The following is a 140,416-nucleotide window of genomic DNA, read 5'->3' on the forward strand; positions in this document are numbered from 1 at the left end:
GGAAAAAGGTTCACTGGGCCATGAATGCTGTAGCATGGAACAGTTTGTGTAGGAATATTTTGTGTGTTTCTGACCAAGATAATAAAGAAAAAACAATAATGCTTTTTAGTTGATAATTTCAGCACATAGATCTCCAACTATACAAGCACTACATTACAAAGTACCCTTTTTTCAAAACTGGTTATCTGAAGTAAATATATAGTCTGGAACTCCAAAGACTGGAACATTTGAAGTAATTTTTGGCTATTTTGAAACTTTATGAACAAAAAATGAAACAATTTGGAGCAGAGCAATGACATTTGGATCCAAATTACCAATCACAGAAAGAAATTGAGGTACGCCCACTGTAGAAATCATAGTTTGAGCCTGTTGATGACAGATATGTAATTTGGTCAAATACAGTTACATTTTTCTCTGCAGAGACAAAGACTTGTCTGGAACCACCTTTGAACAACTCATGAGCTCAGGAAAGCTAGAGTAAATTGCGAGATTCATCATAACACATTCACCAGAGCTTCTGATTCTCAGCAGAATGCAGATGGAGTTTAAAACCTTTTCAGGATGTGCCTTTCTTTCCTTTTGTGTGACTGAATATGCATCATTTCAGCTTCAGAAAATGCACCTGACATGTCCTCATATGCAAATCGTAAACAGTTGTATATTTGAGTTGGAGGCTGCTTTGTTGAAGCTCCTCGAATCACCCTTTCTGTAGATCTCAGCAGCTTCACTGTGCCTTTGCATGGGATCCCAAAGCCAACATTGTTTAGCACAGCTACAAGGTGGTAACACACTGTTTGCACTGCCTTTTTAAGCCTCTAGTTGTTGATTTGAGTTGAAGCTGAAGATATAGAAGAAACAATTATTATCAAGTAACATGCAATTCTGACAGATTCCTATATAAAAAAATTATGAAATTATTAATCATGGAACCATTTATTGCATTACCAAACGTTGGCATTTTAACAGCAGAGACACACTTCTTAGATCCATCTTACATTTGAATTCATGTAACGGTCTCTGTAGCGCTCGTCCTAAGCCGAACGCAGATGGCCAACTTAAATGTGAGTCTCTGTATTCTGGACGCAGTCCTCTGAAGGTCAGATTTAATTGTGTTGCCGAGAGAAGTGTCTAGCGTCTATCTTTTCATGTTTTCTCATCTGACCTGGACACTAATGGGTGTCGTGGGCAGTACTGCTGGTAAACCGGTCAAAAGGCAGATTTGCAGGAAATGATCCAGAGGGGATGTGTCCATCTGATGATTATGAAAGGAGTCTGGACATCAGATGTCACACTGAGAAAAATGTTTTCCAGCTCCATAAGTTGGTTCTGACTGAAAAGATAAATAAACTGTGAGAAGCAACTAAGCACTTTCATTAGAAACATGCAGGCAGACACTTTCTTTGAGGTCAAAACAGGCCTTATATGTTCAACTTTCTTTATTTTACAGAAGAAAAAATTAAGTTTAATTTATGCTTCCTGTAATTTTTAAATTGAATGACTGCATTCCAATACATATTATCAAAAAAAACCACTTTCAACACAGAAAGTAAATAAATTAGGCAGCTGTGTACATAAAATGACCAGCTCACATTCAAAGTCTTTTAAAAATAGAGATTTTGACATGGTTTTAAATTTTTTTTTTATGTTTTATGAGGCAATAATTTTAAGCTTTTATTGCAAATGTATAATGCTCTTAGTGTTTGCTGCCTTTATTATAAGCAAAACAGGTGCAGCACAGTGAGGGCCTAACTATGCTTTCTCTACGACCATGTGACTGTAAATGTTTTCCTTTGTCCAGGGTTCATGCATTGCATCAGTCTAGTAGCAGCTCAAATAAAGTCAAAGTAGATTCACTGCACAGCCACATCCACGCTCAGCCATTATATAGTGATGCTTCACAGCTGCACTGATCCCAAGGTAACAGTCGCAATTACTGCTCCAACCTGCTTCCATCAACTGCTGCATCTGTCAGTGGGAGTTCAGGTCCACTTGCAGCAAGATTTGTGCCTGAGCAGACCCTTCTGAGGGTGTATTCACCCAACATGTAGCAGCAACAGTCGATAATCACAATCACGGTCTATACAGCATGTTATGTTTATTTGCTGTAGTTTCCTGTAGGACATCTGTATTATGTTCAACATAACAGAGGATGCCACCTTAGTATTCATCCATCCTTTTCCCGCCTGCTTTTATTTTTTTGTAGACACATAGAAACAGCTGGACGTTCCTACAAGAACATGAACCAAATTTCACTTCAAAACTGGTTGTGGAATGCTTAATGTTGGCCAACATTAAGTTCTGACTTTTCTTAAACTGTGATCCAATGAAATGAAGCAGAACATGTGCCCCAAGAACTATACAAGTAAAAGGGTACAAGACTTGAAAATATGCAATCTAAACTGTTACTTTTAGAAAGGCTGCAATAATCTGTTTGTTTGCATGTAAGAATGGAGTTTTTTCAACAGTGTGAGCAACTTCTAGGGTTACAGAAGTACTGGCTTAATTGGATAATTCAAAGATATTGCTTTGCATTTCCTCTCTGTCTAATGGTGTTCTCCTACTTGAACTCTAAAAGCTTCATAGTTATCATCATTACCTTAACAAGACCAGAGCAAAGGCTTTACAAAAGTGTTCGTATGGCCTGAACGTCACTTTTTATCTTATTTTGACTCCAAACCTTAAGGTATCATAATCCTGGTTCATCCTCCCCAAGACAGACTATATAGATTGTCTACTTAGAAGACTTTGAAATTGATTTTTCCCAAGAGAAAAGGCCTCTTAATAATGATGCAGAGGAAGAAGTTCATAAATTAAGACCGATTCTGACATTAAATTTGGAGAATAGGATGAGATTGAGGATTAACTAATTCCAAATGTAGATGAGTCCAGAGGCCAGCCTGGAGGCAGTGAGCCCCAGGTGCCAGAACAGACCCAGTAGCAGCTAGAACATTAAGAAATGTCGATGTAAAAATTTAAACTGGGTCAGTGCTACAATGGACGCCAATTACTCCTTTACTTTTCATCCCAGATTTCCAATAGGAAATTATTGTGAATTCCAATTATTTCTCAGCAAACATGGATATTCAGAGAGAATATTTAGATAATGAGATGGAACAAAGCTCTTTATTGCTTGTCCTTGCTGGATATTTTTAGTTTTCATGGCCTTTTCAAGCATCACACAATGAAATGCATTATTATTGCAACACATATCCAATAAAAATTCAGTTAAATTTTGTGTATACTGAACTTGTTGAAGTTCTAGGTAAAATTAAGTGAATAATCAGTTGCTATTTTTTTTTTTCACTTTTATGTTTATAGAGAAAATGTGTACTCCATAATCCAAAATAAAAACAGTGGGGGTACAACTACATCAATGATTAAGCAGTGAGCAACATTCATTTATATCTCAGTGATGTTGCTAAGGTATTAATGGAAATTCTGGATGAGCTGCAGAGATTAACTTCCAGGTAGGAGTATTTCTTGACTTGAAAACGAATAGTGCCAAATCTGACCTTCATGGTAAAGTGATGTAATGAAAGCCACTGTTAACACAAATCAATAAGAAGTCCCCTCTGTAATTTGTAACAAGCCATTTAGGAAGAGGAGATCTGACCATATAAGATCAACACCAAGCTTTCATCGCACATACAAAGTGGTACATGACTAAACACACCACACACACAATGAAAGATGGTGGTAAAGCCATGTTTTAAAGAAGAGACAGGAAAACTGCTCAGAGATTATGAGAAGGAACTGAATGCCGAGAAATCCTGAAAACAAACAAACAAAAAAAACCTGGATGCACAGGTTCATCTCCCAGGAGGACAAGGACTCTAAAATTATAATGTGTGTGAATCCAGGTTAGAATTCGTGGCCTGTAATTTTATGTCTACATACCCTTTCAACCCAATCTGACCTGAGTTCATTTGCAAAGAAAAACTGACGAATGTATCAGTATATAGTTGCTTAGATTCTGAGATTCTAAAAAAGGACTTTAATATTCTACTGAACACTATGGGAAAGTTAAAAATGAAGTTATTTCTCAGTGGTCCAATTCCATCACCTCAATGGGGAGACGAAAAACACTCCAGGCTGGACATGATAAACAAATGGCTGATTAAAAGCTGCTCTGCCAGCTCAGTGACCTTCATCGATAACCTCTGGATCTATTGGCAGCGCTTTCACCTTTTTGGAAGAAGCGGACGCAATCTTAATAAACATGGGATAAAGCTACTCACTGCAAATCTTTTTCATTTTATCAACAAGGACAGCAATATGATCATCGCTTCAGAAGAACAGGCTCAAGGATTTCTGACTAGGAAGGAACCGTCGGCTTATCAGGAACAAACAGTTTCAAAAGCAGCTGATACATCGACTGGAGACAGAGCGACTGGTTCCCTTCCTCCTTCTCCCCTCCCTCTCTGCTCACCCACTCATTCACAGGATTCACAAGATACACATGGAGAAATGTCTTCTGGACCAGAGTTTCTTAAATTTACAGATGGAATGAATCAACAGGTTGTACTTGGGACGTCACTCCTTAGTGCTCACGTAGCAGACCTCACTTCATTTAAGCCACCTGACTCTAACTTCCCAGAGGATCCATCACTCTGCGTTTCTGAGGTCTGAGGCCGGGGTCCAGACTTTATCTTTACACCCTTCTTGCTCCAGAATGTGTCTGGCCCCTCGGCACTGCAGAACAGGACATTACCTGTCCGGATCACTACAAGAAAATTTACAAGAAACAGAAACATAAAATACAGGGGACCTAATTCAAACATCAGACTGATCCCCTGCCTAAAAGAACCCCAGACTGAAGATTTCTTGGCCTCCAAGTCACTTAAACTAGCTCTTTTAAATACCAGATCTCTCTGTGCTAAAGCTCTATTAATTAATGATTTCATCACTGAGCATAATATTGATGTTATGTTTCTGACAGAAACATGGTTGAATGATAATAATGAATCGATCGTACTAATTGAATCTGCGCCTCCTAACTACAATTTCTTCAATGAGAATAGAAAACACAAAAAAGGAGGAGGCGTGGCTTCAATTTTTAAGAATACCATAAATTGTAGTAAAATCTCTTTGGGTCATTTCACCTCTTTTGAGTATCTTGGAATTGAGGTTAAAGGCCGCAAACGAACTTTGACTGTAACTCTATACAAAACTCCAACTTTTGTGGAAAATTTCTTTACTGACTTGAATGAACTTCTATCTCTTATATGTATTGATTATGATTGTTTAATAATTGTCGGTGATTTCAACATTCATGTTGACAACCCCCAAGACAGAGGGGCAAAAAAGCTCGCTAATATTTTAGAGACTTTTGGTCTAACACAACATGTCAAACAAGCAACACACACTCAAGGACACACACTGGACCTGGTTATCAGTAAGGGTGTGAATATTTCCAATGTCTCTGTAACTGATGTCGCCCTGTCGGATCACTTCGCTGTTATTTTTGAAAGTTCTTTATCTTTTAACCCACTTGGACAAACAGCAACCATCACAAAACGTTCTCTCACTGAAAACACAGCAGAAACTTTTAATCAAATCTACTCTTCTTCCTCACCCTTAAGCTGTAATGATGTAGATAAGTTGGTAAATGATTTTCAGTCTAAAGTCTCAGATATTATTGATTCCATTGCCCCAATTAAAATGAAGGTTGTGTCTGATAAAAAGAAATCTCCATGGAGAAATGCACAAACAGTTAGATCTGCAAGACAACTCTGCCGTAGGGCAGAACGAAAATGGCGTAAAACTCAACTCCACGTTCATTGTGACATATATAAGGAAAGACTACGTAACTATCATTTAACACTAAAACATGCAAGAGAGGCTTTCTTTGCAGATGTCATAAACAAAAACATTAACAATGCTCGAGCTTTATTTGCAACAGTTGACAGAATCACAAACCCTCCTGTGACGTTACCGCCTGAATTCCAATGTATTGCCGCCTGCAACCAGTTTTCCAGCTTCTTTTCAGAGAAAATTCAAAAAATCAGAGGATTAATCTGTACATCCACTATAAAGTCAGTACCAATGCTGTGCCCAAACAAAACAAATACAGGAAAAATGACCCAATTTCAACTACTTAATTTTAAAACCTTAGAGGAAATTATAAGTCAACTAAGCTCCAGTTCCTGCTGTCTGGATGTTTTACCCACACATTTCTTTAAGAAAGTCCTGCCTGTTATTGCTGCTGATCTGATCCAAATAGTAAACTCATCGCTCTCATCAGGCGTTTTCCCCCAGGCTTTGAAAACAGCAGTAATCAAACCACTTATAAAAAAGAACAATCTGGACAAATCATTACTGCAGAATTACAGGCCGATCTCCAACCTCCCATTCATCAGCAAAGTTATTGAAAAAGCTGTTTGTAAACAATTAACTAGCTTCCTAACTATAACCAACTTCTTTGACTCCTTCCAGTCTGGTTTTCGTGCTCACCACAGCACAGAGACCGCCCTCGTAAAAGTATTCAATGACATCCATATAAATACGGACTGTGGCAGAACCACAGTGCTGGTTCTGTTGGACCTCAGTGCAGCTTTTGACACTGTTGACCATGACATATTACTGAATCGACTGGAGAGTTGGGTCGGACTCTCCGGTCCAGTGCTTAACTGGTTTAAATCCTACATAAAGAACAGGAATTTCTTTGTTTCAATTGAAAACTTTTCATTAAAGAGGTCAAAGGTCACATGTGGGGTACCCCAAGGTTCAATCCTAGGACCCCTTTTATTCAATATTTATATGCTCCCACTAGCTCAGGTTATAACAGGAAATAATATTAGCTACCATAACTATGCAGATGACACACAGCTCTACATTACGATGTCACCAGGTGACTCAGAGCCCATCCAATCACTGAACAGATGCTTAGAACAGATAAATGTATGGATGTGCCAAAACTTTCTCCAGTTGAACAGAAACAAAACTGAAGTTATTATTTTTGGACCTAAAGAGGAACGATCTAGAGTCAACGCACAGCTTCAGTTATTACAACTGAAAACCAGCGATCAGGCCCGAAACCTGGGAGTAGTGATGGACTCTGACCTGAACCTCCAGAGCCACATAAAGACAGTCACAAAGTCGGCTTTCTATCACCTGAAGAACATTTCCAGAATTAAAGGACTAATGTCTCAGCCAGATCTAGAGAAACTCATCCACGCGTTCATCTTCAGTCGTATTGATTATTGCAACAGCGTCTTCACAGGTCTGTCCAACAAATCAATCAAACAGCTGCAGCTGATCCAGAATGCTGCTGCTCGCGTTCTCACTAAAACCAGGAAGATAGAGCACATAACATCAGTTTTAAAGTCCCTCCACTGGCTCCCTGTAGCTCAAAGAATAGACTTTAAAATACTGTTGTTAGTTTATAAATCACTGAACGGCTTAGCACCACAATACATTAAAGATCTGCTGTTGTTGTATCAACCTTCCAGACCTCTCAGGTCTTCCGGTTCTGGCCTGCTCTGCATCCCCAGAACCAGAACCAAACGAGGAGAAGCAGCTTTCAGCATCTATGCACCAAAAATTTGGAACAAACTTCCAGAAAACTGTAAAACAGCTGAAACACTGACTTCTTTTAAATCTCAACTAAAAACCCACCTGTTTAGAATTGTATTTGAAATGTAATCAATTACAAATTTATGGATGGAACTTGACTTAATGCTTTGTTTTGATTATTGATTCTATATTGCATTGTGATTCTGTGTTTGTAATGATGTAAAGCACTTTGAAATGTCTTGCTGCTGAAATGTGCTATACAAATCAAATTTGATTGATTGATTGATTGATTAGACGTGGAGGAGACAAATCCCTTGAAAATCACACATTTTCCTTCCACTACATTGTATTGTATAAACTCATAATAAAACATTGAGGTTTGTGGCTGCAACATGAAAAATGTAAATAAAAAACAACAATAAAGACTTCTTGTCTTTTACTATTAGAACTATGAAAGTGTAACCAAGAAGATTGTGTAGGAATTAGAAAAGTGATAATCTTTGCTGATGATGTTGTTCTTTTAGCAATGTAACAAAAGGATGTCTAGCTTATTCATAAGCAGTTTATATCCAAGTGTGATGCATGTGGAACAGGTATCAGCCCAAACATCAAAAGTGTTCCTAGTATGAAATATAAAGTTGCTTGTCTTTATGCATAGAGAAACTGGGGAATTTAGTGTTTGGAGGTTGAAAGGGAACTGGATGATGAGGTCTGCCTTACATTGAGTTATACTTCTATTAAAGATGGAGCAGATCCATGCAGTTTGGATAACGACTGAAAGAATAAGAATGAATCCAAGTGGCCGGAATTGATTTTCTCTGCAGGAGGCTGCAGGGATTTGCACTTGGCTTCTGAATAAGAACTTCAGGAAGCTGTAATGAGCCCAAAGCAGACCTGCTGTTCTTCCACTCCCATGGGAGTCAATTCAGGACTTTCAGGCACCAGATGAGCTTAAAGAAGTGATCAGATTTAGATCCAGATACACAATTTTAATTCCAAGGATGAAATGATTTGCTTCAGTGCTCCGCAAGAGGTAAACAAGTTGAAAAGTAAATGAAACAAAATGCATACATAACCTCAGCAATTATAGAAAAGGACAGGATATATATTTACAGTTTGAGCTGTCACATAGGGGAGAGGTAAGCTATATGTTGTTAGCTATGGGTAAGACTAATTTCTTGAGGAATATAGTGATGCATAACGAAAAAGGATTTCAGCTTTTTAATAAAAGAAAACAGCTTCTACAATCGACCAACACAGTATGGAGGGACTGTGAGATATTGTTTAATATCTGTTAACTGGTAAGCCTCAAAATTGCAATTCAAAGTGATGATTCCATTGTTTGTCAAACCAAACATCCTACATTCAAAAAATGATTGACTCACTGCTGTGTTGTGGTGATATATTGTACACAGGCAAACAAAGTCCTACGTCCAAAAACTTGAAGGTTGCATTTCATGGTTTATTTATGCAGATTATCAAGCAATAAATATAGATCCATCTTTCTATTGTGCCCACCTGCATATCCTACTCTGGTAAAACAGTCATACTGTAAGGATTTGGTTGTTTCTGTGTGTTTATTTAGGTTTGTGTTTTGTGGAGTCTCTGTGTTGTCCCATCTACCCCTTGATTAGTAACACCTGTTCCTTGTTTCTCCTGATCGTCTCCCTGTGTATTTAAATCAGGGGTTGGCAATCCGGTGTCCTGCAACTCTTAGATGTCTCTCTGGTCCAGCACACTTGAATCCAATAGCTGAATCGCCTCCTAAGTGCAGACAGAGTTCTGCTAATGACCTCATTATTTGACTGAGGTGTGTTGAAGTAGAGATGCATCTAAAAGTTGTAGGAGACCGACCTTCAAGGCCTGGAGTTGCCCACCCCTGATTTAAACCCACCTGTGTTCCTGGTTCTTTGTCAGGTCCTTGTCTAATCTGTCTCGTCAAGCTGTCCAGTCTGACGTCTTGTCTGCTGCCAGTTATTTTGTAACCAGTTGCTACCAGAATTTGAGCTTTTAGCCTCCCGCTCAATCTGTGCTGCCTGGACTTTAGATTTGTATTTTCTTCATTTAAACATCATTCTTTTGTTCCAACCTGGGTCCTCAGCATCATCCTCACCATCTCTTCACTGCACATCATGACACATAGGCCCACCCCAGTGCATGCTGGTTCTATACTGGTCCCTATTCTTTGAAAAAAGCCCCACAGTTTTTTTTTTCTCTGATATGCAAAGACATAACAAAAAACAAAACAAACAAACAAAAATGTTAGAAAATTAATAACTTACAAATAAAGCTTTCAAATAACCACAATATATAAAACAATCAAGAACAAGCAACATAGATCATTATGTAACCTATGAACTGCCTCTACTGGAGCCCCAGTTAAGTACATTTCCTACCCATTGCACCCATCGCCTAGGGATTTTATCTTGTTGTTTTGCCAGCAGAACACACTTTTTTCTGACATCAGAATTGGAGCCTAACTGATCCCTTCCTTTTGCGTTGGCCTGCTGAAAGCTGAAAGGACTAAAGAGAGGCAGACAAACACAGATGAAGGTTGGTAACAATAACTAAGGCAACAGACAAAAATAAAAGAGGAAGGAATGTAAAGATGCTCCTTGAGTTTGATCCTCTTGCATAATTAAAGGTATGATTTCTTCAAGACAGACCAGGGAAGTTTATCAAAAGTTTCAAGATGAGTCTTAAAAGCAGACATGGTGTGGACATCACTGTCAACAGGAGAGCTGATACTAAAAGTAATTTTCATCCACTGTACAGTAGACCTGTGTTTGCTCAGGTAAAGGGATTTCAGCCAGAAAAGTGGAGGTTTTTGTATATGTTTATTTATTTACTAATTGGCATTTTATAATCAACTGAAACTGATTATCTTATAATTGGATGAAACTGAGCTCTTTGCAATTTAATTCAATTCCAATTCAGACTGTGGTGGAATAAAATGAAGAGGAATAAAATTGATTAAAACACAGTTAAGTGACATTTAAAATTGCAGTCAAAACAATACAAAACATTTTCACAGACTGGAACTTATTTAATGAATTATTTACTTTTTAGCATCATTTTTGTTGGATTCTCATAAAGGTAAATACCACTCTCACAACAGGTCTGATGTACAGATGAAATTAATGAAAAAATCATACACTTCCTAATGCTGTATATATAATATGTTCTTCTGGTTTCCGTCATTAGAACCAAATTAGTGGAGTGAGGACTAGCTTCCTGAAATCTATGCCAAACTCACTCAGAGTGTTTGAGTTCTTTGGAAATGTTTACATCACAATGTGAAAATTAAACAGTTGGAAGATGTCACAACTGAGAGCCATTTTTATTTCAGTGTTAATTTGGAGAGATGTTTATTGCATCTATGATTCTTCACTGGAAATGCGGCTGAAGCTGTAGGTCCATCAAAGTTTCTGTATTAAGGTTGCAAATCAGTGAGTGCTGCCTCCATACAACACATTAAGTAGGAGATTAAGAGAACTCCACCAGCTGCACTGAAAACCTCCATCCTGCAGGGAATCGATCCACAATTTGTCACTAATAGCCAGGCCCCATTAAGAGTAAACTCATCTCTCTGGTTATTGGAATGGATAAATCAGTGGCAGAGTCCCTGAGCGGCTTCTCACTGTGCAAACAGATTTCCAGCTTTTATTATTTTCTCTTATCATTGTGCTTCACTTCCTTCACTACGTCTTTACTTTGTCACATCTGATACTTTTCCATTTATGAGCCAGCTTCACTCTCGTCACATGTTCCTGCTGGCGTGGGTGCTGTCTGACGTATGGAGAACAGAGGCATTTAAACCACCCCAGGTGAATTTCTGGAACTGCAAATGACAAAATCATAACCTTTCCAGCACTTAATTATGCAGATGTAACACTGCCCAACTAACAGTGTTTGCATGCTGACGATGGATGTGGGTTATGATCCCTCATGTGCTGACGTACTAATATCTAAAGATCACATCTACTGCTGCAAATTAATGTCCCTTTCTGGGGACATGAGCGATAGCAATCCCTCCTAAACTCTGCTATATTAGGCCAACATGTCTGCTCTAATGACATGTTTATGATTGCTAATGGTACTAAGTAACTGAAAGACCATATGGCGAGGAAAGTCATAACTCTTGTGGAGAGGAATGGCAATAAAAACTTTACTTCTCGTGGGAGAAGAGGAAGCTTTGGTGAAACTGGCTTGATGGAAAGTGTTGCAAAACTAACAACGATCCCCATAAAAACTTTATTGCATTTCATTTTCCAAAAATCTTCAGACCCTGTGAACATTTCCAAATGTTGTAACTTTAGAACTACGGCCTTGTACAAATGTATGTTACTGGAAATCTATATGCAAAGAAAGCCATGAAGTATAGTCTGAGAAAAAAATAAAATAAACCTGGTAACAGACAGAGGTCCTGCTTAAAGTTTGTCACAGGTAAAGTAGGGAACACAGCAAACACATGGAAGTGAATACTCTGGTGAGAAGAGACCAAAGTTAAAGAAAATACAAATGCAGAACCTGCATTATTTACAAAAAGGTTTGGAAAACCACACAACATTTGACTTCTACTTTACAGCAATATGTTGCTTTTGCATCCTTGAAAAAGAACCTACCCTAAGCTTGTAATTTTATCATTAAAAAACTGTGAAAAGTTATGATTAGGCAGAAAGAAAACATCTTCACAAATTTCTGAAAAAATGATCAGGGAGGACTTTCAAAACTCACAATGACATAAATCAGAAGTCAAACAGGGCAGAAATTATCACACTCATTTCTTAGAATCTGCTGCCACAGGCCTCATCAGCAGGACGTCGCTCTGACTTCCACTCGGTGAAAGCTGATGATATTTGATGACCTTCCTGCTTGGAAGCTTCGTGACGAAACGTTGCGAGGAACAAGGTGTTCAGATGAAATGGCACAGATAGTAAATAGACAGCCAGGGTTTATTTACTGGTGATCAATGCAGGCTGTTTGGATTTACTCTACAGTAGCCAGTAGAGAAGATTTCTAATCAGCCATGGTTGAATTTATTCTAAAAGATCTTTACCATTTAACGTCAAAGGACAAAAAAAAAAACAACTTATTTTTTTCCTTTGAATATTAACTGAGGAGAAGGAGGTAGCTCTCTCAGCACACTTCAGAGTGCTGATCGTCCTCATTGGCATTGTATCCTTGAAATTTAAAATGTTACAAATTATAAAATGAAACATTTTCATAACAAAGATAAGATAATAAAAAAGTGAAAAGAATACAACCCTTTCATGCATAGTGGTCACTACAGTGGACAGCTATCTAAAAGCCATTTTCTTGTGCTTCCTGTGGATTTTTATGTTATAAATGCACACAGACCACTGAAGTGGACACTAATGCATCATAAAATATACCATCAACTACTGGCCATCAGCTGCAAATGCAAGAAATTATTTTTGTTAAATACAATATGGCCGACAGACAAAAAAGCATGAGAACCGACCCAGTCCCTCCTTCTACTGTAGACGACTCTTGCAAGTAAAAAAAATATTGTGACATCAGATAACCCCTAAGGAACAATACTACTGATGTATTTTTCAAATAACAACTTTGTATTTGGACAAAATTACAATTGATCACATTAAAATAAAAAAATTTAAAAAAAATTATTTTTACAAAAAAGATTTCCTACCTTTTTATGCCTTAAGAAAAAATTCTGACACAAAGGATCATAATTCATGCATGAAAGGGTTAATACCCTCAAGGCAATATTGTGACCATGTTAAAACTGTAATTCAAAATGCTGCTAGGCCGTGGCTGCTATAAAATCTTTCAATGTGTGACTTTACTCCTATTTTAGTGTCCTAATGTCCTGCACAGTCATCAAAGAGTGGGTAGGTGGATTAGATGATAATCTAACCATAGTTGTGTGTATTTCTGTAGATTACATCCAGAGCAAGATACACAAGATTGTAAAATTTCTCAGTGCTGCTTGCGACACAAAAGACTGCAATAAAGATTTTTCACTTTGTACATGAACACGCCCCCACACTGATGCATTTAAAGGGGGAGATATTATGTAAACTCGTCTTTTTTACCCTTATGTAATGTTATAATGCCATTCCCTCATCAAAAGCATACCTGGAGTGTTGTTTTAATTCTTTCATGCATGTTTGAGGACTCCTTAGCTGCAGTCTCCAACCGAGTTTCATCATATGAACCACTTCTCAGTCCAGTACTCCTAAGAACGGTTGTAAACAGCATAATGGTGAAGCATTGTTGTGATGACAATGCTCCACCATTGTCATCACAACAATGCTTCACAACATGTCCCTTTAAAGATGAAGGGTCGGAAGGTCAGAATTTTATTAGAATAAAAATCTGCATCAAATTCCTAAACACTGGATGAGCTACATAATCTTTACCAGTCTTTGTTAGAGATCAGGTTGTTTGTTTCTCAAAGAGAGGGGTAACATTATCTTCTTTCAACAACCCCAGCAGTAGACCAACTTTACTGCTTTGACAAACACAACTCTCCCCCCCTTATGTAAACACACACATGCAGGGTCAGTGAATTATTTTGCATATTGGTGAATATGCTGAGCGTGTTGGATGAAAGGATGGCTGTTTTATAAAGTTGCAGGGCTTCGTTTCACGACTCAAGGCTGCTTCCTTCATTGCAGTCCGTGCCCTCGAGTGTATTAAAGAGCCCGACTCATCAGGGCGGCACAGCTCAGCACTCCTAACTAGTGTTAGAGGTCACTGAGAGACCTGATCACAGCGAGACAAAGGGAGACAGCAGGATCAAAGGCATCCAGATCGAAGACAAATATCCAGGCAGGCAGGGTTTGAAAGAAAGATGAGGCAGAGGGAGCTGGAGCCAACCGGTTTCTGCACTTTAATGGGAGAGAAAAAGCTTTTTTTGTATTCTAATCGTGTCACGTTGTAGCAGATTTGACACTTCAAAGCAAAAACAGCAGCTTTTTGTTGTACCATAATTGTGGCAGATATTTTCATCCCGGCGGAAATCTAAATGATTGAAGAAGTGCTAACCCTTCCTTTATGCCTTTTTTTTTTTTTTACATAGAAACACTTACTAGAGTAAACTCAGATACAAAATCACATCATGACAACTTGTTTTTTAATCAGCAAAACCTTCCCACCTGATTGGAGACTAGACTTCAGACTCAATGTGGAGCCAATTTTGTTCTCAGCGTGAGTTCATGCAGAGACAGGAGGCTGCTATGAAACAAGGGAAACGGCTGAGCAAGAAATCAGCACTAACAACAATTTGAAGGAAAAAACAAATCTTTGAATTGGTTGTGAGCTCAGTCTGACTCCACTGGCCCAAACTTTGTCTCAGAAGTAGCTCTCGCTGAGGGATCATACTGAGTATAACCACCTTTTACTGCAGATACAACTATCAACTTTGCACATCCAGAAACTGCCTGGATGTGCAGGCGATATTCTTCTTTGTAGAATGGTTTACAAAGTAAAACATTACAGATTCTTGTGTAGATCTGGTCTTATGTTAAGGGCTGGTGTCCTACTGGAAGGTCAACTTTCTCTCATTTCACATTTGTTTCACCGTGTCAGCTTTGGTTTTCAGGATTGTCCTGACCAAATCACCTTCTTCTACACTTTGAGTGTGAATGACTTGACAAAAAAACAAAGCTAAAGAACAATGGTTTTCTTTGACAGATTAGAGGAATGAATGGCTAACAGTTGTTCTATCAACAGACTCCTCTACCTTAGTTGTGCATCTCTTTCCTTTCTAGTTGTCATTTTATATGGAAGTCCATGTCTTGGAAGGACTGTGATTGTACCATACCATTTCCTTCTTTGACAATAGACTGAACAGTTCTCCAAAAATGTTAAATAACTTCTCCAGATATAACGGTCTCCTGCTTTTGCTGGAACAGTTCACAGCAGTACAGCAGCCGGGATTAGGGTCAGCGCCCTCAAATCTGAGACCATGTGTTTTAACTAGACAGAGCAGAGTGCCCTCTCTTCTTTGTAAACGCTGCTCCACGTTGTGTCAGTCATGAAATCTTAATGTAACACACGTTGTCAGGTTCACAAAAAGAAGAAGAAAGACAAATGAATTGGATTTTACTCGAGAGGAGAGCAGAGAGGAGTCTGATTTTCAGTCTCCAAACTTGCTCTGTGAATCCTCTCTTGCTTCTCCTCCTTTATTTGCATCATGATGCCCTTTTTTACATTGGCCAGCAGTTGCTAAAATGGGTGGGAAAACAAAACCCAGCTGCTAACACATAGTCATAAATCTTTCTGTACAATGAAATCTCCTGTCTTAGTGCATGTGAGGTCTTCAAGGCAGTTCCCATGTTTCTGGGTCACAAACTTTGATCCTTTAGCCTTTGGGTCTCTTACTAAGGGCAGTTCTTAGTTTTGTCTCCAGAGTGGCTGGTATCTGCTTCCAATCTGGAACACTTATCAGTTTCCTGTAGACATCTCTCACAAAAGCACACATGGAAGAAAACAAAAGAATCTCACAGTTCTTAAAGTCATTGAGTATATAATGGGATAAAAGATATTTACAGTTCTAACACACGTTGAAGTTTGTTATTGCGATGTGAGAAAGTGTAAAGGGTGTGAATACTTTTGCAAGGCAACGTATCTTAGTTTCTAGTTTAAATGCAGTGACAGAATAGATTGTGCGATGGACAGGTGGATCAGGGGTTTTCCTCCAGAAATGAGGGCGTTGCTCTGCTTTGCTGCAGTAAAACAACAGCTGAGCTGAAAGGGAAAGTTCTGGATATACCGGCTCATCAGCATATCAAACCCCAATTATGGTCACGTGATGTGAATCATGACCAAAACAAGACTGAGATAACAACCACTTCAACTTATATTGATTAATTAGCTGTACTGTTAGGGTCAGTATCTGTTACGTGGTGGGGAATCTTGAAGCAGCGCTGATCCACTTCTGCATCAAAAGGACAGAAAAGTTCACATTAAAACCTTAAGCAGCACATAGCAACACATTTTCTGCTTCATAAAAAAAGACAAATACTGTTCCTTTCTGAAAACTACATTTATTTCACTAGATTCAATGTAATATATAACAATAGGAGGAGTTTGACATACATTATGGATAGAAAAGATCACGATAAAAGTCTTAGCAGCTATTCTAAGTGCTGTTTCCTCAACTTTATAGTATATCCCACATTACCTTTATGCCAAAATATAGAACTTCTCAGAGAATCAGAACAAAAAGAAAACAATTCTTACTCTTGGAGCTTATATAAAAATAGTTAACTTTTGGAAAGAAAATTAACAAGATTTACTGTACTATATGTTGTATTACAGCATTTGAAAAACATTTTGGATTATGTGACCTTGGTAAAATTTGGTCTGAAATAATTTTTTGATCATACTGTACACTCCTGAATACCACAAAATTTAATCAGCAGATTAATATTACATTCAAATATTCCATATCAACAAGTCATTTGTTTATTTTTTCTCCTTTAGTGCAAAATTGCACCTGTAATTCCTGTCAGTTTGTCCTTCATTCGTACAACAAAAGTCAGCATTACTATAAATTATTCAAGCTTGAAAACATTTTCCTTGGATTAAGAGGGAAAATGTTCAAGGGAATTCTTTTATGTTTGCAAATATACAAAACAAATTTACAGTTTGTGCAAGTTTCCACATAGAGCCATGTAAAACTGAAGCAATGCAGCAAAAGAAAATGCTAAACCGGGTTTCTGGGGAGTAGTGAAGTGTCCCCTCAGCGATAGAGACACATGCTCGTACTCCGGTACAAGTACATGTAGGCGTCGCAGAAGAGACGCTTGGCTACACCTTTCATGTCCCGCGGCACCTGATTGGCCAGCTCGGCAGGAGACATTTCCAGGTACATGCCAACCTCAGGACAGGCTTGCACCTCAGGGATGTTGAATCCATCTCTCTCTCCTAAGAACAAAGCACAAATCAAATAAGCTTTCTCTCTGTTTGGAGAAATGTTATGTCAGAACTCAACGCCCACCTTCTCTATCGGCCATGCTGTCAAAGAAGATCCAGTCACGTGTGTTTGGTCCGTGTTTGACAAAGGACACATAGTGGCTTGTCTCGATGCAGAGCACAGCGAACAGCTCCAGGCGGTCTCTGGTGAGCGAGTGGGGGATGCCGCGGTCGATGTAGCCTTTGGGGACTTCCAGGGCTGCAGGCTGATGGGAGAGGCGCTGAGGGTGAGAGTGCACCTGCGGAGAAATACAGACTTTTATGGGAAGATATTCAAAATCTGAAACACTCATTATAAGACTGAGTCTAACTGAGGAAAATTTATAAAAAAAATTCCAACTACTGAGTTGCAGCAGATGAGCAAATAACCCTCAAGTTGACTGCTGTGAAATAAGCCAACAAAAGCCCACATACAATACAAACCAACAAAACAATATTAAACAATTTTACTCTAAAAATATTAGAGTGGTGTTAGTGCAGCTCCAATAATTTATAGATTCTCAAAAAGTTATCAGCGATCATCAAATTAAGTTAGAAACCAGGGAAGGCTAGTTTTAATACAAATGTATAGACAGCCATAGCCACTGAATCTGATGGCATTTTCTGATACTCATCGCTATCATGTTGTGTGTTCCAAACAAGAGCAGGTAGTGAGAGTGTAGATCACATTCAGCAGATCAAATTGAATCTTAAAGTTCCTACACATTACTGCCGTTAGCATCTTTTCCACACTGCCACTTGAAAAAGAAACCACTTTATGTTTTACTTAGTTGACTTAGAAGGTATGTTGTATTTTATTATTTCATTCACATAGAATCTTAAAAGATAAGTGTTTTATAAATAAACTTTAACTTGAACACAAATGTTGCAGCAAAACCACCAACCTGAGTGGAACACGTCTTGCAGAAGACTTTAAATCCTGTTTGGCTAAAAACTGGCTCTTTAAAACAGTCGGCGCACTCTTCCACTGCCATGTGTCCACACATAATGCACTGCTGAGGACCTGAAACACACTCAGACAATGAGTTTTGTTTACTGTGTTGCATCATGTCTGATCAGACGTGTTTTAATTTTACCCTCAGAGAGGAGGTCGGTGATGTCCAGCTCCAGGGAGGGAATAATTTTACTGAACATCTTGAATTTCTTCCCAAAGCGAGGCATCTGAAGGATGAGGCAGGACGGCACCTAAAGTTTAAAGACAGAGAAAAAGGCAAAGAGGAGTGCTGAGTAAAACGTTTAACTGAGGCACCTAGTGGTGGAAAAGGAGCAGGTCGGAAAAGGTTCAAACTAAAACATCTGAGTATTTATTGATAGTCACTAAAGAAAAGAGGGAGCCCACCTCTGCCAGTTTGAGTCCTCCACTGTGAAAAGAATGTTCCAGTAGCTGCTGGACTGTGGGCAGAACCAGGCTGTGGTTCTGGTCCAGAAATATCTGATAGCAGTAGCTCTCCTGCACTTTGCCAGCAGCCGATCTAAACAGAGAAAGACAAAGAAAGAAATTGTAAAAGCATGTGTGGTACAGTTAAATCATAGAAAGGAAAAGGTGAAGGAATACAGCTTCAGCAGAGGCTCCAGGACAAGAATGTGGTGCATCACAATGATGAGGAACTCCTCTGGATCTGAAACAGACAAGTTACATCAAGACTTTGAGTTTTAATCTCAGAATCAAATTGGACCTTTTAGGAGCTTGAGGATCAGACTGACCCTTCTCATCAGTGGTGAAGGACTGACAGTAGCCATGTTTCTGCAGCTGCTCTCGAAACCTCATGATGTCTTGCCCCTGAACAAATCCCTTACTGCAAACAGCACACAAATCATTAAGCACTGCCTTCCCACAGCAACACGAACAAAAGATGCAAAAGAAGACACACACACACACCTGCGGAGTGGGTTGACAATATCGTGGAGTAAAATTCTCTGGATTGGAGCATCCTGAGGAGTTGTTGCTTTGAACAACATAGAGTCCAACACAGAGGAGCAGGAGAACAATCTGAAGGCCACAAAGGAAAAAAAAAATGTTTAGCTATTTTTAACTTTTAAATATTTTCAGAGACTATAGGCAGTCTTTTTTTTTATTTTGCTACAAATAAAAATCTTTATCTAATTCTAACAGATTTTTAATAATGTATTTCATAATTAAAAATGTATGATTCTAACCCAAAGAGGGCAGAGTCCATGTAGCAGGAGTTGCAGTGTCCTTGGATCCCCTTCATTCGTCCAATCAAAAGCTTTTCGACCTGCTCTGTGCTGATTGGAGGAACAGTCTCCAGCTTCCTTGTGTCGTGATTTCCATCTTCCTCTGTTCACAAAGATTAACATCATATCCATCAAATATACACAGATTACAAGATACAACACATGTTCAGATTGAGATAACTTCATGCAGGTTTTCCCGCATGGAGTTATGTCAGATAAATGTAAAAGGTAATATAAATATCTTCAATTTTAGTTTATGAAATAACTACTTGACAGGGGTGAACAGAACAGAAAAAAAGGTCTTCGAAGCTTAGCTGCCATTAGAGTCAAACCAATAAAAAAATAAAAAAGTTATTTTGAAACTTCTCAAATTGGTAGGCAAGGAGAAGAAACAGGTTTTCAGTTGTATGTGTTGTGACTCAGTCCGAATAGGACTGTATAGGAAATAGAAAATCAATCTGGGCAAAGTTTTTTATTCTACAACTCATTACAGTTGTGCTTTTTAGAACAAAACTATTTATATAAATCATTAAAAGGTTAAAATTACCATGTTATACATCCCGATAAATGCATCCTGCAACTCTGAACTTACCATTTTTATCCAGTTCTAGCATCATGTTGTTTTGGGCTGATATGTTCTGAAATCGTGAATCAGGACGGCAGGACATCAGCTTCACAAACAAAGCTCTCTTTGGAGGACAGTCGAAATAACGCACTCCATGAACTGTTCCGTCGCTGACGCCACAGGCTTCCTCCTGCAGACAGTTTCAAAGAAATCAAATCACTTCAGGGTTAAATACTAACAGTCATTATTAGAGATGCACAATGTATCGACATCAACATCGGACGATGCTAGTAATTTTTTAACACTTATCTGTCCGATCAGTAAAATTGGGTCAATATTAACAACTGATGTTTATTTCTATTCTGTTGCTGTGTTTATGTTTGTGTTTCTGGAGGAGAGGAGTGGGTTGGCCATGTGGTATTTGTTTGGTAATGTGAGAATGATAGTGACGCTAACTGTCAAAAGGCCAGCAAAATATATATAATTTATAACATACTATCGGCCCAAATTTTTTGTATCTGAGCTATGTTCCATGTTAGATTAAAATTACAGGCATTACAGGTCTTGTTCACAGTATAATCTAAACATCAACACATCAGCAAATAGATTTACCAACTCAAGTCCAACCATCTTATCTTCACGGCCGGGTAGCCTGCCGATCCAGCGGATAATTCCATAGGAGTTCCCTTTACCTAAAGTCACCTCAACAACAGAGTTTAGACTTATGCTCAGATCAGTGTGAGCTTCCACAGATGGAATATCGATGTCCATGCTTCCAGACCCTACAGTGTGTAGAAAATATAATAATCAGATTGAACAAAAGTGGAGAAAACAGATATAGAAATACAAAATCAAGCTCAAACCTGAAAGAAATTCTCCTTTGTTAACCATGTAGAGTGGAAGCTTAATTTCTCCCCCTCTTTTTCCATTCTCATCCTTGTCCTACAAACATAAAAAACACACTATAAATATTTTGTAAATAGCTTCATTGTGTTTTAAAAAAAATTATTGTAAACTCTAAAGCAGCGGGTTTTAGCAAGCAGTTGCAATTTTAGGAATGGAGTGAAAAGTCAATTGCGCCACTAAAGTTTCATTTTGATTTTCTGAATGCATAGTCAGAGGGTGTCCTCATCTGTTGATGACAGTGTAAACAACGTCAGACTTGTGAGGAAAATTGTCCTAAATCCCCAGTGAGTTGGTTTAAGGTCAACATTATGAATCTGTATCTATGTTTATGCTAAGAAACTTGAACTGTACATGATCATTGCTTGTCTAAAGTTAAATCACACATACCTTGTATAAATTTAACTATACTAGTATAGTTAAATCTATATTTGAATAGATTTAGTTATTCAATTTATTTTGGGTTAGTTTATGTATGTGAGGCAGATTCAAAACAAATATTGTCACAAGGAACTTTAAAAAACTATCAAATCTAATTTAGAAGCAGAAAATTACGCCCTCTAGATCCCATAGATTCAAAGTCAATCATATAAACTCCAGTTAGTGTTAAATGAGAAGGTGTGTCCAAACTTTTGGTCTGTACTGTATATTGTTCATATTATTTAATAGTCTTATGATTATTAAATAATATGAACACAAATCACACTTGCCACGAAAGGACAAGTGTGATTTGGAAACACAAAGTATTAAAATAGCTGGGTGCAGGTGGAGCCAGAGTTTTCCATAAAAGTTCAAAGGAATACTTTCAACATTTACACTCATAGTGAAATGAAAGTTTGTCTCCTTTGAACTCTAGGTCTTATTTTGAATGTGTCTCAGGTTTATGAGAATACACGTCTTTCAAATTATATACTTACTGTGGAAATCTGCACAATATGTTGTCCTCCATCTTCCTGAATGTCTAGTACTATCCCAAAGCGATATTTATCATCGATGAAGAAATACACGTTGTCTCCAGGAAATATGTTTTGTGCTTGCTGTTGACTGTGGAGCTGTGCCATGGAAGGCGACACAGGGGTTGGAACTAAAGGCTTCACTCTGGAGGATGGGGCAAAAATGCCGCAGTTTTTCTCACATAGGAAAAATGTCTTAGATCCAAAGCTTCCATCGGTTTTTCCCTTCCCTTTGTCTGGTTTCTTGAGAGGAAAGACAGCAGAAAATACTGATGAGACACACACAGATAAACATACAAGAACACAAATCACACAAAACTCTAGATTTGTTGGAATTTCATATTGCTCAGATCTCAGAAAATTGGAGGTAAAAAAAAATAAAATATATATATATATATATATATCAAGCACAGCTGAAGCAGAAGACATTAACATACCAACACTGGGCATAACTTTCATTCTGAAATTTTAGTACTTAGCAGCTACAACAAGCTACCAGATGAGGAGACATCTACATAAAATAAACTCTACTCTCAGCTTTTAGCCACTAAAGGACAAGTTGATTAAGTAATGGAGAAAATGAATAATGTTTTTCTTTACTGCTTATGTTCATGTATCAGAAACTGAGGCACATAGAACAAGGATTTCCTGTGGCAAACATGAGACAACTGTATTTCAGTAAATTGCATAATTCATGTAAAGAAAATCTGCTTTCCTTTTTTAAACCCCTAATCTGCAAGCACAGTTACAAATAAGTATTTTCAATTTTAAAACGGATATATATCCTATCAGTACCACTGAAATGAAATTGCAATTTCATTCAGATCAAATCTCTTGGTCCGTATTTTTTTCTATGCAAGGTAAATAAAATCTTAAATGAACCCCAAATTGTATTTCACTGATAATGCTTAAAAAATCATTAAGTGCTTAATACAAAAACTAAAAAGGTTTTGCACTCAATAAGAATGAAAAAGTACTGCAAAGCAAGAAGATCATTGTCATCATCCTTGTGTCTGACGATGCAAAAGTTTGTTAGCTTGCAGCTCTGAAACCTCGAGGTGAGTGTTGAAGCAAACCATGCCACGATGGAATTACAAAAATGATTGTAGGGAAGCAAGTGATGCCCCTTGTTATCCTTGGAAGGACATTTTCAAACAATTTTTATTGAGAAAATTATTGTGTTAAGAATCTGAGGACATTTTTAAGAGCTCCAAGTGAATTTCCTACATAAAAAGGTCTGACAGAAAGCAACTAACTTAAGTTATTTCTGCCACAGGGAACTTCATAAGCAATCAAAGCCTTTTGGGGTTCATCATTCCTCAACAACACCAAAATTTTACATATACGATGTCGTTCGTCTGAAGCTGTCTTTCTGTTAATATTCGATTAAAATTATTTAGTACTAAATATTTGTAACCCTAGTGATTGTATATTTTTTATGTGCTCACGTGAAAAGAGAAAAGCCGTTTTATTAATTGGTTTAACTAATAGTCATACCTGTAGTTCAATTCCAAAGAATCTTCCTCTAATGGGATTAACATAATTTGGTTCCAAGATTGGTCCAATATAGCGAATGACGCCCATCAGCATCTCGTCTTCTTCTTTCACCATCACATTAGTTCCCACGGTGAGTCCCAGGGATGCCTGGAAAGCGTTGTCTCTGAACCAGTGAAGCCTCTCATCTTCAGGCTCACAGGCTAACAGAAAATCGGCCTCCTCTAGACTCAGTTTCTCCATGCAGATTACGTCAATATTATAAATGATGTTGTTCAGCGATTTTAAGAACGTGACTGGTAATTTTGTGCGACGGCCAGGCTGGGAAACGTTGTGTGTATTGTACGTGTACTCACGGATGTAACAAATACTTCCAAGTTTGATATGGAGGGGACTTTCGGGTTTTTTGGTTATGATAAAATAAACGTAGTCTGATGGATTCATGTTGTCCTAGTCTGGATATTCAGCAAGGTTCTGAACAGACACACAAAAAAAAAACAATGACAAGTTTTACGTTATTGATTTGTATGGCAACACTGAAGCTAAGTCAATAGCAAGTCGAACCATTAATTACAATAACCGAAACTTTCAGCTATTGTCAAAATAACTTAAAATTAAACACTGGAAAAATACACTAGTGAGTGTTTAGTAAGAAAACCCCCATTTATTTAAGTTTACCTTGACAACTTTGGAGTTTTAATTTCTGTTGCTTCGTCGCTCTTTTAGCTAAGCGTCCCAACTCCTACGTAAAGTTTCACTTCCCCTTTCATCCTTTCCTTTCACTTTCTCTACAGCGCAGCTTTCACGGAGGTCCCACGGACATGACACTTTGTGGAAACGTTTAAAACAGCTCCCTGGACACCGATAACTTGTTCGTCTAGCGTTATTTGCTGTTAAACTGCGTAAAAGCCGTAATATTTAAGAGAGTGACATTGTTGTTTTACAATCTGTTGACGCTCAGCCAGAGTTGAAAGTGAAGCCCTCGGTGCAGTCTTACAGGCAAGACACAACAACAAGGCCCTGACTATTTCTGAGGGGATTTTCCATGGTTGCTTAGGGCCAATTTTGTGTGTGGGATCATTTTTGCTTCCTCCTCTATGTTGACTGGGAACAACCATTTTATTTACATGTTGTTTGTTTCTGCTTTAAGGAGTTTTGTTATCCTTTCCACTACTTCACTTGACTACTTTTGTTTAGGCCTGACCAGTTAACTGCAAGTGTGGACAAATTGTACAGCAATACAAACTAATAAGTGGCTAACAAATAGTGTGCTGGTATCTGTTTTAAAAATGAAAATTGGCCACTGTTTGGTAAATAAATAATACGAGCTATAATTTAAAATCTCATTTAAAGGATTTAATTATTTTACAAAGTTCAAAATATCTCATACACACAGAGAATAATATGAGCCATCTCTGATTGTTTAATTTTGTAATTAAAAATACAAGCAATTGAATGATCATCCTTCAAAAATAACTTTCTTATTTTCAGAAGGTGATTGAGCTTAAAGTCTTTATAATTATGTTGCTGCAAGTAAAGCAGTTTTAATAGAATACAATTGCAAAGCAACTTCTTTTGAACAACTATTGAGCACAAGTTTGTTGCTCTTCATACAATTGAATATCATATATTATCTGTTTAATAATTTAAATGGTCACACGTTTATTATTTTGACATATGTTTGGAACTGTAGAGAGGAAGATAAAGTCTGAAAACAAGAACAGGCATTTTTGCAAAAGTACCTACTTCATGAAAATTACCTAGGTTTTATAAAAAAAATAACATTATTTCTGCGTCAGTTCCTTTTCCCCAAAACGATACTTAAGCCTGCAAGTCAAAAATGAGAGCAAATAAGCTCAGGAGACTTTGGACTCTGATTGGCCAGGCCAAAGTACGTCATTAGTAAGGATCTGACGTTGAGGTGCATAGGACGTAAACATGGAGGAAAGAGAAGCGCTGAAGAGGCAGATTGAACTTCTACAAGGTGCTTTTCTGTTTTTATCAATGTCAACTTTTCTGTGTTACACCAGCGAGGGAGAAAACCTTTTTGCTCTTACGCATTTTCCTAAACCAGCCGTGTGTAGGACTGAAAACTTTTCTTTCGGATAATTTAGAGGCAAACGTTAACCGTTAGCTTTATGTTTGTGTTAAGCTTTAGAACTTTAATGTCACTGAAATCAAGTGCAGGAAAAAAACAACAACATTAAATTAACATAAATTGTTATGGTAGACGTCTTTTTAAATACTTCTAAGTTGATTTGATGTGTTGATCAGACAAGCAAGACATTTTCCTTTGGAGAATGATGAAATTTTAAGCAGACGTTATACCAAAACATCAACACCAACTGGTAAAAATGACATCTTCTTTAAATATTACGGTTTTGACATCAGGACATAATAAGAAATGGCGCCTTCCCAGGTTCTAACATTGCTTAAATCAAAGCAGGTTCCTTTATTATTTTTCTACAACAAAAAACTAAAAGCCAAATTAACACTTCCTGTTCAAATATGGTTAAAAGTCAAATGTACTGGAATAACACTAATCAATGTGACCACCTGTGTACGAGCAGGGGTTTTGATTGCTTATTGCTTTGCGGCTGACCGGTATATATTACCACAATAAAAAGAGAAAATTCGTCATTATTGACTCAAGATAAGATTGTACCTATCTGACAAGCTTGGATCTGCTTTAAAAAAAAAGCCACATCAATCTGGGGAAAGCAGGGAGCACTGCCAGGATCCTGTGATCTGAGACACAGATGGATGCCTCTATAATTACTTTGATTACTTAGATTAGAATTTACAAACAGTCTGTGACCAGGCGGTCAGCAGCATAGGGGCACATTGGGGGACTGTACTTGCATGGTTTCTTTTCATTCTTCACACCTCAGACTTTCAGTACATGTAATAGTAATGTTATCTGCAAAAGTACTGAAATGACTGCAGTTTTCAGGTATGTCACGAAGTTGAATACAGAGATCGGATGGAACATTTAGTGGCATGGTGGACTGGAATAACCCAGCCAACTCCCTGAGAGTCAACTGGTCTTAGTAAGTTAAATGTTAAACGTCATAAGACTATAAAAAAACAAGTAAAACTTGTTTAGAAGGGGTGAAGAAGAAAGCTTTTTCTTTCATTAGATAAGATAACATAATGACTTAGGTTTACAACGTTTCTTCTGAATACACACAATAGTTATTGAGCAATTTCCTTTTGATGGAAGAGACCACCATGTTCATCTTCACCTTGATCAAATCCAGTGTTAGGAGTGTGATGACCTGGGCTAGTTTTGCTGTCACTGAATCATCTACAAACTGGCTATGCAAAAGTAATCTAGAATCAAATAGGATGCCAACTGTCTGAGAGCTCAGGCTCAAACAGCACTGATTCATCAACAGGCCAAAAATAACAAATCCAACATTATTAATTTAAAAATATATATATATTTCATGTTAAAAATATCTAACTTGATAAAGAACAGATCACTTCTATGATGCCGATATGGAAAAACATGGAATAGAAAGAAGGTGTGCTTTGTTTTTACAATGACTGTATGTTGGCAAAATAATGACTCCTTCACAAATGTTCTTGTCACCAAACACATTTGCACTCCAGTTCTATCACTCATGGATGGTTCCATTAACCGTTTCCAAACCCATTTCAAAATTTAGAGAAAATTACATTTCAGACCAAATATACAGATTTTTGAAATAGGAGGACCTGTTTTTGTATCTTGTTTAGGCATGTTTGTTAATTTACCGTCCACGATTTTATCTTTGCCATCAAAAAGGTTATTTGTGTCTTTTATTTTTTCTATTTTAAGCATCTCATGAATATTACAACTAAATCAGAACAATTTTTAAATCCTCAGATCTTATCAATAAGCATAAGAGCGTCCATGGAGATGCACCGGTTCCTGCAGCAGAGCAGAGGCAGCCTGAGGTTTCTACAACAGTCAGAGCTTTCAACACGTCTGCTGTCCATCCTCACATCTCCAGAGGGAGGCCGTATGCTCCTCAGAGTCGTGGAAGTTGGAGGAAAACATACTCTCTGAGGAACAACTGCCCCCAGTCAACAGTACCAGCACCCTCAGCTGTTCCCTCCACTTCCCTTTATCCAGCTACCTCCCAGTATGGAACTAGCAGCATCTCTGCAACAATCAGCAGCACAGGGCATGAACCTAACTCCAAAGCTGCTACTTCTTTGTCAGGGAATCTTATGCAGAAGAAAGCGGGAATTACAGTCAGGAAAACTGGAGTGAGTGGAGCAGCAGCAGAACGATTAAACACGCTTTCTGAATGGCAAGGTTCAAGTTCAGGTAGCACGAATATCCAGCCAGATGCACAAAAGGCTGAAAACAGGCTTGTCATTCTACCAGCAGAGAAAACTGAAGCTTCATTCAAGGCTCTCGCTTCTGTTAATGCCAACAGGTTAAGTTCTCAGAGCAAGATTCAAATACAGAACAAACTTTACCTAAACAAGAAAACCGGCCCAGAAACTTGCAAGACTACTAATTCTCCAACCTTACCTTCTCTTTCCAAAGAATCAAAACACTCACCAGAGGCCCTCCATGGCCAGGTTAATGTGCCATTTCTAAAAAAATCCAAGTTTACCTGGGTGAAGAGTCAGACTGTGAGCTTGGAGCCCAAAGCAGCCAGCTCTGTTTCCATACCGATGAGCAGAGTCACAGCTTCTCAGACATCTGTCCTCAAAGCTGCAGCAACTGCTGGGAGTCTGTTATCAGGTGGATCAAGTAAGAAAACGCCTCCCAGGAAGTTTCCTCGAAAGCTCAGTCCTGTCACTGTAGCCCCCAGGACTTCAAAATACAGATGGGTTTCTTCCTCAGGAGTCCAAACTAAGAATCAGCGCAAGCCTTTGTCTCCCAAAGCCCTGATTAATCCTCAGAGAGATGTTGCCAAGAAACTCAAACCAGCCTCTACACCCTCTGGAAAGCCAAAGAGGGGAATCGCGGCTTCTTCTGCCAGCTTAACACACATGAGCCGTTACCGTTGGAAGGCCGGAGGTCAGACTGCAGCCGGGTCGGTGACTGGAACTACACCAGTGGCTCGTCGTAGATCCGCCTTCCACTGGACAGCAGAGAAAAGTAGCAAAGGGCTGAAAATGGGACATCCTTCTCCTACTGCCCCTCAGAGAGCGTACCTTCGCTCTTCCTCCCCTGCTGGGTTCAAGCTCTGCAGCAGAATGAAAATTATCAGGAAGTCCGGCAGCAGGTACATTTACACACTGATTCACCCAGTTATCATTACTGATCCGATTTTTACCAGTTAATCTCTCTTCATTTTTTTTCCCAGAAGGTGGCAGCAAAGAGTTTTAAAGGTGCATCTCAAAGAAGTAGAAAATAAATGCATATCAGTATTACAATTTAAATAGTGAAACTAATATATTTTATAGATAGTGATGTAAGAATTTATTTGTAAATATTTAGATTGCATGGCTTTGAGCTGCTGAAATATTCAGTTTTCAGAACTGTAATCTTATATAACACCATTAAAAGCTCTAACATGCTGACACTCTTTATGTAGATGCAGATTTCCTTTCCAATAAGGCTTGGCACCTGCACACACTGACAAACGTATCCGTACCTGATGGTGTCCATTTTATCACCGCGCCTGATTGGACAACAAACACTTCTGACCTAAACCTCACAAAGAGTTTAGAGCAGCGTTTCCCAATTCCGGTCCTCAGGCCTCCCTGCCCTGCATGTTTTAGGTGTTTCCCTTCTGCTACACACCTGGATTGAATATATGGGTGATCAACAGGTTTCTGCAGCACTTGATAGTCATGCAATCATTTGAATCAGCTGCTCTGGAATAGAGGCACATCTAAAACATGCAGAGCAGGGGGCCTGAGGACCGGAATTGGGAAACACTGGTTTAGAGTATTAAAAAGAGGAAGATGAGAGACACCAGAGCCAACTATGGAGATGAGCTGAAGGCTGCTATCAGCCTTCCTGTTCTTCCTGAACACCTCAGCAGAAGACATTTCTGTACAAAATGTCATGTAATTGGTTTTATGTAATATTAAAATTTTCCATGAAGCTGATATTTGATTTTTTTTTTCATTATTTGACAAGCATAATTTGAAAAATGAATAGAAATAAGTGAAGGAAATATGTCTGTCATTCTGTATTACTAAGACATGTATTATTTTGCTGCTCTTTATGTTCAGCAGCTCTGTTTTTTCTTTGTTCTCTTCACCTTTAAACTTTGTTCTCCGTTCTGCTTTCTTACTTTGCCCTCAGTGTCGCTGCAACAGAGAAGGCGAGCAGTCTGGCTACAGGAAAGTTTCCCCTGCGTAGAATGTACTCCTTCACCAGGAGTCCTGCAGGAGTTCGGAGGACGCCTCCCAGGGAACTGGTCTGCTTTGGCAGACACAAGTTGAGGCGTCTCTCCCCGACCTGGTCAAAAACAAGTAAGAAACACACATTAGTGTTTAAAGGATGCATTGATTTGTAGTTATTGATCAGTTATCTGCAAAATAATTAATGGACATTGATAAGAGTGTGTTGGGTTTTCATAGTTTAGTTGTTGTATTTTGTCCTGGCTAAAGTAGTTTAAGAACTGCTAACTAATGTCTAGCCATTATTTTACATTTCTAAATATGCATTTTTTTTCTTCCACTTGTTGTTTCCTAAAGGTTTTAAAATGTAGCCTGTTGTAACAAATTATTAGAGCCAGTTCAGATAAAAGAAAAATAAATGACTGCCGTCAGTGAGATATGTTTCTGCCAAAAAATTAAGAATTTTGTAAATTAACAAGAAAAAGTAATAAATTTGCATAAATTTGTGATGATTAAGGCTTTATATTTCTGATAGTAAAACTAGGATTTTTTTTTATATGATAAAATTAGAAATTTGTAAGAGGAAAAACTCAGAAGTTTTCTGAAATTATAAACTCAGACATCTAGGTCAAAAAGTGACAGAAGTCCTCTGGTAAATTTAGGAGATGCACATCTGGATGTTTTCCAAAGTGTAAGTGCCACATCCTGGCTCTTTTCCTGTATCAGAACTATATGTCAAAACAAATTCCTGACTTTGCAACATCAGAGAATTTCCTAAATTTAATATCATGAATGTATGCCTTTAATTATGTAAAATTTTATATTCTTTCTCACAAGTTTACGACTTTCCAACATAAGAGAATATCTAAGTTTTTTTTCTTGAAAATACATGGAATTAGTTTCAAATTTATTTGTTTTGACAGTTATTTATTCCTCTTATGTCTATTGTTTTTTTTATTTACAATGGTCCTAATTTTCTGTCATATAAATAAGAAGAGACTTTTACCTACTTCAGTGTTCTGCATAAGATTGGTGACAATTAGTATAAGATGATGTTTAAGTTTATTTGTTGAACCACTTCTGACAGCACCGGGTGAGCTCAAGATAGAGCTGCAAAAAATCTCAGAAATACTTTGAATCAATCAATAATTCCCACAGACTCTCTGCTTTTACTGGTGGTTCAGTCCTGCCAAGTAGAATTTTGTGGCTCATTTGTCTTCCTCCAGCTGACACAATTATGCTACAGTGTATTGTAAAAGTCTTATTCATTTTTCAGTCAAACACAACTGTCATTTGACTGATTTCTGTTTTAATTTTAGTGTTGTGTACATGCTGAGAGGTGCACCATTAATTTCCTTCCAAATGTTTTGGTTAGGGACTGTGGCTGATGTTGTTTTCTAGCACAGCAGTTTGTCATGTCTGTGTTTCTCATACCTGCTCCATGCTTGGTTCCACATAATGGTTTTGTTCAGTGTTAAACACTTTCTCCTGTCGTTCAAATTAGTTATCCAGGTGTGGATAAAAACATAATGCCATTTTCTGACTTTGTAGTGCAGATAATTGTGATTAAAATGGGACAAACTATTTGGAAGCACAATTAAAACCCATACATGGCAACAATTTAATGGTAATAGATTTAGATTTCACTTGCAATTTCCAAAGTAGCGCTAAGGTAAAGGGCTAAACAATGAGGGGAAGCCCAGATGATGATTTCATGGGTTTAGAGACCTGTGATAGGTTAACTGACATATTTGAGTTAAGTGGAGACATACATTTGGATGCTGGCTGAAGCTAGGAAGACAGTGTTCTTATCCACAGTGAAATGTGTCCTGTACCAACATGGACTGAAAGGCCACTCAGAATGGAGGAAGTCACTACTCCAAAACCCCCCCAAAAAAACAAACAAAAATGAAAAAGCCAAATTTCAGGTTGCACATGCACACAGAGACAAAGACCTTCATTTTGGAGACATGTCCTGTGTTCTGATGAAACTAAAGTGGAACTGTTTGGTCATAATGACATTTAAAGGAAAAACAGGGATGTTTGTAAGCCTGAGGACACGAGGCTAACAAACTGTGATGTATGGGGGTGGCGGCATCATATTTTAGGGCTGATTTGCTGCAGAAAGGATTGACTCCTTGGTGTTTTGGTGTCCTTTGACTGGAGTAACTAAGATGACCATTGAATATGACCAATCATTTCAGTTTTATTTGTTCTAACCTACTGGCCTTTTATCTAATAATTGAGCTGTAAGTGTGTTTTAAATGTTTTTTTTAATTTACTTTTAGTGCAGTTCACATTGGGATTCAGAGGTCAAAGAAGAAAACACTTTAGTGTCCTTAGTATAAAGTCTTTCAACAACTGTATTCTCAGTAGATTTTAGGAATTGTGTAATTCTTCAGATTATTTTACAAAGATAAAGAAGAACATGGAAAATGGGTTGAACCTGTAGTGCTGTGACTAGTGAGAAGAGATGGCTAGAGCTAAAGGGATATATTGCCATTATTTCTGGGAATTAAAATATTTTCTAAAGATTAGTATGTGTTACAGATATAAATGTCCGTCAACCCCCCTCCTGTTTTTTGTTTGTTTCCCTACATGCCAGTTTCTTTTTTTGGTATTTTTTGCTATTTGTTTTTACTGTACTTTTATTTTAGGATAAATACACTATGTTTTGAGAACCATATTTTGAGTCTACTTCAGTAGAGGGCAGCAAATCACATCCACATGCTGCTTGTAAAGGCTTTGCAGGACCTGCTGTCACAGAAGAGGCTTACAGACAGAGTGTAAGAGGAGCAGGGGGTGGTGTGTGGGGGGTGTTAATTGATTGCCCAATTCAGCTGTGATGGCGAACAAGTGCCGATAGCGGGTAATTTGCAGAGGTGGAGGCGAGCGGTGCCGCTGCTATCAAGCCCTGGCACCACTCTCCCTTCAGCAGATAAAAAGGAGCTAATGCATAATTATCCTTTTGCAAATTGGATTGTTTTAACGAACTGTAGAATATAGGCCTAACCTGATGGAAAGCAATCATTGTTTTTACAGCCCCCTCTCCTCTCTCTGTCTCTCCCTCCGCTGGCCCCTCCAACCCTCTGGTCGTTCTGTGCGCACCCTACACGCCTCATGCCCATCTTGGTGTAATCTCCAATTCTCAGTGAAGTCAGAAGACATTAGAAAAGCCATCACTATTAACATTAGGCTTTATTCCTCCTCACGGCTCTCTGTCGATCAGCCTGACTCTCTAACTCTGCCTGGATTCTTTCAGACTCCTCCTGTTTTCCTTCTCTCAAACTTCATTTTTTCTGCCTGATTTTTTTTATGCCTTACAAACAACTTAAATAGCATGCAGCAGGGACATGTGCATCTCTAATTAAAGATGGGTGTTAAGACTCGAAAGAAGGAAAGGTGGAGCAGGGGTGAGTGAAAAGGAAGATGGAGCGAGGGAAGCGGCGCGTAGCCGTCTGCACCTCTGATAAGAGCCGCTAATAAAGAGCAAATTGAATTACTAATGATGGGAAGCAGAGTCCCTATAGATGAGCCCGTTAAAAACAACCTTATGACCACTCACACATGCATGATAATACACTCACAAACAATGTTTCTTAATTTCCTCCTCAATGACTAGTTTGAGCCTTCTTGGCCACGTTAACGGGGGAGGTGGCGTTCTGAGGTGCTTGGTTATCTCTGGTTTAATTTAAAGAGGGCATAAACCCAAGAAAGCAGTGGGGACCGTAATGAATTGAGGTGTGTGTGTGTGTGTGTCTGTGGTACCATGTACCCAGAGGCATCCATGGGGCCCAGATAATCAAATAAAGCAGATAAATGTCAGGAACGGACAGAAGACGGTGAAGAAGAGTGCTGAGCCGTGCGGCTTCAGGCCCCATGTGACAGCTTTCTGGAGCGTTTTAGCTCTCTATCTGAACTCTTTCCATCACACAGCATGTCTCTCTACTCACTGTTGCTGTCTTTGCTGTGCTGATAATAACCCTTAAGCCTACTTCTGAATATAACGTTTCACATTGCCACCTTTATTATGACATAAAAGCTAATCAGGCTTTCAGATTTATATTTCTGGACAGTTATTAGTTGTGCAACCCATAAATCTGGTCTGAGTGGAAGAGTCGCAAGAAGAAATCCATTTTTGAAAGAATGTCAGAAGAAGTCTTCTTTGCAGTTTAACTCAAGCAAAATGGGACACAGCAAATAAGTGGAAAAGGGTGCTCTGGTCAACTGAGACCAACATTGAAGCCCATGCAGAAAACTATGTGTGGACAACCTTCACATTGATCACACTGTCTCCACTGTAAAACATGACAGTGGTAGCATCATGTTGTTGGAGTGCTTTTCTTCAGCAACAGCAGGGAAGCTAGTCAGAGTTTATAAGAGTATGCGTGGAGTATGTTGGGCTGAGCAAACATTTCAGACTTGGGATGTGCAAAGCAGGTAGAGAGGTTCCTTAACAGATTTTTAGCTGTAATTTCTGCAAGTGATGGTTCTACAAAGTATTAACTCAGAGGGGGAATAAAAACAAGCATCCACAGTTTGATTTAAGAGTAGAAAGAAAAGATAACATTTTAATTTGCAGTTAAATTAGTTTTTGACTTGGTTTATGACATAAAATCCCAGTAAGAAATATTAAAGTTAACAAAAATGTAAAGAAATTCAAGGATGTGAATGCCTTTAAAAGATGCTATGCCTGACTTTTGCAGCCGGATGTTGCATTGTTGAAAGACGATCAGCTCATCAGCAGAATTAATCCTCTTGGTGTGCAATTGGATGAGTGCATCTAGAAGACATCCTTTTCAGATATTTGATTGTGGTTGGCTGACTTTGTGACGCTTTCAGCTTTAGCTTATGAACACGCTGCCCGCTCCAACATGACACCATGGAGCCGGTTACCACCATGAAAAAATCTTCACTCCTCACCACCGCCTCTCTTTCCTACACGGATCCTGTTGCCGTGCTTGCAGCAATCCCATTTATTTTTCTCATAAATCATGAGAGCTGCTTTGCTTTGCAAGGAGGCCCATCTCTTTGACATTTTCCACTCTTCTCTGTGATGTATCCATGCATTCTGCTGTATGCTAGATACATGCAGACATGTTGGGATGATATCCGCAACAGTGTGTTGCCTTGTTGTGCTTTAAAACTTCATGATGAACAAGTTTTTCTCAAACTCACCTTGTGATCAATCGGTAGGTTTTTGTTGTTTTTTCTATCATAAGGTGATATTATCAGGGTGTCCCATGTAGAAATTACATATATGTACATACTGTATATGCCGAGATGATGCGTCAGGATGTTTATAGCAGCTACTTTAAGGTTTCTTTTTTATTGTGACATGAAGTTGACGACTTCAAATGTTGTTCCAATCAATCTTGATAAAACTTGATTTGATGTTGAAGCTGTCTGAAAAATAGTTTATACTTATGTGCATTGAAATTCGAAGGGGCAAAAACTTGATTTCCCCTGTTGCGTGCATACTTTTATGCATAATCAGATCAATTTATGCTCTGATGCATAAATGAGAAGAATCTTGCAATTTCTTTATTTTCTGTTCTAATCTTCTACATCTATAAAAAATGTTCTCCTTTATGTCAGAGAATAATGTAACCTGGATTGCCCTCTAAAAACCTTATCATTGCACCACTAGTTTAAACATAATATGAACCTGTGTGTCTCCCATCTTCTCTGATGTCACTTCTGTTGTAAAGTTTCATAAACTTTAGAAATAAAGGAGTAGCTTAAACATGAAGGGATTAAAGGAGTTTGTACAGCAGCAGCTATTACATGTCCCTGCTGACTGATTATTTAAAAAAAATCCTTTCAGGCAGTGTGTTCTAAGTCTGTGACTTGTGCATCTCCTCACTGTTTCCTTTTTTGACTTTGCCTTGGCTCAGCAGCCATTTGTTTATTTTTGCTTGTTTATTTGCATCACTCTCTGGTTCACACTTGATCCAGTTTCTCCCACTTTTCCTTCACACTGCGACCACTTGTCCCGTAGTCTGGTTTCACTGACTCACTGTCCCACATTTACACTGCCGTGCATGTCCGTGCACATTCCCACACACAGACTGAGCCAGCCTATAGAAGACTAATACAGCTCTGTTGAACCAGTTGCACACAACTCCTGTTGCTGTGTGCATGCTTAAAGCATCGTTGTATTGTATCAGAATTCTATAAGTCGATAGATTTCAATCATTTGTGTGAATGATGGTTCCATCAGCTGTTTTTTGACACGCGGTTCTCTAAATGCCATTCCTGATCGTATTATCGGTTGGTTGAAAACACTCGCACACATTCTGCTCATTCCTGCTCACTTTCTCAGGCTCTCTGTGTCAAACAGGTGGAGGTCTGTCTTCTCTTTCTGGCCACGGCCTTCGCCCACTTCCTTTCTCTTTGTGTCCGTCACCATTTGTCTCTCTCGCACATGCTCCCCATGACATGTGCGCCCCCACACACGCGACAAACCACATATTCAGTTTGGTAACATTGCCGTAATGATTTAAGGAGGAACAGCAGTTGTCTCTGCAGACAAAGGATGTGCAAACTTTTTTTTGGTCGCTTTACATTTTGAACTTTCACACATTTCTGTGGATGCGTAACGGAGCATGAACTTCTGCATGCATTAATCCTGGAGGGTCTTGTGTTGCATGAATGATTCTGTTTCTCATGTAAGATGATGTGTTGTGCTGAATGAGCTTAGTATAGCTCTCTGCGCTGGTGCACTGTAACATTTGGCATTTTGATTAACCTCTCCAGACTCAAGGGGCCATGCATGCCAGTGATCCGAACACTGCACCTTCTCAACTGTGTCTGAGGTCTCTCCGCCTCCTCTGAGCGGCTATCAAACTGTCAGCTGGCCATAATTAAAATTTGACTAATTTGAGCTCAACACGCTGTTCTTCCACTGTCCACCAACACTGTTGCACTGGGGTAAAGTTCTTAATTTGAATAATTTTCTCAAAAAATATCTGTTGTGTGGCATTCATAGTTTTATTTACCCACTTAGTCCCTGTTTTTTGACTGAACTCCCCGATCATCTTATGTGTCTTCAAGAGGGGAAAGATCATGTGTGTTGAGGGGGGTGGCCGGCATGTGTTGAAATGTGTAATCAATACTATTGAGTACAGAAACTTGACCCTGAGATGATAGTGACTCATTCCCAGTTAAGGAGGTAAATGTTTTCTTGGTATCCAGAGGAGTGGCCCACGAGTCAAGCTGTCCGAATAAATCAGAAACCTAACAGGACGCAGGCAGAGGTCTCTAATTATTTGAGAACACATGGCAGGCAACATGTGTCGCTTATTGGTAAATGGCTCAGCTGCCAAGAACTTCCCTTAACTGGACTGGTGGATCCACAATTCCTCACAATTTACGTCATTGAACATCTTCTGCCTGCATCCTGCGATTGATTAATTAATTAAGTGCTTAATTTTATAAACTAAAGCATTCAATTAAGAACTTGTGATCCACTTTGCTGTCATATTTTACCTCTGAGCTTTCTTCCCCTTGTGATGTGGCCCATTACTCCAATTTCTGTGTCATATTTTTGTTTATTTTTGTTTTTTTCAACAACCACAGCTAATCTTGTGGTAAAATCTTATTCTATATACATTACATAGAATAATACCTCAAGATCGTTTGTACACTTTGTTAATTTTACAATTCCAATTTTAATAGTAAATGCAGACATACGCAGACACACAGATTTTGGTAAGTTCACCCATCCCCAGCTGTTGCAAAGAAAAACAGAATGATTAGACACAAAATATGAAACTAGTTAATAGTTTTATAAATTCAAAAAATAAAAGGTGGATTATAAAATAATTTACTATTTAGAACTTCCGTGTAGGTGGTACTTATTACATGGAGGGGTGTGTGTTTGTTCTGGTAATGGGGAGGGGAAAGTCAGAGGCCATTAGTTGCTGCTTCATAAATCTCTACCTTTTGTCAGCTGGAGAGCCTGCTGGTATCAGTGCCCGGCCCCTATCCCTGCGACCCTGTGACAGTAACCCTATCTAAGCAAGCTCTCCTCCATATGTCTTCACACACTGACGTGTTTCCATAATAATCATCTGGAGGGGGGGTGGACGTTTATGTGGGAAGACAGTCTGAAGAGCTCCTGGCATTTTATTCTTGTCCCACACATCAAGTGCTTATAAGCACTCACAACGTGATTCAAGATTAGTAAGTTCATATATTTTTGATGAAATCCTCGAAAAAAAGCTGCTCTATTAATGTTTACAATTGAGAGTAAAGTGCTTAAGAAATTAAAGAAAGAAACTAAAAAGTGCCTCTGAGTTAAAGTTATTTGCACATTGTAAAAACACTCAGTTTTATTATAACATTCAAGTTGCAGCTGATCTGTCTGTAATAACAAGTAAAGCTAAATGGAATTAAAATTGTAACAAATTCTTCTAAACAAAAACCAAACTGGAATGCAGCCACCAGAGTAAATGCATTTAATCCTTCACTGAACTGTAAAGTTTCATACATCTAATTCAGTCTCACTTATTTTAATAATCTTGGTGACTGGATCATCCCAACTATGTTGAGCTGTGTGACTGGGGTTCCTGTTTGGTCACAATACAATTCAGGCGTAAAAATTGCTCTTTACACTAATGAGTGAAGTTTTTAACAGGATACACAAACTGTATAAAATTACAGAACTAATGCCAACAATGCGTGCGCTGCATGCATTGGAGCCAACTCTTGTGTAGGTACTGTAGAACCAAACTATGATCATCACTGCCTGGTTATAAACAACAACGCGTCAACCTCCAGGCAAATTAACAGGAGTCTTCTAGTTACCTGATCATGTTAAGTATTGAAATTATTCCAGAAACTGCGCCTTGAAATTGTAGCAGGTCTTAACTGTAGCTTGCAGCTGATGACTTGTTAACAACTTTACAGGAACAAAAAGGCCGAGTGTGTGTAATGTTGCATAACTGGGTTTCATTTCACTTCAGTGGCCCTAAATACAACAGAATTTAAACAGCTTTAAGATTTGTGAAGAGAAGGAGCATCTTTGGCTATTCTACCGTTCAGTATGTAAAAAAAGTTGTAATGACTAGTAACATGTAGAATTGTGCAGATCTTTTCTGTTTCTTTTCATCACATATTTTCTGATACGATGATGTGGTCACAATACAACCACTCTACAATAATGTGTTCTTTTAGCTGATTGTCTAGAGTCTCAGACAGTCAGCTGAGACTCTAGCTAATTCTCAGCTGAGGGTCACAAAAGAACCATAACTTCTTTTCTGACCCTTGATTTAGTTACATATCCTCCAATAACGCTCCATCTCCGCCTGGCTCTCCACTCAAGCCACAGAGCCAGGCTCAGGGTCATGCCCCCAGCTTGCAAAGAAACCTGATGCTTCATCATCTTGAGCTTTTTTTTCCCAGCCTTTCCAACTTTCCATTTCTGTCATGCTAGCCTGGACATCTGAACCCCCTTTACTCTCCTACCACTGCTATTCCGGTCTTGGTCAGTTATTCCCTGAACCCCACCGACTGCTCCCCTCAGTGCTCTGTTCCTATATCTCCAAGTATCTTAGTAACACTGGTTACCACTTGTTTTTTTTTGTATCAGTTTATGTAGTTTTTCTTCTCTTGAGGAAAGTTGGGGTTTTGTGTCTTTTGAAGCCACTTCTGTATTTGAGTAGTCTCCCCAACCTTTATTGGCATTTGAACCTCCTAAATTTGATTCTCTAACTCGCCTCTACATGCATGACCTTTTTGTTTACAAGCAGATTGATTGCCTTCCAAAGCCAACCATAACCTTTCTTCAGATGACCCCCAGCTGGAGCCATTAGAGACAGTAATATTAGATTTAAGCAACAGGTAACTAACCCAGGCAAAACTGACTAGTCTTGACTGATGAATCAATGTCTTCCCAAACTCTCTTGATTTGCTTTTCCATGACCTGGATTTACATGCCAAAAACAAATTATGTTATATTCAGTAATATTACAGACATTAATAAATAAGTAGATTCAACTATATTTTCATTTGAGCCAGGTAGGTTTGGACACTCGATTAAATCAAGCACAAAAAGAGTTTGGAGCATCGCTGGTATTACTTCAAATTCCTCTTGTGTTAGGCCTTGTGTAGACAATGTTTTCAAAAATGTTTTCTGTTGTGTATGAAAAAATATCACATTTTACATGATAGTGGATTTAAAACACTCAGCAAACGGATGAAAGCAAATAGCACTGGAAATGATGTAGTGCACAACTTTGTGAATTTTCTGATCCATTTCTTAACTTGTACACAGGTGCAAATATGATCTGATGCATCCAGTGGCAGTTTCTGATGTGGATGACATGGGTATGTCTCATAATGTACTGCCATGACGTGGTGAACAAATATGTAAAAAAAAGCAAAACATTCTTTATAAAAGTTACATGTGGCAGCTTTAAGAGCATAATCATTTATGTACTTATTGTTGACAACTTCAAATTTACCATTGACATGTCTATCCACCTAAACTAAAAGCCCGGGCAAAACAAACATTAAACAGCACTCCATATTTACAGTCTTTCAGTTAATGGGGTCTTCAGTTAGAATTTAGCACAATAAATCATAATTCTTATAATATAATCTCTTGAAAACAACAAGCGTTAATATACAGTAATTACCCATTCCCAGCACCTGCTGGTCTGTTACATAAAATTCTAACAAAAACCAAAGGTTTCTTATTGTAAGTGTGAAAAAACAGGAAACTATAAAAGGGTGTGAATATTTGCAATGCACTAGAAATTAATTATGTTCTTGTCCTTCCTTTGGTTACTGTAGAGTATTTTAATAGGATGTCTAAATTCCAGTGCAGTAACATTGAAGTGATTGAGTTTTAGATGTGATTGTTTTGCCTTTAATCATTGGGCAATGGAGAAATGTAAATCTGGCTTACTCTTTTTAACCTGTAGTAGTCTGCTCCTCCCTTCAGGGCCCATGTTAGATTTGTTTGTGGTACTTATTTAATAATGGATGATTGTTTGTGTTTGTCAGTCAAAACACTTTAAGACAGCTGCTAATTCCTGTGAGGCTTTATTGATTAACCATGCTGGGTGCAGATTGTTTTATAGCCAGATAGGAGCAGAGGATCCAATCATTCCGCTTCCAAGCACCTTCAGTGCCTGCTCCTCTTGTCGGGAGTTCTTCCCTTTCTCTGGTTGAATAATTAATGTTCAGCCTATTTAATTAGTTAGATTTGCTCTAAACAGAAGCAAAGTAATTGAGTCTACTGCTCTTTTTTTGTAACTGTTGAATGCACAGAGAAGTAGTTCGCTCCCCTGCTGAATGCTGCTCCTAAGATTTATTCTCTGACATGGCTGTCAGTGAGTTGGCATTAGCACTATTGCCTTTTGTGGTAGTACAGTAACCACTATACTGTACCACTTGCAGCGCTGGATGCTGAAGTTTCCTGCTAGCAGGGTTGGCATTGAGAGCCGGTCTGAGAGCTGCAGATGTCATTTCAAACCCTACCGGAGGCCAGAACAATAAAAATTTGTCGATCTGCTTAAACAGCTAAACACAACACTGTTGCATTTATGACATTTAGATTGAATCATTGTTACAGTGACTTCTTTTATCTACTGATATGATGGCCCTGCATTGCACTACACACCAATTTAGAATTGAAATATTACAACTAAAACAATATTTTTTGCCTAATTATAATTTAAACAATGCTTCTATAAAAGTATGTGGAATGTATTACTTCATCCTGTTTTGCGGTCTTTGAGGGGTAGGAGGTATTTTGTGTTTTCCAGGAATGCTGTCATTTTACACTTCAATTTAGTAACTGTTTCCTTCAGTTGTTATAAAAATGCTGAATATGTCAAAAATACATTTAACTTCAGAATTTGATGCCTTGAAGAAACAGATTAGTTTCTGTCTCTATAAGAAGATCTGACTCTGACACCCTACCTTCAGCAGGTCATCACAATGCTCCTGCATTATCCTGTGTACAACCTTTCTTGTTTTTTGGACGGAGAAGTAGTTAGCTCAGCTGACTCGCAGTTCCACCAGGTGTTTGCTAATTTGTAATTGGGGGAGTTGCCGGGAAGTGTCGACGCATGGTGCAGAAGCTCGGTTGGGTAAATATGCGGCAAATTGTATAAGCAAGTATGTAGCGACCCTTGAAATGGCTGCCACAGTCAAATAAAAGATTCCTAAAATATGTATAAAAGAATCAAAGCAACACTCCGGATGTCTTTGATATAAATGATATAAAGCTCAAAGTTTTTTTGCATAATCTCCCTTACACCCCCTTCCTCCTTTAAGAGCTATTACAAGACATAACTAGATCAAATGTTTTTACTCATCTTCCTGCTATTTGATATCAACAGTTGTCTTCATTAGGAACAGTTTGGCAACATATTAGTCAGTTCTGTTTAAAGCCATCGTGTATATTTATCAATCTTGATGTGTGACAATAAAATCTCACACTAAATACCACAGGCACTTGCATGTGCCAAAAAAACTCAATCTGGAACTGAAGTTTGTGCATTCAAGAGCCACAGAGACACAACTGCATCTCTTTTTATTTTATTCCACATGACATAAATGGAGTAAATTTAAACACATTTTACAGATGCAAGTAGGAGAGCAAAACCTGGCAGGTAGCATTTATCAGTTAAAGAAGAAGAGCGCTGAGGATTCTGTTGCAGGAAAGTTAGGAGGTCTGGTCTATACTGTTAGTTCTCACCTTTGAGTAGATCAGAATGTACAGCCAGGTCCAAGATTCATATACACAGTGTACATATCCACATACACCAGCAGAAACTGCCTTTCGGATCTCTGCCAAAGAGGCAGCACAGGGGTCTCTGAGCATTGTTTCTGCTGGATCAGCAACTTTATGGTGATGAACTTTTGTCTTTTGCTTCAAGTAGAACAATAGATTGTCTTGTGAAATTAAAACTGATCTTAATTTAGCATGAGCAATTTTTTTTATCCAATATGGCTGCCTAATGTAATGAAGAAAACCAATGCCTAATTTGTTTTCTTTATTACTTTAAAAAAAACAATTTGTCAACACATAAAATCATGTGTAATAGTTGTAGTATGTCTTTGATGACTCATTAAAAATTTAACGTGTGATTTCATGCTAATTCTATGAGACAAATTTTGCATGTAAAACATAAAATTATGCTAATATAATTCATTTTCTTTGAGAAATGCATGCCACATTCTTAAACAAGGAGATATCTGAGACAATGATTTAGGTGTTCGCTACAGCTTTGGCATTCTCCAAATAGATAACCTATCTATAAAAAATACTACATATATTAAATGTGCATTTCTATGAGAAATACTTGTTCAGCTCACATTAGAGAAATCAACATGAAGTTAAATCCAGTAACTTGCCATCATCAGCGTGTGAATGAACCTTTTGAGATTTCAATTGGAGACATAAGGGCTTTATAAGTCAAATGGATTATTATTGTTATTAAAGAGAGCTTACAGACCTTTATTATCTGCTGCACTAAGCTGATCTACAGGAATCATTACACCAATAAAAAATCTGTCAGCTAAAATGACAGTAAGGATGGTGAAACTTTTTCAGGAAGAAAACTGTGACTAAATATGTTGATGTTCCCAATTTGAATAGGAAATTCCCATGCCAGAGAGACAGGTCTGTTCCCTCAATATTTGGAACAATAATAAGAGTAATCCATATATGATCTACTTTGTATAATTGTTAACTGCCACCATAGTATGCCCCTTTGCAGACTATGTTGTGGCCTGGTATTGTCCCAGGCCACAACATCCCAACAATTTCCAGATCCATAACATGCCTCGATGGACTTTTCTCCATTTTCCTCTGTTGGACATGTTATCTACCTCAGCTACCTGAGGTACTGTGGTCCTAACCATCCATTCTAATGAAACCTTCAACTGCTTTTGTTCTGTTTAACTTACCAATGACAACAAAGTCTCTTGGAGGCTTGAGATGGCTCAAAAATCTAAAATTAAGAACAATAGTAATGATTATAAAAATAAAAATAAAACATATGTGGTTGGTTCTGTATTCACCACTTATATTGCTGGCTAAAAGCATAGGTTTACTTCTTAAGTAATCCTAACCAATTGATAAACTTAATCAATCACATCACTCTATGGGTGAAAGTAAAAGTTGAGTTACGGTTTTAAATGGTAGTTAAACCAAACAGATGCATCCTCATTTTATAACTGAGGCAAAACCTGTTATATTTTTTGTAGTGCGCCTTGTGCAGCCTTGGAGAAGACGGCAGCGACTCTATGAGAGAGTGCAGTATTGATCTGGGGTAGTTCATTTTCTGCTGTTGGTGGTGAGATGCTCTGGGGGAAATGGCTACTTTGTCTCCTGTCATTGTAGCTTCAGTGTTAAAAAGGAGTTTAAAAACAGAAGAATTGGGAGAAGAATGCCACATATCTTTTAATGTTCAGCGTATCATCAGTAAAGACTAATCCATCACAGAAAAAACTCACACTTTATGTGGGATACACGTTTGTGTGTTTTCTCATGTACTTGTGTTAAATGTTGATATTGTGTGGGCGCTCCCCTGAAGCAGGCAGTATTGATCATTGACCATTTATTGTCCTTTGCTCCTTTGTGATTTGCTCTCTTGAAAGTGGTTAATTTGTCTCCTGTCCACGGTTCTCCTATGTCTGTGTGTGCATGGACCTGTGATGTGTGTGTGGGTAGTTTGTGTCATGTCATTGGGGGGGTCTAAGTTGTTAAATACTTCACTCTGTCTCTGCACTGACACAAGCAGATATTATTGATCATCTTGTTCGATTGCGGTAATGCTGGACTCATTATCCAAACGGCCATCATTAATAATGTAAACTCCAATTTAGAGAAAGGAAAATTAAACTTTGTGTTTAAACATGGGAATACAAGAAAATCAAATTGTTTGTTAAGCTGTGAGCCATCGGACAAAATATAGAGTAGACAGATCAGGTGTTTCTGTTTGTTTCACCTTGTTAACAATCCTCCTCGGATATGTAACAACTGAAATGAAACGCTGTCTAGAGACCAATGAAGAACAAAAACACTATGTTACTAAATGTAAATGCAGATACTCATAAATAGCATGTATTACAAGTCAATGAGCATCATGATGGATGAGCAAGATTCAATAAAAATGTCAACCACATAATATCTTGCATTTCTTATATTGTTTCTGAGAAAAGTGGACATTTATCTAATGCAATCCTGCTTTGTAGTGTTCAGTGTTTTTCAGACAAACTGAGTTAATAGATTACTGCTTAAACATCAGGAAGAACAGTCATCAATTGAAGGATAGTAAAGATACAAATGGATTATATAGATGAGGGAAAACTGTTAGTATGGTGGATCTTATCTGTTTCAAAAGCTTTTAGTCATTTTTAAGAAAGTGACCTTCTGATCCTGACCAAAGAAATAAAACAGAGAACATTAATTAGATATTAGTGACAGTTATAGTAGATTCTTATAAGGTCATCCTTTTTATGACCTTATGTGGTGATTCATGTAGCTTTAAAATATCATGAGAAGAAAAACATCTATGAATCTTGCTGTAATTTTCTGTTAGACATCATAAGGTGTTTTTTTTTTTTTCACATATCTGTGTTACATCTAGTTGTGCTATACTGTAGCCTGCTGTGACTTTGAAAGACCTTTCACTGTGTATATGGCTAAGTACATGTGTATATAAATGTGTGTGCGCATTGGGTATTCATGCCAGCGGCTCAGCAGTAGTGTTTCTTCCTAGCAGATGCCCACTCCTCTTGGTTGTGATCAGCACTTTAGCGGACTGCTGCCAGCTCCCTCTGGGCCCAAAGGGACCAATTAGGCCCTGGCAGCTGCACCCAGAGTGCCACTGTGAAAAGAGGGGGCCATGAATGGGTGAGGATGCTACACAAGAGAAGGGCAAAAAGTGCTAAGGACACATATGTAGACATACAAGGTAACAACCCAGAGTTATTGCCATAAAGGCTTACTATTACAGCTTAAGTTGGTGAAGAGAAACAAGTAAATTCCTGGAGAGAGAATTGGTTAGTAAGAAAAAGTCTAAAATTAGCCTGTTTATTCTTGAGCCGTCCTGCTTACTGCTCTTCCACAGAATCAGAGGGGGGAGAGTGAAAGTGCTTTGACCTTAACACCCTTACCAAATTAGCACCCTGGCCGACCAGAGTCTTCCCCACCTTTTGTCCGTATTGATCTTTAACCTGTGAACTCTCACTTTTCACCTCGGTAATGTCAGGAGCCTGACCTCCTCTTATAGATCTGATCAAGGCTAAGGGCCAAAGTGAACCATCAGTTCTTTAGTTATTCAAGCTATTTCTTTTCATTACACACAGACTCCGAGGTCAAATATCAGTCTCATTGACCTTGATCGTCTGGAAATCTACACTCTTTGGACTATTTGACATGAAAACCTTTACATTAACACATGGAGGCCACATAGTCTTAGTTCACACATGGTTTAAACTAGAGGTAGAATCCCCCTAATGGTCCCTCAACATTCATAGTGGGCTTCCTGAGATAGTTCGGATTGGTTCAGAACCCCTCACTATTGAAGGTGTGACTGCATCTCATTTTCAGCACTGCTCATGCTACTGCTTGCTGCTGGTCAGCTGGCCAAAAAGCCTCCCTACAACTTTCACTTGGTTATTGGAAAGACAAATTTGACTGTTTTGATATAGTCATGAAAATGTGGACACTTGTGGTACAAAAATGTTATTAGCATCACTTATAGCTCCAGTTAACACAATACTGTCTTACAATGGTAGTAAAGTGCAAATTGCATGTTTATCCTCTTATTACCTGAAATGTATACATTTAGCTTGCCAATGAGACAAATTAGGCATTAGACGGCAACTCCTATTAGTGTAGTACACATATTATTATGGCTGTATTGACTGAGACCAGGAGCAGATTGTGGCAAATTTGCAACACTCGTCCAGATGGGAATAACAGCCGACGGGCAGATGGTTCAGTTGCATAACAGTTAATATGGGATTATTAGTGTAACTATATGAAGAGCAGAACAGCTAGGAGACATTAAACATTTGGAAGCTAGTGACATAGCTACTATTAATTTTATATTTTTGCATAAGTCTGTTTTAAGAAAATAAATATAACTGTAGATAGACTTTACAGGTAGTATTCAAAATACAATAATCAAAAGATAGACTTTTTTAGTGGTAGTAGAAATAATTGTTACTTTCTTGCTTTTTGTTTGAAGTAAAATCTGTTAGATCAGCTTATTTTGGGGGTTTTAATCTTCTTTCAGTTACAGTCCTGGAGGGAACACTCTGTAAATACTTTTAGCGCAGTAGCATCCTCTGGCGTCTCCTTTCTCTCTTAACACTTTGACACATTCATGATGCCAGAGTGACTCCCGTTGGCCTTGTACATCACGTCCTTGTCTCTCACTCTGTGGCTGAAACAGAAGTTGAGACTCTGTGTCCGACCGGCTGACTGGGGCTCATCACTCACTAACCCAAAAGAATCAGCAGCATGATGGATGTGCACCATTCTGGCGTCTGCTACCAGGAGCTCAGTTCTGCTTTAAATCTACACCAGTGAGCCACCTCTGCTCTCTGTGTGTGGTGACTGACAAACTGCAGGATACGGCATGTGTCTTCAACCCATCACTCAGTATGATGGAGTCAAACCAACATCCTTTCTTTCTCAGTGTTGCTTCATTTCACTGCAACAGTCTCGTCAGCCAACATGTCCAAGCAAAAGTAATTTTCTGTTTGTAGCAACAAAAATTTCAGCAAAGAAATCACACAGTGTCTCAGGCCAGCTAGGAGAGAACTTAATCCTGAGAGTTTTACCTGGAATCTTATTACTTTGATGACCACATAGCAACAATTTTGCAAGGGGAAAACTGACTGCATTTAGATACATGTTTTCTGAATTTGATCCATATGGTTGTGACTTTGTGCTGGAGAGAATGTAAATCATTTAAAAATGGAAAATCTATAGGCAATCCACTGCTTGGACTATTTTCAGATCCTTTCTGGATTTAAGTACCTAATTTTTACTTGCTTGTGAAGAATAGCTAATATTTTTGACAAAACGCTGTTGGCATCCATACCTTATGAAACATTCAGTTGCCAAAAAGTTTCTTTTTATATAGGATGCAAGAGCAATTTAAAGAACAATAAAATAGAATTAATCAAGAATTCCTAAACTGTCTTGAAAAATCTGGAATTTAATTTTACTATTTTCCTAACCAATGTAAGAATTGAGATAAAATGCTGACATTTTTTTGTTCAGGTAAAAAATATTGTAAATATTAACTTCTCTGAATCACACATTTTGAAAGGAAAATAAAAGAAAAATATCAGTCCGTCCGTCTGTCACTCTGTCAGTGGAGCATGTTGGTGGTCACTGCTGCCCCTGTTAGGGTTGTTTATTAGCTTAAAGGTCTTGCCATAGTTCTCTCAGGGCAGAAGTTCATGTCCCTTGTGGAATATTGTCTTGTCCTTTAGAGATTCTCTCACTTAACCCCCAAGTGGCACAACCTCTCAGAGACAAACACTTTATAAGCCACACTTATCCTTCCATTCCCAAATACCTACACGCACACTCAGTCTGCTCACAAATAGATGCACTTGTAACTTATGTAATAATGACGTGCCTAAGTGGACAAAGCATTGGGCTCTTCTTCCTGATGTGTGTAATGGGATCTGCTGATTGACAACCAGCATCATCCTTTTGAGCAGGCATGACTTTTACATGTGCGACACAAACATCATGGGACACGTTCTGGATGTGCTTGACAGCATCATAAAGTGAGGGAATGTTGATCAAGGTTAAAAATCTTGGCAGCTCTCGGGATCAGGTCGAGGTCAAGGTTTAGTTCACAGGGAAAACATGTTTTCATCATGTCTTATTTACATTATTGATGTTCTTGATGGCTGCAGGAACATTCAATTGCTCTGGAAAACATATATAGAAGCTATTATTTAATTATTCATCAAGGATGTTGCCTCATCGCATATTCCGCAACATAAGAAAAAAAACATTTGGACTGTGTTTTCAATGTTTAGAGACAATGGTAGTAAAAGAGTTTACACTTTAATTCCATTTATAACTGATTGAAATTAAAATCAACGTATAATTTTTAAAGATTACATATTTACTACAATGAAGAAACTATAGACTCTTCTCTTCTAATCCCTCAAAAGCTTTTTATCAATGGCTTTTTTGTCAGGGTTAACTTGTCGTCTCAGTTATTGGCACCACTCCTGTTAACACTTTGTACAACCTTATTTTGGCTGTAGGATGGCACTTAGTCTTCTCATGTTACATTCTGCAAGGTTGGAGCATACAGAGAGGGAACTTTGGCAATCTGTCTTTGTACAATTTCTCTAAATCCAGATTGAACAACAATTTTCCAAAGAAAAAGGCCATAAAAGAAAAAGTTAAGCAGATTATATTTATTAATAAACCTTAAATATTGTTTTTTATGATTGTTTGCCAATTGTTGACTTTATAACTTACCCTACTAATATCTAAAATTGAGTATTTAATTAATATAATCTTTTACAAAATAACTTACAAAAATGTGCAAGATTTTTTATTTTATTATGCATTTTGTGTCAAGTTGACATGCCCAACTTGACAAGTTGGGCTGTTTTAAGATTCAGCTGAGATCCAAATGGATATATAGAAATATGCAAAATGGGAATTTTCCATAATCGGTCCCCTTCAAAATGTACAAAACATGTTGTCAGTAACAAATTTTATATTCTTGCATTCATAGTTTCATGCCAAAAATATGTCCATACCCCAACAGATTTACTTAAAACGCATATTAAACACACAAAGACTCTGATCTTCTATCTTCCTAGTTTTTATACATTTTGTTTTGTGCAGCAAACCTGTGCTGTTAATTTGAGTAGAGGGTTCCTCCTGCCCTCCTTTCCCTGGTCAGGCTGAAGTTTTCCAGGTCAGCTGGTGTCGTTTACAGCTTATGACTCCGCTATGATGATGGACGAGGCACAAGCGAATAGCCCTCCCACACACACACACACACACACACACATGAATTTTCTCCCCCAACCATCACCCCTGTTTTTAAACACGCCTCTGTGAAGTGAGGTGACATGACATCACTACCACCCTGCTGGCTGGCATCATCTGTTCACAGTAAACTCCAAAGGTCTACAATTTCTGTGGGTGGCCTCATTGACCCAACAGTTTGTGCCAACTCATTTCTTCATGCACACATGGTTGTAGATCCCTCAAGTATCCTGAAGCAGATTCAGAAGATGGGGCAAAGTGTTTGGTTTTTTTGTTTTTTTTAGTGGTAATTTATATATAAAGTTGTTTTTCTATGTTAGCTAACTTGCAGTCATGTGTTAATGTAGTCATGAAGCAAAGAGGAGCTGAACCATCTTTTAGTTATCACATTTACAGTTACACTGGGTCTCTGAATCAACTCATGTTTTTAGTCTTCAGGAATAAATTAAGCTCATGTAAAGTATGACTTCACATGAGCATTTAGTTTTAGAAATCCCTGACCCCTTAAAGCCTCATATTTTTCTAATTATATTTTACTTTTAGGGAGCTTTTTAATCTGAGGAAATTACATGAATGGGTGATTGACTGAACGTAATGTAAAGCTCTTTGGAGTCCTCAGACTTGATAAAGTGCTACACAATGTTGGGTCATTGTCATTTCAGCAAAAACGTTGCTACAAAGTATTGATGAAAGGCGGCTAAATGCATTCTTTGTGTAAAAACAAGCTTAAGCACCAATTCAGATATCCTGCCCCAATTTAAGAATGAGCAATAGCTCAAACATTGAATGCATCATGAGTAAGCTTGTAGGATGTAGGCTTTTTAAGAACAAGGAATGAAGTTCTATGTCGGTACGGTTTGGCATTAAACTGTCCTGGCACCTCCAGATAGTGTGTCAAAAAGCATCACTGAGTGTCAAACACGCAGAGATCATGTTATCATCCCTGTGCTGGCTCACACTGAGTTATTAAATCGTGGTAACTCCCTTGTTAAATCTGATGTTAGCATGACACGGCTGTCTTCTGTGAGAGCGCTGGAGCTGTGGGAGTCAGAAGATGAGCCCCAGGGGAGGAGAGCATGGAATGGCAGCAGGAACAGACAGTGTCAATAATAAGATTTATTATCCATCAGCTTGTCCCAGGGAGGGCTGTTCACTGGAAGCAGCCGTCAGGTATGGAGGAGCAGACTTCGGGTAGATTCATAAGAGGATGGAGGATTGGATGTTCTGTGTTGTGACCTGTCAACCGCCTCAGTCAGAGGGCTGAAGGATCAAGAGGCAGAACTTTTCTCAAAGCCTAGTCCACACCATTTAGTCGAAGCTCAGTCATCTTAGTGAAGGGGTCTACGTTGTTCATCACATTCAGATCCATTCGTGTGATGCCCCATCTGTCATTTTATGCTGAGAAAACAGCTGAGAAAAAAAAAAATTCACTCACTTAAATGTGAGTGAATTTTTTTTTTTTTTTTTAGAGTTTTGACCAGATTTTAAGCTGGTTTAATGGAAGCGGATCAGGCCTGTAATCGTAGAGGAAACATGACAGAGAGTTGTGCAGATTGTGATTGTTGTATTTTAAATAAACCAGAATGCTGCCTCTACATTTTTGCTGTAGAGGCAGCCATGTTTAGTAAAAAGTATAACTCTTCAGAAATTACAATGACAAGATGAAAACATGGAAACCAGCATAGTCTCAGAGTTTGTTTGTTAATAACAACCTACTTGTAAATCTAAAATAAATAAACTCGACTGTAGAAACTTTAACTTTTCACTGAGACTTTGCCACAAATCCTCCTGCAAAGGGATTAGTTAGAAAATGTTTCAAACCTACCGTTTAAGTGAGCAAGATGGGAGACTGGTTGCAGACAGAGCGATGAGTGCATGGTGAGGCAGCGAGAGTAGATTATCTGTGGATTCACGGCGGTGCGTCAGGGAGAGATGGATGGGTCCGTGCGAGCTGCATGCGTCTTCCTAGAGTCGAGCGCCACTTGCAAGGCAGTCCACTGTCAAAGGTCTATTAAGGAAAGATTGAGACCCCAGGTGTTTGTGAGTGTGTTCACATGCTCATTGGTCATGGTCCTTCACTGAAAGATTGAGACCCCAGTGCTCCCAGAGCCACTCAACCAACACAACCTGCATTGGTTTACAATCAGCGCAGCACCGTCCATCCATCCATGTTCCCATACAAACACATACACACACACACTCAAATATATATCAAAGGACAAACACTACCACCAGGTGCCATTAAGCAGCAGCCGTGGTGGAACAGCTGTGTGTCAGCATCCCGAACATGGTGACCATCATCCTGTTGGCAGCAAGGATTTACAGACGGATTAAGGTCCAGGTTAGGGAAGCGACGACGAGCATGTACAAGGTTGCGGGGTGGGAGTCATGGCAACACCTTTGACAAGCCTTATTTGTCATCTGACTAGGTGTGAAAATCAAAGTGACTGCAATACAGACTTTGGAGAAAAGTAACTTCAAACTGGGCAGCTACTTCTCTAAAAAACCAGCAGCACTGTGCTTGTTCTCTTTGCTGTCCTTTCCTTTGCTGTGTTCTTCTTTGATAACGCAGCACTCAACCTTTGACTCTTATAATCTGTAGAATGAAATTTACTGCAGAATCAGTCTTTAAAAGTTAGAATATTGAGAAAAGAAATGTTTGCAGTAGGAGTGGGTGATATGGACTTAACATTTTATCTGAACATTTTTTGGTAGTGCTGTGATAACGATAAAAGTGAAGGTAAGAACTATTTATTCTTTTGTATGGCTGTAAAATGCTTAGCACAGCCATCTCTACTTTCTCAATGTTTGGCCTTCAATTCAGAACAGGTTTTTATTTCATCTGCTTAAGACTGGGTGTTATGTTATTACTAACTGCTTCACAGTAGTTTCATTATGTTATACTGTATATGCACATGTTAATTTAAAGGCTTCATATGTGCTCATGTGTGAGCCTTCGCTTTTTTTCAGCAGACATCTCAACAGCTCTCCTAACTCTGATTTGTTCTGAGCTAAATGTTTGCCTGAGATGGATTCTCCTGCTGATCCAGAGCTGCAACGCGGCTGACAAATGAAACTAACACCTGGGAGGGGAGGCAGAAGGTGTGAAAGTGGAAATCAGTGTATTGTTTGCTACCACAGCTTTGTAGTTCATGCTTTGTTATTGGACACTAATTAAAATGGTGTTGGTTATTAAAGACTTGTGCGAAAAAGATGATACAAAGTGAGCTTGTCATCAGATACATAAACTCATCTGTTATCCCTCTCTCACTACTCCGACCGCTCTGTGGGCTTTGCTCATTAGGAAGACTGAGTGCTGTCTCTGCCATAGAGGCAGGGGGTTAGGGTTAGAAGAAGTGCACATGATGACATTTTGGGCAGTATGATTATTCTAATAAAATGTGGAACTAGTGATATACTCATACCACTTAAAATCTTATATTAATAATACAAATATTTTCTTCAGTTAAACCAGCCTGGCTCTGTAGGAAGAAGCAATTGTCTCCTGATTAATGGTTGTGGCACACTTCATGGCTACCACTGCCATCATCAAGTGTTTGTGATAACTACCAAGGAGTCTTTACAATCTTCTTTGCAGTATTGTTTTAATTCAGCCATAATAGTTCACTTTACGAATGCCCTTTTTAAGGTCATCCAACATCATCTTGACTGGATGTCACAGTCACGTATGACATAAAAAATTCAAAACATTTTTTTTACCCATTTAGATGTGATCATGCTTATGAGCTCTTCTCTTAATTTGTGTGCTTCAAATACATAACTCAGGGAGTGTCAGTAGGGTGATAACTCTACGTACTTTAAGTTGCTTAAGAGTTTAAGCAACTTAAAGCTAAAATAAATTGGATCCTAACCCTGTTGTTTTATTTGAACAAAGTTCAGCATCTTTCCCGAAGAGTTAATAAAAGTTGTTGGCCACTGCTCAGAGTTTTGTATTAAGCATCAACTACCAGATGCAGCGAACAACTTTGGCAAATGCAACGAATAAAACCTTACCAGTGTTTTATTTCAGACTTGAGTAGACACACTCTGCTCCTGCGAAGCCTTCTGTCTTGGTAAACTGATGTGAACAGGACCTCCGATTATCCACAATGTAAATTCTGTTCTTTGTGTGGGAGTGTCATCCAGGCCAGGCCTTCATAAAACAACATGATGGATATGCAGACAAATAAATAAATAAAAACACAAGCACCCCTCTTTTTTCCCCATTCCAATCGCTCTAGTCTTGTGCGTCTTCTCTGATGGATTTGTAAAAAGATATAACGAATGAGACTTAAAGTGAGAAGGAAGGAGGGAGGCTGGGCAGGAGGGATGAAGGCACAACACAGAGAGACAGAGCACATGATTTATTAGACTCATAAAAATTCTGCCTCTGTTATTCCCTTTCATTTTTATATGTGAAGCTTATTAAAGACCACACCTGCCAGAGTCTTCAAACCGGGGTGTAGGTGTGTGTGTGTGTGTGTGTTTGAAGTGATGTGAATGTGCATTTGTTGATATGCTGACTGGATAGATTTACCATGGCCTCTGTTTTGTGTGTGGTCAGACTCATCCATTCTTAATTACTGCTGTCCACAGACGTTGTCTCCACATCCCATCTAAGCCCTGCCTCCAAGCGGGTGTTTAGGACCCGCTACAAGATGGTGACCCGTCCGGGTACAAGTGCTGCACACACCCCGCACTACAATGCTGCGCTCTCCTGGCGAGCCAGGAAGATCCAGTCAGCCAGGTAATATATGATAACATTTGTTTTTTATCACAGGTATCAGCAAGAAGCATGGAAAGGGAAGGAAATTATTAGAGAATAAAATGTTGACATCAGTAAGCTCCACCCACAATGGCTGGCCCTTCCTCCGTAAGTCATTACAGCACCACTTATCTTTAACAATTAGTGGAGCTTTTGTCTCTTATGCCATCCTTCTTGATGTAAATCCCTCCATTTGTTCAAGTCCAGCTCTTTTCCAACAGCGAGTTATGTATGTTTTTGCTTGGTAGTCTTTCAGATATACCACTACAATTGTCTGTAACAGTTTTCAGAATAGCTAAATGTGATCAAAGTTTAGGCTTAGACTTGTCCCAGGATTTTCCATTTCTTCATTTTCAGCCCATTTTTGGTGGATTTACAGATGTGCATTTAGTCACACAGATCTGTATACCTGAGTATACTTGCATGACCTCAGGCAAGCAAAATTTCATGTTTCAGTGTCTGCTTCAGCCTTATTTTTTACAGACAGTTTCACATTTTACTTTGATAAATAGTAGACTTCCTATTGGATTGCATAATTGCAACTGAGCAGTTCCTGCTGAGGCAACACATCCTCCAACCATGAGACTTCCATCTCCATGTTTCACAGTTGGTACAAAGTTCTTTTCTGTCAGTTCTGTATCTGGTTTGCACCAAACTGGTCCTCTGTTCTGATATCCAAATAATTTAGTGTTAAACTCATCTGTCCAAAGAGGATTTTTCCTAGAAGTTATGGGATCAAAAAACTTGCTAATTTCCAAGGCAACTTTAAGGTTTGAACAACTCAATGATCTTTTCTTTACCAGGTTCCAATTTTCTTTAAATCTAATCTCAACTGACCAGGAACACACAATACAAATTGCACTGTATAATTGCTTTTGAACAACCATAGAATAAAAGCTGAAAGGTTTGTGAGAAGTTGAGCACACCAGACCTTGAAGGTGGTTTTCTTGTCAAGCTGTGTGGAAGAAAGACCATGGTGTCATGTTTATAAAGAGAAACAAGAAAAGGGCAAGTAAAATCTCAAAAGGTTTATAATGTAATTTTTACTTTTTGGTCCAACAGTAAAAATAATTTTGTGATATTTCACATAAATTTATTTTCTTACTATTTTTATTGACTTTTGAAATATTTCCCAGGTTCTTGCAAATTGAGGTTTTAAGGGAAACCTCTCTCCAGCTCTTGTTTTTTGAAAAGGTTATATCCCAAAATAAGAACTTGTGGATCTTTTATTTTTGTTTGTATAAAAAATTTTATAACGATACATTTTCACTAACTTTTATTAGTTTTTTATTCTGTCCAATCATGTTTTTGAAGGGGTGAAGGAGTTGAGGAAGTGGGGGAGGGATCATTATTTTGTATAATCCAGATTTGGTGAGACAGAGAGGCCTGGAGCGTGGCTGGCCGCAGCCTCTCTGGTGACTTATTACTATTCATTTAGCTGCTGCAGTAAATATTGATTCATCAAGGGATTTTCAATTTGAGCCCGTTGACATGCTGTGAAATATCACCATGTGTGTACAATTGAGGAGAGCGATAGGAGGGTCAGGTCCTCTGGGACGGGGTCCTCTTACTCGTTCATGTCTCAAGCTTATCTATCAGTTGAACTCCAAAAACCAGCAGCTCCTTTTATCAGTTTGATGCTATTGAGTGGTGCATGAGCTCATATTCTTTGCTCTTAACTACTGAATGCTGCTCTTTGTCTTTGGCCTATCACACCTACATATCCTGGTCAACATAGGTCTTCACCTCTTATCTCTGTTCATGCTCATCGCTGCACCACATGCTGCTCTAAAAACTACAGCCTTAACCAGCAACTTAACACAAGGTCCAAATAGTTTTGACCTTACTGGAGACTCTGGACTTTTTATGTTGTTAATTAAATATTAAATTAGATTTACATCTGATTTTGTCATTCGTGTAAAGAAACTGATATTCTTTACTACAACTGTCTTTACTACAATCCTAGATGTTTTAAGGATTTAATTAAGGACAACATAGTTTTCAGTGTCTTAATAAGCTGAAATCTGTGAGATTGTATATCACAGAACAATCCCCAAACAAAAATCATAGAGTTGTTTTTCCTCTAAGGTAGGGCTGTATAATTATACCAATTCTACGATATTTATCGATTTTTTCCACCCTCGGAAGGTATCAGTTTTTCACCCGCGAGGGGTATATAGGCTTATACTACACACCAGTTTTTAAATTGTGTTAATAGGCCAAGTAAAACGGAGTTATGCTAAAATAAGTAAACCATATTTTTCAGAATGTCAGTGAAATATCAAATCCAGCTTTTCCGGTTATGTGAACGGGAATGAGCTTCCAAACGTAAAAAACGAAACGCAACATTAGATTTCTTTGTTTTTGGAAATCTCAAATCTTCAAGAAATTACAATGGGCAGTATTTTGTTGCCAAGAAACGACGTAAAGTTGAGCAAGTAACCGTGAAAGAGAAGCAGAACGGAGTAGCGGCAAAAGCAGTGAGATCGCGAAATTAATGTTTGGATATCAGAGCGATTAGTGGCATCCACTTCGTAATTTGTTTTTAGCTTAGTGGTTTCTGTTCTGTATATAAAGAATTACCTGAAGAATGAACCATGCAGTGGTGCTCTGTTTTGAGCTGGAAAACGAAGAGGGGAACCCTGCAGCCGCAGTCTGGGCGCAGTGAGGATTGCCATGATGACGATGGCGGATCGATCATTCTTATTAGCAACTGACAAAGAGTATCAAAGCCTGAGAGTACGATGAGATCCTGGCAGTCTGACAGGTAGCTACTCCGAGATCCAAGCAGGGGAATGACGGCGCTGCGCAGCTGCAAGGAGTCGATCACTATGAGGTGAAGCAGAGCCACTCCCCCAGCAGCTAGTAGTAAACAGCTTACAGTCCCGTGACTGTAACTCCGGGAGCCAAGGTAGAAAAGATTTTTCCCTATAGTCCAAAAGACTTTTTTTACTCCAAAATGCAACCACAGTATGTCCAAAAGAAAAACATAAGTGCAATCATTTGCATATTGAGAGTCTACAGAGGCTGATAATCTCCCCACTCAACTCCCAGATCACTGTTGAAACTTTGAGTTTTATGTCAAATCCACATGAATTAAATGACCGAAACTAATTTTCTCACTGCATCTTTGATTCATTTTGTCCAGCTGTAGACTGTTAGACTCTGTCCAATCAGAGTCAGGTATTGTGTAGTGGTGTTTTTAATCAGTTTTCAGTTAATTAAATCTAAGTCTATGGAACACAAAATGTCACTAAAATCACTCTGTCCTTTTAAAATCTTTCAGAAAAGTAAAAGTGCCTCAAATTGTATCGTTTGCCAAATATTGTGATACATATCGTATTGTGATCAGAATATTGTATATTGTATCGTGAGATTATTGTATTGCTACACCCTTACTCTAAGGTCCTTTTTCTCAAACATACGTTTATGGTATGTTTAAACCTCCAATTCACAATAAAGGTTTTGGTTAGAAAAAACTTAATATTTTATCTAGACTTTCCAATGCAAAGTTTATAGAAAATCATTTGGGGGTTTATTTGTATTGAGTGTGTTTTGGAGCTCTGTCTCCTATTGAACTGAATGAAGAACACCACCTATGCTGACTTGTAGGTCATCTATACATGTCATCGATCATGTATAAATGCAACCTTTTAAATCTCTTTTCTATTGATACAGACAAAAAGATTAGCTAAAGTTGCTTAGTTTGCTTCTTTTTTTGCTTGACACTTCTTCTTTGGGGTGACAGTGGAGATGGTGGTCAGAGTTCATTCTGTAACCAGAGGGTTGCTGGTTCAAACCCCCCGCTCTGTGTGTCTCAGTCGTTATCTTTGGGTCAGACACTTTACCTGCTTTGCCTGTTGGTGTATGGAAACTTTGCATCTTTCAGACTGTTCCAAAGCAGCTGCAGCTACAATGTAGCTTAGCACCGTCAGCGTGTGAATGACTAGAATCCTCTGGACTAGATAAAACCCTGTACCGGTCATTTAGCAATCTTCTTGCCATTCAACTGAATGCTACGCTTCACCCAACATGGACTACACATCCCTCGGTACAAAAGCAAGCAGAAAGAAGACAGTGGTTTTTACATATAGCTTGTCCTGCTTGTGATGGCCCCCTGCTGTGTTGCATTGTGGCCTGTTAACTGTTTTTTAAGAAAGGTCTTGGAGATGGGAGGCGCTAGTGGTCACGTGTCTACCTGGGCCCATTGACATGAATGGAACGAGCAATGAGCGCTTGTACCACAAACTCTGTGGGGACCAGACTGGACCAGTCTGGTCTGGTCCCTCCAAAAATGGAGGCGTCACTTGACCAGACCTGGGAGCAGACGCTGAGACCTGTGAGGGCCAGCAGGTTCATGTCCAAAGATCGGTGCAGCGGTTCCTTTGCCGCCGCTCACTACCCCTAAACATCATTTTAATAATAAATGCCTCTAAAAGGTTGTGCCCTCACAGTTTTTTGTTGCGGTCATCTGAGCCAGGCTGTAACACTGCTAATTAGTCCAAAAACCTCTTCTCTTGTGAGTGTTAAATTGTATGCTATATAAACAACAAGCAGGAAGCAACTGCAACGGCTGAATGGCTGTTTCAATTTAAAAATATCAATCTTCATATTTGGCCAAATTTTTTTAAAGGTTTTTTTTTTTTGGCTCCAGTGGCTTTTATTTAACTGAGTGGAAATGGAAGTGGGTTGTTGGCAGTTGGCAACGATCAACAGGCCAGGATTCAAACCTGTGACTGCCACATAGAGGACTGAGGCCCCTATGTATGCTTTGCCCCTGTGTCATCACTGCGTCTTTGGCCAAAACTTTTAAATCGTACTTTTTCAGATACCATCTATGTTCCAACGTCAGAATGCGACAACATCCCCAGACCTTGGATGTAGTCAAGTCAGGTAAAACGCAGCAACATTGTTGCAGATTTTAAAAGTAAGGTGTTGCCAGCTTACTTGCCAAATGCAGGTTCAGAGTTATCTTTAATGTCTGCATTGATATTATGCCACTGTCCTTAATTAATCGACCAAATGTTTTCAGACGCAGTTATGAATCATTTGGGCTGATAGGGAAGTATCTTAGTCCGCTGCTGATCAACATCTCACGAAATATATAGCAACTCAAAGCCAGATCACATTGACTATGGGAAAAATTAATGAGACTTTTAACTTCTGCAGCAACGGGTTTCTACAATAACACTTTGGAACTCCATTAACTTGCAAATTAACAGCAGACCAAACAAGCTACTTGTAATGTTTTATTGACCCAAACTGATTTATGTGTGAAAGCAGCCTAAAATCAACTAGATGTATAGTTTGACATCCATCTGCAATATAATTGCAATCTCATTGTTGGCACTATAAGAACATTGATAGAAAATAGTTTACAAGTGAAGATAGAGTTTAAGCACAACATTATGCATAAAAGTCTAAAAACCTTTGGCATTATAACTTTAGTTTGCCTATTCTGTCTGCAATGTTCTGTGTAGGGAAAACAGTTGAACAGGCCCTCCTTATCAAAGTGATTTTTTTTTTTACTCACATGAAGGATAGCACAACAGCTATCAAGTATTTTTCCTTTGTTTGTTTCTGTCTTACTTACTTTATTTTTCTTCTTTTTAAATGTAAGTATGAAGGAGCACTCTCTTTAGGAATGATCTTATTAGAATGAAAGCCTTTTTTTATTTTCTATTAAGCTGTTATGTTGGGGAATTGTTATATATTGACGACAGGAAACAAGAACATCTTTCCTTTTTGTGAGCACCTACCAGTAATAAAGAGCCAAAGAAGTCTCATTTTTAAGGGAAGCTAAATTGTATGCTGAGCAAAAAATGCATATAATAAAAATATAATCGTTGTCAGATTCACCACATGGCTTTGTTTCATTTGGCTAATAAAAGAATCAGCTGTTGAACTATTATTATTTAAACTAACATAATTTATTACATGGAATGAATTGGAAATTAATGTTTATTACATTAAAAATGAACACTGACATTTTTTTTTGCTGTTAAAGATTTAACTTTTTGAAATGTATCGGCCTCTCTGAGATGGGTGGCATTATGAGCATAATTTGGATTTCTAAATGCCTTACTGCTGTCTTACAAAAAGTTTGGAAAATAATTGAAAAGTCCAAACTCTTCTGTGAATAAAGCCTCTAAAATTCCTAAGTACTTCCAGAAGTGAGCCTCTCTACCCAGTATGCCATGCTCTTACCCAGTTTTAGAAGATGGTGGAGCCAGGGGGTGATTTATTGCTGGGTGGCAGTCTGAAAGAGGAGAGTGGAGGGGGGTGGGCTTAACTGCAGTATTTCAGGACCCGCCACCAGAAAATAGATATAATCTCAACATTAACTCCATTAATAGTATCAGGAGTTGAATTAAGAAAGCCGTAAAGCATGCACTCTGGAGGATAAATTACAAGCCGGGCTTTTCTTCATCGCTCTCACACCCCCCTGATCCGCGCCTCTTATGCAGTCTTTAACGCTCCATCGTTTTGTTTGCATTATATCTCTGTTTTTTCTCCTTTTTAGTATCTTCTGTCACTCATTTTCCACATTATTTCTCACATTCATGTCAAAGTTTGCAACATGGCAATGATTCCATAAGTATAGTTTCTTCAAGACTGTGTATGCTGTATATCTGTGGACACACAAACATACACACACACACTCCTGGTCCGAACGCTCATCTTCTTTAGTGCTTCAGTATCGATCAGCACAGGATGTAAGAGACTGGGCAATAAAGTGAAGCAGCGCTCCCTCTTCTTCACTTCTCTCCTCCTTTTCCCGCATTCCCAGTCCTGTACATCCTCTTTTATCCCCCACTTCACTCATTTACTCATTACTTATCACATTAGTCATTTGTCTGTCGCTTACAGTCCCATGTTTTTTATCCCCCCGAAGGGTCCTTTTACCACACTCTACTCCTGGTAAGTCTTTCTCTGCTGTGTCTGTGTCTGTTAGGCACCTGGAGAAGAGCAGCAGTCCTTGCCTTCAGAGTTATCCAGGTGACTGTTTTTGCTGTGCTTTCTTTCAAGGGTAACTGTTTCCCAATATGAGCTCACTAATGCTTGGGTTGCAGACAAATAGACAAGGGCAGCATTATTCTGAGCAGTCGCGCGACCCTCCAAATTCTTCCCTGTCACTAAAACAAAAGTCAGATCATTCATCAACTCCGTAGTGCTGAATTGCGCTCTCCTTTATCTGTGCATCGCGCAGTCCGAGCTGACCGCACACTCACACTCACGCACCCCTGCCCACGCAAACACACTCGTCTCAGGGGAGCTTCCTTTTGCCCTTCTTTTTGTCCTCCGTTTCTTCCTTTTTCCCTCTGTATTTTTCACTATTCGTTTTTGATGAGTTTAAGTTCTTTTGTTTTGACCTCCAGACATCATCTTCCAGTTTTTTTTAATCACACCTAAAGATGGCAAGGTGTGCAAAATTACACACCTCACCTACAGGCCTAAAAAACATTCCTGAGACTTAAAAGACACTGTCAAGTAATAACAGATAATGTATGCTGATTTGTTTCTATTTTTCGATGTTTGAAGTATATCCTTACTCAAAAAATAAATGCAAACTTTTACTTGTGGTTTAATCATGCAATAAACTGATATAATAAACTATACAGATATGAAGCCCTGATCAGAATTTTATTTACGATTTCCAATCTCCGTTTTTGCAAGGTCTGACCCAACAACACATTCTGAATGATCACTTTCGGATCAACTCCGAGAGGTTTAAGAGCACCAGTCAAAATACACCACCTGGCCAAAAAAAGTTGATACCCAAATTTTACTAAGCAAATAGAATATTGGATAATTATTTTGTGAGCAATTATCTTACAGCTGGAAACAGGTTATTTAACCACAGCTGATGCAATAATTTGCTTCTTATTTCTTAAACAACCATTTTGAGAGTCATCTTGTGGGTAAGGAAAATATGTTTGTCTGTACCAAGCATCTAAGGAGGTACTAGAAACTACTATAATTGTGTTGAGTACTGTGCAGTGCATTATTATAAACTGGAAGAATAGTGAGGAACCATTGTCATTGAGGAAGTCATGTGGTAGGGAATAAAATCCTGAATGATCATGATCTGTGATCACTCAAGCGTTTGGTGAAATCATATTAAAGATAAACAGTAGAACTAGTTAAACGGGCTGTTCTGTCTAGGATCATCTCCACATACTCAATGCGTAGGGAAATCGGGGGATTGGGAATGAACAGATATGTAGCTATAAGAAAAACAGTAATCAATGAAGCTAACTAGAGAAAAAGGCTACAATTTGCCAAGAAGTATAAAGGTTTGACCCTTGAGTGATGTAAGAAGGTCATGTGATCCAATGAATCTAGGTTTACCCTCTTCCAGAGTGATGGGTGCTTCAGGATAAGAACGAGGCAGATGAAGTGATGAACCCATTATGGCTACTATCTACTCTGAGCCTACAGGGGCAACGCTTTGATCAGGGGTAGCTGTTGATGGTCAGGCATAGGTTCAGCAACATTATCTGCCCAGACTGAGGAGTGAAGTCATGACTACCTGAATGTTCTTAATGACCTGCTTATCCCATTAATGGATTTCCTTTATAATGTTACAGACATATTCCCATGACAATGCTAGGATTCATTGGCCTCATGTTGTGTGAGAGTAGTTCAGCAAGTGTGGGATATCATTTTCACACGACTCGACCACCACGGTCCAGACCTAACACAATCTCTTTGATGGTCTTGAGAAGGCTTTGCACAGCTGCCAGACTCTCCTATCATCAATACATAATCTTGATGAAAAATAAATGTGACATTGGATGGGTGTAAATCTTGTGACATTGCAGAAGCTTATCAAACCAAATGCATCAACCTGTGTTAATCAAAACTGAAGGCAGTCCACCCAGTGCAACCATTTTCTGAAGGATCTTTTTCATTTTTGGGGGGGCCATTCACTGTATTTGTTCAGTTCTTTCTGCCATGATCGATCACCCTTATTTCTATTAGGAGCAGAGATTATATAGTGTTTTATAGAGCAGTCATTGTTAAACATATACGAAACCCACCTAAAACAAAACTCGATGATACTTTTTACTTGTCACATTAAATTTAGAATAGAACGTTTTATTCCAGATCTTTCTCTGCTAATTTTGTAAAATGCAATAAAACAGAAAAATACAACCTAACTTTCTTATCATTCACACTGATTTTCTTTTACCTTGTAAGTTCATCCTTTTGCATGAATTTTCTAGCTTGTAAAAGATAGAACATTTTGTTGGTATGTGCACTGTTGATACTTTTGTCATTTGTTCTCTATTAGTACTGAAACAACTAAAAATATTTTGTTGAAAGTGTTGATTTCATTTTCACTTTAATGAGCTCTTATTGCTGCACTGAATTGTGGGAAGTGTAGTGTTAAAGTCCTTCTATCCCCTGGGGGAAAATTTACTGTACATGTTTTTGAAATTTTGCCGTTGTGCTGGGTGCCTTGACAGACATTTTTCTCTTTAGTTAAGCTATAACTCTGAGTTCCAAGTACTTCTCCTTTTATGCTTTGTCATTTATTTCCTAATCAATTTTATGTGTCTGTTCAAAGAACAAATTCCGTACTTGATTCTATTACATTAGTATAACTGAATTATTATAATCTATTATAATTATACATATTTCTACGTCAGCAGTTTTCAACCACGACTATGAATATCTAAAGCTGACCTGAAAATGTTCTGGATCATGATTGGCTTTCGGAGTGCAACAGCATCATGTATGTATGCAGCAATGCATCATGAATGCACTACAACACTAGGGTCTTTTTCCAACAAGGTCTCTGAAAACTGGATGGAAGGAGATTATAGTTCCATCCATCCAGCTGTTCCTCATTGATTTTTTTAATCCATCTATGCATCCATTTATCTATCCATTGATCCTTCATTCATTTGTCCATCCTCCGTTCCCCATCCATTTTTTGTTCATCCGTCCTAGAGTTTCCCACTTCAACATCTGCTCTTACACAGTCACTGCAGTTTCAATGTACTGTAACAATAAACAGCTGGTGATCAAGGGGAACTGCTTGTGTGATGGAAAAAGGAAGCAGAGGAGAGTTGTCCCAATATGACATTCTTGTTTTCAGAAGGTGCCTCAAAGAACATTCAAAGCGGATTGTGTGTGGAATCATCTATGATCTGTCTGAAACCTGATGGCACATAAATGCACCACAAATTGCAATGAGCTCAGTATTTCTGTCACTCTGACATTCAAAATCAGTGGATAAACATTCTAACACAGAGAGCAATAACCCTCCCAGAGCCCCCCTCAGACTGTAGACCTGTGTCAGGGTTAACTGCTGTCTATGTTAACTACTCATGTCATATGCCCATTAACCTCCATTGTGGTTGTGGGGGCCACCCTGTTCTTGTTTAAGCCTCCCTGGGTGGCAGTCAGAGCTTCAACATTAGCCCCCATTACGGCTCCCCTGGCTGCATTTGCCCCATGTAGGGCAGCCACTGATCTTGTAGCAGTGAAACCAAGTGTCTGTACTGCTGAGTTATGGCTCACGCTCAAGTGCTTCATGGACGTGAACGCAGCTGAGAGTTGATATTTACTTTTTCCCGTTATTTGCAACAGTGCATCAGCTCTGCACTCGTCAAACGTCCATGCAGGTTGTTTTGTGCGGGCCGTGCGTTCGGGGTAACCCTCTCTTTTCTCTGTAATGGGAGGCGTGAACTCTCGCTCTAAACCCATTTCCAGCCCATCTGAAATACGGCAGCAAATTACCACCAGCAGCGCCCTGCACACCAGCCCCAATCCACCCCAAATAGAAGTGACAGGACAGCGCAATTTATCGCCATAACCCCTGCACCACCCCACCACCACCCAGCAGCCTCCATGTCCAACCGCCGCACACATGCAGCAGCCCACTGACTGGTTCCTGGATGCAGAGAGCTGTGATTGTGTGCATTGTACATACTGTAGCAGGGGTGTGTGTGTCTGTGTGTATGGTCTGTCCACTCCAGTGTAGGGGTCAACCTCGCTGCTCTGGCCCCCTGCCCTGCCTATTATCTCATTGATTTCCTCCTCTCCTCTTTTCAATTCTCTCCATTTCCACACTGCCGTCCTTTCCATTAGAGGAGCAATTTAACAGAGTGCTGTGACATGGGAGGGAAAGGAGGGGAAGGGGCGACTACAGGATGGGAAACATAAAGTGAATAGGGGAGGTATTGTGGAAGAACTGGAGGGTGGAAGAGGTGTGGAATTAACAGAGGGATGAGCTGATAATATTCTGATTCAAACAGTCAGATCTGAACACTTTAAACAGTTTAACTCAAACTAAACTGATCACTGTTATCATATAAAAGCCTCACTTCAAATCTGACCTTAACTCCCTTTCTCTCAGGACTTTCCTTCAGAACCGCCTACGATCTTCTCAGGACAGGCACCAACCATCCAGCCGGCGCTGGACGGGGATGGAGATGTGCTGGATCCGAGGGTCGCTGTACCGGGTGTCTGCCAATAAGCTGTCCCGCACAGTGGCATTACAGACGTCGATCGACCGGAGAGGTACAGGTGGTCAGGATTCTTACACATGAATTGTGGCTAAAATAACAGAGGTGTGTTTAAAGAACTGGGTAAAGCTCAAAATTCTTTAATTTATTTTGATGGAAACTCTATTCCAAATCAAAAGATGAGGAAACAAGTTCTCAAATGTGTTACCATTCTACAGAGAGAAAATGAATAACTGCTAAAAAAAAATCAGTATCAGCATTTTATTCCAATATAAATTCAAATATTTCTTGTGCAAACTCTAAATTAATTGAAGATGTAGCCTTTTTTTGTGACTCACTGAACTCACTACTACTTCTGACAAGTGTTTTACATCTGTGCTGCATGGATTCCACCGACTTCCTGAGCTGTGATGAGGTGTTCCAGCTCGTGATATTTCAGTTTTTCTTCTCTGCTTACATCACAAACTGATGTAAGAGACACTGCCATTCTTCAGTCTGTCCTGGTACAGGCCTAGAGTCTGGAAATGGGCTGCTAACATCTCTGGTGACCCCACACGTCCTGGACACAAACTGTGTAGACTTTTACCTTTAGGTTGATCATTCCTGATGATCACTTAACAGTAAAAGTACCCAGATCAATACCATGCTTATTTACACTATTTCAATCTGTATATATACAGTATATACAGTATATATATAAATATATATGTGTGTGTTTGAGAGAAAACACACACAGTAAAAAGTGAAGCTATAGTCACATTTCTTGTGTGCAAAATCTTGGTAAATAAAGCTGATAGTGATTCAGAAGGAGAAAATGTGAATTAGAGTAAAAAAAAGTCCTAATGGTAAAATTTCTTCACCCACTTCTTGTTTTATAAACTCTTTGAAATTGTGCCTTGATTAAAAACTACATCCCATTAAACAGTTATTTGAAATAGATCATTATAAAGCTTTGTGGTTAACAAAGAGGACCTTAAACGATAACAACAAAGTAGAACATCACCTTATGTATTAACGACTACTGGGGTTTTAACTTAAGAGTTTGGCTCTCAGTCAGGAGCAGTCTGAGAAAAGAATAAGTGAATTGGACCACAAATCTTGCCTGCTTTTCAGGCTTCCGTTTGGTTTTTAGCTTTTTTCATTCAGCGATGTAGACACATTTCAGTTGGTATTAAAATTACAGCCTGTTTGGGTTTTACAACCAGCTCTGTTGAGGACTGCTGCCGGTGGTCCATGACTGTAAGTGTGTGTACATCCTGAGGCGATACAGCCGTGTTTATTCATGTTTGTGGCTGGAACTCCGTCCACATACTTCCTAATAGACTTAGGGGAGCAGCTTGGATTTGCCATCTGAAATAATAAAGTTGTCATCTGTCAGAGCGGCCAGGGGGAGGGCCTGGAGAAGTGGATGGTGCAGATTAAAGCCTCGATCGGCCTCTCCCCACTTCCCTTCCCTGCCTCTCTTTCACACATTCCTGTGCAACTAAACCTTCAGGTGAAATTGAAGAGCTGTGTTCTGTTCAACTCGTGACTGGCATCCCAACATGCCTTTTCTCGCTGTTTCTGCATCCTCCAGAAACATGCATCAGGTTTCTGTCCAGCAGGAGCTGTGATTTCACATCTTGAAAAGCTCTCCACCTTCTGCTTTGAGCATCGCCAAAGCACTGATCCTTCGGGAGAGCATTACGAGCCAGAAAGTTCCAAATTTAGCATCACAATCAAGATAAACTGCAGCCTTAACATCCTCACCCTCTCATAACCTCCTCCAACTTTGACGCACCTTTTCATCTGCTGGCTATTTATTATGTCCTCAGACCAAAAAGGGACGTCACGATTTGTCTTGGCTGCAATGTGTCAATCCACCACAGTATAAATATCCCCTCACCTCTCAGGTTCTTATTGCATGTGTCCACACACACACACACACACACACCCACACCCACACACGCAAACAGTGGAGGCTTCATTTTTGTCACATCTGGTGTGAATAGAGAGTAGTTTTTATCTTTCAGATTAAACCTAAAACACGAGAAAGCTGCATGGGGATAACTAATGGATAAGAACTTTTGACTTCTTTTGGGCTTATTCAAATATGCAGCCATGCTTTTATCACCATGTGGATGTACTTGCTTGTAATATTGTGCTAACATTTCACAGCATATTTCAATTTGAAGGAGTTCATGAATGTGCACCATTCATGAATGTGCACCAGAATTTACAACTGCCAAGTTGTACTGGCAAGTTGTAAATTCTGGATCAGGTTTAAACAGACTGTTCATGCTTTAACTGGTCACATGCTGAATTTTCAGGGTTGTTAGTAAATCAGATGTAGCTTTTCTTTCACTCTAACTTGTTGTGAAGCTTCTGGCTGGATTCAAATGCAACATTTTTAGATTTTAAAACTCTGTAAGCTCAGATTTTCTTGAAACACTTGTTACTACAACCATAGTAATGGTCTTTAAAATGCTCCTGGTCATGGGTTGGCTCTTGGTCTTGAACTTCTTTTTTTTTTTTTTGCCTTTTTGAAAAGTTTAATTCTGTTTTTGTTTTTAAATTTGCTGGAACTTTGTGACATAATTTTTGTAATTTAGCTGTCAGCCAATAACTGCATTGGGGGAAACAATAAAAAAGGTTAAATAACCTGGTTGCATAGGTAAGGACACCTTTGTTGAAACTCTTAACTTCAATTAAAGCTCAGTTGTCTTTGCAAGTTTTTGACTTCTAGATGCTTTAGGTAAATAACATAGATTTCACAAAGCTTAAACGTATCAGAAATAACCTCACTGTACAAAGATATCAGAGAAGGTAAAATTTGACTACCTACTTTTGTGATTACCGCTAAAAAGCTAAAGATTTTATTTGGAGTTTAAAAAAAACACTTTTTGGAATGTAAAGTATATTTTTCTTTTTATTATTTCCTAAAATGAAGACAGATGTCTTGACATTATGGAATTCTAGCACCACACACATTGAGATAGACTTAGACTGACTTTATTGTCATTTTGCATGCACAGGGTGTATACAGAACGAAATTTCGTTGCATACGGCTCAGGACAGTGTTTTGAGCTTTCAAAACTGGTTACTTAAAAATATAAGATTTTTTTTATATGTGTATTGAATAGAATTGTTCTCTGTATTTACTCCTGGGGCTGTATATAGTAATATTAGTTAGGAGACAAACAGCTCTAAATCTTGTCACTGTGTTGGCAAATAAAAAAAACATATTGTGCTCATCTGTCTAATCTCTGCAAAGTGTAACAACAGCACAAATCTGCATATTTCTTGTGCTTCTACTAATAGTGCCAGAACTCATTGGTGACATTTTTTGTGTTTTGTGTGAAACCATAAACATAAGATTTTGAATTTTTCATGTCTTTCCCTCCTTCCTCCTCAGGAAAGTCCTCCAGTGCACATACGTCTCCGGCCCTGGCTCGTCATTTAGCCAGGTAACAGTTTATATCCTCTTACTAACCACTGCAAGATCATTTTAATTACTCTTGCAGTGCCAGCTTTGAAACGTTTATCAAAGTTTTAAATGATCTACAGTTAAATATGGGTCATCCTGCTAGTGCTCTTAAAATGACAGCACCTTCATGAAACTAAATCCAGCCAGCATGTTTTCATTTGATCCTCCTCACTCTCTCACAGTATTAAGTGCCTTTCATCGCCATCAGCTCCGGACCATGAGTCCAGAAGTAATCCTTTAAAATTAGTATATGGAGAACACCTTTACCCAGAAACACTCAAATGGTCCAGAGCTGAAACAGAAACTCTGCTGAAAAGTTTCCTGTCTTACCTCAGACCCAATGTTTATTGTGGATTGTTGTGCTTTGTCCATCTCCAGTCGTGCAGTCCAGCGGAGCATTGCCATCATCAGACACGCTCGTCAGAAAAAGCAACAAAAGCAGTACTGCATGTATTACAACCGCTTCGGCAAGTGTAACCGTGGCACAAGCTGTCCCTTCATACATGATCCGGACAAAGTGGCTGTCTGCACAAGGTAACATTCATGTACAAGAACAACTAAACAGACACAAACGAGGGACTCCAATTTCAACTTTACCTTTTAAAACTTGCACTTAAGTCTATTTGTATTATTTTATCAACTGCAAACAAAAAAAATGAGTGACTATCGAGGACAAATAGAAATGGAAGGGAAACTTCCCTGAACAACAAAATACACAACGTAAGGTTTAAATTTTCATAATTGAAGTGAAATTTTCTCAACTGAGTTAAATAATTAAAACAGAATTTGCTTTAATTATTTAAGTCAATGCACCCAATCAAATATCTAAATGTGAATGTGTTTCATCACATCTGACATTTGAAATGTTAAATCACATGTGAAATCATGAAACACACATATAGCAAATGTTTTGCACATGGGGAATATGTTTGCTACAGTCAGACTTGCTGTTGCCTCATGAGTGAGAAATTGCTGAATATGCCAATCTAGGAGCTACTTGTGTAGCACATCTAAAACCTTTGGATAAATTGAAGCCTGTTTAAAACCTTTTCAAAGTTTTACCAGTGACTATGATATTGTCTAGTAACACATTGCACGTGTAAATTATACTGTACGTAACACAAATGAAACCTTTCACATGTGAAATGTTTTACTGTGTACCTCACATGTGTTCATAACACTATGGAGTAATGTGCTTCACATGTGACACATATATTGTGTAGTAAATGTGTAGCACAAGTGGAACAAGTTATGTTTTCTCACATGCTTCAGTTCTGTGTATAACATGATAGATGTTGAAAAGTGTTAAAACTTTTCCACTTTTAACACAAGTGGAAAAGTCTTTAATGCAACTTGTTTTCCTATGTGAAAAATACATTAGCAACTTACAGTACTTCTCTTGTAGAAATTATATCATGTCTGAAGCATAAACTGGGTTAAGGTTTAGTGGAAGAATAGATGATGTAATTTGTAAATGAAGGATGAAACTTAAATGTTTAAACCCAATTTTTAAAATTGGCTTCCTTTATGTTGGTCTAGTTTCTTCCCCATCCTCTGAGGAGTCATTAGCCTGTGTTGAGGTCTAAAGCAGATATTTAAGCTTAGTATGAAATGACCTTTGAGACTATTCCTGATTCAAACTATTACAACTACAGTCTTTTTTCTATACCAAAGACTGACATCGGATTACTGGAGAAAAATAAAGTGTAATAGTTTTTTCATGGTAAAGAAAGTAATGAGTCGTCTTGGCTAAAATATTTTTAAAAATCAGCTCCTTCTCCCTCATTACATCCTAGCTTTTCTTTTTAAAAACTTTTAGTTTTTTTTTCCTTACAGATTTCTCAGAGGGACATGCAAGCAGGCAGATGGCACCTGCCCATTCTCCCATAAGGTTGCCAAAGAGAAGGTAATGTATACACCTGCATTACAGCCTACATGTTGGACAACTTAGTGTTTTATAGCTTTTCACGGCAGAGGCCAGACTTTGAAATGATGTGACGGTATAAGATGACAAGCTGCTAGAAAAAGTAGTCGTGGATCGTATTTGTTGTCTTGGCATGGCTCCTGTTCCCATGGATGGAGTGAAGTTAGGAAGACATGACCTAATGGTGGGCTGGAGCTGCATATGTTGGATGAACCGAGAACATCCTTTGTCCGTCTGAGCAACATGTGTTATCAGAACACCGTGTTGTTACACGGTGAACAATCTTTACATCAGAGCTGTGATCACACACATTTCACACCTTTAACCAGCAGCTGGAGTGCTGAACAAATCATCTGAATATTGGTGTGTGATCAGTTACATCATTTTATGGTCCCGTCAAATGAACCTAATGCCATCAATTAAACTTGAAGTAGTTACTAGACATTATACAAGATATTAGTAAATATTAGTAAATATTACACTATTTTATTTCTAACAAATGTTCTCTCCATATAAGTTTATTTGAGGAAAGTTTATACAAAAGATAAAATGGGAAAAAATGTCAAAGGTATTCCACCTCTGCTCATTCAGAATTAAAACGTGATAGTACCTATACAAATGTACTGAATTAACTGATCATCATCAATGTTAGTAAAGTCTGATTTTTTCAGACTGCTACTCTGAAGCGATTTGGTGTATGGTAAGATAGAAAGACAACAGCAATGGCCTTAGAGATTAATTTGTTGCTGTCATTTAGTCTGTACAGTATTATCAAGTCGTGTCCAAACAGTAATTTTTCAGTATTTTTCAAAAATAATGAAAAATGAAAATATAGATAAAATGTGTAAAACATTTAGGCCAGCCAACAGTTTTCTCATTAGGATCATATATTTAACCCCATGATCAATAAAAAAAAACCCAAAGAGTTCAAACTCAGACTCCACAAGCCTTAGTTGGCATTTTACAAATTAACTTCTGATAAACACTGAAAAAGAATGACCTTTTGTAAAGATTGAAAAAGAAAATGACATCATGAATTAGGTTTTTAAAGCTGCATCTCCATGAAACACAAGACTTTTAAAATAATATTCTTTTAGATAGATGAGACAGGAGTAGACTTGATAAGACAAAATGTTCACCGCCATGTTTAGAGAAACCCAAACAAACCATAAAAGCATAAACACCTTATTTGATCTGCTTAGTGGAGTGTGCTTTGCTGTCAACAAACCTGGACACCCTGCAGTCACTGAGTGGATTATGAACTCATTCCTCTGCATACTGATGTGTTCTGAAGTCAGATGTTAGGCCATATTTCCGACAGCTGAAGCTTCGGCCAAACTGGGTCATCAAAAAGACAATGATCCTAAACTCTGCTCCAAATGTATGAAAAAAGCTGAAAAAGAAAATAATCATCTGTTGCAGGAGTACTGTCAAAGTCCAGACCTCAACCTGACTGAAAAGCTGTGGTTGATTATAAGAGGCCAGTGCAGAAACAAAGGTCTGCAAACATCAATAAACTGCAACAACATTAGAAAGAACAGTCGTCTAATGATCCTCCACAGTGACTGTGGAGACTGGAAAGGTTCTGTACAAGAGCATCACTTGTACTTATTGCTTAAAAATTGGAGTTTTAATAACTGAAATTGATTTATCTTTTCACTCTCTGCTGATTTAGTTGCACCTTATGATCAGTCTGTTTTCCGAAGATTATGATTTGTATTTTTGTATCTGCTGATTTATAGGAGCATGAGTGTCTTTTAATGCCATCTCAGTGTAGAAACTAAGATGGCATGAATATATACAGTATATATACTGTGTATATATATATATATATAATAGCCCAACTGAGAGTGTATCAGACAACTGAATCTGCTGATTTATAGGAGCATGAGTGTTTTTCAATGTCGTCTTTGTGTAGAAACTCAAAAAGAGTGATAGCTTTCTTTGTATTGACAAACAAGCCTACAACAGGTGCTCTGTTGCCTCACCCCTCTCACACACAGTCCCACAATGCACCACACCTGTGCTGGTCATCAACCAGCTATTGGTACATGCTGAGAGCCCAGCTGTCTGTTTGCAATACCCCCTCACCTCCAAAAGCTGGTTCCCTCCCACCAGGGGATACACCCGCTCCTATTTCATGCAGAGCCCCTAAGTTGGACCGAACACGTTTAAATGGGTTGGGGGGGCTCTAGGGTGATGCATCCTCTACCTCTCCAAACTTGATCCAGGCACTAGTGTGGATATACAAGTCCGTATCCCGAATCCTACCCACCACCATTCCAGCTACCACAAATACTTGGAAACCAGAGACACGGCGGCCAACTCCCCTGGCACCCCCATAGCCGGAACGCCACCCCTGGCCCTGGGTTGCGCTCACATCCAGGGCACATAAACACATCATGAGACATGGCCGAGCTGCAGCCTGGATAAATATTTCTGTAGCAGTTAATTAGCCAGAAGAGATCCCATCTCAGCGAGGTGGAGCCTCTCTCACACCCATCTCTCTCTCTACTGAACTCTCTCTGTGGTAAATTTAGAGCAGGCTCCCCCCTGCATGTCAAACAGGACATCTCTCTGCACACAGACACACATGCTGTCAAGATGCACATCCACTTTCCCGCTGCTCCTGTCAGCTGCAATTAAGGTCATTTAGCTGCTCAATGTGACAGATCGGCTGGCGCACAGGATTCCTCTGAAGAGAACTGGACAGTGGCGTGGCTTCAGAACAGCATGTATGTTTACAGAGTCATTTAATCTCATCCTCGACGGCTCTGGTTTCTCAGTCTCCATGTCGATGTTCTTCTTCCATCTTCATTAAAATTATTTAGCAAATCACAGCAACCAAGATGACAAACATTTAGATCAAAATGTTTATTTTCCACCAGCCCCTTAGTTAAAAATGTTTTAAATACATTGGCCTGCAAAAAGTGTCCTGGTGTCCTGTAACAACCACAAATTTTTTGTACTTTACTTAAAATTACTATGAAAGACTATTACAATGTGTTAAATGATATGCATTAAAAATGTTTTCAGTTTTTACACAAAAATATCCAAGCTTTATATTTAACTCTTTTTGAATGTGATATCAATAGAGCACTGGTAAGTCTATCATGCAAAAATGGGAAGATTCTAGCACAACTGCAAATATATCAAGACATGAATGTTCACCTAAACTGACAAGGATATCAATAATTAGAGAAACAGCCAGAAGGCCCATGGCATCTTTGGAAGAGCTGCAGAGATACTTAGCTCATTTGGGAGGACATGTAATACCTGTACTCTCTACACAGGGGTAGAGTAACCAGAAGACACTCAGGTAATAATTAACAGGGTTTTTTGTTTGTTTGTTTTTTTGGTGTTGCATATGTGGAAAGTGTTATTTGTTGATTAAAACTGGTACTGCAAACTACCTTTAAATCAAGGGTGACAGTACCTTGCTTTGCAGATGTTTTTTTTCTTAATAAAATGACAGGAAAGTTGAACTGAGTCAATGGGAAAATGGATGGAGCTTAATAAACTAATAATTGTGGAAGAAAACCGGTTAGAGGCAGCAAAAAAACTTGAGGCTCATCTTCCAGCTGGACGATGTCTTAAACATACAGCCAGAGCTACAGAGCTGTTCTTGTGTTAGAATTGCCTAGTAAAAGTCCACATCTAAATCCTTTTGAGGACTTAAAAACTGAGGTCTTGTCCAGTCTAAATGAGGTGAAACTAGTTTTCAAGAAAAAATAGGCAGCTCCTGTTTTGTAAAGCTAGTAGAGATGCTTTAACATGACAAAATGTTTGAAAAGAAAAAGTTGAAGTTGAGGGTATAAATACTTTTGCAAGACAAGAAGAAATAATCTTAAATTTTGTGGTATTTTTCTCACCCTGTCTCGGTTTGAGTTTGCTGACTTCAGATCTCCGATCTCCTCAGATGCCGGTGTGTTCCTACTTTCTGAAGGGCATCTGTAACAACAGCGACTGTCCCTACAGCCACGTTTATGTGTCTCGTAAAGCTGAAGTGTGTGATGACTTTGTCAAAGGCTACTGTCCAGAAGGAGAGAAGGTAAAAACTGTTTATATTGACAAAAATGTCACAAGTTCTTGATAATGACTATTTGACAAAATTTTGTGATCTTTTTTGCCCAGATTTATTGATAACCACATGACACAAAGAAGTCCTGGTGTGCCAAATAAGACTGATTATAAAAATATCCATAGCTCATAGTTTTTGTAAAGTTCAGTTTTGGCTATAGATATTCTTGCATATGCATTTTATGCATTTTTATATTTTTGTTAGAATTTTTGTTTTCATCAAGTGATACTGGTGCAAACATTGTTGTAGTTGTTGTTTTTTTCCAACTCATGTTAAATTAAGTGGTGAAGTTTGTTGCATATTCAAATTTTCAGATTTTCTTGACATCCGACATCACTTCAGAGTTCTTCCTTTAAGCTGTGCTCTTCACATGAACATGCAGGTTTATTGTGTAACATGTATAAGGTTCCACTGAAGTTAAACTGAGGCTTAGGTAAACAAGTGGTTTGGTAACCAACACGCTCCCAACACACACACACACACACACACACACACGCCGGGGTGTACATGCCGACACACTGGCAGCAACAGCTGCAGGGGTGCTGGTCCATAATGGCATGACTGTAGTGTCTGAGTGACATATTGAGGGCCTGATGGGTAACAGAAAGCCACTTACACATAACTCGAGATACTTGCGCCGTTCCTCACACACGCACTCTCACCCCCACACACACACAGCATCCCCCCTGTCCTCCTCAAACATCCCCTCTGCTCCTCCCCCTCCTGAGCTTTTACCTCACTTTGTCTCCCTCTTCTGTCTTCCCTCACTGCTCATCTTTGAGTGTGAAACAGATGCTTTTTCACACTGTCAGGCCTCATTTAAATGGTGCGTGGGGAAATGAGGGTATAGAAAACAAAAGGGATATTAATATTTATTCTATTAGCTGAAGTGCTTAGCTCTGTGATTTTCCCCTGTGTGTGTTTGTGCCTGAGTGCTTCTGTGTGTGTGTTTACGGAGTGCTTCGCTGTGAGCCACTGGCGGCTGCATGATGGATAGCAGGCAGTAATTATAGATGGGAAAACTGCTGAGGATGGCACTCTGAGCCGGGCAGGCAGACACTGCAGCAGCTCAGGGGTTAAGTCTGCTCTTCGGCTTCATTCTTTCTCCCCCTCCGTCTCTTTCATCCTGCCTCATTCCAGCTTTGTCTCATCCTCTATCGTGACCAGATCTCCCTAAACTCTCTCCTGCAATGATTTTACTTTTACTTTACAGTTTCTGAGTTTTTCTCATGTGGTCCCCTTAATTCAAGTTTTGTTTTGCCAAATTTCTTTCTGTTAAGATGTTTGGAAACAGGAGTTATTGATTACATCAGATCAAATGTCACTCACCACTCTCAGGTTGTTTAATTTATATTTGATTTTAAACCATTGATATAAATCATTTAATAGTCTTTGGCAGAGATCTCTGACATGCTTTTTAGAGTAAAGAGTCACCAGAATAATGTTTTTTGCACTTTTCCTCCAAGCAGAGTGAAATTAGCAAAAAAGCTTTGTATTTTTTTCTAGGTACAGTGCAGCCTGAAAGATTTCAGTGCTTCACTCTTTACAAATTTTGTTTTTTGATTTTGTTTCAGAATAAGTCTAAGCAAAATAGTCCGTGGTGAGAAAGTGAAACTGTGTGTTTTAGGCTTTATGTTTAGCTTAAACATTAAAAATAAATAGTTCATAAGTATTTACACCCATTGCTATAACACTAAAATCAAGCACAGCTCGATCTTGTTTTCACTGATCATCATCCAGATGTTTCTGACACTTGGTTGGAGTCCATTTCTGCTAAATGCAGAACTAATTTATTTGTATAAGTTCTCAGAGTCTATATTGGAGTAGAAGTATAACAATGAAGTCTAAGCAATTATTTGTAGAAATTTGAGACTTGATTGTTTCAAAGCGCAATTATGCTCTGTGTGCCCATAAATCCCTGTAGTCTCCATTATTTGGAAATATAAGAAGTTTGGAAATCCTTCCTCGATCTGGCTTCCCAATTAGGCTGAGTACTCAGGGAAGAAGAGCCTTGGTCAGAGAAATGATCATGAAGCCAAATGTCACTAAGGCAGAGCTTCAAAGTTAAGGAAGTCGGAAACCAGTCCAGAAGGTTGGCCATTTAATGCACTTCATCAATCAGGCCTTTATGATCGAGTGACTACATAAACTGTTTCTGGTAAGCAGCTGACTGCAGGCTTTACCCAAGCAGCAAGTGTGACTAATTAACCAGCTTATCACATTTGTGTTCCTGCTCGAAGAACAGAATGGCAAGAAGGTGTAATGTTCTGCTCAGTAAGCAATAAAAAGTATTTTTATATTTGTCTGGCTTTTATATTTGTATAAATGTTCTGAAGACACATCTTAAAGGGTAGGTATTATGGAAAATCAACTTTTTTGAGCTTATCATGTTTTAAAGTTGTTCCCTCATCAAACACATTCCTGTAATCTTACTTTGATTTTTGAGAAATCCTTGAGTCTCTTGTGACAGCCATTCAGGGGTGCCTTAACGCTTACTCATGCAAATCATTTTCCCTGTTTACCCAAACTCCGCCTTGAAGCTGCAGTCTTCACAAGACGCCCCCTCCCCCATGTTCCTTCCACACGGTTCCACCAGACTAGCGGCAGCAGCAATTAACACCTGATGAAACTGTGTGTCTTTTGAGCTCCTGAGAACGGCTGTAAAGCTCATCAGTGGACAGCATACAGAAGCATTGCTGTGGTGACGTTCTGAACCCTTCTGTGAAGGGGCACAAGGTTTTTAAAGACACAGAGACCTGTTTAAAGGATACGGCTGTGATGTAAAGTCACATTAATTTTATGTCATGTTTGATATATGCATCATTTTCCTAGCAACTGAAGGAAACACAGGTACCTGATTGTGTTATAAAATGGCACTATTTGCCTGTAAAATACACACCCCTCCCCCTCTTTAATAACATAAAAGAATATCATATAAAGGTTAATCTGTTTACATAATTTGATAAAACTAATAATAGTATATAGATTTATTACAATCAATAGGCATATATAGTTTAAGTTGAATCCAACATTTGTTTACCCAGAAAATTTGAATTTTACATGAGCTTAATAAAAAAGAGAATTTTAACACAGAAATGTTTACCTACTAAAAGGTACAGTATGTACATGTACTGTACTGAATATGCACTCGGTACTTGGTCAGGGCTTTTTTTTTGCATGATTTACTACATTACTGCAGCACAGCATAGAGGTGATTAGTCAGTTGCTCTGCTGGTATGTGAGGGAAGGCCAGGTTGTTCTGAAAAAGGCTTTCAGCTCGACTGCTATCTGTCTTATTACTCTTGACAATGCTTCATATTCCACTATTTTCAGATTTCAGATACAGGACAGCAATGGATCAACCCTAATATATCATCATGCTCAGAACTGGTGGAAGTTCTAATGAGCTTGTTATTGTAGCAACGTTATTTTTACTGAGTTTATAGGGAGCATTTAGTAATTGACGGCTAAATCCATTAAGAATACTAAATTAAACCTTGTGCTGCCCAGTGTTTGATATCCTTTGAAAGTGCAGTAAAACCGAAGCTGAGTTTCACTTTTGGCAGCAGTACTGCACAACAGTTTTTCTTTCTGTTCTCTGCTCTGACACGTCGACTACATCAAACATGGATTCATTTCAATGAATTTAGACGATGCTAATTTGACTCTGATCACAGCCTGCGGTGCAGTGACACAATGAACCCGTATTTTTCTGTGTTTCACTCTTGTAGATGTGGTAATGTATCAATCTGGGCTCATTTATTGTTCCAGCCACTCTGGGTGAACAGCCCTCAATGAGTGTTGGCTAAATGCCTGAGTTGTAAATGCATGTGAGGTCCCTTTTTTATTTTACTGTCTTCGCCATCTCTCAACCTCCCTCCTTCTCGTTTTCTGCCTTGCTTCTTTCACTCCCTCTCTCTTTTCTTTAGCGAATGTGCTGACTCCTCCTGGTTTTGGCCCAGCAGAGAGCCCTCTAATAGGCCCCAGAGACATCCCAGCATTCCTTAAATCAAGTGGAAAATTGTTAACTTGGTGTGGAATAAAGATGTTCTGTTCACTTTAGCTTTTTTCCTCCCATTTCCTCTGTCCCTCTTGCTCTGTCTTTTTATGAAAATGAAGATGTATGGAGCTGCGGATAGTGGACTAAGACACTTTCCGTTTGTCATGCTGCTTCAGGTTTAACCCATCACAGTCCCACACACAAAAAGAAATCTTTATTTTTTAGGCATGCGAAACCTATTAAAAACCTGGATAATAATTCCACATTTAAAAATACCAGATTACAACAAAAGCAACAGTGCCTCACTTGTTGGCATCCTTCTTATTAAAGCCGATTCTCCTCTGGAGCAGCCTTGACCAGTTCTGCCCCAGTCAGACTCATCTCCATTAGCAGATCTTTCCATTTTTTGTATTCACTTCAGGCGTAGCGTAGTCATGCCATTGCACACAATGGATTTGATTGACAGGAAACTGGATTTGTTGTTTGGTCAGTGATTTACGTGACTGCAAACTTCAGTAACATTTCAACCACCACAGTGGATCGGCAGACATGACGTCTGGTCTCAGAGAACTACACTTGTGGCCGCGCGTAATTGTGAGTTTAATCAGGAGCAGCGTTAAGAACACATGCGGAAAGACGCGATTTAACAGCTTTGTAAGGGTTATGTATCTCTGGAGAACATATGACTATTTTAGCACTTTCAACTCAACATTGTAAGTAAGACATTGTTCTTAACTTTTTTTTGTTGTTGTTTGGTTTTATTTGCTGGTAATATGAAGGTTTTAGCTAACAAAATAAATATGAAGCCAGGTTCTACTGGAGGCTAATCACAAAGGTGCAGGTTTTTGTTGAAACTTTTTTTTTTTTCTTCCAATAGATTCCCGGGAGAACTAATGTGTTTTATGTGTATCTCCTTTCTCCCATCTCAACTCTCAGTCAGTGGAGACTGGTGGCTATTCAGAGGTTGAGATGGCAGGAAAAAGACACAAATAAAACACAGTAGCTCCCCCAGGAGTCTGTGGGAAGAAAGCAAAAAATTATGTAAAATGGCATTTATTACAACATTGATGACTCCAAAAGAAAAATAAGCTTTCCACAAAAATCTGCACCATCGTGATTGCTGCTAATATTTCATAATAAGAGCCACACAGTAGATCTGATTATATGTTTGTAATTCAAACTTACATAAAAACATCTAAGGATTTTGACATGTATTTTATGTTTTAGAGTAAGTGGGTAGAATTGTAAATGTTTTTTTAGCCTACCAAAAATAAACATGGCTTAGATCCTTGAATCTTCACATAAAAAAACTCTTTGTGGCATGACATATCAGTCCTGCAGCTACAATGTTTTAGCAGCTGATGCTCATTTCAAGATTTGGTTGCACAGATCTGTGATTGGCTGAGAAGTTTGCAACCATATACCTCTTCCATTAGGTCTACTACAATATCACTGGTACGTTTTTAAAATTATTTTTAGAAAAGTCTTTAGCCAAAGCCATAAAATGATTCGCAACATCTGAGCCTTCGGTGGGTTCAGTAGTGACGTCTGAACCCAACAGAGCATGATTATCATCTCTGACACCTGCAGCAGCAATGATTTGTTTAGTGAAATGTTGCGTCAAAACCACAGGCCTATAAGATGATCCGGAGAAACATTTGACAGCGAACTGATCCACAGCCGCCCTGTCTCCCAGAGGGGGGCAGAAACATGGGTGTGAGGGTGGTGAGAGGGGCTCTGATAGCAGTCTGGGGGCCCCCAAACTCTCCAGAGGGAGTGGACCCAGAGTCCACAATGTTCCTGGAAAATCGATCTCTCCTCTACACACATACACACGCCGGCACACACACACACACTGTGCAGCCTGCACTCCGAAGTGAATATAATTAGCTTCTCTGACAGGTGGGAGGGATCAGATCTCGTGGAGAATGAAGCTACCAATTTACACCCGTATTACACACTCGGACACACCAAGTTGCAAACATGTGTGTGAACGCTCACACTCCCATGCACAGCCCTTTTCTGAATGGTATTAAAATAAACCATTTTTTTCTACATATACCTTTTAAAGATAGTGTGACGGTAAACCAGTTAACTACCAATTAAATTGTTTTAGTGTCAATGGATTTGAACATTTGATATCCAAATAATTTTACTAGAAGGACCTGATTAATCTTTGAAGAACACAATCGAAATGTTGATTAATATGAATTATATTAATATCATATAATTGATTAATATGAAGAAAAAGCAGTTCAGATTTAAACCTAAATTGATTTGAAGCTTTTTTTTTGGTTGGACCCACACTGCACTGCAGACACAATGAACTATTCAAGCCATTGATTCATTTAGTAATTTTTAAATTTGTATCATTTGTCACGTTGTCTTTCTGTCTCATGCCTCTACAGTGTGGCCTTACAACAACAGATCCTGCTGAGTCACGAACAAATCTGTGGTTCAGGCCAGGAAGTTTCTCCAAAAACAACAGCCAGCCTAAAGGACAAGCAAACTAAGATGCTGTCTAGAGCATCCAAATTATCAAGGGACTCCCTTTACTACTTGCATTTTATCATAGTTACAAAAACAAAAAACATTTTATTTGTTAATTGACAATGGTTTTTGAGTTTTTTTTCTAGGATAAATTAATTAAACATTTTTAATTGTTTCAGGATTTAAAGGAATTGGCAGGTTTACATTGTAAAAGTGCAAACCTGTTTTTTTTTTTTTCCCACATAGTTACAGTCTGCCGTGAGTTTAATATTTTCTGTGTTTCAGCTTGGTTTGTTCACAAATACATCTCATCAAATACTGACCCATTATCCGTGATTGCTTTTAAGCTCAGCCAATTAAACTTGGCCTCTTCTCCCAGATTCCTCCAGATCTGTATTAAAACGCTGTTAGTGTTGCTAATGTTCTTAACAGGAAGATGCTCCTAAAATCAGATGCTGCTTTAGACCCTATACAACCTTGGGCCAACCCTGCCAAAAGCTAAACACTTTTCAATGCTCTGTCTCTTACTAAATGAAGTTTAGTGTTGATGTGAGAAAATGTGTTCATTTCCCTACATTGAACCTGGTCAGTAGGAAAAATGTTTAAAATAAAAATCTGCCAATGCATACTTTTTTTATTCATGAGGTTCAGATACACTGATCATGTTTTGCAGCAAAGTCATAAATCGTTTGACATGATGCTAAATAAAAGTGACTGTGCTGGAAGGTGACATGTTGCTGAATTGTGATTGATATTGCACCCAAATTATTTTAACCTCATTTTAAATTAGCCAAAATATTTTTTTAATAAACAACTTGCACAAGAAGCTTACATAGGAAAATAAATTTGATGTTACAAGAGTTTTATCTTTTGCGTTTGCAAACCATGTGTTGTTCAAGGCACTCCCTTTGCAACCACTGGAGAATTTCATCATAGCTACAGCAGTCAATGTAAAAAGAAAGTAATCCTCCTTTACCTTATAAATTTTAACTAGCTTTGCTAAGTTCTGAAAAATAAACAATTGAATGTTTCTGAGAGCAAAGAAAATCCCTAACTTTGAGTGTATCTTTGATCATTAGTGTAAGAAGAAACACACTCTGGTGTGTCCAGACTTCTCCAAGACCGGCTCCTGTCCACGAGGCTCTCGCTGCAAATTGCAGCACCGCCAGCGGGTCAAGCGCAGCGCCAGCAGCACTTCCACCATTCCAGCCAAGAAAAGTCGCTCTAAAGAGCCTATGAAGAGGTTAGAAAGGCATCTTATACCTAACCCTTCACAATCATTGTACTCTTTATTGTGGCCTCTGCAAATCTATCTTTCTTTCTTGTAGGCCTCATCTTTCCGTCGTCATGCCGGAGAACACTCAGGCCGCTTCAGGAAGACCTATTGCGGGTCCTCTGGCTCTACCATCCTTCATCTCTCTGTCCAGCTCCCCAGAGGAGGCAGATGCACCGGATTCACCTCAGGCTGACGCAACACAAGTCAAAGGTATTAACCCTCACAACTTCTTAAATGGTGCAGAAAAACTGTCACAGAGAATGGTCATAAAAAACCTTAAATAGCTAAAACAGCTATGGACACCTGGATATTTAATATCTGTTTTAAGCTCACTGTCAGAGTTAAGTCTGGGTATCAGAGAGTGTTTGAGAAACAGCTATGACCGTTTGGGAGAAACATTAAAGCTAAAGCAGAACTGGACACTGCAACATAGCAGTAGTCCAAAACATTACGCATCTGAAGAAATTTGATGTCCTGTGAGAAACTGAGACTACTTCCACCTTTGTGGAGTGGACAAATTTGGAGGTTTTAAGTCGAAATCTCAACATTCACTCATTTCTGTTAAGTGCTTGCGTACAAGAGTCATCGTCCTCAACAGTTTTATAAGAAATGTCACGTGTATCTACACTGCAGCCAGTGACACTGGAGGAACGCTGCAAATCCAAATCATCCTGTTATTTTATGCGATGGAGGAAGTGGTTATGTGATTGAGCTGCAAACAGATAATGATGATCAGAGTCAGATAACAGAGTGTGATGGAGGTAATAATATTTAGCTTTCGGACTTGACTGAGGCTCGGCTCAGCTCTCTGTTGACAGATTTGACAGATAGAGGATTAGGGTAGAGGCCTCTTCGGCCCAATCAGCCCCTTCCCCCCTCTTTCACCATGATCCTACCGTCCACCTGCTGAAGACACACACCCACATGTACACCCCATTTAGTCTGAGAGGAGCTGTTACTTTATTACTTTGATTTAATAAACACATGAATGCTTGTAACATGAGAGGAACCCAGAAGAAACCAACACATACATGAAGATAACGTCCAGCTCTGATTGGTCAGCTGTGCCAGCCTGCTCGGACTCTGTCTTTACTTCTCAACTCTACTGATATCTTATTTACTTTAACAAGGTTTTAAATAGAAACAGAGCCAACATTTACCAAGTCAGATCATTTTAAAAACACATGCATGTTGGGGTTATTCTCATGATACAATGTATAGTTTTAATCCCAGTTCAGTCCAGGGTACACGTTACAACAAATGTCACCATACAGAACTTTACAAGAGACAGAGGTCCAATTCATGACCAGCAAAATGGATCCAAAACTCAATTTGATTAAATACATTCCAATGCAAAGCAAAGTTAAAGTCCAATTCAGATCCAAGAAAATGTTCAGTTTAATTCATTATGATACAGCAAAATTAAACTGATTATATCATAAAAGTTGATAAAAATTATACCAGTTGATTGAAAATTGAATAAATAAAAGAGCATGACGCAAATGTGGACAGATGTTTGCATTTAGAAAAAAACAATCTATTGCTTTTGCATTTTGTATGCATACATATCTGGGACACAACTTTAAATAAAAGACAATTGTATTCATTTTTTGTTTCATCAAAACTCAAGAAAATGTGTTTAAATGTATTTTAAATAAAGTGCAGCTGGTCTTATTTTCCTCTCTTCTCACCAAAAGCAAGTATTAACAAAAAAAATTGATGTGAAAATTTTGATGTTTCAAAAGACTTGTTGGATTTAAAACAATATGTTTGACATGTTTTAGCAGATACTGTAGTCCAAATCCTTTATGTTTCTTGGCTGCTGCTTGGAACCTCAAAGCTTTTATTCCTGCCACAACCTTTTTTCTGCTGTCCACTCTTCTATCTTCTTTTTAGCCACTACTTTGTTCCCTCCTCTGTATGCTTTGAGCCGCTGTCATTATGAAAAACTCAGACCTTTTCATCCTAATGGTACTGGTGGAGGAAGGCTCTTCTCCAACATTTTTGATGCATATTAGTGTCCATCAACCTCTTAATGTGGTCAAGTTATCTTGTTCATTATCAGAAAAACACTTGATGCTTTCACCTCTGTGCTTGACTGTTGGTATATTTCTCTTCTTCTAAACATGGTGAGTTGACTTTTTGACAAAGAGCTTGTTTTTGATCTCATCTGACCAAAGGAGGAGTATAAAGCATATACAAACCAAAGCAAACTTATTGATTATAAAAGTTAATTTATCTTCTGATCGATGTAGATCCATCACCTGGGACATGACATCTGTAAGTGCATAAATAGAGGGAAACTGAACTTCTCTTTTTTTTTTTTAAGGTGCTTCACTTCTCATCCATAAGGACTCTTGTTCTTATGGGTTTAGAGTATCAGGTTTCTGTTAACCCCATTTTTTAAACACAGTAGTTGAGGATCATTGCAGACACAGAGAGTAGCAATTTTCCTGCTTGTCCCTCCATTCCTGCAGTCCAGCTGCTTTAAGCTCTTAAGTATTACTAATGACTGTGTGCTCCCTGAGTAACACACTGCATCACCCAGAGCCTCATTAAAGGTGGAACTTGGCCAACCAAGCTGCTCTTCACTTTGCATAAACGAGCTCAGGCGTGATGTATCGCTGCACGCTCCTCCGTCCATCGCCGCTATTCTGCTCTCTTCTTCATTTACTCATCAGTTGAGACATCATCACTCAATGTTTCAGCAGGATCTAACGTGAACTAGATTAGAGGTGGTTACACAATACAGCATTTCATTTTTACGAAAGCTCCTTCTCTCATTACTGTTTCCTGTTACTACTTTTGCTCCACAGAGAGAAAGCTGCAGATCAAACCCCGTCTGAAAGACCAGAGAGACTGAAGCTGGAAATATCTGACTGATCTGGGATTTTTTGAGCCCCAGTCCCTTTCACTCAGGGCCCAAAAATGTTATCTTCTGTGGGTGTAAACATATTTTTCATTAATAAATGTTTGTAGTCAAAGTTTTTTGCCCCTCTGTGTATGTTTTAAATAAAGGGAAATAAAACATTGAACTTCAGCCTCATGCTCCTTCCTAGATGTTTCTGTGGTAGTGTTAATGGTTGGTGCTCTGTGGGTTTCTGCTGCGAGCGTCACATGATCCGAGCGTGTTTGTGATAACTTTCATCGGTGAGGTGGTGACAGAAGCAGCCGGCACAGAGGAGACACATGAGCGCAGAGTGACTTCACCCTCGGCCGGCTGCAGAGGGTACTCGCTGCAGACTGGAATCTGTCTCTCTTCTGCCTCATGTGTTAAAATTACAGTTATATTCCAGACATACACAGCAGTCGCACATTTCCATCAACGCTGAAGCCCCATTCAGCCTGGATTAACATATCACACTCTACACAGCATCTTAAACGTTACGAAATTAAACAGATGTTCTAAAACTGGTGGTTAACATGTTCCCAAATAGCAAAGAATGCAGAGTTGGCTTGTTCTGCAGTTACAAAAGAAACATAAAGCATGCTAGAATTAACTTTATGAAGATATTAAATTTTGAATTCCTTTGTGCAAAGTGTAATTAAAAATCTGACTTTTCCTCCTGTCTTAGAAAAACTACGTTAGTAAAACATCTACAGGAAAACTTTCACTTACGACAGAATGTGAATAAGTGAAACATTATTACCTCTTAATTTGGCCCTTATTTGGAGCTGATATGGGCAGAACAAACATTATCTAAGGTTATTTGTTATATCTTTTAGCAGTTCAAAAGAAAATCTTTTATGATGTCTTTTGGTATTAATACCGAGAAGAACTAAGTTGCTGATTGCTACAGTAATCCTATGTTTGTTTAGTACTTCAGCTGTTTTGGAAGAAGTTTATCACTAAATGCCCGTATGAATATCATCGCAATCATAGATTTCTTTAAATTTAAAAAATACAATTTGCTGACTTAAAATCAAAGTGTAGACTCTTTATTTCAAGGACTTGAATTGCATGTTATTTATCTAAAATTTGGCAAGAAAAATTTATTTGGAGACTTGTTGCTGTGTTTGAGGTCATTGTCCTGGTGATGATCCAGTTTGAGCAAGCTTCACCTGTCAGAAAAACGACCTCACATTAGACTGTAGATTACTTTCCAAGAGGATTTCATGGGCCTCTCAATGGCAGCAAGGTACCCAGGTCATGTGTCTGTGAAATAAGCCCAAATCATCACCCCTCACCCACCACCATGTTTGACAGTTGGGATGAGGTCTTAACAAACTTGCATCATTCTGCGATGTTCATCTTAGAGAATTTATTCTTCAGTCGTTTTAAGCAAAACATATTTGTTGAGTGTATTTGTGACTATGCTTTCATGAATTTTAATATATAACATGCAAAATGTGGCCTGTAGAGTCTTAGAAGGAACTTTTTCCTGATAAACTCCCCGCGTCTGTTTTGAATGACTCTACAAGTCGTTTGTGGTGCTAATCCTTTGCTACTTAGACAGATATTAAGATTTTTCCCCCCCCTTCCACCTCGTGAATTTGAGTCAGCATACCGTCCTAGATGCCAGGTCCGGGATTTAAAAGGTTATCAATAACCTAAACAATGCACTCCCAAGCATTTTTGTAGCTGAAAACTTATCGCATTTGTGGTAATTTCACAGTTCAGTGTGACAATGACCAGCTTAACAGCACAAATGCTCTTTTTTGGCTTGTCGTTTTAGGAATGATGCAAGGCTGCTGTAAGCACTGAGCCAGGTAAAATCTGGATTGTCATCTTTAAGACAGCTGACTGGGAAAACTTTTGTTCTTGAACCGGTTGTCATACACTTTTAAACCATGTTGAATCCTTTCTGACAGGATGGAGTCTTGTATGCCTGCCTTTGTATGTGTGTGTGTGTCACTTTTAGCTCGTTTCTTTCTCAGATGTATCGACAGCAGCAAGCAGAGATGGAGAGCTCGACATGTTCCTTAGAAAAGGCAGGAGACAGGGAGCCATCACTCTTCTTTCCTCGCCACCCGTTTCTCTCCCTTCCTCCTCCCCCTCACCCACGTGGCTCTGCTCCTGCGCTGAAGATGTAAGTGCCTTAGACAGATGTCTGCTGCCTCGTGTCTAAAACCCTCAACGCGAGCTGCTGAGCTCGGCAAACTCTAATTAAGATCAATATTTCAATTTTTAGTAAAAGCGCACGAGATGGAGAGGAGTCGGCTGGAGAGAAATCATCAGTCCGCCCAGAGTCAGACAGACAAAAAGAAAGGTCAACCGTGATCCTTCATGGTGTGTAAGAGTGTGTCTTGGACAGGCGGTTTGGCAGAAGGTGTGTGATTTATGAGTTCAAATACTTTTGTGGATTCTTTACAATTTCTTCTACTTATCTTTACCCACTTAAGGTTTATTTTCACCTTGTTAGGAATGGATGAATTCAAAGACTGTAGTTTTGATCAAAGGTTTACAACAAAGTCCATGAGTTTTCAAAAAGGTTGAAGGTGAGATTATTCCAGAAGCTTAATGTTAGTGTATCATTATGTGTTTGGGATCAATTCCTTGTTACATCTAGTTATGTCCAAGTTTCAACTGTTCAGCTGAGTGAAAGTCTAAGAGTTTCCCCTGTACTTAGCAGAACTTCTAAGAACTTAGAGAGTGGCTTTGGGGTTTCAGCATCTTGGTTGGTAGATGTCACAAGGCAGCACAGAGACAGAACTGACAACGATGCACATATCCATACCTATGGACAATTTAGAGAAGCCAATTAACCTGACAACAGTTATGTTTTTGGATTGTCCAAGGAAGCTGGAGTACCCAGAGATAACCCATGGCTGCACAGGGAGAATTTGCAAACTTAACACACAAAGGCCTTTGCCTGGATCCCAGCCCAGGACCTGCTATTCTCTCAGAGTACTCCATCTTCTTCCCACACTCCAAAAACATGACTTTTAGGTTTATAGGTCTCTCTAAATTGTCATTTTGTTTGAGTGAGTGTTAATGGATGTTTGTCCTGTGTCTATTTGTTGTCCTGTGATGGATTGGCAAACTGTCCAGGGTATACCCTGCCTCTTCCACATTGACCACTTGAAACTGGCACCAGACCCCCTGTGACGCTGCAAAGACAAGTTGATATAGATAATGGATGGATAGATGTTAGAGTTTGAATTGACCTACTTTTCCTTATCTCTGCTCTATGCATCTTTCAGACTGGAAAATTATTAAAATCTGTGCATATCTAACATATCGCCTCATTTGGTTTCAGCAGGTCTGTCCCTGAACTGAGTGAAGCTCCTCAAATTTTGCTTTGGTGAGTAGCCTGCAAAGTTATTAAATGATGCAAATCAGTGTTTAGACTTGCAGTTTCTCCATCTTTGAGGCCACAAACATTTTCACTGGTCGGAGGGACAAACATTAAGCTATACCTTAACTCTACTCTGTAAAGAGAGATGACCTTTAACTTTAAATTAAAGCTGATTCCTGCGCTGGAGCATTAGTGACAGAACCCCCTCCATCCCGGCCTGTGATAACCCTGAGCCCCTTCCGGGAGCTGCGATGTGGGGCCACCTTGGCTCTAAAGCCCAGCAACGATCCTCCACCTTGCTGATGTCCGTTTCACTTAAGTCGCCAGAAGTGCATTTGCAGCGAAGTCCTAATATGTAAAGGCACAAAAGAAAAGCCTGACTTCAAATATTTCTGTCCCAAGCTGCGGTCGCAGACACTCCCTTCCCCTCACAATGAATGGACCACCGCAGATCTCCTTAACTGCGCCATTTCAATGCAGACTGCTTAGCTGGCCGTTTGATGGCCAGCTCCAAAAAGCCTCTTCTAATGACTTTGCGCACCTAAACTTGAAATACTTTGATATGATTTCCGTCTCTTCATCTCATATCCTCCTTTTCGTCCCTGCCAGCAGATTTGAAGCAGGGAAAGGAGGAGGAGGGGATATATTTCATGACCGCTTCGGACTGGAAATTAAGCTCAGCAGCTGCGCAAGGCTTTCCTCTCCACATCTGACCAAGTTAAACTTACTGCCACCTGTTTTTTTACACTGATCGGCACTTTATTCCTCGGATATATCGCCCGCTGAGTATGTGTCCCTCGGGGCCCCGGGGCGCTGCTGAAAAGGCTAAACGGGTCAGGCGCAGCGACGTCCCTGTTTAAGTCGTGCTCCCACGATGCTTATCAGTGGTATCGACATCCTGCCCCTCCACCCCATCACCTGGAAGCTGCCCGGACCCAGAAATGAAAAACACAGAGAGAGAGACGGATGTGTCCCGGATAGAGCCGGGCAGCGGTGCAGCTTAATTATCCGTCGATCCGCAGAGATGAGGCGGGGGATGCGATCTGTGGTTAATTGGGAATGAAAACCTGCTGGGACTGTCCAATCATACTTAACCCACGCGCAGCCACGGCTCCACGCAGACTTGCGGAAATGCAGATTGATTTTTTTATTCCTCTGGCAGAGGGCCGCAGATCGATCAGTGATTGATAGATTTGCTGGTTTGTGGTATCAGAGGCCCTAAAGGAGATAAGTGGATATAAAAAGCAACGGTTTATACAGCTAGAGAACAAAAGTGGGAATACTCTATAGATCACAGCTTTAAAATTGGGAAGTTTACCTTTGAGATGCACAAATTTAATTATATATTTTTTCTTCTTCATTGAGTTTTGATCGGTAATCGGATGATCAACTAGCCTATACTGCAAAATGTGACAGTTTATCCTCTGAATAATAAAAGAACCAAAACTAACAACACCAGTCTATTTGCACTTTGATGCACTTCCGATCTAATAAAGATCAGGGATAATGTCGCAGTAAATTAAAATATAATCGAAAAGTCAGATTTTTTCCGTGTAAATCATTCTATATAGTTTCACTATGCAGACTGACCTTTCTAAAGTGTTTGTTTCTGTTAACTTTAATGATTATCATTTACAGATAATGAAAACCAAAAATTTAGTTTGTTATAAAATCTGAATATTAAAACCATTAAAACTATTTAATGCAAAAATGTTGTTTTTTTTTCACTATTATGGGAAAGATTGCTGAATCAGCATCATTTGCATTTTCCAGAATGATGACAAGACACAAAATACTATTGCTTGGCAAGCTCACTGGTCATAGACTGCTGTACCTAGGTATATTAATAGAAAGTTGAGTGGAAGGAAAAAGTGTGGATATGTGCAGAGTTAGTGCCTCAAATCTGTGACATTCACTACAACAGTTAGTTCTTGTTACAATATCCTTTGACCAGAAACTTTATAATCATATTTTCAATGGCAATTAGAAATACAACTTACTGATTTAAGGTCTAGAAGAAGAGTGAACAAAAACAAAAAAAGAACACAAAATCCAAGTTGTTTCAAGTTCAATGTGAAGTTCCCACAAAGTCCAAAGCCATTGTTTCATTCTGGTAATGTATCATCAATAAACGCATCCACAATCATGAAGCAAATTAACATATTTCCAATATGCATAATACTGCAACACAGCAATACTAAAGTCCAAGATAGTAATTTCGAAGATTTTAAGTATTTATACAATTTATTTTCACATGTCATCCTAACCTCAAAGTTTAACTTTACTGAGCTCAACTTTACTTTTCGGAGTGTGCATAAATTCATTCATCTACGTTTACTTTTGTAAAGACCGATTTAGCCTCTATTTATCCAATGCTCTGATTTACTGCACCTAAGATGTTTTTTTTGTTGTTGTTGTTGTTTGTTTGTTTTGTTTTTGTTCAGAGTGAAGTTATTTTTCTTCCAGAGGTTTCCCTGGTGTCTGGCCCGCGCTCCACCGTGCAGTAGCGCCTGCTCGGTCACTAGAGGGGGGATCTGCTGCACCTGTTTTCCCTGCATGTATGCATGCATGCGCGCTCCGCTTCTCTCGCCTTCTTCGGTTTCGTTCGGCTATCCTCGGACGGAGCAAGCAGCTTCAGTTAAACCACGCGCCAGCGGTGTCCTCCCATTGGCCTGTCGCCTCTCCGTGTGGGAGGGTCGGCAGTGAGGGGAGGGCGGGACGCACCGTTTATAAGAGGCTGCTTCCCAGCGCCTCGCTGATACTGCGTGGTTCTCACCGGGAAGCTTTGGGGTGCATTAAGAAGGCAATTAGAAACAAAGCAAAGTGGAATTTCTCACCTCTTGTGTACAATTTTACACACAATCAACACGTTAAGGTCAGGAACGCGACCCGGCGAGGGGGACGATGCCATCTTCAAGTAGAAATATGGACTGAGGACAGCAACAAGGAGCAGCTTCTGTCTCCAAGTAAGACCTCCAACTTTCATGCTTCATCTCAGACTTTTATGAACTTTGAGAACAGGCGTGCCTGCAGAACAGAGTTTGGATTCCTGGGACTGTTGACACACTTTTACGCACGCCCGCGCACGGCTCGATGTGACCGAGTGCGAAACTTTTGAAGCTGGGCCAAGCTGCGGTGACTAGAACTGCAGAAGGAAACGACCGATGGTTGGAAACTAATTCTGACCAACAAAAACAGAACAACAGAGGGCAATAAAACAGGGGGCGCTCTGCAGAGGTGAAGCGAGGACAACACAAGCTGGTGTCTCCAAATTCAGCGGGCTCCAGTTTCAGCCGCTCCGGGGGCTCCTGCTATTAAAGCCTTCGTCTGACCTGGGATAAGTTGTCAACAAGAGCTGCGAGTGGAGGCGAACTGGCAGGTGTACAAGTTCATTTACATGCAGACGTATATTCACTCCGCTATATATAGAAGTGGCCTGTGGAACTAGCAGCCTTAAGAAGTTTCTCCTCCCACCCAACGGGCCTGCAGCAGTTCCACGCACCAGGCGTGTGCGTGTACCTATATATACACCATACAGGCTTTAAATTCCCTCTGCAATTTGCCCGCTGTCGGTTTGGCTGTGAGGCCGGGAGTCGTCGCATGGACTGACATGGCCACCGACCTCGCCATGAGCGCAGAGCTGCCTAACAGCCCTCTGGCCATCGAGTACGTCAACGACTTCGACCTGATGAAGTTCGAGGTGAAAAAGGAGCCGCTGGAGGCCGACCGCTTCTGTCACCGCCTGCCGTCCGGCTCACTGTCCTCCACCCCGATCAGCACACCCTGCTCCTCCGTGCCTTCCTCGCCCAGCTTCTGCGCCCCGAGTCCGGGCGCGCAGCCCAACCAGGGCCTCCCCGGCGGCGTCAACGTCGGCAGCAACAGCAACAACAGCAGCGGCAACAACAATCACAGCAACGCGGGCAAGCCTCAGCTGGAGGACCTGTACTGGATCCCCAGTTACCAGCATCACATCAACCCGGAGGCGCTCAACCTGACGCCGGAGGACGCGGTCGAGGCCCTCATCGGGAACGCGCACCATCATCACCACCACCACCAGGCCTACGAGGGCTTCCGCGGGCAGCAATACGTCGGAGAGGACCTATCCGCGGCCTCGGCTGTGCACCACCATCAGGCCCACCACCACCACCATCACCACCACCACGGCCACCACACCCGCTTGGAGGACCGCTTCTCGGACGAGCAGCTGGTGAGCATGACGGTACGGGAGCTGAACCGGCAGCTGCGGGGCTTCAGCAAGGAGGAGGTGATCCGCCTGAAGCAGAAGCGGCGCACCCTGAAGAACCGCGGCTACGCGCAGTCCTGCCGCTTCAAGCGCGTCCAGCAGCGGCACATGCTGGAGACGGAGAAGTGCACCCTGCAGAACCAGGTGGAGCAGCTGAAGCAGGACGTGGCGCGCCTCGTCAAGGAGCGGGATCTGTATAAGGAGAAGTATGAGAAGCTGGCCAGCCGGACCTATAACTCCGGCGGGCCCGCGAACACGAGAGATCCGTCCGGGAAACAGGCCAGCACCGAGTTCTTCATGTGAGAGAGACATTACCGCGCTCACCTCCACACTCTTCTGACTCTAATCGATCTTTTCTGATTTGTGTTTACAGTTATTCCTCAACAACAACAACAACAAAGACTTTAAATCTCATCTTCTTAAATAAAGGTTAGGTGCGCACAAGCGTCACGTCTGTGAGTCTTAAAGATGTTAAACTTCTGTAAGTCCACAACAAACAGTCAGGTCGGCACATGGGATCACTTTCAGGCTGCAGACTCCTCTCCTGTCAGAAGTCTTATGAACCAATGACTGTCTTAATCCAGAGAGAGCGCCGGGTTTGTGTTAGAACCAGGCAGAAGCAGCAGCAGCACAGACTGCAGGAGGAGAATGCGCTGTGGTGCAGAGACTCTCAGTAATGCAAGTGTAATAGTTGCCCCCCTCCTCCCCCCTTCCCTCATCCTTTTGCAACCCTGCATGCAGGACATGTATGGTAACCTCCAGCCAAAACCCCATCCACATATGTATGGAAAGCATGACCCATGGGTTCTCCCCAGCCATCCTTTCACCCCTCAGCCATCAGTAAGGCCTGGGTATGCAGAAAAAGCCCCCCCTCTCCGCCCCCATGAGAGGTGCAAAGAACTGCGGACTGAAATGCAAAAACAATCTGCTTCACTGCGAAACACATGGATGCGTCTTTACCTGCTGTTTTCAATCAGTTTTTTCTATTGTTTTAAAAAAGAAAAGAAAAATGACAAAAAGAGATTACCTGAGCCAGATTTTAGACTGTATTTATTTCCACCTGTACATAATGTGTAGAGAAAAAAAAAAAAAACAAACAAAAAAAAACAACAAAAAAAAAAAAACAAGCAGTGATCTGTGTTATTTTACCTTCTCTCTTTTTAAGGCTTTTGTTGCTTGGATTCTTCGAAATGTCTTAATCCAAAAATGTTTGTATGTTACAGCATGCAAATTGTCTGTGGTATCCTCCTCCTCTTGCTGAACATGTTGAACCTGCACTAATGAGCAAACTGGAGAAATGTTTCTGTTTTTAACCTGGATGTAAATTTGATTTCAAGGATGGAAAAGGACTGCTGCTAAAACTCTATGCACCAATCTGAAGATTAAAAAGACTTAATGATTTATTTTCTCTCTTTTTTATTTTTATGGTAAATAATGAAAAATGTTGCGGGGCCTGCGGGGTTTCCCCTGCAGCCCCGACGTCTTAAAGCGAGCTGAAGGGGAGGATGCTTGATTGTTAGAAAAAACGGGACATTTTTGCTTGGTGGTACACAGCTGATCATTACCCTGTCAACAGAAAACGTTCGTGTGTTATCTGCTGCCTAAGATATATGTGCAATATTGTGCAGAAGCGCTCTGGTGTTTGTGGAAAAACAAAACCGAGGATTCATGTTCCCGCCAAATATCTCGGCCAATTAAAATAAATAAATAAATAAATAAAAAATTTTAAATTGAATTTGATTAATGGTGATTTGATCTGTCTCAAGACTCAGGCTTCTGCACAGTGCTGTGGATGTATATCTGTACATATGATTTCTATACTTATCCGACGGACCTGTCCTGACGTGTCAACAAGTGGAAAAATCTGCAAAGTGGAAAAAAGTTTGTTGAGAAACTCATGTTTTCATAATGTTTAATAAAAAGTTCTGTCCCAAATTTGTGGCGCGGCTGCTGTCTGTCGTTGTTACAGCGAAATATGTTGTCCAAATATCTAAACTAATTGGAAAACAATTAAACAAGTAAAACTTAAATGAGTTGAAGTTTCAGAAATTCACATTTCTGAAACTTACGAAATGTTAAGTTTCTGGACCCCTCTTGCTGATGGAGGGGAGTTTTTTAAAGGCAATGAGCGACATGAAAACTTTATTTGGTTTTGGAACAATTAAACAAAACGAAAATTGAACATTTTTAAATAATATATATTATTTACTGCTCGTTAACAGAAAATAAATGTCATTTGCAGCTGTAAGCGCAACTTAAAACATTCGTTCTGAATAGTTTTATATCACAGCGGATTACATTTTAATTTAAATATATTTTTAGACGATTGTTGAAAAGAAGGATATTAATAAAAAATATGGATAACAAAAATTTCGCGCATAAAAAGCTATTATTATTTATTATTCAAAGATTTATTTATTTTATCCTTTTTTTTTCTCCACATTTTTTTTTGTCTCATTTTAGTATTTTAGAGGCTACGGCTGTACTCGGAGCCGGTGATGGAGCTTCTCTCCGCGGGCCGCGCTGACTCTCTCACCCCGCCGCAGACTGCAGGATGTTGGGGCAGCAGGTGCTCTGACCTCCTGCAACACTGCCCTGATTTTCAGATGCAAGTGTGTGTGTGTGTGTGTGTGTGAGTAGGACCGGACCATATAAAATGCGGCCACTTCTCTGTAGCGGTTCCGGCCGCTTATTTACGGGCCTCCGCGCACCTCAAAAGTCGGTGATCGATGTTGGAAGCCCGGCTGGTTCATTACTCTCTGCCCGCCTGCTTCCTCTGAACCACTGAACACGTGTTCCACGGGGGTAACTTTGTATGACACCTTAGTGGTCCGTGCGTGGCGTGGGATGCATGCATGCACGCACGCACGCGCTCTCGTGCCTGTGCCAGCGCTAAATAAAGCTGTTTGTTGGCGCTGGATGGCGCACAGCGCAGCTTGAGACGAGTGTCAGCCCGAGTTGGTGCTGATGTGACACCGCCGTCAGACCCGGCGGCTTGTGGCTCACTTCAAACACGGATAATAAACCGCCGTGAAGGAGTGTGTGATTGGGAAATGGTGTGTGTGGGTGTATTGGAGTGTGTACGTGAGTGTTCTGAGACCTCTGGGTGGGTGCAGATCAGTGATCCGCTACAGCAGCTATATCTGTGATGTGGCTTTTTTTAGTCAGAAGTTCATCATCATTAATAATTATTGGATAAGGTGCAGTTTGAGGCTAGATTGTTGTTGTTGATATTGATTTATCTGCTGTTTTATGTTTGTAAATATACATTCTTAAGTTATGTGTGAGTGCTGTCAGCCTTTGTCACTGTGCCAAACTGAAATGTGTTTTTATTATGATTAAAATCACATTAAAAAGCCATTTTAGGCTACTTTACATTAAAACAAACTGTTCAAAATGAAACATTTAACCTAACTCCGTCCAATCTGAAGTAATGTATGTGGCATCCACGTTCGGATCAACTCTCAAGTAAATCCTCACTAAAACCAAACTCGGTAAGTTAAAACAGTCTGTAAAAAAGTCTCTGTCTGAGGAAATCTGTGGATTTAGAGATGATCTTCAGTCTGTTCCTGATGTATAAAAATTGCTCTTTTTGTTTACTTGCTGTACAAGCTTCTACACTTTTAATTTGATGAAACATAATTTCCAATTAATATATTTTTAATATATGCCAATCACTATAATAATATCTTATTGCTGATTGCTTCAAATAAAAAATGCTGCCTTTTCTTAGTTTAAAATCAGTCAGTTTCCACTTATCGCCCATGGAGAGATGATAAAGATGAATGTTTTTGGCTGATTTGACTGCATGCATCTTTCTCATCTCTGCACTTTAACTCTCCAAATTAAATAATTTGCTGAGTCTCTTTATGAGCTGAACGTTCAGCTTTGAGTTGAAATCTTAATTTTCTCCTAATATCTCTTCTCCTGCTCCCTCCTTTCTCTCTTTCTCTCCTCTCCAGCCTCTCCATCACTCTACTCCTCCTGCTGCTTTTGCTGACTCAGAGGAAACGTTGAGCTGTGTGACAGCCGTCACCTCGCACACAGACGGGGTACTGTGGGTGTGTGTGTGTGCACCTGGAGCAGGATGTGGTGGTATGCAGTGGACTATTGGGGCTCACTCTGTATGTGTGTGTGTTATATGTGGGTGTGTGTGTGGAAAAGAGAGATATCACTGTGACTACTCTGAGGGCTTTTCTTTCTATAAATCAGGGCAGAGTCCATCTGAGCTCAAACAAAGCGAGTGAGGAGGGATGGAGAGAAACAGAGATGGAAGCGGAGGGGGGGCTGCGGTGCGTCTCTGGCGTCTGCTGCTGCTGAGATTCGACACAGTCAGCGTCTCTTCGGCTCGGCTTACCTACAGTATGCCTACACACACACACACACGCACACACACACACACACACACACACACACACACACACATCATAAACAGAGTGCAGACAAACAGCAGCTGATGGATTCACATCCTTTTAATCAAACTGATAATGACCTCCTTCCCTTCGTCGTTTCACTGCTGCTGCACGACGTTCTCCGAAGCTGTGGGGGATATTTATTGGTTCTGTGAATTTGTTTTCAGCACAAAGTTTGCTTGATGGCTTCACAAGTCCTGAAACAGTTTTTTTTTCTTTTTTTCCTATTTTTCTGTCTGAGGCATAAGCTGTATCATGTTATTGGCTGTGATACTGTATCCACCAAGATTCTGTCAAATGCTCCCAGGATGCTCTCAGAATTTGGGAAAGCCTCTCTTTTTCTTTTATGGTGCTTGGAAAAAACAAACTGTGACAGTAAGATAGTCCAACTCTTTAAAGGTTGGACTAAAGTCCAACCTTTAGTCTAAAGGTTTTTTCTTTCTTTTTCAGATCATTAAAAAGTGTTTTTGCCTGTATTTGCGTATTAATTATTTGGTATTGTGAAATTTTATGCAATTTTCTACCATCTTAACATTGTAATTCTTTTCCGTCACATCTGGATGTTTTTACCCTCATGACCAAATTTTTTTCACACATTTAACTGAGCTCTTATTTAGTGTTTGCTCATACAGCTTTTAGTGTTAAAGCCCTTCACTAATTTGACTTTGCTCATCATCTACTCAGCTGAGGAGATGACTGGAACCACCCTTCCTCATGACTTTAGTTTTAGCTAAACTTTACATTTTTTATATAACAGAGATGATCTGAACCTGCAACTCTCCTGATGCCACCAGGTTTATTTAGAAATCTGTGAAACACGTCAAAGTTTCTAAAAGTGAATGATCTCGTTCCGATAGTTTGTAACTCCGTAACTTTTCAACATAACCCACAGTTGAAGCCACAGAATTTACAGAATTAAACTGAAGTCATTCTTGTATTTTCCTGCTTTGATTATTTCTCTGCATCTCTTAGACCTTGAACACAAACAGCTTCCAGCAATCAATACTCTTATCAAACATTTGGGATCTGTCTCTTTCTGTAACATGAATATGTTTTGAAAAAAAATAATGTCTTTTTCATGATGGCCTTCTAATGCTGAGTGCAGGCAGATTGAGGAATAGAGAGAAAGGTGAATCAAACCTGCTTGTTGTTTCTTCACTGTATCGTTTTAATTTTGTTCACCATCTGATCTATGAAGCTACAGCAGGTCTTGTGTTGTGAACCTTCATGCACAAGTAGAGACGGAGCCTAGCATATCCATGAGGATTACTCTTTGGTGTAGCTTATAATTCAGTTCTGATTTCCAAAGAGAAGGAATATCTAACATTTATCCCTGTTGAAAACAAGCAGTTCACTTCCTGGAAAGATGACTATAATGCCAGTTGAACAAGTGTGGTAGTTACGTAACCTCTTTTGCCTTTCGACTTCACTTTTTTCCTCTTCAAACTTTTCATTTAAAGTAAATATCTTCTGCTTAATTCAGGGTCAGATCGTGGGGGCAGCAGCCTTAGCAGAGACCCAGGCTTCCTTCTTCCCAGCTACATGGGCCAGCTCCTCTGGGGAAATCCCAGCACTGGGTCTCTTCTCGATGGGACGTCCCAGGAACATCTCAGCAGGTAGGCATGCAGGAGACATCCAGACACCTGAGCCACCTCAACCAGCTCCTCTCCATATTTAGGATCAGCCGCTCTACTCTGTGTCTCACCTATGTCTAAACCAGAAACTCATTTTGGGCACTTGTCTCTACCCAGAGCTATTGACCTTAGATGAGGGTAGAAATGTGGATCCAACAAGAAATCAAGAGGTTTGAGTATCAATTTTGAAACAAAAAAAAAACCCAAAAGAGTTTTTATTTATATTTTGTTTTAAAAAGATGGCATGTCAAAATGTTTTCATTCTATTTTCAAAAATCTGTGGAAGAACCTTGTTTGGGATAATTATTGCACTTTTCTTGTAGTTGCTGAGCAGCTTTCTGCATACTTCCACTTTAGTTTTGGCTTCCAGATGTTGAAAGATCTCCTTTCCATCACCCTAACCTTTGCCTTTCTCTATAGATTCTCTATCACATTGCAATCAGCACTCAAGCTGAGTCACTTTTAAATATTAATTATTTCTGGTCAGAAGAAACATATTGGTAAATTTAAAAGATGAGCTTACACCTTTATCTGCCAGGAGTATGAATAATTTTTGGCTCATCTCTAGATATTTTCTAATGATTGTTATGGAGTCTTACTGACATCAAGACCATCCTCTCTGTTTTCTAACGGTATTTAATTGGCTTCTCATCCAATCTTGTCTATTCCAATTCTGATAATAAAAAAAGATTTTCATTACTTTTACTAACTACACAGCACATACAGACAATAAAAAGTTAGCAGCTATTTTAACAAAGTCATGTCTGACATACGTAGCTCAACTACTGCCTACTTTCTTTACTCATTAAGAGTATTTTTATAACCTGCATCTTGAACATTTTAGCTTCAACTATGTCACTGTTTGTTGTGGATTTAGAGTTTAATTTTTATGTATTTATTTATTTTTGTATGTTTTCTCTGGTCATCTTCAGTTTTTTGTCCTCTGACAGCAGTAATTACGATCTGTTTGTGTTGAGATTTTTATTTTATTTAGCAGAAACCTGTGAGTGCCGTCTTGCAGCCACTGGCTCCATTTAGAGCGGCTCCTGTGGGACGTGCTCAGCTTTGAAAAGTTGTCACCCCGCGCAAAACGTAATCGACATTTTTGATAAATCACCTGCGTGCTGTTAACACTCAACGGGGTATTAATAATTATTACTCTTGATCTGGTGATGGAGTTAGTGACCCAGGGGCCTGAAGCTCCACCTTCACTTAAGAGGGGGAGGGCGGTGGAGGTCCACCACAGCGGTCCCTACCCGGCACACTGGGGAAAAGCAATTTGGCACCATTGGCGCTGCGACCCCCTGACTGAGCTGCGTACCCTGCCTCCGCACCGAGCACACACACACACATATTCAGACACACTGACATGCTGCATGCTGAGTGGACAAATTCAAACATGCTATCACAGGAAAAAATATGCCCAAACAGCAAATCTAACCTTGTCCCATGCTTTGAAAATACAGTAATAAACCAACAAACAAACAAATGAGACCGGAGGGATGATGTGCTGAAAACATCGAGGAAGAGGAGGGGTGTAAATCAAAGGAAATGGCATACTTGTTACCCAAACGTGGAAAATTAAGCTTTTAAACAATGCCTCAAAGGAGGAGTTGCCTCCAGATCGCCAAGCTGAAGAGTTTAACCAGAAAAACTAGCATCACTTACTGCAACGATTTATGATTTTGATGCCTCTGTTTTCTGGTCTTGATTTGCTTCCAATAATTCCTTCAAAGATAATTGTGCTTGCCTTATATTATTTTCAGTTGAGCACCAACAGATTTACTTAGTCAAGCTTTTAAGGAGGGGTCCAGTTCCTGCTGATTCCTTCAATCTGCCACTATCACTTCCCTTCATGTTTCACTTCCTCTCTGTGTGTTTGTGTGAGCGCCAGTGATTCAGCAATCAGCCACTCATTGTTTCTCATTCACTTTTATAGGATCAAAAATAGGCCACTCAAGCCTTTTTGTTTGTTTCACCAGTGGTTACGGCTGTGGTTTGTAGTATTATGAGCCATAAATGCAAATTGGCCACAACACTGATATCAACAACCAAAGTTTTACTTCTTGAGTAACCCAGAGGCACCAGAAAGCACTGACCTCTCTTGAATGCTCTCTGAGGGGGTTATGTAGTGGAAGCCCCTTTTCTCCTGGTTGTTTTTGTGTTGTGAAACCTTTACACTGCAATGACAGAGCTGAACATAAAGTCTTTGTTTTGATTGAAAAGGATTTTTTTTGTTTGTTTTTGAGTCAAACATTAGAGCTTTATTTTGTTTAATATACAGAACAAGTGATGGGTTAAGTGGAATTTCTTGGCAGTTCAGCAAGTTCTGCTTCAGCAAAACAGAAAATCTTCATTATGTAACCTTTCAGAACCATAATAAACATAATATTTTAATCTTTCAGATGTTAGTTCATCAATTATATTAAATAAATAATACAAATATATACGTCACTGCTGATTAACTGCAAAGATATATCTAGCAGCCTAATTTTTACTTGAGTTAGGAAAATAAAGTGAATTGCTTTACACAAAAGGATTTAGCTGTAAAAATTTACTAAAAGTTAACTCAAAACACAAGGAAGGTACTGAGTTTGATTCTGATGATGTCTTCTATTGCTCTCATATATCATCCTCTCCACATATATCTCAGGTGGTGGTACATAGCTAGCATAGATTTAGCTTTCCATGACGGTTCCTCCCATTTCTTCTTTTTGCTTTGTGTTTATGCTTTCTAAGATAATTTAATAGTTCCTATAGGGGACTTTCTTCCTAAAGTCCTCCAGGATCATTATTGTGTTATTCTTGATGGTGGTGCTGCTGCTCAGTTGTTCTCATCCTCCCTCTTTCTTTTTGCCATGTAGTTTTGGTGCGGGATTTTGAGTAAAAACTGTGTCCATTGTTTGGATGTTCTTTGTCCTGTAATCAGAAGCATCCATAATGAAATATTTCAAAGTGGAATCAGGACACAATTTTGCTGCTTTTATGTGTTTTGTGAAATGAGGGGCTTAAAGTTCACCTACCTTTGTTATGCCCTTGACTGCCATTCCATGGATATACAGTAGATGCAGGTTTTATCTGCCGTAATGAGGGAGTTTCACTGGTTTATTGGCTGGAAAATGCTAAGCTGAAAAGAAAAAGTCTCTTTAAAGTAAATGTTTGGGAGACATTCAGGCTCCTGTTACTGGAATCTTTATGTAACATTTATCCAGCTTACCTGATGTTCACATAAAATAATTTAGGTAGCCAACATGAAAATTTAATGTTAATGCAGTACTACTCTCCCAAAATAAAGCTATGATTCTGTAATTGAGATCTTAGTTTAATGTGGTGGAGTAAATCTTTTGTGGATTTTAAAGGCCAGCTCAGGAGATATCCCTGTAACGATTAGGCATCAATCCTAATTTTTATTGTATTTTCTTTTTTTCACTTTATCAATTTTGGAGTCTCTATATCCGTTATGTAGCACTATTATTTGTCGTTCTAATTTATAGCATTCAAAAAGCCTGTAGGAAGTACATACCGACATACTAATGTTTTTTTTCAATGTTTTTCACTCAGTTGAATAATTCATATTCTTATGAAGCTGCTGTTGGTCAGCCTGTGCAGTAATGCAGTGGAGAAGACTGTCCGCAGTGGCAGTGGAGGGTCAATCGGCAATCAATTATTCCACTCGGCCTGGCCTGCAGCCACACCACAGACTGGCTTTCTGCATTAAGAGCACATACACACAGTGCAAGACACTCTACTCACATCCACTCAGTCTTGACTGGACACACAGGCCACAGAACCCACAGGTTTAATGTAATGAGGAAGCCATCTTGGAAGGAAGCTCAGAAAGGCACTTTTCAGTCCAGATTCTAAGTATTAACTATAAATGCCAGAGGAAAGTGCTTATGGTGGGTCTGAGCCTTGTATGTGGAACTGAACATCTGTATCAGTTAAACGGCACATTTTAGTTCCTCGTTTTTATTTTAGCCTCCAGTTCTTGTCATACAACTGACTGTTCTTGTCATCAGAACAAGATGATTTACAGGGAGTCCTCCTGTCTCCCTGTAAACACAGGAGGACGTTTGAGATTTAATCTCTTAACCGGACATTTTTTAGTTTACAGTCAAAAATTCATTAGTAACGTGAATTACACTGTATACTTTCATTTTGTCCGTTTTTATTGAAATACTGTATATTTGAAATGTCTTAATGTTAAGACAAATTGGAACTGAAATCAAATTATTTGTGTGCACAAACCAAAGGGAATAAAAGCTAATTCTGATCATCATGATTTTACCTTTGAACTATTAGGTATCTGTCTTTAGATAGTTACATTTTAAACTCAATCTCTTACATGTAAAAGTCAAGATACACTTTAGAAATATGCATTTTCACAAGTTTGTGTCTTTGAAAACAGAAATAAATGTGAGGAAGGTTGACAGTCTGTCCAAGTTGTCTTTTTCTTTTTCCATTGACCACTTGAGATAGATATGAGCTTGTCCATGAACCTCCAGCTGAGTTCAACAGTGGTTTCAGACTAGCATGTACCCATTCTTCATTAGCAAATAGCTAATTGTCAGATTGGAAAAACATCCAGTTTTTTCTAAGAAAAACTTGCTTATCTCATTCCATTCATGTTCAACTTGGCACATACTTCTCGTAATAGTTTGCTCCAATTCTGCTCGATTTCTCCTTATGGAACTGGTGTAACTGAATGAAATGATGACTGAAAATGTGTTAGAAATACTTGTATTGTTTAGTGAATCTGAGGAAACGGTTTCAGCTACCAGTTGCTTTAGATGGTGCTAAAACTGTAGACAGATTCCTGCTTTGATTAGCTTTTGGTTTGACTCTCTGTGACAATTTCACCATGTTTCCTCAAGCAGAAATACATTTGGTTTATGCATATGTAAAACATTCACTACCAAGAACTACTCTACACAACCCCACCCCATAGCAAAGCATCCCTTATGGCTAGTTAAACAGTCAGGTCTCAGTAAAAAACAAAACAAAACCCAACACCACTTCCTGCCGCGCGTCATGTCCACACACATAAAGGACTGGGCAGGCAGTCATGTGGCAAACACACCGCAGCTGCAAACTGAAGTGACTGAGGTGCCACTGAGCCTGACACACACAGGGAGGACACGGGCCTGGAGGCAGACACACACTGTCTTTACTGACCAACGGAGTGTCTGTGTACTGATTGCTAACTGGGTTCTGTCATGTTTGTCTTGCCAAAAGGACACACAGTCAGGTTTGTGAAGACGTAAAAATAAAAAGAGCAACTTTACGTCGACTGAAGGTTTGATATCAGGAGATAAGGATCTGGCTGAGTCCTTTCTTCTCTGATACTGCAAGCAAGACCAAATATTATAGCTAACAGAAGCCAAATTTCTGAAAATCAACCAAATACTTGACCAACATTTACAATTTGCTAAATTAGCCTTCTTGTTTACTTATGAATTTAATCAATCTGTTAGGAAAGAACGTTAAACATTACATAGATTTTTGCTGCTCAACAATCTTTGGATCTTGTCTGGTTTTCTTCTTGATGCTGAGAGCATTTACAATCATACCTGGACTGCAGGCAGATCAGTCAAGCACACATTGAACTTGATCAGATCTACTATACACATGTTTTGAAGATACTACAGAAACATCAGAGTTTGCATGTCAAAGTTTACATTCCTTGCAACTGTCTGAATGGTCTTTCTATTGGGTTGTAGAACCAGATATTGTTCTTTTTCAAAAGAGACTCAAAGACTAATTTGGCTGCAAAACCTTTTCCACTGTGCCTTTAATTAATTGTGATAATATCCAGAGAAATCCTCCTTTTAGATCCAACACTGACATCCTCACTTCTAAGCAGTTAATCTGAGTATTCAGGAAGAAAAGGAAAAGTTACTTATTGGCATATTTAATTTTTAAATACATTTTACCTCCCACAGAAGGATCTTAAGTGTGTTGTTTACATCAAAACTTGCTTAAAAAAGACTCAGCCAAAGGATGCAAATGAAAAATAAACCAATTCAGTAAATTGTGGGGTTTTAATTGTGTGTTTATTTATTGGAAAGTATGCATTCCACATTTACTTTCACATAAAGTAGTGAAACTTTGATTTCATTTAAAGTTGCTTATCTCATTCGATTGATGTTTTCTGTGGTATAATAAATCAAACTTTATTTGAAGAACTTACGTTGGAAATGACTTTTTTTGTGGAGCATACTCCATCAGTTTTATTGCTGGTATTTAGTTTCCAACTCAAATCTATAACCTAACTACCGAACATGTTATACTGACCTAACACCTTTTATGGCATAAAATAAATATAATCTTGTTAAGTTCCTTAAAAGGTAAAGTATTTTTAAACTCAGGAAGTCTAATCTATTTGTTCTTACCCTCAGGAGTAAGTAATTTATTATGTGACTTTGGTACTAGACGTTGGTTCTTTCCCAGATATTCTGTTGTAGATTTTCTGCTGTGTTTGAGACCATTCTCTTGTTGCTGTCCCAGTTTCATATATTACAGCTCATATTTGACCAGAATACTTTGAGATACAGAGGAGTTCATGATCCACTCAGTGACTGTAAAGTCCAAATGATCATCACTCCACTATCATGCTTAACAGTTAGTATGCAGTATAAACAAGGATATTCCTCCAGACTTCTTGTGTTTCAATAGGATGGAACTTCACACAAACTCATGCTTTCATGTCTTCTTTAGAAATAAGAGATTTTCAACCGAGAGTCAGTGAGTCTTTTTTTAATTGAGCAGTCTTTATCTTCAACATTTAGCATACGAACTGAGGCCTCTAGAGCTGGAGAGTCCTTGGCAATTTCGCAATTTCTCTGAGCATTGCATAGCCTGATCTCGGGGTGAATTTTGTTTGTTTGCTGCAAATAAAATTGGTTCCTGATAAGCTTGGAAGTGTCCTGAAATATATTCTCCTTGTGAGAAACATTTTTTCTTTAGAATGATGGACTCGAATTTGATTAGAAATCTTCTTACAACCATTCTCAGGTTAATGGGCCCCAACAGTAGGTTCTTATGTCTTTCTGTCTTGACGTGCTGACACATCACTATATGCAACACAACAGCAAAATGCTAAAACTCCTGACTTAATCGAGGTGGTCACACCATCTATGAATAACTGATCAAGTGTATTAATTGGTAGAACCTGGTGGCTAGTTCCCTTTTTAAATTCATGCAACCTATTTTGAAGTAGCAGGAAAGTTCGGTTGGGAAAACAGGTGCCACAAAAGGCAGCAGAAGACTCTAAATATGGACTCAAACAACTTCAACAGCTACCATGTGGGAAATGTTGTGGTTAAAGTTTGCCAAAAGTTTTTCTCAAAGAAATAAAGAATAAGAATATTAGAGCGGGAGAAAACACGCTGTGACTGTCAATGAAACACAAAGCAGCAGTACCATGTTATCTTGCTTGTTTCTTGTGACTTTAACTGGGGTACAGTCAAAGCTTCTGCCTTTTAAACGCTCGTCCTCATTTAGCCTGTTTAATACGGTGCACAGGAGTTCTGCAGGAATACGAGGAAGAGGAGAAGTAAAGAGAATGAAGAAGTGACTGCGGTGAAGGAGTGCAGAGTCAGCTGTGCCAACGGCATACGGAGGAGACGAAGCGCCCAAACTGTCATGGCAGCCCCTGTTGGGTGACAGAGCCATCACAGTTCGAGAACAGGAGGTAGAGAAAAAGTAAAGGAAGTTAGCAGAAAAGAGAAGCTTCTTGTCTGACATGTTGCCTTTTTATTTAGAGCTATTTTTTGTGGTGAAAGATGTTGGCAGTTTGGGGCCAGCTGTGCTGTTCCTCTGACTGAGAATCCTTCTACCTTTGCTGCTATTGATGCGGTCGTCGCTGCTGTTTGTAAGAGACGTATCGTTCTTGTTCACTGTTGGTTCACGGTTTCACTCAAGTGAGAGCTGTAGCTCAGATTCTCTTCCAGTTCGAGTTTGTCTCAGATCATAGCTCATGGTGTCCACTTGTTCACAGTAAGGAGCGTTTTCGTTTTCCTGATTAAGCACTTTCAACACAGTTGTTTGAAAAGGGTTTTACTATTAAATGTTCTCCTGAGAATTGTTGTGACAGTTAATATGGCATTTTGTTGCTCAAGACTGGCGATAAAAACCTGCTCCTGCATAAAGGACCTGTTCTGACTGACAGTAAAGCTTCAGACTGTACAGTAATTATCCATTCTTTGCACATGCTCTATCTCAGCAGGAGGCGCGGTGCTACCAGGACAACATGGCCAGGAGTCATCATAGGGTTTTCAACCACTGACTGATCTAACATTCATGTTTTTGAAGCTGGAGAACCAAAGTAAGCACAGTGTGAATGTTTACTTCCAAAATATGTTTCTTATGTACAATTTTCTATAGAAAGATATACAAGCAATGATACAGATGCATATGAAATTGAAACATAAAGAAAGAATCAAATAATAAAATTAGCAATACAATCATCACTGATAAAAACAATTCATAATTAAACAAAAAAGTCCATCAGAATAAAGATAAAACAATTACATTTACAAAAAGTAACAAATAACTAGTACAACATCGTAAATGTTGTACTAGTATGGCAGTTTAACATCTCTGTAATTCAAGTATTGTGTCACAAATAAAAAAACAAATGAGTCTTTATCCTGAAAACATCATTCAAAAAGTTCACTCTAACTTTCCTTTAGAACAGATGATTACCACACAGGTGAGGATCCCTAACGTTGAGAAATATCACTTAGTTCCAACCGTCCAGTACTGGAGTTGCCCTACAAACTGTCCCTCATCCCTTAGCAAATATTGAAGACTCTGAGGACAGCGGCCTCTTTAGTAGCTTCATACCACCAAAAGCATCAAAACCTTTTCTAGACGTTTATGTCATATAGAGTTTCTGAAAGCTGTTGTTCTACTTTTTCAATAATTTTAACAAAATAGGGAGCTTAGACATAACAAGATATACAAAGAGGTGATGAATGTAAAGTCTTTTGTTTTTTAACATTGCAAAAAATTACATTTTTAAAGATACTGAGACCTGACCTGAGACAAGAGAGTCAAAAATTATTGATAAAATTGAAATCCAGTCACATGAGATGTGCTAAACCATTACAAATATAATAATATCTAAAGAACATGATTATTTGGATTTATACCATAGATCACTAGTTCCCAAATTTTTACAAAATAACAGTGGCAGAAATTTTTGATCAGTTGCCTAAAACAGCAATAATTCAAAGTCACTTAAACAGGACTGCAATGACAGCAAGAGGAATCTAACCAACATACTGTTCTAATACATTTTTAAGTGTTTTTTTCCTCTTTAAATATTTATTGATGAAATATGTTTTACTGTGATGATTTTTGTTATTTACACACATTTCTTCATTCATAATGACATCTTTAGGAACCACAGATCAATAGGACTTGGAGAAATCAGGATTAACTACTAATTGAGAACTACATGTTCTCCTATTGGCAAATTGTACTGCACAAAGTATCAATAACAGAGCGGCAGACACAAATTTATGTTAAAAAAATTCCCACTCAATAAAATGACAGAAAATTTTTAATCTGAGGTTTTGCAACTTCAGAAGAAGATTCAGTTATTTTAAAGCTTTTTGCACATTACCAGGAGTTTTATTAACTGTGGAGGGGTGTCTGCTGCTTTTTCTCCCTTACTACATCACCTATATATTCAGATCGACACCACAACCTGCTGTCCTGCTTGGTTCGGATCAGCAGCAAAGCTCAGTTCACACGGCATCAGTGTGAGCAGCAGCTGGACACATGTTAGCAGTCCTCCTTCCTCCGCCTGCAGGTGTGGGTCAGGTAGGCCTCCATGAATAAGTCATTCTCTGCAGTCCGCTCAGCCAGGCCTGCTTATGTCAATTAAAATTGTATGACTTTTATTAAGGTTTAAGGACAAACTTTGTGTTGTGCTTCTGCTCCTTTTCAGCGAAATGCAAAGTTCTGTTATATGTCAAATTTCTGCTTGTTTGTGGGATGTTATTAACAGATCTGCACCGTCAGAACTGAAAGGATGTTTGTTTTTTAAAAAAAGAAAAGCTTTGCTGAGGCAGGACCATAACACTGGGTGGAGGTGGGGGTCTCAAATACATGTTACACAGCAGAAAATACTTGGAAATGAGATAAAATTATTTAAATTTCCTTGTACTTTCTTGCTTTCACTTCTTGGATTGAGCCAGAAGGGGAAGTTATTAAGTAATTTTGCTCAAACAGAAAAATGGTAGTTCCTTTCCAGCACTGACCCTTCACATTTAGTTTAACTGAGTCAGCTTCAAGCATCTGCAGACTCACAATGTTTCAAAGCTTTTGTCTCCAAACTGTGATGATAAATCTTTGTTCTGGGCCAAATTAGTGTTTCTGATATGTAAGCGTGCCCAGTCCTCTGCCTCTTTTTTCCACAGTTTCAGCTAAACTGTCTATAGAAGCAATAATTTAAACAAAACATCTTATCTTTCCATAATTTTAAATCTATCGAAAGCTTCTAAGTAGTAGAGGAAAAATAAAACTTCACGCTGAAAGATGGAAAATAATAATAATAAAAAATCTGCTACACCAAACTGGTGCAGTTACATCACAAACATGTCAACATCAAACTTTCACAAAGCATGACTCAACAAAACTGACAAAAGGAAAATAATAGTAATCTCCTTTTTTATTTTTGTTGAGAAATAAGGAAAGCCATATCCCAAGGCATAAAAAATATGTATCATTTCTTCCTATAAACAATCTATATAATAATTTATACTATATTATAGACTAATTTGTTTAACATAGTTAATCAACAGTGGGCATGCCCATTTAGCTCTATAGTTTTCTAAATGACAAAAGGGGTTGACGGTCAAGGCTAGCTCTGTGGCACTTTTCAAAAACAATCTCAACCAATTAACTCAAGGTGTATTATGTCAGAAAGCAGATTTTAAAAATATCAACCATTAGATTCACAATGGAGTGAGTTGATTTTAATAACCACAAATAAACAAAAAAACTAAGAATGAAGAAAAAGTGGAGATTTTCTCTTGTATTTCTGGAAGGACAAGTTCAGTTTCTCAGTTTCCTATTACAATACCAGATAACTGCAATGCATATAACAAAACAATAACAATAAATAATTTTTCAAAATGCTTTCAGCCTTTAATGTAGCATATGAACTGTACAATTCAAGTAAGGACAAGCAAAACCTGTTAGAGGAAAACATATAAATAAATAATGCAGCCGGCGCTCTTTGGGGGACCCCACAGACATTCTCACCCTACAGGTGAGGACGACTCAGCGAACTGACAGTGAACACAGGACTTGTGCTGTAGTTATACTCCTGGATCCAGATTTATGGAGAATACAGGAGTTGTTGTCATATGAGCCTCATTTGGTACTTTGATTATTCAGGTTTAATTCATGTAAAATCTTTGTTTTATGTGGGCAATAGTGCAGTCTCGTGTAATCGGACAGCTAAGTTATATAAATATATATAGAAGAAGAGCTGTTGGTTAGAGAGACTCAATACCTGCTTCTGCTTTTGGACTTTGATGAGTCAGCGGTATCACTTTTTAGCTTGATGCAAGGAAGACACTCCATCCATCCATCCATCCATCCATCCATCCATCCATCCATCCATCTTCTTCCGCTTATCCGAGGTCGGGTCGCGGGGGTAGCAGCTTCAGAAGGGAGGCCCAGACTTCCCTCTCCCCAGCCACTTCTTCTAGCTCTTCCAGGGGAATCCCGAGGCGTTCCCAGGCCAGCCGAGAGACATAGTCTCTCCAGCGTGTCCTGGGTCTTCCTCGGGGCCTCCTCCCGGTGGGACGTGCCCGGAACACCTCACCAGGGAGGCGTCCAGGAGGCATCCTGACCAGATGCCCAAGCCACCTCAACTGGCTCCTCTTGATGTGAAGGAGCAGCGGCTCTACTCTGAGTCCCTCCCGGATGGCTGAGCTTCTCACCCTATCTCTAAGGGAGAGCCCAGCCACCCTACGGAGAAAACCCATTTCGGCCGCTTGTATCCGTGATCTCGTTCTTTCGGTCATGACCCAAAGCTCATGAACATAGATGAGGGTGGGAACGTAGATCGACCGGTAAATCGAGAGCTTCACTTTTTGGCTCAGCTCTCTCTTCACCACGACGGACCGGTACAGCGCCCGCTTGACAGCAGACGCTGCGCCAATCCGCCTGTCGATCTCCCGCTCCCTTCTTCCCCCATTCGTGAACAAGATCCCGAGATACTTAAACTCCTCCACTTGGGGCAGGACACCCCCCCTGACCCGGAGAAGGCACTCTACCCTTTTCCGGCTCAAGACCATGGCCTCGGATTTGGAGGCACTGATCCCCATCCCGGCCGCTTCACACTCGGCTGCGAACCGCTCCAGCGAGAGCTGCAGATCACGATCTGATGAAGCCAAAAGGACCACATCGTCTGCGAAAAGCAGAGATGAGATCCCAAGACCACCAAATCGGATCCCCTCAACACCTTGGCTGCGCCTAGAAATTCTGTCCATGAAAGTGATGAACAGAATCGGTGACAAAGGGCAGCCCTGGCGGAGTCCAACTCTCACCGGAAACGAGCCCGACTTACTGCCGGCAATGCGGACCAGACTCTGACACCGGTCATACAGGGACCTGACAGCCCGTATCAAAGGGCCCGGTACCCCATACTCCCGGAGAACCCCCCACAGGGCTCCCCGAGGGACACGGTCGAACGCCTTCTCCAAGTCCACAAAACACATGTAGACTGGTTGGGCGAACTCCCATGCACCCTCCAGGACCCTGCTGAGGGTGTAGAGCTGGTCCAGTGTTCCACGACCAGGACGGAAACCACACTGCTCTTCCTGAATCCGAGGTTCGACTATCCGACGGACCCTCCTCTCCAGGACCCCTGAATAGACCTTGCCAGGGAGGCTTAAGAGTGTGACCCCTCTATAATTGGAGCACACCCTCCGGTCCCCCTTTTTGAACAGGGGGACCACCACCCCAGTCTGCCAATCCAGGGGAACTGCCCCCGATGTCCATGCGATATTGCAGAGTCGCGTCAACCAACACAACCCTACAACATCCAGAGCCTTAAGGAACTCCGGGCGGATCTCATCCACCCCCGGGGCCTTGCCACCGAGGAGCTTTTTAACCACCTCGGCGACCTCGTCCCCAGAGATTGGAGAGCCCAACCCAGAGTCCCCAGGCTCCGCTTCCTCAGTGGAAGGCATGTTGGTGGGATTGAGGAGGTCTTCGAAGTACTCTGCCCACCGGCCCACAACGTCCCGAGTCGAGGTCAGCAGCACACCATCCCCACTATAAACAGTGTTGGTGCTGCACCGCTTCCCCCCCCTGAGACGCCGGATGGTGGACCAGAATCGCCTCGAAGCCGTACGGAAGTCTTTCTCCATGGCCTCTCCAAACTCCTCCCACGCCCGAGTTTTTGCCTCAGCAACCGCCCGAGCCGCATGCCGCTTCGCCCGCCGGTACCCATCAGCTGCTTCCGGAGTCCCACAGGCCAAAAAGGCCCGATAGGACTCCTTCTTCAGCCTGACGGCATCCCTCACCGAAGGTGTCCACCAACGGGTTCGAGGGTTGCCGCCGCGACAGGCACCGACAACCTTGCGGCCACAGCTCCGATCGGCCGCCTCGACAATGGAGGCACGGAACATGGTCCACTCAGACTCCATGTCCCCCACCTCCCCCAGGACGTGTTCGAAGTTTTGCCGGAGATAGGAGTTAAAGCTCCGTCTCACAGGGGATTCCGCCAGACGTTCCCAGCAGACCCTCACAACACGTTTGGGCCTGCCAGGTCTGACCGGCTTTCGCCCCCACCACCGGAGCCAACTCACCACCAGGTAGTGGTCAGTGGACAGCTCCGCACCTCTTTTCACCCGAGTGTCCAAGACATACGGCCGCAGATCCGATGAAACGATGACAAAGTCGATCATCGAACTGCGGCCTAGGGTGTCCTGGTGCCAAGTGCACATATGGACACCCTTATGCTTGAACATGGTGTTCGTTATGGACAATCCATGGCGAGCACAGAAGTCCAGCAACAGAACACCGCTCGAGTTCAGGTCGGGCGGGCCGTTCCTCCCAACCACGCCCCTCCACGTCTCACTGTCGCTGCCCACGTGAGCGTTGAAGTCCCCCAGCAGAACAAAGGAGTCCCCAGGAGGAGCACTCTCCAGTACCCCCTCTAAGGACTCCAAAAAGGGTGGGTAATCTGAACTGTCGTTCGGCCCGTAAGCACAAACGACAGTCAGAACCCGTCCCCCCACCCGTAGGCGGAGGGATGCTACCCTCTCGTTCACCGGGGTAAACCCCAACGTACAGGCGCCGAGATGGGGAGCAACAAGTATGCCCACTCCTGCCCGACGCCTCTCACCTTGGGCAACTCCAGAGTGGAAGTATGTCCAGCCCCTCTCAAGGAGACTGGTTCCAGAACCAGAGCCGTGCGTCGAGGTGAGACCGACTATTTCTAGCCGGAACCTCTCGACCTCACGCACTAGCTCCGGCTCCTTCCCCACCAGAGAGGTGACATTCCACGTCCCAAGAGCCAGTTTCTGCAACCGAGGATCGGACCGCCAGGGTCCCCTCCCTCTGCTGCCACCCATCCCACACTGCACCCGACCCCTTTGGCCCCTCCCACGGGTGGTGGGCCCATGGGAGGGGGGGCCCATGTTTCCTCTTCGGGCTGAGCCCGGCCGGGCTCCATGGGTAAAAGCCCGGCCACCAGACGCTCGCCATCGTGCCCCCCCTCCAGGCCTGGCTCCAGAGTGGGGCCCCGGTGACCCGCGTCCGGGCGAGGGAACACCAAGTCCAAGGTTTTCCTTCATCATTGGGGTCTTCGGGCTGCTCTTTGTCTGGTCAAGGAAGACACTGGCTGCTCATAATTACTCAGGCTAACCCTATTTAAAACTTAAAGTAGTATTGTTTTAATCAATTAGAGATTTTGACTACACTCAGAATAGATTTGTTTGTTTTATTTCCTGTAAAATGATGCATTAATATTTTTCAATGAGAAGCATTGATACTGATTTCGCCCTCAATCAATGATTCCCTTCAGAGTATAATGCACTGTACATATTTGCTTTTTGATTTTTTAAAATCGGTGCATGGAAGATATGCATAGGCGTGTCTCAGAGTGTGTGTGTCACTTTTGTATTGATGGTTTCCTCATCCACCTCCTACCAGAACCTTTGTGATGCTTTTAATCTGGTGTGATATGTCATAGAAACAGTTCTGATTACATATTAATGAAACATGCAGCTCGGTGTGTGTGGGGTGGGGGTGGGCGTGTGTGTGTGTGTGTATGTGTAAACTGATGAGATGTGAGGTGAAGGTGGTGTCATTTCACCCAGCAGGAGGTCAGCTTCATATTGAGGTGGGAAGGTGATGGGTTACCAAGGAGATAGTTCTCACTCCAGCCAGGAAGAGAAACGCCCCTAATAAACACAAATTTTATTTAAATCCTGTTGCAACTGTTACTTCATGAATATCAGCAATTTCACACTTAACTTAAAATATGATTGAAAAATTCATATTTTAATAAACTCATTAAGTAAAACAGTTATATAAATATACTGTATGTTTTCAAGCCTTTATTTATACTTATTGTGATTTATTGTTTTGCATGCAGATGATGAACACACAACATTCAAGACTGGAATATTACATTAGATAATAAAAAGCATTGCGCCAGTCATCTTTTATGTAATTCTCTGCTTAAACTGCACGACCATGCTCTCTAATATTTGGTATTTGAGTGAAGCACTGTTGGTGCAATAATGGTTAAGTGCACTTTAAATAAAACAACTTGATACATGTATTAGATTGATAAATGCATTGGACCATTTACACACACACTGACATACAACTTCTAAGGTTATATGTGATACATTTTTGTATCAAAAAAGTTGCATCGAACTTTTCTTGATACAGATGCTGGAATTTTGTGTTGGTGCATTCTTTGTCTTTAAAACTTAATTTTTAAAATGGGTCACTTTCTCTTCTTGGTTTTCTGGGTAAAATGTTTGCATTCCTCCTCCAGGCTAACTGGACCAATTCAGTTCAATTTGTTTATAAAGCACCTATCGACATGATCTCAAGACACTTTACAAAAACAAATCAGTTTAATCCAAACGTGCAGATTCAAAGTCAATTACATACGTTTCGATTCAGTTTTAATGGTTAAACAATGCAGTTAAGTTCAGTTTATCATTCAAGTTGGTTAAAACAAAAGCAATGCAACTAAAAGCCAATGTCTTTAAAACATGTGAAGTTTTTTTACTTTGACTCCTATATTAACACTTTTTATGATCCTCCAAAATGAAATTGTGTTGTTAGCTTTGAATTCAATAATGTTAAAACACAACCACTGACAATCATTTCTGAAAGCCCAAATTTATTTTAGGCTAATACTTTAAGTTGATTCAGGGATAAATTACTGCATCTTTAATATTGTAGCTCATATTAAAGTTGAGCTACAAGTAACTGGTGTTGAATTCAAAACTTACATTTGTTAAATACCTTTTTTTGTATTTCTAATGCAAATATCTTTCTCTTGCCGCAATAAAAATTTCCATCTTTTGTGTGATGCTATATTTTGACCCACCTGTCTCCCTTTCGTCCCTCTTCACACGGATTCGTGTGTTAACATGTGAGGGTCATAATCAAGTCTTTCTGAAAAGGTGCAAGTCAGCGATTCCGGCATCTCATCAATATTAATCAGAGTTGGTCAGAAGCTGCATAAGCATTCATTAGAGCCTCATAAAAACTAATCATGGGCATCATCTGAGGTCAGAGGACACGCAGGCCTGCATGGGAACACACTGGATGGGACACTCAGCAACTTGTGTTTCTACAGGTCACTCCAACACCAGTGGGGTGAGGTGTGTGTGTGTGTGTGTGTGTCCTCATCATACAAGAAGCCTTACACCTTTCATCAATGTGTCTTTGGCCAAAGTAGAAGACTTTCATTACTGTTTTGCTTTTTTCAACAATTTCTTCAGGTGTGTAGTGTGCCTTTAGAATACCGATGTATTTCAGTGAATGAAAGCTGGAGCTTTCAATCAGACTGAATAAATTTACCAGTCACAGGAAGGAAATTTGCTGCAGCAACGCTTCTGGAAGCCATATTTTATTTTTCTTTAAACTCCGGTCTTTAAATGGCCTGTGCCTTCCAGGTTTTAGATGTGTCCTTTCTTCAATGCAGCTGAATCAAATGTCTGAATCGCTAATTAACTTTTCATGTCATTCAGGACAAAATCTAAAGTTCAGAAAGGTTGAGGATTGACTTTGGACACCAGTCTTTAAATGTAGGGAAAATGTATTTTAAGCAGAAGATTTTAAGATTTGGCAACTTTTTGTATGTGTTCAAAACTTTGAAAAATTCATATTATAATTTTAAGAAGTATATTTTAATGCATTTGGGGAAATAGAGGAGTTTGTGAGTTGATGTAGATATTTGAACAGCGTCACAGGTGTGCAGTTGCACCTAAAACCCTGATACCTAATCAGATTAAACAGATATAAGGCGTGCTGAAGCAGCATCAAATCTCAGATTTCTGTTTCTGCGCTTCCACTTTACATCAGTTAGGATGAAAAGTCTAGCCTAACTGGTGCAAAACTTCACTCACAGGTCCTGACTTTAATATGTGTGTGCAGGAATCCAGATTTAACCCTGATGTGCAGCTGAAGTCCAGCCGGCAGCTAAAACACACACGGAGGGAATGTGTACATGCAGCCGCTTTTGTCAGTGTAAACTTTGAAGACATCGTTTCAAGTTCAGAAATGCCCTCAGAGCTTGATGTGTAAACTGGACAGACCTTCTGTCAGCAGGTTGGTTTAGGAGAGAGCACACACATACACATACACACACACCAACACCCGCGCACACAAAGTGGCTGAGCAAACAACAACAGCAGCACATAAACAGGTGTAATCAAACGCGCAAAGTGCTGAAGAGGGTGGAATCAGTGACGTGCATGATAAAAGGGCTCTTTCAGCAGCTGAAACGCCAACAGTGAAGACCACAGAAGAAGAACAGAGAAGAGGAGGCCTTGGCCTGAGGCGTGTTGGTTTGTGTCTCTAACAGCAGTTTGTTTGAACCTCTGCGTGGCCTCTCGTCTTATTGACGGTTTCTCCTTCATCACCCTACCGGGGCCACAGGGGATTGGGGTGGGTGGGAGGTGGGAGGTGGGTATGCAGGAGGTTCGACACCTCCCCTCAGAGCTGGACGCTGGCGGTAAAGCGCTGATGGTTAGCTAGCACAGCTCCCTTTGTGCTGAAGTACGAGCTTTAAAATGCTGCGTCTGCCTCCAACACACACAGACGCCCGCTCACATCTCAGCAAAAAAAAAAAAAAAAAGAAAAACACATGCACACAGCCCGTCGATATACACCCGTCACCTGGTGCTTGGAAACCAGAGGGTAAAGTGTGTAAGACACACGCGAGACTAAACTTACACATGTGCAGCGACCGATGGCATCACCTGGGCCCAGAGGTGCCTCACTCAGCTCTTCCATATGCACTGATCCCCTTCACACACACACACACACGCCTCCGCGGTCATGTTGCACCCCAGAGGATGCCACCTGCCCCAGCAGCACTGATACGGTCATCATTGGGGTCATTCATTGTTTTGTCCCTCAGGGGGGCGGGCGAGGTAGCGTTCTTTTGAGAAAATGTTTTCTTTCTTTTTTTTTTTACTATTATTATTATCTTTGTGAGGACCAGTACGAGATCCTGGGAATCTATCAGTAAACGTTTCATGTTTGGAGGACAATGTTGGGAAATGAGAAATGTTTTTATTTTATGTAAATGTAAGTTTTTATTTTATGTTTTTTATTGTTATGTTGTGTTTTGATGTACAGCACTTTGTATCAGCTGTGGTTGTTTTAAAGTGCTTTATAAATAAAGTTGGTATGGTATGGTATGGTATGTTAAAAGATGGGAGAGAATCGCCGGTGGATATTAAGCATACTGAGACAGAAAAAGTAAAAGTATTCATGCACTTATTTTCTTTTCCAGATTTTGTCATATTACAACACTAAATCTATAAACTTAAAACACCAATTTTCAACGATGGATGTTTTTTATATGAAAGGTCAACACAAAATAGTTTATTACTGCATGGGGGGGATTAACTTTTTTCCACTAAAAGCCTTGGTGAGGTTTTTGTACAGCTGGGAGGTTTTAGGGGTGATTGACATACAAATATTTACCCTTTCTTCAAAATAGCTCTAGTTCTGTCAGACTGGATTGAACGCGTTTCTGAAAAACGATATAATTTATGGTGACATCATTTTTATTCAGAGAGGTCTGCACTGAAGTGGCTGGGTCATTGGGCCCTGGTTGGTCTCTGTCTAGTGTGAAGGGAGCCTCTTGAAGTGAACACAGACAGTTTAAAGCAAAGCACAATTTGAAGGAACATGCCAGAACAAAAACATGTGAGAATCATCATTCATTTCTTTCTCTCAAGATCAGTTTCCTGAGTTTACAAGAATTATAAGATTTGCCCAAAGAGCTCTAGGTTTTCATAGAAAAAGCATGATGGGAGAAAGGCTTTAAGCACTTTTTAAATTCAAGCCTTGCTTAAGCCCTATTTGTTCCTCTTTAAAACATAACTATGCAGAACACATCCAAATTAAGAATACCTTTAAAAACCTCAGGCTACAAATAAAGCAGGATATGTACTGAAAGGCAGTAATTGAAGATATCTTCATAAAGAAGTAAGATTAAAAAGTTTGTAAAGTTGGTTGGAGTTAACATTAACAGCGAAGTGAGTTCTGCATAAAGATGGTCCTATAAGCGCCACAGGAATGCAAACAGTTTTTCCTTTTCTATGCATGTGTGAAGAGGTTACAGGGTCACGATGCTGCATCTGGTGTGAGGTGGACATTCTGCTGGTTTGGCACTTTAGCATGCTGCTGCTTTACTTGTGTGTGCATGTATGTACAGATGGCACATTTGTGGATTGCATATTTTTCGTAAGCCAATGTTTGAATTCCATTCTCACATGCATTTACTTGTGAAGGTATTCCTTCACAAAAGAAGTTGTGAGCTAGTAACTGACTTAAATCAGCCTCACTTTTACCGATCAACCTTCCGTTCATGTGTGCGTGCAAACCAAACACTCTGGAAGCTTCTGTCTCCAGTTTTGCTGATTGTTTTTTGTGTCTCTTGATGTGTGTGAGACAATGAAATAATGCTCATGTGTTGTGCCGTAAATCCCGCTCTGTTTGTCTGCGTTCTCCCTCATTAGTGTGAGAGAGTCAACGTTAGCACAAGTGTCCTGCGCTGGACCGTGAGATTAGTAATTAACGCCGAGCCTAACGAAGGGAGGAAAAACAACACCTCGACAAAGTCCGACCATCAAGCAACCAGAGCTGCTGACGGAGACAAACCAGTCTCCTGATGCTCCCAAACTCAGCCTCCAGAGCTCACCCACTCAGGAAGCAGAACAGACAGAGATTTGTGTGTGGGCATGCGTGCACATGTGTGTTTGTGTGGGTGGGCACCCTCGCGCGTGCGTGTGTTTTAATGCATCTTATTTCATCTGTAGAAATCAGAGGAAATGTGAGCAGGAAGAGTTTCTCACTGAATTTTTCAGGTCTTATTTCTAAAAAAAAAAAAGAAGAAAAATTTAAATTAAACCACAATATCAGCTTTTAGACCAATCGCCCACTTTGGGTCCCTCAATCGCTCATATTCCCCCCCAACAGAACAAATCGACTCACCCAACCCTTCACCGCCTGGCTTACGGAAATCCCAGAAATCCAAGCGGACGGTTAATGATGTCACAGGCTGATCCATTCCTGTGTCCGCCACGCTCCCACTCAAATCCCCCACAATTCCCATATGTGCTCCATGATAAGTCCCATCATGCCTTTCAGCTGACCCTTCTCGGCCCCTGTTATTCATTCTGGCCGGTCTCCTCCTGAGCCTGGATTTGGGCGGACCGGGATCCGGTTTGGAAGGGTTAATGGGAAGCTAAGAAGTTTGAAATAGAAGAGGAGGAGGAGTAGAAAAAGGTTTGCCTCACCTTGAAAAACAAGAAATGTTCAATAGGAGAGTCAGAGGAAACAGGGGACGACCGCCACTTTACACGCAGCTGGAAATCCTTTTACAGCTCCGGCTGTAAACGAGGAGGAAGATAGATTTGGTGCGTCTATGTCCTAATAGTGAGACTGACTTGATATCTAAAAAGAGAAGAACTTCAATTCCTGCAGCTCCTTTTTGCTGTTTCTATCAGAAGTAACAGTGCCTTGAAAACTATTTTAATCTTTGAACTTGACCACATTTTTTCACACCATAATAGAAAAGCCTTTTACTGAATAGACATAACTACCAACTTTTTCAATCAAAGGACCGTCTTTGCTCTTGATCCTGCTAAATAAAATTTGTCTAGAGTCGCACAAAAAGATTTTGAAAATTATTTTTTTATTATGAAAGCTAATGAAAATCAATTAAAATGTATTTCTATTAATTTTTTTTTATTTTGTTTTGTAGCATGAGGCTTCTGAATGAGTCCTTTTCATAACCAGGGAAAACAACAAAAGATATGTAGCCTATTTAAAAATAATAATTTGAAAAACATAATTTGAAGCTAAACAACTTTAAACTGCTTTAGACGTCTTGTACCTTTTCTGCCCTTTTATCTCTGTTGTAGATATAATATACAGATATAAATAGTTGTTCTACCAGTTCCTCTATATGTTTTAATGCTCTATCTGCCTTTATAATTAAAAATATGTCTTATTTGGTTTTATGAGAGCAACAATTAAGGTGCCATAGGTCCTTGGCCTAGTCAAAGTTCGGAGCAAAATTCATTGTTTCATTGCTTTTTTTCCCTGGCAGCTAAATGTATCGTCTAATGAAAACAGAGCCAAAACAAAACTCGATAATTAACATACAATTTTAATTTATTCATATAACTCCAAGTGACATGTTTGAATTAAAGGCCTATTGTTATTTTTACTAAATCTAACTGAATACATTATTTTATGCATGTATTTTTATGGGTCTCTGCTATTAAACATCTCAGTGTATTTATAATAGACCACTTTAGTGTCAGAGCTCTGGTGATTTAGTGATGAAGACGACACTCTTTTCCTGTTCAGGTCTGTGATTTGGTCTTTGACTTTTCTAAAAGCATTTTTTGGCAAGCAGGGTCTGCTGAGTTCAAACGTGTCGTCGTCTCTGGTTGTGTTTTTGGTTTTGTTTGTTGGCCAGGCGATATACTTTCTGCCTCCACCAGTCGCTCTGTGGGAGGAATCAGAGGGAGAACGCGGTGTGTCCGTGAATAATTGATAATACGTAGATTTCAATAGGCTGAACACGTCCCTCCTGATGAGCCACCTGTCCATCAGCTGGGACCTTTTTGTCATTGGGTGCTTTAGGTACTGATGGATCAGAGATGGAGGTAGAGCATCAAGAAGTAGTGAAGGAGGTAAAAAAAAAAAGGGATGGAAGAATATGTGAGCAGACAGTAGATTTAACGAGCAGCTCTCTTCACACCTGGAGAAACACATTGGGAATGTTCCGCTGCAGAACTCTCGGACGTCAAGCCAACTCAAAACGTGTCTTGAGCAGAACCCGTGAACCTGTGAAAAGGAGCTGAATTAGAGGAGGAAAGTGGCTAAAAAGCCCAGAGGAAGCTGCTGACCGAGGCACTTGTGTGGATCAGCTCTCTCAGGTGGCTGCCGCCTTTCTCCCGCATTTCCTCCAGGCCTAACCAAATGAATGTGTGTGATGGGACGCTGGTAATGGCAGCAGCGGCCAGCCGTCTCTCAGACCAAATGGACCTCAGCTGTCAGCTTCACTAGACCTAAACTGAGTTTATGAGAGATTAACACAGAGTGACATTCTGTTTCCTTCCGTCTAATCCTAATCCACTTTGAAGGGGCTGCATGTGAGAAAATGTTGGGCTCACACGGTCTCCTTAAAACAACTTTCATTAAATATTCTTCCACAGTTTCAGATAACACAAGAAAGTTTGCAATTAAATTTCAGTATTTGAGGAAAGTTGAAATGTGCACTCGGTCCTGAAGTGCAAATAGGGATGCTCTGATAGAATTATTAATAATAAATCATATTGATTGGTGAATTAATTGAATGATAGTTATTGAGCTGTACAAAGAGGGCAAGAAAAACACCCAAAATAGTATAAATACTTGAATAAATTGATAGGTTTTGTCAAATGGACAATAATGAATGAATAGTAAATTATTTAGTAAATTAAATAAAAGAGATCAATGAATTACGGGATTGATGACTAAGTATATATATACATATATATATTTGTAGTTCAATATTAAAAGTGAAAGAAGTATAGAGTCATTATACACAGTATTTATCTCTGTTAATATTGGTGTAGTGTTGAGGTTAATCCTGTAGACCTCTTCAATTTATTGAGTGTTAAATTTATCTCAGATCAAAAATATTTTACTACTTCTACTGATAAAATGCAGACTAAGCCAATGATATTCTGAAGACGCCAAAGACTCTATAAAAAAACATTTTGAATCTAAATGTATACATTTTTAAAAAATTTAATGATTTTTTTTTGTTAGAATACAGTATATATAGTTTCTACAAAAGAGGAAGACAAGATTGAATGCAAATATGCAGTGGAACATTTAACAAAATATCTTCATGTTGACTTGAAAAAATTTTAATTTTAAAATGACTAAACCATTTTAAAGTACACAGCTTTTTTTCCAAACATACTTTTCCCATTTTAGCTTTGCTGTATTTTAGTAAATAAAGGCAGTGCCAAATTTGTTATGGGTTTTTGTACAGTGGAGGGAGAATTTACATTATTTTAGAACCTGGTAAAGGCAATATCGGTTTTATTATATCCTGATATTTCAAAGTTCTGAAATAAGAGGGTGTAGATTATGTTCCTACACCTGTGGAGGCAGATAAGTGAGTGGATGGATCTTAAGCACTAAGGAAAAGCTGAACGGTTTTAGGTGGTGAAACGTCTCTGATGAATGCATCTGACTGGTAATTTGCATGACAGTTGTTATGTTACTGTACATGTGCAGTGACACATGTAGCTCTCTGCTACAGCATGTAAGAACTAAAGTGTTCCCCTCCGTTTTATCCCCCATACACACACACACACACAGGTGGGGGAGAAGGGGATGCAGGGAGTGTCAGTGATATAAATTTTTCACCATGGTGATCCCTGATGTAAGTGGCAGAGCCTTGAATCTTCTCTGCTGGGAGCTCCTCTATACATGTGAAACACTGCTAACAGCTACCTAGGGAGGAATGGCACAATCAGGGTGTGTGTGTGTGCGTGCATTCGGGCGTGTGTTTGTCATTTCAAATGCTTTCCTCTGAGTGGATAAAACTGAATAAATAAACATACTACTATCCTCTCTTCATTTACTTAAAAAACAAATCTAATATTCCTAAGGACTTTTACTTAAAATTACTCAGGAAAAACAAAATAAATGCTCATATTAACTTCTCTTTAGTCCCCAAACAATTTTGAAGTGTGTGGATCTGAACCAACCTTTGTGTCCTTGACAGACCTTCTGAAAAATTAAACTCTGTCTCTTTCACCCCTCCTCCTCTTCCTCACGTTTTCATGTTTTCTGTGTGGCCCTCACTATACTCAGAATGATGTCAGAAGTTAAGCTGTTGGGTTTTCCACCTTGTATTTGTTATTAAAGTTATATAAGGAACAATATTGCAAAGCATATTTTTGTAACATATTCACACACTAGCACACTTGGAAAGATGGATTATATCAAGAATCACTAAACTTGGGAATAAAAACTGTTACGTCTGCGAGGAAGCTGAGGTTTTGACAACGCTGTCCTTCAAACAGGACAATAAGCCTAAATCTAGCTCAAAGTACACAGTTGGTTTTCACAACATTTTTTTATTTATGTATGTATTTTTTAATGCATCCTGCCCTGCAGTGTAGCAGTCAGAGTTGTTTTCTGATTGCAACAGGGAAGTCCATTAGTTTTACATTCACAAGTGCAGCATTTGTCACATCTGAATATTTGTTGTAGGTAAACAGAAGATTGAACATGGCATTGAATACTGTTTAGCAGAAACAAAGTGAGATGTAAATGCCTCTTTAAACCCAAATAATAACTATGAAAGTAAATTGCACCTTGAAGTGCATTATTAATATTTGATCACTGCTTGTTACCACATACTCTGATCTGCTTTGCATTGGTACAAATAATAGTGAAACGCTGAGCAGAAAGCAGTCATTTTTATCTAAACAACTTCTTTTGTTCTTTCTTCTCAGCTCTGAAGGCTGAGTCCTGATTCTGGACTTCACACTAACTTCATGTCCTTTTCTTTCCCCTTCAGTGTTTGTCTCTTCTAAGCTCTGAGGAGTTTCTTCTTGATCTTCTGGAAGCTGTTTGTCCTAGAGAGACTGACTGACAGCGGCACTCGCCTGGCCGTCGCTTGGCCTGAATCTCTCAGCTTTGGGTCTCTGCAGCCAGCGCTCATCCAGGACTGATCCTAAAGAGGAGAGCTGCACATCCGACAGGACGGATTTTAGACTCCTTCCTCCTTCCAGGGATGTCCAAAGTGCTTTAGGAGTGTGTGAAAAAACAACCCCCTCTGCCTATTTTGAAGAGCAACGGTGGGTAAGTGTGGGTGAAATAATGTGTTCACTTGATTTTTTTTTACTTGCTGAATAAGTTCATTTTTCTTGACACGTGATCAATAAGATGAGATTGTATAAGAGCGTTTGCATGTTTTTCTGACCCAGAAAATGTACTCAATTAGCTCCTACATTTCTATATTTCTTTTTCAGAAAATGTTCTTTCAAAAATCATGTTTTATAAAACATACATTTTATTGAGGCAGGGTATCATCCTGCAATTTATTTTTAATGGCAAGGTGATTTCTTTTTTTTTAGGTTTTATTTCAAAACAACAATCTAAATGCCTTAGTTTGACTTAGTTTGACCTGGGTTTGATATCAATCCAAGGTCAAAGTTCTGGTATCTCAAGTAAATGGAGAGCAGCGCTAGATCAACTTACAAATGTTTATTCTTGTTGGATTCTATTAAAAGCCTGAAATAAATTCTTAAGTAAAACTGATATCAAGTGACATTAGTTATAATTTAAACACCCTTTAAAGTTTCGAGATTGAACCCCGGCATAAAAGTCACTCAGCAGTAACTTTGTTACCCTCCATTTTCATGCTAAATGTGTGTCTGAGCACCAGGACACAGACAGGACATTGACTGGGTCAGGAAGTGACTGAAGACAGAGAAGTTGTAGCTGAAATTCATTGATAAAACCTCCCAGACAAAGGAAGGAAGCAGTCCAGGCTAGTGGAGGAAGGGACACGCTATAGATCCAGTATTGGGACAGGAGTCCAGTCGTTGCCAGCCATTGATCAAGATCGCAATCAATCAGGAAAGCATTGAACAGCCTTGCTCTAAAAATAGAGCGGACTTACCTGAGAGCGAGCAGAGAACAGGGTCAACATGGAGTCACAGATGAAAACTGTCTGTCCCCACTCTGATTTGTAAATGCAAGAAATTCAGCCTCAGAGTTGTGTTTCATCAAACGTTTCTTTGTTTCATGCATGAGCAGCTATAAGTGCAGCTTAAAACTCAAAGAAACATTGCAAGATTTTGTAAAAAGAAAAAAAAAGTACAATTTTCTTCAGCTTTGTCTTGTTTTATTGTCACAGTTGTTGTCACATCATACTTGTAATCACAGTTATAATGAAATTATAATTATTGAGACTTTATTTGCCACTAAAAATGAATCAAGTAGATAAAGACTTTCTAATACCAGCTTCAGAAAGTATCTCATTAAGATATTCTGAATAAAATCTAGGTTGTGTCAACATTTTCTGCACAAAAACATGCTTATCTCTTAGATTCAGAACCTGGCTCCTTCCTGAATATTGATGGCTAGATATAAGCATCTTTAGTATTTAAATCTAATTTCTTAAACAGATGAAGGTGGGAGCTGGAAATTTGTCCTAAGGATTAATCAAATATTTCCAGTAATTTTCCAGGCATTGTTTTCTGTTTTTTTAAAATAAAAATTAAAGAACAGAAATATTAGCAGATCTAATCAGTTTAATCAACTTTTTTCTTGCTCTCATCAGAAAGTGCAGACTTGAAGATTCCCAACAGCCTTACTCTGCAGGTTTTTATGGTTTACAGACAGCAGATATTCTTAAAAAAATAATAAAAATACAAATCTCTCCAGGGAAAGATGGGATTTTATCAGACTCATGTCTTCTTTTTAGAAAGGTAAGACAAGCCAAATGGAAGTAAAACTTGCAAAACTCAGTTCAAAGTTGCCTCATGTTAACAATATTTGTTAGTTTATATCCCAAATTTATAGACCGGAATTACATCTAAGATGTTGAAACACTTTTGACGGGGCTTCCACATACCTGTATGATAACAGGGAATATACACTGCTACTCTGGAGTGAAATATCACCTTAAGCTTCTTCACTTTGTTTGGGAGCCAGCGAGCTGATGCTGGTGCCAACATGGAGTAAATCTTCTTGGGTTTGTGTGTTAAAGCCTCAGAGAAGGAAGGAAGAGGATGGAGGACGAGTGAGGAGGAGGCTGGCTGAGCGGGGGGCCACTGGAAGACACCTAGGTCCTGCCCACGAGAGATAAGTGTCCTACCCCTTCAACCTCATACACCTCTCCCTGAGAATATGTGCAGTATGTATATGATATGGAGATACACACACATACACTCAGGATCCAGATAATCTGTTCGAAGAGGTTTACGCAGACCTCACAGCCTTCGCTTGGTGCACACACATGCATGCAAACAGGTTTTTACACACATGGACGTATCCAAAGATAGCGCTTAATGTGCCGAGGACGGCATGCATCCTGCGCCGGCTGTGGAGAATCGGCCTGACTAAGCTCTGAATTTACATGGCTAAGCAAAGTTGTTAACCCTGAGAGGCAGGGCCAGAGTAGTAGCTAATGGGATTTCTCTGTTAATGAAATTTATAAAAGAGAGGGAGAGAAAAGGATGGACAGATACAAGCTATGGAGAGAAACAGAAAACGCCAGCCCACTTTCCTGACGATTTTGTTTACTGTATTCTGAGTGGGGTTGATGGAAAGAGTTTAAAAAAAAGAAAAAAAATTCCCATATGGCACAAAAAGTTTTGGTATGTCAAAGTGTAGAAAAAGTGGACACAGGACAAACAAGCATGCACAGAGATTAATTATTACCCTAACAGTCATGCTTTTGAACTATGAGAGGAAGCCTGGAAAAAAACCACAAAGAAAGCATGTGCAGAAAAGGTCTCAGAGGCTTATTTAAGCAGTTTGTAGGTGCATGGGGTCTTTGCAACATTGGAGAAAGCCACAGTGCCAAAGAAAAGTCAAATTATGAACATTAAGAACTTGCAAAGATTATTCTCATATTGTGAGGAAACAATTTTAACCACTGTGCAGCTTTCTTCTGTTCTTTGTCTCACAAATGAGGGTAATGTTCCACGTTCCACACAAATTTTACCAAGTCTAAACTGCAACACAGTTGGTTTTCAGACAAATATAGTAAAAGAGTAGTCCATTTGACAACCATGGCCTCAGACTGGATAACTAAAAAAAGTTGAAAGGAACTTGGAAAAAAAATTTAACCAGTGAAAAATTGGCTTTACATGCCAAGTCCTTTAAAAAGAGCACAAATTGACTAAAATGCTGAACAAAATTGTACTTTAGATTGAAAAATTAATAAAATAGCCCCATCAAAATGAAACATTAATAAAATAATCAAAATCCAAACACTGAGACTTGAAAATGCTAAGTTATATATATTTACCAATATGTTATTTGTTATTCCAGTTTTAAATAACTTGTTGCCACCGTTACGTATCATGATAAATTATAAAATTATAAGTCAGAATCTGAGAGTCAAAACAAAAATGTGTTCTTCCTATTTGCATATGCTTCGTGTGGTTGATTCTGTGCCTTGTAGCAAAAATGTCCAGGTTCATCATGGGTACTCCGGCTTCTACACACAGCTCAAAACATGAAGGTTGGGATAATTGGTCTGTCTAAAATTGCCTATGGGAGTGAGCTTTTACATGGTTGTTTGTTTTTTGTCTCTCCTTCTTGCTCTGTCATGGACAGTACCCAACCTCAGATCCAATGAAGGCAAGAAAAACGCACCTTCCTCTCATCCAGACTCTGCAAGGATAAGCGGGGATGGACAATAGATGGGTGCTGATTTCTGTTCAAGTAAAACCACAGTTTGATAAACATGCAGCTTATTCAAACATCCCAACAGATAAAGCTGACATGTTGGATGATGTCAGTTTGTGTTTCCTTCCTGCCCTCTGGTTGTGTGCTTTGGATCTTGGCCTCTCAGCAGCCTTGATTGCCCCGGGTGAGTGGGCAGAAGATTGTGATGAGCGGGGAAGAAGAAGAAGAAGAAAGAGAAGAGGGCAAGTGTTGAAGTGAGTGAGAGTGTGCTGATAGGGAAGGAAATTACATTGGAGTCTGCACATTCTGCCCGCAAACACACACCTATGTTTTCCTGAGTTTGGTTTGCTGTTTTAGTTTGATGCTGAGGCAGATTTCTTCACACCCAGCTCCCCCCCACACACACACTCATGGATCTAGCACACCCCTCTTCCACCGCCTCACCTCTTCACCTCTCTCGCCCTCCGAACCCGGCACAGTCAGCATCGGTATGGCGACGCCAATCGATGCTCCGCGCCCCGCTGAGCGTGTCCGCAAAAGGCCGAGCGGAGGGCCCCTCCGCAGGGGATTGTGGGAAATCTGATTTATGATGCCCACTGTGTTGCTGACCACCAACTTTTACTCCCTCTATTTCTCTTCCCCTTTGTCTCTCCATCTCTCTCCCTCTGCATTTTTTCTCTTTCTGTGACTCACCTTTTCAAATGTCTCTTTCTGCAGAATATTGTCGCTTTATGGAAATGAGAGCAACTGTGAAGGAAGCCTCTAAGGAGGCGAACCGGAGGGGAAAAGTTACAGTGTGCTCCGTGTCGGGGCGCTGCACAAACAGGAACAGAATGGCTTTGTTAAGGAGGATAGAAAGAGATAAAGCATCTGAGAAAGGAAAAAAAAATCTGCTTCACCAACTTTGCGACTTTGTAACTATATTTAGTTTTCAAACTCACAAACTGAACATACTTGCACTGGTTAAGTAATAATTACTCCATTAATTCATTAATGAAGAAAAGAGACGGTTGACTTTTTGACTAAATGTTCTGATATTTCTGGAGTAATTTAAAGAATCTAACATGGAAATGCATCCTCTTTACTCTTCTGAACAGGTGCAAAAGGCTCCCAGGCGGACATGTCCTCACACATCAGTCCCTCCCAGTTGTAGACAGAGTAGGAGATGCAGGCTGATCCTCTTAAAGAGGCTTTACTAAGGTTAATTTTAGGCCACTTCTACTGGGTTGGAATTATGATTTTATAAAAGCATAGAAGAAAGTTATTTTGTAGTTTTGCAACATATATTAAATTCACATTTTGTCTCTTCTACAATGTCATTCTTTTCTCCTTCAAAGTTTTCTGTAATTACGTGCACATAGCTCATTGAGTAAAAAAGTTTAGGTAGTTTTGGGCCTTTTAGAAGAGCTGATTTCCTTACTGAGGTGTTCTGAAATATTTTGTGATTTACAAAAATAATTATAAATGGGAACGTATTTCTGTAGTGTCAAAAGTAAGAAAGAAAAAGTAAACATTTATTTTTAATTTGTTACTTCCCATGTTTTTCTGTTTTAGAAGTCTTATTTTACATGGCTGTTGCATAATTTGCTGACATATTTTATGTTCACGTTTGTAACATTAATTTCATAAATTGTTTAATGAAAAAAAGAACAGTTTAATACATAAAACAATATTGTGAAATGTGTGTAAAATTGCACATGCTTTTAAAATTAAAATTAGATTTAAAAAAATATAACTTAATAAATTAAATTAGGTACAGCAGTTCACTTTTATGAACTTTTTTGCATACTGTATCAAAGAAAAAATCATAAACAACAGAGATGATCTAATGCTTTTGGATGTTTCCGTCTGCCTCTCTCTCTCTAAGCTGTAATTCTATAATCACACTGAAAGGAAGATGTATATTTAATATCTCATCTTGCTGTGCTGATGACATGGCATGTTTTGAAACATTGGTTTCATAACTATATCAATACCTCATCTCTTTTTCATGCCATTGATAATTGTGTCTCCTTGGAGGCGACATCCGCCTCGGAGGCAAACCGAAGCACTTCCTCGGCTCGTTTCAATACCTGATTGGAATCTGCTGCTTTGCTTTATTAACACCAGACTCATCAGGATGCCAGAAAGCAGTAAAGGTATATAGAAAAGTTTGTACTCTACTTCCTGAAGATATGAATGGATTTCACAGGACATAAAGTAGGCAAACACAAAGCAGGCCAGCAGAAGGGAGTTTCAGGGTTTCAGTACAGATCATCGGGATGTTTCTGTTTTATTTGACGCTACAAATGTTTGTTTTTTTAAAAGATCTGCTTTTGAGATTAAGTAGTTGTGACAACTCTGCAACCCACAGTCTCACACGGGAGAAACTGGCTGTTAGCGATATTTCCCCAGCGACAGGCCAGGCTGGGGCTTTACACCGTGTTACAGCAATTAGATCTCAATTAGCTGAAGAGTAAACACACACAGTGGAGGAAAGGCGCAGAGTACTGGAAGAAAAACTGGCCCCACTCTCTCTGGGGTCTTGTTTGAACCTCATCGTCCCACATGCATGCCTTGTAGCCCCCTGGGCCGGATTTAATCTACAGATACAGGATGTAAACACACAGAAGTGGGAACGCAGACAGGACAACCAGAACAACAAACTGAAGCCATGGTAATTCCTCATGAGGCATTCAGGTAACTTCTTAAATATGAAATTGTCTTGTCTCTTGCTCATTGCATCCTCCTTTCCTAACTCTGCCACAATCATTCCCCCCCCCATGTTTTAACCTCAACCTTTCCTTTTCCTTTTTCCTTTCCTGCTCCATCCTGACAGTCCCTCTCCTCTCTCCTCCTCTCTGCCGGGTCGCTGTGCTTGTCGCGGGTGATAATCCGTGTCACGGCGCCTGATTGGGGATTAGGACTAGCAGTTTATTCACGGCAGGGAGAATGATACAGCGCTTAGCGGCACAGGCTCCCGCGGCAGCCGCTCTCTGCTGAATTAGCAACATGTTTGAATGAGATAAAAGAGACAGCTTACCCCACCGCACTCCACCACCTAATCCCTATACAGCTGTGAAATGAGCCGGGCCGGCCACACCACACCTAGACCCACACTGGCTGTGGCTTTCTCTCCCCCCACCTCTCCCACTTCCACACACACTACCCAAAACATATACACACATTACAGCATACCTGTACGAGCGCACACACTCAGACCGAACTGTAGTACCAACCTGCACAAATACCCTGAAGGTGTTTTCAGTGGCAGATAATATTCAGAGTTTTATTTCTAAAGGCGTAGCTTCATTACGAGTGATCCAGTTGTCACCTTAAAATAGCTTTTATATCCCAGAGTTAAATTATTTGTGCACAATTCAATTTATTCATGTTTGAAATGGAAGCAATTAGATAACATGGACAGGACAAAAAAATCCTTTTTGTTAAGTTTTGTTCACTTTATTTTTGCTTCAGTTGTTTAATCTCAAATGCTAAAAGTATGTTTACATTTAAATGCACTATATGTCCTGATAGCATGAGACAGATAATCTGTGAAAAGATTGCGCTCCTCTGCCTCTTTCCAGTGCTAACATTGCCATGTGCAGAAATGCACAGCTTCTGGTCAGAAACAACCAATCAGAGCCAGGAGGACAGTCTTAGCACTGTCAATCATACCAGTGTACACACTGCTCAAGATTTTCTGTCATTCAGGATTTGCAGTTTGCTGCTCAAGGTGCTAATGGCAGAGAAATAAACATACAGAAAAAACATTCATGATAACTAGCCTGAGCATTCAAGGCAGGCTCTGCGTTGAGCTGCGACCTTCCTCCTGGCTCTGATCAGTTGTTTCTGATCATGAGTGAAGTATTTCAGCATATGATAGCAGAACTACAGGGAGAAGGAAGAAGAGCTCGATTTTTTTGTCTCTTGCTATCATGACATAAGAGTTTTAACAAATTTTCTAAAAAGTTTACATATTGCAGCTTTAACGACACTTCATTTAAATGGAGATCAACTATCTCCATTTCATTACAGGGAGAGGTGCACCCTGGTCAGGTCAGCTGTTTACCATACAACATACAGACTCACAAGACAGATAACCATGCACAGGCTTACTGGGCTACTTAGAGAGACCAAACATGCATGTTTTTAAACTGTGGGAGAAAGCCAGGTTACTTGGAGAGAACTGTGCTTATGGGTAAAATGTGAAAACACTTTGTTGCAAGAGTGGAACCAGCTGCTTCATTAAGCAGTCTACTCTGTTTCAGCTCAATTAAAATCCACTTTACTGCAGTCAAATTCAAAATTAAATCCAGTTCCAATCGTCTTTATAACTGAAACATAGAGGTTGTCCGCCTGTCCTGTTTAAAACTTAAACTTTAGAAGATACGTTTTCCACCAGTCTAATTTAAAAGACAGAATAAAATCATTCATGCATAGATCCGTGGTTTATACTTGCTTTTCCTTGCAGGGTCACAAGAAAAACAGAGACACACAGGACAGACAACCATGCTAAGGGGTAATTTAGAGAGACCAATCAACCTAACAGTCATGTTTCTGTAATGTGAGAGGAAACTGAAGTACCCGAAATGAACCCACGCATCTACTGGGGGATGATGCAAACTCCATGCAGAAGAGGGGGAATGGGATTTGGACCAGGGACAGTGCCACTGTAGAGCCATTGGCTAAACCCATCAGGAAAACAAAACAATTCAATTATAACACAGTGCCACGTGCAACAACTCTTTCTGAGGGTTTCGCTTTAATTTATTATCAACTTCTTGTTTACATTTCCATCTTTTTATTTTAATTGACAATCCCATCAGCTTTTTGTGGCGATATAATATTTTTTTCACTGCTGCACATTACGAGCTGCATATAGGATCCAGTTATGGTAATTATTTTTCACACACCACCTTAGCATAAACCTCCAGACAGCTGAAAGCGTTGATTTGTTGTTTATTTCTTATTTTTCACATCTGATTAAGCTCTAAAAATAGCTCCCATCCCCTCAGCACACAACAATTTGAAAACTACGAGGAGACAAAGTGTGGTCCATTCTGTTAATGGTTTTGGCCAGAAGGGATTGGCCATCTCCACCAATAAGCTTCGCCGTATATCTCACTTCATTTGGCTAGCGTTGTGTCAGCAAAATAAGGCAGGGAAGTAATAATGTGAGGCTATCTACATATGGAGAAGTAATGAAGGGGAGAGGGTTGGAGTGCAGGGAGGAAAAGTGAGGGAAATGAGTGCAGGACTGAAGAATCACGGCTGATTTTAAGACGGCAGGATTTGGGAACTTTTTTTTTCAAACCAAAAGTTAATTTACTTATCTCTTTATCATTCACAGATAAAGAGATAAGTAAGGATGTGTTTGAATTTCGTTCTAGGATTGTATTTATGAAGCGCTCAGAATTACTAATTCATCACATGCCAAAACAGTCTGGTGAAAGGTTATGTTTTTGCTCTGCCTGGTGGGTGTAGTTGCTGTACATTTCATCATATAAATAAACTTTAAAGTTATCTGACACCACTTTTGTCACCAGCAGAACGGACGAGTAGGGCAGCTTTTCCCCAGAGTATGGTCTTAATGGTCCTCTGTCACTACTGCTGTCTATTTGATAATGTAAAATAAGAAAGGACTCAGATAAATTAGCTTTGACAAAGATAATCCTCGGTTGCAGCACTATTTCATCAGAAAGTGTGATATGATCCCTCGAACTGAAGGAGCACCTTGACACAAGTCATGCTGGGAAATCTGCCGCAGGCTGCTGTTAATGAGACTCAGGTATCACACAGTCTAATTGATTTGTTGGTGATAAACTCACAACTTTTTAACAATATTTTCAAACCAGAAGGGGAAATGAATGATGAATTCTTTCAGAAAAAAAAAATAAAGCCAGAAACCTGATTATTTTACAATGTGTGGAATCAAAACACAATTTGCTCATTTTTGGATTAGTGCACTGTGACCAGTACCCTATTGATTACTACTAAATTCTCCACAGCTGCAGGTGTAATATAATGATTTTAACAACAAATGCATTGTTGTTTTAACAACAATGCATTTTCACAAATGCATTGTGAAAACTTTAAACAGTTTTCACAATGCATTTATTTCTCCTGTGAATTGTTCTAAATTAATTGCACAAAGCTTTGCCTCCGTCTGGTCCATCCCAAAGGTCTGAACTGCGGTGCAAACTTAACTTTGAGCTTAAATTAATTAAAAATATTAAAATATCCTCAGCTCCTTTCACAAAGTGGGATTAAGATGTATTTTGTAGTGGTGGGTAGTCAGTGTGAATGCTTGGTAGTCACAGTTTTATGTCACTTTTGAAACAAGGCTGACCAAGGAGTGTTGCTTTGATTCTTTCATGTATGTTTGATAATTCTTTGAATCTCCCTTGGCAGCTCTTCACGAGTGTCTAAAACACTTGCTTCCACAAAGCGCCACCTATTTTCACAAAGCTCCTCCTGCCGAGCTTTCATCTTGAGGAACACCCCCCCACTCAGCTCCTCCAGCCTAGCGGCAGCAGCAGTTAGCTCATCATATGAGCTACTTCTCAGTCCAAAGAACAAGAACGGCTGTAAACAGCCTTGTGAGAAACATTGTTGTGATGACATGCTGGAGGCAGTGTTGGAAAGAGTTAAGTTATGTTTGATATACATACATCATTTTTATAACAACTGGAGGCAGCATTGATTGTGCTATAAGATGGCATATGTGTTGAAAATGCTCGACCATCCTCTTCCCTCTGCCCCTCTTTCATAAAATAAAAGAAGAAAGGTTCATCTGTTTAGGTGATTTGTTAAAAAATAGTAATAATCTCACATTGATTGATTACAGACAATCAATATGTAATCAATCAATAAAAATCCAACATTTCTTTTCCCCCCAAAAAATTACATTATGAGACACATAATAAAGGGAGTTTCCACAAATTACATTATGCTTAGTCACATATGGTATGTTTGCAGTTTTTCTACAATAACGAATGTTATCCTCAATGTTGGTTTTTAAGTTTTTCAGCTATGTCTTTCTTTTTCCAAATGCATTTTCTTAAGTAATTTTCCCAAACAACTTCCCCATGTTAAACCTTCAAGGCAATAAAATCCCAATATAATCAGCTATCATGTTGTCATTTGTGATACATAACCTCAAGGTTTCTGTTGCTATAAGGCTTGAGGTTTGGACTAGATTTTACAAAAAAGAGATTTTGATTTAGACATTGTCTTTGATGGACTTTTCCCAGTGTGACTCTAATGCAACAGCATAAACTCCCTGGAGTTCATCTCAGCTCTCTGAGGCCGTGCCAGTGTCACCTCCATGTCCCGCCAACTCAGAGTCATCTTTGGTTACCAGTGGAATAAGCACTTTGCCCCTGATTGGTTTAGCCAGAGTCTCTTAATATCATATTGATGATAATTTCCCTGTAATGCGCCATTTGCTCTAATTGTGATGCAGAGAGTGAGTAATGGCATGTGACTGCAGCCGCTCCTCAACACTTAATCTCCTGATTGTCCCAGAGAGACGGAACGTGACAGGATCACCATAAACAACCTTCCCCACCCCTCTGAAGGCACTACTGACCTCTGGCCTACCTGGATTATCAAACATGTTCTACTTTATCTTTTTGGGTTCCATCTACATCCTATATAAACTCCTGCTAAGACTAAAAGTCATCATATTTGCACTTGAATGTGATCGCAAAGGTTTGCTTGGATTGGGCTTTTCCCCCATTACTTATTTTTTGTTGAAAGAATCTCAGAAAGTTGTGGCTGACTAACTCGTTTCTCTTTTTGTCTACTTAAAAGTAGACAAATCTGAACAACAGATTAGAAATAAGGATATAAAACTTTTCTCTAAAAGGATTTTTGTTTTTCAGCTTAGTCATATTTCAGATTGGAAAACCGTTTGTCAGGCTCTTTATTTTTCATCTGTGGGATGATTATTTTTACCAAGTATGTGTCGTTCTTCCTGTTGTTCATGTAAACTCATTACAATTTCAGACAAACTCACAGTTATACAGTAGCTTAACACCATCACCTCCTATTTTAGCACCCATAAACAGGGATTTGAAGCAAACCAACCAAGTTGCATCTAAATTCAGATTGAACAGCTTTTAAAACCTTCACCTTCTTTGTGACTGTCTTCCCTCATGCAATCTAAATTGATCTTGATTTGTTCTTAAATAAGTTGTCATAAATAAATAATGTTGACTATAAGAGACACATTAATACCACTTAAACAAATGCAATTACATAATTGGGTCCAGCAGTTTAAACTTTCCAACAATGAATTACTGTATGTGTTTACTCCATATGGAAGCCGTTGTAAAATGGTGCATAATTCGGATGGATCCCACCTTTTCTATCTGGCTAAAGGCTCTAGCTCAGTGCAGTTGGTGTTTACACACATCAAAAGCACAGATGACAGCAGACCAGCTGATTTTCTCCTCTTTATCCAAGCTTCGAGTGTGAAATCGATGTAGGTGGCCCATCTTCTGCCCTGCAGGGGGTAAACATTAACAGACCTCACCAAGGTGAGAGCAGGAAGAAGATGGAAACCTGCAGAAACTATGATAATAATCACAGAAACAGACAATTTTGTTAGTCATAGTTTGAATCCCAGATAGAAGGAAATGACTGCCACTCTTTAAAACCAAATATAAACTGATTTATATCTCTATGTGAGGAAAATATTTGACTATTTTCTTTCGCCGGATTGTTTTTGAGATGTGGAAGAGGATGAGCTGCTGGATGGGGGTTTGAAATGGAGAGCTGAGGGGTCGAGTCAGGGACTGTTAACCCCAGGGGAGGCTCTGGACCATCAGACCTGATTCTCGGGTCATCTCATTGTTGTCGGGCCAGCTGTAATTTAGAAGGAAAGTGGCATAAAGAGCCCATAAATCGTCCTTGCGCTGAAAGCATCCCAATCTCAATCTGTCACTGAGCCATTGGTCAGTCGGTAAATACTCATCCCTTCCTCCTCCTCCTGTAATCACACATATGGAGGCCAGTTTTACACAGAGGAAAAACTGAACAGCAGTTGTGTTTGTGTGCACGTATATTTGTTTTTTTAATTTCTACATGAGCTGGCCACTCTTGCTGAGGTGGCAAGTTTGCAAAAAGAGCTGCAAATGCACAGATGTGCAAATGCACTCACACAGCACACTGTCTTACAAACGCACAGATTTTGCAGGAACTCCTCATGGTTGCAGACTTTTGCAGCAGAAACAAAGAAGGTTAAAGAACATAAGTAAAGGATGTTACATGCTGATTAATAGAGCTGTCATTATATACAATACAATGAATTTAAAAGCTTTAGATTTTTCATCCATCCATCCATCCATCTTCTTCCGCTTATCCGAGGTCGGGTCGCGGGGGTAGCAGCTTCAGAAGGGAGGCCCAGACTTCCCTCTCCCCGGCCACTTCTTCCAGCTCTTCCGGGGGTATCCCGAGGCGTTCCCAGGCCAGCCGAGAGACATAGTCTCTCCAGCGTGTCCTGGGTCTTCCCCGGGGCCTCCTCCCGGTGGGACGTGCCCGGAACACCTCACCAGGGAGGCGTCCAGGAGGCATCCTGACCAGATGCCCAAGCCACCTCAACTGGCTCCTCTCGATGTGAAGGAGCAGCGGCTCTACTCTGAGTCCCTCCCGGATGACTGAGCTTCTCACCCTATCTCTAAGGGAGAGCCCAGCCACCCTACGGAGAAAACCCATTTCGGCCGCTTGTATCCGCGATCTCGTTCTTTCGGTCATGACCCAAAGCTCATGACCATAGATGAGGGTGGGAACGTAGATCGACCGGTAAATCGAGAGCTTCGCTTTTTGGCTCAGCTCTCTCTTCACCACGACGGACCGGTACAGCGCCCGCTTGACAGCAGACGCTGCGCCAATCCGCCTGTCGATCTCCCGCTCCCTTCTTCCCCCATTCGTGAACAAGATCCCGAGATACTTAAACTCCTCCACTTGGGGCAGGACACCCCCCCTGACCCGGAGAAGGCACTCTACCCTTTTCCGGCTCAAGACCATGGCCTCGGATTTGGAGGCACTGATCCCCATCCCAGCCGCTTCACACTCGGCTGCGAACCGATCCAGCGAGAGCTGCAGATCACGATCTGATGAAGCCAAAAGGACCACATCGTCTGCGAAGAGCAGAGATGAGATCCTAAGGCCACCAAATCGGATCCCCTCAACACCTTGGCTGCGCCTAGAAATTCTGTCCATGAAAGTGATGAACAGAATCGGTGACAAAGGGCAGCCCTGGCGGAGTCCAACTCTCACCAGAAACGAGCCCGACTTACTGCCGGCAATGCGGACCAGACTCTGACACCGGTCATACAGGGACCTGACAGCCCGTATCAAAGGGCCCGGTACCCCATACTCCCGGAGAACCCCCCACAGGGCTCCCCGAGGGACACGGTCGAACGCCTTCTCCAAGTCCACAAAACACATGTAGACTGGTTGGGCGAACTCCCATGCACCCTCCAGGACCCTGCTGAGGGTGTAGAGCTGGTCCAGTGTTCCACGACCAGGACGAAAACCACACTGCTCTTCCTGAATCCGAGGTTCGACTATCCGACGGACCCTCCTCTCCAGGACCCCTGAATAGACCTTGCCAGGGAGGCTTAAGAGTGTGACCCCTCTATAATTGGAGCACACCCTCCGGTCCCCCTTTTTGAACAGGGGGACCACCACCCCAGTCTGCCAATCCAGGGGAACTGCCCCCGATGTCCATGCGATATTGCAGAGTCGCGTCAACCAACACAACCCTACAACATCCAGAGCCTTAAGGAACTCCGGGCGGATCTCATCCACCCCCGGGGCCCTGCCACCGAGGAGCTTTTTAACCACCTCGGCGACCTCGCCCCCAGAGATTGGAGAGCCCAACCCAGAGTCCCCAGGCTCCGCTTCCTCAGTGGAAGGCATGTTGGTGGGATTGAGGAGGTCTTCGAAGTACTCTGCCCACCGGCCCACAACGTCCCGAGTAGAGGTCAGCAGCACACCATCCCCACTATAAACAGTGTTGGTGCTGCACCGCTTCCCCCCCCTGAGACGCCGGATGGTGGACCAGAATCGCCTCGAAGCCGTACGGAAGTCTTTCTCCATGGCCTCTCCAAACTCCTCCCACGCCCGAGTTTTTGCCTCAGCAACCGCCCGAGCCGCATGCCGCTTCGCCCGCCGGTACCCATCAGCTGCTTCCGGAGTCCCACAGGCCAAAAAGGCCCGATAGGACTCCTTCTTCAGCCTGACGGCATCCCTCACCGAAGGTGTCCACCAACGGGTTCGAGGGTTGCCGCCGCGACAGGCACCGACAACCTTGCG

The 140,416-nt window shown here is 39.9% G+C and overlaps 3 protein-coding genes across 4 annotated transcripts; 2 read left to right on the forward strand and 1 right to left on the reverse strand.

Moving 5' to 3' along the window:
* Positions 1–16,533: 16,533 nt before the first annotated feature.
* On the reverse strand, positions 16,534–24,598 carry cyldl (cylindromatosis (turban tumor syndrome), like). 2 transcript variants are annotated; one of them, XM_028028472.1, is made up of 15 exons: positions 24,274–24,598; positions 23,599–24,069; positions 22,066–22,344; positions 21,109–21,187; positions 20,858–21,027; positions 20,273–20,435; positions 19,642–19,783; positions 19,364–19,474; positions 19,189–19,280; positions 19,040–19,103; positions 18,824–18,956; positions 18,561–18,669; positions 18,369–18,487; positions 17,510–17,723; positions 17,252–17,436 (listed from the first exon to the last, which is right to left on the reverse strand). In XM_028028472.1, exons 2-15 carry the CDS (start codon positions 24,037–24,039, stop codon positions 17,252–17,254), a joined length of 2,301 nt encoding a protein of 766 aa, XP_027884273.1. In that variant the 5' UTR covers positions 24,040–24,069; positions 24,274–24,598. The 2 variants fall into 2 exon arrangements, with proteins under 2 accessions (XP_027884272.1, XP_027884273.1); XM_028028471.1 differs by lacking the exon at positions 24,274–24,598 and having other exon boundaries at positions 16,534–17,436; positions 23,599–24,039.
* Positions 24,599–25,431: 833 nt separating this feature from the next.
* zc3h3 (zinc finger CCCH-type containing 3) lies at positions 25,432–86,424 on the forward strand. The gene is made up of 12 exons (XM_028028456.1): positions 25,432–25,579; positions 27,467–28,826; positions 29,858–30,027; positions 54,509–54,659; positions 66,049–66,212; positions 69,552–69,603; positions 70,002–70,157; positions 71,460–71,529; positions 75,467–75,598; positions 83,198–83,361; positions 83,447–83,604; positions 86,211–86,424. The coding sequence occupies exons 1-12, from the start codon at positions 25,534–25,536 to the stop codon at positions 86,255–86,257; spliced, it is 2,670 nt and encodes an 889-aa protein (XP_027884257.1). The 5' UTR covers positions 25,432–25,533; the 3' UTR covers positions 86,258–86,424.
* Positions 86,425–92,396: 5,972 nt separating this feature from the next.
* On the forward strand, positions 92,397–95,811 carry mafaa (MAF bZIP transcription factor Aa). The gene is made up of 2 exons (XM_028028958.1): positions 92,397–94,175; positions 94,250–95,811. The coding sequence occupies exons 1-2, from the start codon at positions 93,244–93,246 to the stop codon at positions 94,308–94,310; spliced, it is 993 nt and encodes a 330-aa protein (XP_027884759.1). The 5' UTR covers positions 92,397–93,243; the 3' UTR covers positions 94,311–95,811.
* Positions 95,812–140,416: the final 44,605 nt, after the last annotated feature.

The sequence above is a fragment of the Xiphophorus couchianus genome, chromosome 9 (genome assembly GCF_001444195.1).
Source record: "Xiphophorus couchianus chromosome 9, X_couchianus-1.0, whole genome shotgun sequence".
Taxonomy (NCBI): Eukaryota; Metazoa; Chordata; class Actinopteri; order Cyprinodontiformes; family Poeciliidae; genus Xiphophorus; species Xiphophorus couchianus.

What these genes read in the sequence shown, in the direction of transcription:
- cyldl (XM_028028471.1), bottom strand. Translation starts at nt 24,039, where the DNA reads ATGAATCCATCAGACTACGTTTATTTTATCATAACCAAAAAACCCGAA. An exon ending in ATATTGTGCAGATTTCCACA is followed by an intron (nt 21,188 to 22,065) that starts GTAAGTATATAA and finishes TTATGTTTGTAG; the next exon opens with GACAAGGATGAGAATGGAAA. An exon ending in GAGGACTCAAACTGGCAGAG is followed by an intron (nt 18,670 to 18,823) that starts GTGGGCTCCCTC and finishes TTTAAACTTTAG; the next exon opens with GTGCCGTCCTGCCTCATCCT.
- zc3h3 (XM_028028456.1), top strand. Translation starts at nt 25,534, where the DNA reads ATGGAGGAAAGAGAAGCGCTGAAGAGGCAGATTGAACTTCTACAAG. An exon ending in GACGTCGATCGACCGGAGAG is followed by an intron (nt 66,213 to 69,551) that starts GTACAGGTGGTC and finishes CTTCCTCCTCAG; the next exon opens with GAAAGTCCTCCAGTGCACAT. An exon ending in ACTGTCCAGAAGGAGAGAAG is followed by an intron (nt 75,599 to 83,197) that starts GTAAAAACTGTT and finishes TTTGATCATTAG; the next exon opens with TGTAAGAAGAAACACACTCT.
- mafaa (XM_028028958.1), top strand. Translation starts at nt 93,244, where the DNA reads ATGGCCACCGACCTCGCCATGAGCGCAGAGCTGCCTAACAGCCCTCTG. An exon ending in GCCAGCACCGAGTTCTTCAT is followed by an intron (nt 94,176 to 94,249) that starts GTGAGAGAGACA and finishes TTGTGTTTACAG; the next exon opens with TTATTCCTCAACAACAACAA.